The 144,179-nt window shown below is 36.8% G+C and overlaps 6 protein-coding genes across 9 annotated transcripts; 2 read left to right on the forward strand and 4 right to left on the reverse strand.

Moving 5' to 3' along the window:
* Positions 1 to 3,681: 3,681 nt before the first annotated feature.
* Positions 3,682 to 4,318, forward strand: LOC107599764 (dual specificity phosphatase DUPD1-like). The gene is made up of 2 exons (XM_016291457.1): positions 3,682 to 3,965; positions 4,042 to 4,318. The coding sequence occupies exons 1-2, from the start codon at positions 3,731 to 3,733 to the stop codon at positions 4,272 to 4,274; spliced, it is 468 nt and encodes a 155-aa protein (XP_016146943.1). The 5' UTR covers positions 3,682 to 3,730; the 3' UTR covers positions 4,275 to 4,318.
* A 10,564-nt stretch (positions 4,319 to 14,882) lies between these two features.
* LOC107599583 (uncharacterized) lies at positions 14,883 to 82,722 on the reverse strand. Its single transcript, XM_016291225.1, has 13 exons — positions 82,668 to 82,722; positions 56,483 to 57,508; positions 43,926 to 44,220; positions 43,688 to 43,807; positions 36,396 to 36,563; positions 26,322 to 26,532; positions 25,335 to 25,471; positions 25,068 to 25,183; positions 23,679 to 23,796; positions 21,190 to 21,516; positions 19,045 to 19,249; positions 17,288 to 17,654; positions 14,883 to 16,116 (listed from the first exon to the last, which is right to left on the reverse strand). Exons 2-13 carry the CDS (start codon positions 57,260 to 57,262, stop codon positions 15,154 to 15,156), a joined length of 3,807 nt encoding a protein of 1,268 aa, XP_016146711.1. The 5' UTR covers positions 57,263 to 57,508; positions 82,668 to 82,722; the 3' UTR covers positions 14,883 to 15,153.
* A 107-nt stretch (positions 82,723 to 82,829) lies between these two features.
* LOC107599252 (E3 ubiquitin-protein ligase rnf146-like) lies at positions 82,830 to 86,656 on the forward strand. Its single transcript, XM_016290795.1, has 2 exons — positions 82,830 to 83,020; positions 84,853 to 86,656. The coding sequence occupies exon 2, from the start codon at positions 84,854 to 84,856 to the stop codon at positions 85,958 to 85,960; it is 1,107 nt and encodes a 368-aa protein (XP_016146281.1). The 5' UTR covers positions 82,830 to 83,020; position 84,853; the 3' UTR covers positions 85,961 to 86,656.
* Positions 86,657 to 98,351: 11,695 nt separating this feature from the next.
* Positions 98,352 to 106,212, reverse strand: LOC107599283 (uncharacterized). 2 transcript variants are annotated; one of them, XM_016290831.1, is made up of 6 exons: positions 105,251 to 106,212; positions 102,117 to 102,352; positions 101,032 to 101,436; positions 100,846 to 100,913; positions 99,829 to 100,699; positions 98,352 to 99,375 (listed from the first exon to the last, which is right to left on the reverse strand). In XM_016290831.1, the coding sequence occupies exons 2-6, from the start codon at positions 102,258 to 102,260 to the stop codon at positions 99,172 to 99,174; spliced, it is 1,692 nt and encodes a 563-aa protein (XP_016146317.1). In that variant the 5' UTR covers positions 102,261 to 102,352; positions 105,251 to 106,212; the 3' UTR covers positions 98,352 to 99,171. The 2 variants fall into 2 exon arrangements, with proteins under 2 accessions (XP_016146317.1, XP_016146324.1); XM_016290838.1 differs by lacking the exon at positions 105,251 to 106,212 and adding an exon at positions 103,558 to 104,183.
* A 572-nt stretch (positions 106,213 to 106,784) lies between these two features.
* On the reverse strand, positions 106,785 to 115,051 carry LOC107599260 (protein SOGA3-like). Of its 3 annotated transcripts, XM_016290814.1 has the most exons (8): positions 114,954 to 115,051; positions 113,846 to 114,503; positions 112,328 to 112,552; positions 111,908 to 112,066; positions 111,756 to 111,821; positions 109,144 to 110,376; positions 106,898 to 107,089; positions 106,790 to 106,867 (listed from the first exon to the last, which is right to left on the reverse strand). In XM_016290814.1, exons 2-8 carry the CDS (start codon positions 114,476 to 114,478, stop codon positions 106,862 to 106,864), a joined length of 2,514 nt encoding a protein of 837 aa, XP_016146300.1. In that variant the 5' UTR covers positions 114,479 to 114,503; positions 114,954 to 115,051; the 3' UTR covers positions 106,790 to 106,861. The 3 variants fall into 3 exon arrangements, with proteins under 3 accessions (XP_016146293.1, XP_016146300.1, XP_016146307.1); XM_016290807.1 differs by having other exon boundaries at positions 106,785 to 107,089; XM_016290821.1 differs by lacking the exon at positions 106,790 to 106,867 and having other exon boundaries at positions 107,007 to 107,222.
* A 4,328-nt stretch (positions 115,052 to 119,379) lies between these two features.
* LOC107599298 (elongation of very long chain fatty acids protein 4-like) lies at positions 119,380 to 129,082 on the reverse strand. Its single transcript, XM_016290850.1, has 7 exons — positions 128,822 to 129,082; positions 125,913 to 126,003; positions 125,647 to 125,834; positions 124,635 to 124,715; positions 123,881 to 124,052; positions 121,917 to 122,044; positions 119,380 to 120,697 (listed from the first exon to the last, which is right to left on the reverse strand). Exons 2-7 carry the CDS (start codon positions 125,977 to 125,979, stop codon positions 120,431 to 120,433), a joined length of 903 nt encoding a protein of 300 aa, XP_016146336.1. The 5' UTR covers positions 125,980 to 126,003; positions 128,822 to 129,082; the 3' UTR covers positions 119,380 to 120,430.
* Between the last annotated feature and the right edge of the window lie 15,097 nt (positions 129,083 to 144,179).

The raw sequence follows: 144,179 nt of genomic DNA on the forward strand, positions 1-144,179 counted from the left end.
TGTCTAGAGTAATTTGTGCTTATTAGTATGGTTGAACTGGATCATCGAAGGTCAAAGGCAAAGACATTGGTTAATAGAATGGGATATGAAAATCGGTAAAGTTGCTCACTCTGATTGCTGTCCATGTCGTCCATCTTTAGTGATTAAATTCGGTAGGTGGCGTTGTTACAAAAGAATAGGTTGTGGTTCTGCGGTTCTGCCGCTGGATGTATCCATAGACATAATAAATACCTAACTTATATGATTTTGTTGCACTGCATTGGATGTCAGTGCAACGATGTACAGACTACAGAGATATTTCACAGATCTAAACGCTTGTGTGACATATTGTTGAAAGATAGTGAGGTAAGATGGAAGTAGCCAAGCATTTAATATTTGACAACTATTTAGGATAGAAATGTTACGACCAACACAAACTATTCAACTTTTTTCTCAAATATGGCCGTTTTGAATTGAAAATATGGTATAATTTCCATCAGTCATGCAAATTCTAAGGAACGTAGCTACATTAAGTATACAATTAAAAGTGTATGTGCATATTTTAAAATATTATTTGCAAATAGTCGCGATAGAAACGATACAAGGTAAACAGGTAAATAATTGTATCGCCCACGTGACTGGATTCCGCTGCTGTTTCTATGGCAACTGTGGAACGACAATTAGACACATCATTTTATGACGTCACTTGCCGCCACAGAACAGACTAATTAGACATACTTGCAGAATCTCTTCACATCGATGATTCTGAGCAGAAACAGAGTCTGAGTGAAAGTGTACCAATACAGACCGTACACTCTCCTGTATATACATACAGTACATAGACTCAATCTGTACTAGTGTTTCACATACAATCTGAAAACTCTACATCTGACATTATCAGATACCGTTTGAACTGACAGTATCAGATCCAAAACACCAGACACCATCATGTCTTCAGAACTGGGAGAAGTGCTTGTGGAGGTCTATGACAATGGTGCCTTCTACTGCAGTTACTGGGCTTCAGATGAGGAAGATGTGGAGTCGGAGATCACCCGTGCCATCTATGACCATTTTGATTGCTATAAACCGGAAGACATAGATGTGCAGCTAGAGGTTGTCATGAACGACGCAGTCTCCTGTGAGAAGAAAGATGTGCAGCTGGAGGCTGACTTCAAGGATGCTATCTCGCAGCCGGTGTTGCTGACCAATCCAGCAGGGCCTTCCACAGAAGTGGCAGGAAGCAGCAGTGAGGTCGATCAGGATGGCATGAATGCTTCTCCTGAAACCTCTGAGGAGGTCATCCCAACAGGTAACTGAGAACAGAGCAGTTGAAATCCAAAATTGCAATGAGTTGCAAATAAAAATGTCGGACCAAATGTTCAGTCACATTAGTGATATTTTAGCGACATTTCGCTGGCAAAAAAAAAAGGTCCATTGTGAGCACAGCTGACACAGATCTCACTTTCAGCCTAGAGGTGTAAAGATGCACAAAAATGCAAACAGTCTGGCATTACTTCTAAAAAGCACTCCTTGTGTTGCAGTTTGTCTTTGTTGTAAATGGAAAATTTAAGTGACCCATGTAAAAATGAGCGAAATCTGTGGAGGAAATTGTTTTGCTCTCACTTGATTTTGCTGAGCAACAGTCAACATGACCACACTTTATTCTGTGGTTAGATGTGTTTCCAATAACATACTGTTCCTCTTTTCCAGAATTTGCCAAAGTGAGGAAGACAATCAGTGAGTTCTTCCAGACTGGGATTTCAGCACAGCCTAAGACTGATCCGGATGTTTCCGAGTTGTCATGCGAAGTGGCAGGGATCAGCAATGAGACTGGTCAAGTTGGCATGGATGCTTCTTCTGAAATCTCTGAGGAGGACATCCCAATAAGTAAATATCAACAGAACAGTTGAATTGCAACATTGCATTGAATTGCAAAAAATAATAATAATAATAATTTTTGGACTAAAGGTGCCATCATATCAGTGAAATTTAACTGGCAAAAAAGATCCATTGTGAGCACAGCTCACACAAATTAGATTCCGCACACAGAGAAGTTCTACATGTACAGTGGTTAAAACTAGGCTGCATTCATTAGGTACGCATGCGTGCTGAACCTGTTACACCCCTATTTCAAACCAAGCAGCTTTCTACTGGTCAGCATGGTGAATTGATAAGCAAAGTCTGCGTAAGGAATTTTTTTTCCCCCAAGCAACAGTAAACGTGACCACACTTTAATTACTCATGTTTCATCTGTGGTTAGACGTGTTTCGAATAACATGTTGTTTTTCTTCTTTTACAGAATTTGCCAAAGTGAGGAAGACCATTAGTGAGTTCTTCCGGTCTGGGATCTCAGCACAGCCTAAGACTGATCCGGCTGTTTATGAGTCGCTGTGTGAGGAGGCAGGAAGCAGCAGTGAGATCGGTCAGGGTGGCATGGATGCTTCTCTTGAAATCGCTAAGAGACATCCCAATAGGTAAATATCAACAGAGCAGTTGAAATGCAACATTGCATTGAGTTGCAAATAAAAATGTCGGACTAAATGTGCAGAACATGTACGTGTTGAACCCTTTACACCCCTATTTCGAACCAGCATGGTGACCTATTTTTGGTCAGCGTGGTGAATTCAAGTGACCAACTTGAATGTGAATGTAATTTGCATAAGAAATGTTTTTGGCCGTCGTTTGATTTTGCTAAACAGTAAATGCGTCCACACTTTAATTATTCATGTTTAATCTGTGGTTATAGATGTTTCTAATAAAATACTGTTTTTCTTATTTTTTTAGAATATGCCAAAGTGAGGAAGACAATTAGTGTGTTCTTCCAAAAGCGTTATGGGATCTCAGCGCAGCCGGATCCGGATGAGTCACTGTGTGTCCCAGCTGCAAGCGCTCCTGAACCTTTGTCCTCAACATCTGAACCAATGAAACCTGAACTGGATCCGGTCAATACCGAGGAATGGTGTATCCCAGATCCGAGCAGTTTTGAATCGGGACCTTCATCCTCAGAAGGTTTGGTGGATGACATCAGCGATGCCATCTCGAAGCTGAGGAGCCCAATACTGGTGTCTGAAGATCTGACCGAACCAGCAGGCCCTTCAGCAGAAGTGGGAGGGAGCAGCAGTGGGAACGATCAGAGTGGCACTGATGCTTCTCCTAAAACCCCTGAGGAGGACATCCCAACAGGTGAATGTCAACAGAGCATTTGAGTTGCTTTACATTATAATGGCATGCAAACAGAAATATATTCCAAACTATTCATGTTTAATCTGTTGTTAGATATGTTTCTAATAACATACAGTCTTCTTTTTCAGAATATGCCAAAGTGAGGAAGATAAAAAAATGAGTGCGTTCTTCCAAAAGCGATCTCAGCACAGCCTCAGAAGAATCCTACTCTTCCAGAGCCGCCGTGTGTCCCAGGAGCAAGCGTTCCCGAGCAGGAACCTCAAGTGACAGAGCTTTCAGTGTTAGAGAACTATATTCCTCAAAACATTTCCCAGTTGAAAAACCGTTTGGAGGAATGTATACTGTCTGAGACACCTGTCACTGAGGTCTGGCCCAACATCTTCTTGGGAAATGGGTAAGTCTGCAACTCATATAGACGAATATAAACCATGTGATAAAGCAATAATGTAATGCAGGAATCAAACACAATTGTATTTTTACAATGTAAATCCTCTTTACTGAAAGGTTCATTTAGGTTGTTGTGTTCTTGTGCAGAGACACAGCAAGGGACCGAACCAAACTCAAAGAGATGGGTATTAACCACATCTTAAATGCTGCAGCAGTTAAGAAGAAGCTGAGGGTCCTGATGGGAATGCCAACAGAGAAAGACCTGAAAGGAAAGATAAATACAGGGGCGAAATATTACAGAGGCATGAACATCAAATTTTGTGGCTCGGCCACAACACACAGAGACGGTTTCAACATGGGCATGTACTTCTTACCAGCTGCCAAATTCATTCACAAGGCCCTGAGGAACCCAGAAATTAAGATCGTTTTTATCAAGTGTTCTAAAGTGACAAATTGTTTGGGGAATTCGTCTTTCTGTATTTATGTTCACAGATAAGGTGTTAATTCACTGCAGTCATGGTGTCAGCCAGTCCCCTACATGTTTGCTGGCATATCTGATGATCCACCATGACATGATGGTGGACGAAGCCATTGATCACGTCATAAAGATGCGACACATCAAGCCCTCCATAAGCTTCCTGACGCAGCTGATGTCCCTTAATGCCGAACATGTGGAGCAGCGAAAACAACAGCTACAGGGCAACCAGGCAGCAAAGTGCCGCTAAAAACATAGAGCACGGACTATTTAATAATTACTAACTCTTAAACTATTTGCACATGAATTTGAATAAAATATTACAAATATATGTTTGTAATATATAATCTATCTATGTATATGTGTGTGTATATATATATATATATATATATATATATATATATATATATATATATATATATATATATACACCTTGCTACGTGTACTGCGTTAGGCTAACCGAGACTTGTTATTTGCACTTATATATTGTTGCTCTTTTGTTAGTTTTGACTGCTTTTATTGTCCTCATTTGTAAGTCGCTTTGGATAAAAGCTTCTGCTAAATGACTAAATAAATATGACATTTTGTGAAGCATTGTTTTTGGTGTTCCTGTTTGATTTGGTCTTGCATTTATATAAGAAGTTCCCTGGATTTGAGTTTATTCTCAGTATATACAATCAAAATACAACATGACTACCATTACATAGGTATTTCTGTCCACTAAATATATTCAAAAAAAAAACAAAACAATGAAGAGGAAAAAGTGAGAATATAATTTATGACTTTTGTTTTTATGGCTTCAGTTACTGTTTGCAGATACCATAGGAATGAATGAGAATCGCTGGTTAAACTTCACTGGTTTGCACTCTTTCTGCCATGCGCCTTGTGCTGCTTTATATTTTTTTTTACATTTTACCTTATTTGTATAATTGTATAGTTGTATTTTATATTTAAATCTGTATTTATGTTCTACTGTTAGTGTTATCTGTATGCACCAAGGGTCTGAGAGTAACGCAATTTCAATTCTCTGTGTGTATGTGCTGTACATGTCGAAGAATTGACAATAAAGCAGACTTGACTTGACTTGACTTGACTTCATACTTGTCAGGTATGATTTAAATTTGATAAACTGGTCATTTATTTACCATTAACCCTGATTATTAATAAAATAAGATACAATAATGAATACTATTAAAATATAATGTTGATATAAACAAGTACTATAAAACTATATAAAATCATATTAGTATTCCCTTTAATATTACTCATACGATCACTTACTTCTTATTATTTGCCATGCACCTCCTAACTTCTACTTCCCTCATTCACTATTCCATACATTAGTCCACTAACATACAGTATCTTGCACAAAAGCTTTGAGTGTGATGAAGAGTTTGATACAAGAGGATGGAGAAATAGCATTCCTATGATATTTTGTTTTGTTTATATTTTTCTGTCTCTTGCAAAAACACTACAATGGTAACCATGATATGCCAAAATAATACTTCTACAGCATTTATTGATCTTAGTTAATGTTAATTTCAACATTTACTAATAGATTATTAAAATCAAAAGATGCATTTAGGGACATTAGTTAATGCACTGTGAACTAACATGAACAATGAATAACTGTATTTTCATTAACATTAACAAAGATTAATAAATACTGTAACAAATGTATTGTTCATTGTTAGTTCATGTTAATACATTAACTAATGTCAACAAAATACAACCTTATTGTAAAGTGTTACCAATAAACCTAATGATTGAGAAGATAAATATACTTCCTCATATTTTCATACTGTAGAGACCACAGAATATGGTTGATGTCATTGGTACTGTAGTAATTAAAAACTGTGCCATTTTTTCTTGTGTGTGATATTATATGAATGCAAAAATGTGTGTGTGTGTGTGTGTGTGTGTGTGTGTGTGTGTAGGGGTGCTGTTTGTTTGATTATCTTTATATATAGAAATATAAAGTGTGTGTGTATTATATAATGTATATTTCATCTGTGTATGTCTGATTCCTATTTCCTATTTCATACAAAAGGAACAATTACACTTAATGGCAATCGGTTTGAAATAATTTCCCTTTTTCAACTGATGTGACTTCTTATCACAAAATGAAGCATAAATCATATTATTTTGTAGTATTCTATACAGTGATAAAGGCAATGCCGATTCTGTTTACGGCGATTCTCATTCATTCCTATGGTATCTGCAAACAGTAACTGACTGTTGCACATCTCTGACAGAGATTCAAAGATTGGTACACCCTTTGGCCTTTGTGGGTCGACACCCATGTTGATTCACCTTTTCAGACAGGTTTGTCCTCTTCAGCTTCAGTCATTGTTTGTTCTCCCTTAACATACTTCAAGACCAAGACATTTATCCTGAAGTTTTTGCTGACACACACTTACTCATCTCCTGCTTCTCCAGCGGCACGGTGCGGGATTCAATATTTGCCAAGGTTCCCATTTATCACAATACTGAAAAGTTCCTGAGCTCACTGCATAGTCAGGGGTTTATGCATTGCATCGCGGTAAGTTTGCAAATGATCAAATGAGCACACATTGACTAGATGATGTTCTAAATTATATATATAGAGAGAGAGAGAGAGAGCTGCTCTATATATATAGAGCTGTATTTATTTTATTTTTCTCAAAGAACCAGCGAGACTGAAGGAGCCAATCAGCTGTTGTCACTCTATAAACTTGACCAATACATTTCCTTCAAGGAGATCTACCCCGGTTCAAAGGTCACTCATTTTAAAAGGTACAGAAAGGACTTTTGAATTTGACTGGTAATTGGTAAACCCCCTAGTAACCACAAAGCAATACTAAAACATTTAAGTTTAACATTTAAGTAACTCTATAGCAATGACTTGGCAACCACCATAACATTCTAGCATCATTCAATTTCTTTAGAATATGTACAAATGTAATTATAATATATACATTACCAGTCAAAAGCTTGGAATAATTATTATTTTTTTATATTAAAAAAAATGTACTAGTCAATTTTGAAAACAGTTTTTCCTTTTTTTTGCACAAGATTAAAAAAAAAGTTCTACAAGAACACTTTAAATTGATCAAAAGTGTCAGTAAAGACATTTAGCTACAACATATTTATATTTCAAACTTGAAATAGAACTTTCTATTCATCAATAAATCCTGAAAAAAAGTTTCCATAAAAATATTAAGCACCCAGACTGTTGATAATAATAATAATAAATGTTTGTAGAGCAGCATATTAGAATGATTTCTGAAGGATCATGTGACACTGAAAACTGGAGTAATGATGCTGACAATTCAGCTTCGCATCACAGGAATAAATTACATTTTACAAATATAACACAGTTATTTTAAATTGTAATAATATTTCACAATATTGCTGTTTTTACTGAGCTTTTGATCAAATAAATGCACCTGGGAGAACAAAAACCTTTCATAAACATTACAAAAATATATATCTTAATCATTCCATACTGTAACCAGTGGTTTAATTTCACAATTCTATTCAAAATCAAAGTGGCACAATAGTGTGTGCGTCTGTCTTTGCATGCGACGTCTCGCTCACAGTACCTCAGTCTGTCTGACTGTTGTTCTGTCTCCAGGCTGAAAGCTGACAGTGGCGCCCAGCTTTCTGACATGATTATTCTTTGATGATGAGGATAGGAACATCGTGGAGGTTTGCAGGCTTGGTAAGTTTCTGCTTACTCTCCTCAGCAAACCTTTATAGCTGCTTCAGAGATCTGTAACTGTACAGTGAAAGTTGCAGATTGTTTGTTCGGTTGAATCAGCAGCTGATTCCTGCTCTTTTAGGTGTTCACTGTGTGGTGGTTCACAATGCCATTACCTGGGATCTAGTCAAAGCACTTGAGCAGTTCAGCAAGTAGCAGTGAAGGCGTCTAGTCCTGTGGAGATGCAGCTGCTGCGAATGAATATACGTCACTCATTGTTTACACAGTGCACAGTCATTGTAGGTACGACGGCTAATCTGGTACTTACTTACTTGCGCTTATCCGGATTGTTCAAACCGACTTCAAACAAAAAAATTACATTCTCTCGCGTGTACTCATTCAGGAGTGGTGACTTTCCACATATTCCCAACTTCTGAGCCTGCTCGCCTGAAGTTATGGTTGATTGCTCTTCGGCTGGATATCAACACACCCATTAACGTAAACTACGCCAGAGCGCGTACACACCTCACGCACCGGATGCCATGCGCGCGCCCAAAGACAGCTGGACATAGTGGTGTATTAGAGGTAAAATATTATATAAATACTGTTGGGTTTCTGGCACAAACCGATCGTTTCGTGTCTTAGGACATCAATGTGTCGTCACAAACCACAGGGTTTAATTTGGATTTGTATGTGCATGTTTTTTTTACTCTCATAGATTTTGTTACTATTGCCATGCATTATACGACTGATAGACTGCAACGGTTAAAGTTAAAAATCATCATATGTGTTCTACTGAAGAAACAATGTCACCTACATATTGGATGACTGGGGGTAAGCAGATAAACATCACATTTCATTTTTGGGTGAACTATCCCTTTAAAATTCTGTTTTAACATTTAAATAGTTTATTTAGCTCCATTTTAAAACATAAATTTTTTTTGGTAAGTTGAGATGCAGTTTATTTTTATTTTTCAGTGTATAAATTAATAATTAATTTCTTTAAGTGAAACACCTATTCTTCCATAGAAATGCACTTTTGCTTATTTTGATCTAAAAGACTTTTAAGTTAACGGAACTGTACATGCAGCATGCACAAACTGTAATACAAAAAGGTCAATGTTTTAATTATTAATGTATGTGAAATTTACAGATTTTCTGTACAGAGAATACAACGGAAAACTATTTTTATATTTATAAAACACGTGTCCTCCATTTTTTGTTGGTCTCTTTTTTTTAAATGTAATTTGTCATTGTCTCTCTAATTGAATTTATTTCTCCACACAAAAATACTATTTTTTATATAAAAGTAAACGTTTGTATTAATAGCTTTAAATATATACCATTTTAAAATAGTTTTATCATGTTGTAATTGTTTAATTGTCATCTTTTTTTTTTGAGTACTTAAATATTTGTCCATTTACCATTCAAAATTCGAGGTCAATAAGATTTTTTTTTTTTTTTAAACAAAAAAATGTATACTTTTATTCAGCAAGAATGCATTAAATTGATGCATAAAATGACAATAAAGACATTTATAAGGTTCTGAAAGATTTCAAGTTAAAATAATTGCGGTTCTTTTGAATTGTTTTATTCATCAAAAAATCCTCAAGTATCAGTTTCCATAAAAACATTAAGCAGCCGAACTGTTGATAATAATAAGAAATGTTTCTTGAGTGCCAAATCGGTATATTATAATAATTTCTGAAGGATCATGCACATCTGAATATTTGGGTTGAAGTGTTCTGGAACAGTGTTGTAAATACAACTTAACCACTGATTTCTAGTCGTGTCCTCTTTTGGAAGACCAAACAAAGAAGTTTCGCTTTCACAACGAAACACAGCGTCTTCACAACATGGCGGCAGCGGCAACAACAATAATACAGCGAGAATAAAAGTTACGCCTTCTTTCTTTGCGTGAACATAGGGCTGGGCGATATAGCTAAAAAAAATATCAACGATATAATGTTTCATATCGTTCGGTATAGATCATTTTTAAAACAAAGAGCAATAGAATTTAACCACTGTATTTTTAAATTAACCCAATTTATTGAGACAAACAACAAATATTTTTTGTTTTAACAGTCAAACACACAATAAAAATTTAACAAATATCTAATTTCTAATTTTTTATATGCAGATTAAATAGGTTTTAAGGAAACTTTTGTCTAGTCTCCCGAGGCCACAGGAGGGCGCAATGAGCAAAATAATGCAGCGCATAATGTCAACGCATGGAAATAGCTGTCTATAAAAAAACCTATAAATTAACTCATATAAATCAAATATAATTTCGTAAATTGCATAAACAATTATGAACAAAATAGTATCATGTATTTATGCATTGCTTAATACAAAGAGCCGAATTAAATTCGACTAATATAAATTTTTCTCCTCATCACAGGCAGGCACAGCACTCATTTCAGCATGTGTTTGTGTGTGCTGTCTGCGTCACTCATAGCACGTGCCTATATCGTGTACTATATCGAAAATTTGTTATATCGTCATCGAAGAAGGTGTACCGTCGATAAATATCGATACCGTTCTATCGCCCAGGCCTACGAACAAATATCTAATTTCTAATTTTTTATATGCAGATTAAATAGGTTTTAAGGAAACTTTTGTCTAGTCTCCCGAGGCCACAGGAGGGCGCAATGAGCAAAATAATGCAGCGCATAATGTCAACGCATGGAAATAGCTGTCTATAAAAAAACCTGCATTACGTCTAAATTAACTCATATAAATCAAATATAATTTCGTAAATTGCATAAACAATTATGAACAAAATAGTATCATGTATTTATACATTGCTTAATACAAAGAGCTGAATTAAATTAGACTAATATAAATTTTTCTCCTCATCACAGGCAGGCACAGCACTCATTTCAGCATGTGTTTGTGTGTGCTGTCTGCGTCACTCATAGCACGTGCCTATATCGTGTACTATATCGAAAATTTGTTATATCGTCATCGAAGAAGGTGTACCGTCGATAAATATCGATACCGTTCTATCGCCCAGGCCTACGTGAACATTTGGGTGGCGTTATGCAAATCTTCCCACATCATGACGTAGACATGTGGGGGCGTGTTAGATCGAGGCGTTTTAGGTAGGCGTGGCTGACTCTTAACTTTTATAAAGAATATCTCTTTGGATTTGAGACTTTAGTGTTTGCAACTTTACAGATCTTCTTTATGCACCAAGAGCTTGTAACACTCCAAAGAGAAAGGAAAAATTTAAATCACATCATATGACCCCTTTAAAGCTTTCAATGAATTAAAAAAAAAAAAAACTTTTGCGTGAGATAGACATTTAAAAAAAAATATGAGCCGTTATGTATAAAAATGGATTTTGAGTAAAATTATTAATGACTTTAAAACACTTAAGTCTCCTTATGTTACAGAATCTCTCACACACAAAAAACATACTAAAGGAACAAAAGCTTTTAATTTACACAAAACAATGCCGACTCTTGCTTTAGATTGTATAAAAAATAATAAAAAAATTCAATCTGTTATACATTCACTATGGACGTCTATTGAGCAAGACATTTCTGAGATTTAAAGCAGATGTTTAATTTCAGAAATATTTTTATATCATTATTTTTATAAAATATAATTTTTTATTATATTTATTATTTTAGAATGATTTCTTATTTTATATAATATATTTGTATATTTTATTTATATCATTTTATAATAATTACTCTGATAACACATGCATGTCAGCACGACAGCATGTCACAGATTGAACCTAAATGTTCCAAACTAAGAAATTTATGTGCACACCTATAGAGCTACAGGACATGCTACTACGATGACTGAAATATAATTACGCAGTCGACAGTTATTATTCATAATTTAACTATTATTCTTCTAGGTCAATCACACAAATTATAGGCAGTTCCCAGCATCCAACCCAGAGAACTGGTTTTACAGTTAAATCAAAACACATGGCATAAGAGCTGTCAGTACCGTTTCAACTTCACCTAAATATATGAATTATCATCTGAAGATAATGTAAATAAAATTCAATAATTTATGTCACTTCCTTTAAAATCTTTTATTTTCTTTTGTGTGTATGTGTGTGTGGGGGGGGGTCTATATTTTATTTACATTTTATTTAATGTTTTAGTAATTTAGTTTTTGTCATTTTTATTAATTGTTTTTGTCTATATATTTATTTTAATTTCAGTTTTTTGTTATTTTACACATCAAGTTAAACTAAATGAAAATGATAAATGTTGCATTGGCAACTAGCTGAAATAAAACAAGTGTAGCGTCTGGACCAATCAAACACAATATATATTTTGTTAGCTAGATTTAACAAATACTCTGTAACACCCCTCAGTTAACAAGCCATATGAGGACCTATGGACCCTTCCCCCCGAAAGGCGTAACACCCCCGGACCCTGGTAACCATGGCAAACCTGACACCAGATACGTTTACGACCTCATGGAATGTGACCAGGGAAAATGTCCCATAAGCAAGAGGCAAATGCACAGTAGAAATGGACTTTTCTACTAATTAATTCATAGGAACAAGATTCTCTGACTCAAAACTGGTTCTTTTCATCGACCCAAATTCAGCAAAGATCAACTGGAAACTTCAGATTGCATCAAGCCTCTCTTTCAGGCAGATGAGACATGCAAGTATCAAACTTAGCCTTATTGATTGATACATGAGGTATCATTTGCACCTTTTTACAAAAATTGTGTTTGAACTAAGAATCTGATGTTTCCCTTCAGGCTGGAGATCTGCTGAAAATGCAAATGGTTCTATAATTTCATTCCTTATTTCTCTTCTCTGTACTGAGTTAAGCTTTAACCCTTTCCTATACCAACTGTATGCATGTGTGTGTGTGTGTGTGTGTGTGTGTGTATGTGTATGTTAGACCAGTTTATGTGTTTATGTAGGATGTTAGACCAGTGTATGTGTTTATGTAGTGTTAGACTAGTTTAAGTGTTTATGTGATTAATAAAACCTTACTTGTATCACACTTGACGTGGTTCATTGTTTGCTCATAACTGAGTCACTTAATCATGCAGATTTATGCTACAAACTTTTGTAGAATTGTACAGTAAGGAAGTTATTTCCCTTAACCAGGAAATTAACGTTCTTAGAATTGACAAGACAGTTGACCCTGAGAGGTCAGCTAAATATCTACAGCGGATCTAAAATATTCATAATTAATTATAACTAGTTATGATTAATTATTCATATTTCCCATGTGCTGATTCGTTACATAAGTTTAAGGTTTTTGTTATTTAATTTTATTTCAGTAATTTATTTCAAGTTTTTTTTTTATGGTTTTAGTTAACCATAATAACCCTGCTTATTGCTAGTTGCACATATTCAAGCTCATATTCAATGAATCAGATTTGTGCCAAATATGAAAATGCACAAACGTGAATGATATTTCAGAGGCAAACATTTTCAGTTAATGATTTGCATTTCAGTCTCTTCATCACACAAATCTATACGATTTCAGAAGACATGAGATGTAGCACTTGGCTGAAAACAAAACTACTTTTATGATGCTTATATGGTGCATTTAGTCCTCTTGAGAGACTGACAGATCAACGCAAACTTTCACTTTATGGAAAAGAGCAGTGTGAGCATTTCAATTGCTTGGTTTATTACTAAAGAAATGCACATACGTCTGTGAATCCACATTTACCAAAGTTCACTGTACACCATTTATTGAACATCAGATGATAGTCAGTTTGACAAGAGATCATACAACACATTAGAAATTCTCCGGATCTTCCAGCTGTGGTTTTAAAGTAGGACTGAATTCAACATTTACATAAACAGATTTACATAAGCTCTCTGGTTCAAAAGGCTTGTCAGATCTCCAATGATATTTACATCTGTACATGAGAACGCAAACAGCATACAGGACAAAAAAAAAAAATGAAACAATCACATTCAGTTCAGAAGTTCACTGTCTCAAAGTTTCAATTGCATAGGTCATAAAAACTAAAAAGGTTAAATAAGTGAAGCATTTCAGGAGGTCTAAACCAAGCTAAGCATCCTGACTAGTAAAGAAAGGAAAACCAATCAAAAAACGGAGAGAAATAAGCCATGCGCAAATCATCTTTATGCACTGACGTGTGTGTGGTTGCAGTGACCTAGTAAAACAACAGCCTTTTATCGAACCATTTTAAACTGTTGAGTTTCCTCGCTGTCAAAATCTGCACAAGAGAGCGTCCGTCGCCTTATTAATACACAAGCGTCAATATAAATTTGTCAGCGATTGTACATATTTCATGAGACCTATTTTTCAAACAATGGCGCTTGTAGGGCTGAAATCAATATTTCAGAAATGAGATGTTTCATAACTTTGGCTTGTCATGGCGACGTGAATTATTAACTTAAGTGTAATGGGAAAATGCTGAAAGAGACACGTGCTGCTAATATGCGTGTGCAGAACAAGACTGACCCTATTTTGGTGGATTCCCCACCTAATATGCCATATTTAATGAGAAATCAAATCATCACTTACGTACAGGTTGCGTAAACTGAAACATTTCTGTCATTTACCAAATTTGAAAAAGATTCAGATAGTTTTCCATAATTTCTTTAAAAAAAATTTTATCACTAACCCCTCAATAAATGATTTTAATAGTGATCAGAAGTGAAGAAATGGAGATTTCAAATGCTGTCAATGGGGAGAGAAAAAAGATTTTAGGTGTAATTCAGTGTTGTTGTAGTTAATTAAAACTTAAAAATTGGATACCGTTTTTGGTAATTGAAATAAAATAAAATAAAATAATAAAGAAAAACAAACTTTAAAAAAAAAAAAAATGATATAGATATGTTTAAGTTTAGGTACTAAAATGACGAAAACTAAATCTGAAATTGAAATAAATTAAAGCCATTTAAACACACACACACACACACACACACATATATATATATATATAAAACAAATAAAATGGCAAGAGCTCAAAACTAAATTAATTAAAAAATAAACTAAAATCAAATAAAAGCTGAAAATATAAAAATAAAAGATAAAATTAATTAATATTTATTAATTTAAATAATATATAATAATTAAATTAAATTAACATTAAATTATATAAATATTACTAAAATTATACACTGGTGAAATCATGTGATAAATAATCAGATACTGTTGATTAAATCAAGCAAGATGTCATTTTCACATCGTGAGACCATAAAAACCGGTGATCTGATCACCAAAAAAATGTATGTGAATGCTGGGTATAAAAGTCTGAGACCACATTGAAAATCTGAGATTGAAACCTGGAAATATGTAAAAGATTTAGATAAAGATGACGTTTGTATTTTACTACGTAAGCACTGTGTGTGTGGCTGGATGTCAAATGAATGCGAGTAACTTACATAAGACTCTCTGTTCCTCTAAAACACTGACATACTGTTTTTTGGCAGGTCCATATAAAATTCTCTTTGTCCAGATTGTGCTCATTGGCTCCTTTCAGCACTTATTGCTTTTGAAAGCTCACGATGTGACATCACATCCTCCCTTTTTGCTTCCAATTCTTCTGTGTTTTCCTCCTCGGCCTGCCGTGTCTCGTTCAAATCAGTTTTTTCATCCTTTTTTCTCATTTCTGTCTCACTCTCGTCTTCTGTCTTGTTCATTTCCTCTTCCTGGTGTTCTTCTTTTAAACGCTCACCCTGGTGTTTTTCATTATCCTCTTTTTCTTTTGCTCGTTCCCTGAAAATATCAAGCAACCTGTCAAACTTGGGTCCCCACTCCTCAAATCGGTGTTTCTGTCCCTCTGTATCTTTTTCGGCCTCGCTTTCGAGCGAGCTGAGAGACGTGGCCTGTGAGCCGCCCCCCTCCAATCCGTATGTCTGCAGCGAGTCATATGGCGGCTGCATGGGGTCAAAGGTCACCAGGTCTAGACGGTGTTGCAGGAAATCACCCATTTGGTTTGTCAATGAATCTGCGCCAGCCTTTTCAGAGTTCGCATGGCCAACGTTCCCATTCCCCAAGCCCCACCCCCTTTCATACAGCCCCGCCCCTCCTGGGAGGGGCATCACTATGTGTGGCACATAGTTCTGCCCACCCACCCCATACAAGCCCATTAGTCCGGCAGCTTCTGGGCAAAGAAGCGTCGTCCCGGTCAAAGGTATGCCTCCGCCGCCCCTTACCAAAGTACCTTCCATCGTTCTAAACGGCATCTCCGTCGTGCCCAGGCTAGATGTGCTCTGACTGGTGCTGATGAGTGGAACGTCCCCATTCTTGTCCAAAGCCAAGGCGGGGGTGGAGTCATCTGTGGTGATGGTGGAAATGGAGGCTCGTGTGGTCAAGCAGTGAGGGGACGACTCAGGTTTATGGCTCACAGAAGTGTTGGAGGCCTCTGAGCAGGAACCGCTCTGACTAGAGCCCTTCACGAACAGAACCTGATCCGAATGCACAGACTGAGAGAAAACAGTGAGGAACATGGTCAGGCTGTTTAATAGCTCAATAATTATATATACACTAGCGTTCAAAAGTTTGGGGTTGTGAAGTTTTTTGTTTTGTTTTTGAATGAAGTCTCTTATGCTCACCAAGGCTGCATTTATTTGATCAAAATACAGTAAAAACTGTAATATTGTGAAATATTATTACCATTTCAAAAAATTGTTTGCTATTTGAATATCATTTAAAATGTAATTTATTCCTGTGATGCAAAGCTGAATTTTCAGCATCATTACTCCAGTCTTCAACATTTCTGATTATTATCAGTGTTGAAAACAGTTGTGCTACCTAATATTTTTGTGGAAACCGTGACATTTCTTGTACATGGTAAAAAAAAATTCAGGATTCTTTGATGAAAAGAAAGTAAAAAAATATATAATAATTTATTTGAAATAGAAATCTTTTGCAACATTATAAATGCTGTTGCCATAACTTTTGATCCTTGTTAAACAAAAAAACTTAAAAAAATATATATATATCATACTGACCCCAAACTTTTGAACAGTAGTGTACATCACTGGAAGCTCTGGGACCTCAAATTTAAAGACAAAGTAAAGATTTTTAACATAACATAAAGATTTAAACATTCTATGATAAGAGAGTGCAGGTTGTCCCATTAATTTCCTCCATAGGCATTTCAAAAAATTATTAAATAGCCCTACAGTTTAAAGCAAAGGAAATATTTTAAATCAAACTACTTATCCTAAGAAGCGATGTGCACAATACAATCAAATATATATATATGAATACATGTATTTGTTTAGTAATTTATTATAACTGTAAAGCAATCTATTTTATGGCTATTGCAAAATATTCTGATAAATACAAATATAAATATTTTGAGATTATAGGAAACGGACTCACTATTGGCCACTAATGAGCTCATTTGCTACAATTTTCGTTTACATATATAGTAACATCAACTTTTGTGATTGTTGGATCTTTTTTGGAAACTAAGTTGAAATCACACTGATTTGTGGCTTTAAAGGAAGCACATCTCATCGCTTTAGATAAGTTTATAAATTGTCTATATAAAAAAATATTTGTTTTGACAATAAATGGTATTTTTACTCCCAGAATCCTGCTGTTGCACTCTATAAGATTGTAATGTGATAAATATTAGTAGTTTACCTGATCCTGGCTGAGCGTGTGGCTCTCAGAGATGACCTCACTTCCTGTCTCGCTCTCTTTTGGAATGCTGTCGGTGGATCCGTCCGCTCTTTTCTGTTCTGATCCATCCCTGCTCTTGCCGATAAATACAGAACCGGATTCTAAAGGGCCGCCGGCCTGGCCTTGGCTGCCAGGAAGAACGTACGCCAGTTTGGCGAGGTCCAGCCTGGAGTTGAACGGGCCAAGTCTGTTTCTCGAAGCTGGAAGGGTCTGGATGCTGTAGCAGTATCGTCCGTAGAGGGGTGCAGAGACGGGACGGAGTGGGTCCAAACCCAAACTCTGACTCCAACTGAAGGTTCTGATGCTGTCCAAGTCATCCTGAGAATAACTGTTATAATAAAATAGAAATTAGGAAATTGATCAATTTGTTTAATGGTTAAATATAGAAGCCTATTGCAGCCACATAAGAAAAGAAAATCATGCTTTGGTTAACTACGATTATTAAGTCGAAAATATTACATAAAAATTCAAAATTATGAGATAAAATATCACATTTTAAACTCATAATTATGACTTAGTATGTCATAATTTTGATATTTTGCTCAAATTATTACATAGTTTGTCAAAATCTCAACTTAGTATCTCATAACTTCTCATATATATATATATTTATATATATAAATATATATTATCTCATAGTTACAACTTTTTCCTCAATTATTACTTAAGCATGCCATAATTTCAACTTTTACCACATAATTATGACTTAATATCTCAATTTCGACATTTTATAATTATAATTTTATAAATTATAATTTATAATATTTATAATTATGACTTAGTGTCTCATATTTTTAACTTGTCATAATTATAACATTTTGTCAAAATTGCAACTTTTTAATCTAAAAAATTATGACTTGGCATCTTACAATTTTGACTGTCATAATTATCTGTTGACTTTTTATGCCATAAATATGACCTTTTTATGCCATAATTATGATTTACAATGCATGATTTTTTTTTCTTTTGTGTCAGAAATGAGCTTCCATAGTTATGCCCTTGAGATAGTGATGCAAATATTGCATAAAGCTTCTTTTTAATTGCGCGGATCCAAGCATTTAATTTAGCTTTTAAAGGAATTGCTTGCAACTTTTGAAACAATAGCAGATAAACCAGATACTTCGAAGTTATCAGAAAAGTTGTTTAATTAAAAGATGTGTTGTAGTCCCAGTGGAAACTCCCGATGCAACGATTCAAAAACTGTCAGTTGCATCTTTAAAAATAGTCGCGTGTGAAGTATTTCACCAACCTGCCCAGGAATATTACAATGACATAAAAAAGGAATATGATGGATAGAGGGCTAGAACACAGAGTTGGTTTGAACGGCATAAATATTAACTAGATGAACGTTGCACTGAAGCATCTGTCAGATTTGCATTGTGAAGCCTCATTTAAACCGCACACACTCCTGAGTACAGAGCCCTCATTAATCAGATATACATTTAACATCACTTAACATGACTGAATGCATTTAGAGCAACCAAGTTTGTGAAGATACACCAGTTTGTGTTTGTGGTGAATGTCAGCTTATATTCAAGCTGAATGATTCACATGGGCTATTAATATAATATGGTATTTTCTAAGCCAAATGTCAAGAAATGACATGTGATTTGAAAGATCAGATAGTGGCAGCAATAAATCTGGGAGATTCAAATGATGAAATGAGATGTCTATTTATATGAACATCAAAGTCATTGTAAACACACACACACACTCACATATTCTTGCTGTCCTGAAGCCGCTGTGCTCTGTGCATGGTCTGGGGGGCGCTCTTCAGGGTCGCGATATCGAAAGCGGCCGTATCCGCTTCGCCTCCTCCCTCATCATCATACGTGATGATGTTCTCCCTGATCTCATCATCCTCCACTGGAGACTGCGTGTCCCGTTTCTGCCTTCGCAACAATAGTGAGAGCGCTGCCACTACTATCAGGCAGAAGAGAGTCAGAGAAAATGACAGGAAGTTATTGCCACATTTCATGAATAAGGTACAAAATAGACAAATTCTTGTTTTCCGCTAAATAATCAATGAAAAGAGGTGCTTGACCTTCAGAAATTATCTTGACATTTGATGTGTTTAAAACTACTTCTCTTGCTAGGCTGGTTTCATATTAAGTGAAGTGAAGTGTAGCCGAGTATGGAGTCCCATACTCTGAATTTGTGCTATGCATTTATCCCATCCAAGTGCACACACGCACACAAAGGTTTGTTTTTGTGAAAAGTGGGGACATCCAATAGGCGTAATGGTTTTTATACGGTACAAACTGTATGTGCTATTGCCCTACACCTAAACCTACCCCTTACAGGAAACTTTGTGCTATTTCAGATTTTCAATACACTCCATTCTGTGTGATTTTTATCCGTTTTGAAATGTGGGGACATGGGTTAATGTCCTGAAAAGTCACCTTCTCCTTGTAATACCTATGTCATATCTTTGTCATTATACAAATGTATGTCTTCATTTGTCACAAAAACGCACGCGCGCGCGCGCACACACACACACACACACACACAGCAGTGAGTATAGTAAACAAACACTATACTGTATATAGCAGTTCATTAGTTTTCACAAAAAAAGTGTGCAATTGGAAATGTTTCTCTCATTCATTTTTTGTACATAAAATAAGTTTAATAACAAAAATTATTTAAATAGTGAAAGAAGGAAACATTGCTATATAGTAAAACACTGTACCACAATGGAAAGTGATCCAAAAACAATTTTCTTATTAACTCTTCTTAATATTTAAATATAATTTCTTTAATCAAATTGAAAACTAAAATGAAATTAATCATCATTAAGGTTTTTTCAATATTTTTGCTAAAAGCATAAACCTTCAATCTTCTAAAGAAAAACTGCAACTAGTGTAACATATGTCTGTTAAAAAAAATTTGGAAAGTTTTAAAAAGGTGATAAACATCTCAATATGGCAACATTTTAACACTTTACTGCAATGGAACATGGTCCAAAAACGTCTTTCTTAAAAATGATTCCAAATGATTCAGAATTTGGAACTGAAACTACAATATAGTGAATTATTATTAAGGTTTCTTCAATGGTCTTCAATAAAGCTTTTTTTTATGTTCATTTTTGTCTGGAAAGACAACAAAATACAAATGATAATTGTGTTGCTTTTTGCAGAAATGCAATTATATCATGGTAAACACTTCCAAGAAAATGTAATAATAGAACTAAGGCCAATATCTATCAAATTCCCAGTGCCCATGAAAGGGTGACTTCAAAAAGTTTAAAGGGGGATTTAAAGGTTATGTGGCTTTAAAACAGTATGTATTTGTTTACTTAAAGACTGCCCTTTTATTTCCGGCAATCCATTATGTTGCATGTGAAACAGTGAGGGAAATTATATGCTGCCATATGGCTACACTATAACACACCAAAGTGTTTTTGTAGAAAATGCCTATTCCACCTCTCACTTACTGCACTAGCTGCCTTATTTAGTAAAGTTTGAGTGTTCAATGTCATTTGGGGAACCTTGAGGGTGGGAAAAGGTTGTTCCGCAATCTCAAAATGCCATACGATGCCCTCAGCACTCATCAAATGCTGTTTATTATGAGTGACTTGAAATGCAGAAATGAAACCCAAACACGTTCATTAGCAAAGCCAACTGACAAACGGAGGAGAAACAACGAGGCAGGTTGGTGGAAAGTTCGAACGACCAACAAAAACACATGGAAGAAAAGCTGCAATTTCAAGACAAGCCAGGAGGCAATGGTGGACGAAGACAGGGAGTGATGGACAGATGTAGCAACAACACATCATTAGACCAGATGGGTACAGAGGCGGAGCGAAGGGGGAAGAGAGTAGCAATCACAAAACCTGGTGAAATGGACTGAAAATCAGAACTGACCCAGAAGAGTTGACACACAGGCCAGGATGGCCAACATAGCGGCCGAGCTGACACCCAGCAGTGGGGAGTTTGACGGTAAAGGCAAACACGCCGCCTGCCTCTCCCAGTCCAGCACAGACACTTTATCCTTCTCGTCCGTTTGTTGTTTTTGTTCTTCTGCCCACATGCCTCCGTTTTGGCACGGACATACCGTAACGGTAATCGTTCCTGTGCTGCTGAGGTCTGATGCACCGTCACGAAGCATTATGGGTATTTTTAGAGTAAGTAAAGAGGAAGAGCGAGGAAAAGTCTTCAGGGACGACAAGAGCACCAGACTCGCCGTGTGGTCTGGAAGCAAAAGAAATGAATAACAAACAGCCATTAGACATTTGACACATTATGAACGAAAATATTTTTTTAATGAAATAAATATGACTGCGTCCTCTAGGGGTCGCTATGGGGAACGCCTCGTCATGATCCATGTCTGAAGCATACATTCAAAAACACCAACAACACGTTGGCCGGCGACAGTCCATGACGTTACTACCGGTGCAACTATAGTATAAATAGGCGCCGGGAGAACACGTCATCCTTTTCTTCATCTTCACTGACTGTTTTGTTTGAAGCTATACGCTGTATTAACAAAAACATTAATGGCATAAATAAAAACACTAACACTGACAAGCTACACAATATTGCGTTCATAATCGAATGTGACTCGTCTGCGATTATGAACACGACATAGCAGTGATCTACGGCTCTATTTAGGGGATGTGTATATCCGTGTCGTCGTTATTTGACACCTGATGACACACACGATCTCTGCGTTTTTTGTTTGGGCGTAGAGCACGGACGCGATGTCCTCGAGGGGGCAATCTGCGTTCACTGCGAGCATTTTCCAATGAAAAATTTCCGCTCTTGTTTGTCTCTCTTGTCGAGGAAAGAGGGGCAGCTATCTGCTCCCCGTGGTTCAGGACCCGCCACTGCTGAGGCACGAAGGAAAATGAGCTCGTGGGGATCGCAGGTGGATCTGGCCGATGAGTTTGAAGAGGGGCTTTTCCCTCCTGCGGCTCGTCGGCTCTGGATGAGAGTGAGCCGCTGGAGGATGATGTTATTTCATTAACATCGTCTGATCCAGGGGCCAGTGCTCTGCTGGGTTCGGCCCAGGAGGAATCGTGGGTCAAAGGGATGTAGGCAAGACCTAAGGGATGTGATCCAGACAAGGCGTCAGCGCTTTCATCCGGATCAGAGTGATACTTCAGTATCTACTAATTTCCTTTGGGGGGTTTTACATCTGCCCTTATCTTCCCTTTCCTAATTCCCCTAAAACTACCATCTCATCACCTGACCGAGGTTAGGTAGGAATTTCCTGCATTACAGTCTCCTATGCTGGACCTATGATGTTTGGTTGGTTCAATGGCTTCATAGTGACCACCTTACTTATGGTCCGGACTAGAGGCTTCTTTGGGTCGCTTCTTGAATGGAGCTCCTATACTGTCTAGAGTGCGTGGAATGGTGCGCTGTGATTTACTGTCTAGAGTGTGTGGAATGGTACGCTGTGATTTACTGTTTACAGTGCGTGGAATGGTGCGCTGTGATTTACTGTTTACAGTGCGCGGAATGGTGCGCTGTGATTGGTTGAGCGGATATATCGCATTCTGCAGAAAAGGGAGACTGGCGTTTGTCGCGGTTTGGAAAAAAGGGAGAAAACATGACAGAATAACTCGGCGGATATCGCATTTTGCGTAAAATTAAAAATTGACTTTTCAATATCGACCAGATAAAATACAGATTTTGGCGGAAACTCAATAAAAAAAAAAAAAGGTGTTTATCGCGTTTTGGAACCAAACTCTAAATTTTGTACTTATCACATTTAATTTATAATAGATACATTTTCCAATATAATATAATATATATTATAATATAAATATATTTTCTAATATAGATGCTATATTCCCAGGAATCAGATCATTTAATCTAATAAATATAAAGTATAATAAATATCATATTTTATATACATTTAAAATTATATATATAACCCAAAAATATGTTTTATTTATTATACAACAATAATATATATAGAACTGTTACATTAAAAATGAAAGTTATAATTATTTATTAAAATTATAATTTTGTATAATATATAATACAGATGTTTTCCTAACTCTTTCTAGTTTCTCTTTTTGTGTTCCACGGCAAAAATAACAGCTTACGGGTTTAGCCAGACATGAATGATGAATACATTTTAATTTTGGGGTGAGCCATTCCTTAAAGCAAATTAGAAATCAGCAGATTGAAGCGGCGAACAGGACAAATGAGCTAAATGAAAGAACGGATTGCTGGAGCACAGAGAAGGGAGTTTGCCGTGTGCACTGGTGTAGAATGTGACAAAAAAGATAAATGGATGAGTCTAATGAAGGAGGATATATGTCTGGACAGAGACCGGGAGGGAGATGAGGAAGACTGATGGGCAAGAAAAGACGGATGGATGACAGGAGAAGCGAGCACACCTCCCCGCTCTCTGATGGAGAAGTTGAGAGCACTGCTGGACTCTGCAGGAATACTGAAGTGGATGGGAGAGTTGTAGCTGCTTTGGTCTTTATCCATCGCTCGAATCACCTGCACCACCTGATACGCAAATGGAGAAAGACTGATAAAGTGATTTGCACAAATAAGTCTGTTTTTGCCACTGAACAGCTAAAGGATTAGCAGTCTAACACACCACGCCATGTTTGGGTTGACTCACTGTGCACTGCGTCAATAACTATATCAGTCGCTTATAGAAATGCGCTTTTCTGAAATGCATTTGGTAAACAAATCTCTTTTACAGCGTAGCATGCAGGTTCACTTTTCCCTCAGAAATGCAGAAAGTATTATATTTGTTCGGTCAGCTGATCACTATTGTAAAATAAACCCTGACAGGGTGATCAGAATTAGGTGAAGGGATTTATTTTGCAAAAATGTCCAGCTGACTGCACAGAATTCTACTTATTATATGGTTACTTGCCACATAAACATTCAAAAGACATGCAATCATGATGTGACAGTAAATGATTTTAATATGCAACAGCTATTGTAGGAAATCGGCTATTAATTATGCAATAATACTTTATTGCAGAATGCTGCTATTGATCAATCAGAATTAAGCAACTCAGATTTGTTTATTCCTGAAGAATTATTTATTCCACTGGTGTCTTTTATTAAATTGCATTTGCCAATATGACAAGAGATGACATGCATTAGTAATTTTACTGTGGTTAAGGGGTGTTGTTAAACATACAAACTAAAGATAAAATACACCAATGTGCAAAAATATTATTATTATTAATAATATTCACAAATACTCAAGAGGTATACTTCTGTTTATTTTTTTTTAATTCTTGTTTTTATTATCATTTTTTAAATCTTTTTATTTTATATTATATAATATAACATTTTATATTATATATATTTTATATTGAATTTGATATATTTTATTTTAACTTAAAATTGTATTTTAATATTTTAATGCTGCTATTGACCAGTCAGAATCAAGCATCACAGATAGTCATTTGTATTACTTGAAAGAAGAACCATTTATTGCAATTTATTGAACACTGATGTATTTTTTATCATATTGCTTTTGCCACCATTTTCTAAAGCCAATATGACAAGAGACAACATGCATTATTAATATCTATCTATCTATCTATCTATCTATCTATGTTCAGTTATCTTTTTTATTTTATATTTAATTTTATATATTTTTATATAATTTTATTTTAATTTTCTGTCTGGTTGTCTTTCACTGTCTTTCACTGTGGATGCTTCTTGGCCACAATAATCTTTTAAAGCGGACCACGCTGCATCATTTACAGACTCATTCCATTACAGCCTTCAAAGGGTCAAAGATCACTGACCTGTCCAGCAGCACTGGAGTCACACACGGCCGTGTTGTATTGTCGGTCCAGCTCGGGGGCATTGTCATTGAGGTCCAGCGTATCCCTTTCTCTTCCATTTCTGTTCGTGTGTGTTTCTGCCATGACCTTTCATGTCCACGGCCGCCACAGAAGTAATAGCCTTCCTGTGGGCCGATTACATGCTGCTACCTGTGTGAAATTGTCAGGCGCTCAGAACTGATGTGATGTGCCTTTAAGAGCGGCGGCGGTGCAGAGGAGTTCTGGTACCTCTCTGTGTGGCGATGACGGTAATGTTATGCCATTGCTCCTGTTCCCGATCCAATTCCACGGTGGTGGTGATGAGGCCATTGTCAGAGGCGATACGGAACAGCGCCTCGGGGTCCGACTCGGGATCAACTGAGTACCTGAGAAGAAATGGACAGGAATAAAAGGAGGAGGGCAGACAGATTAGAAGACATAAAGGAGCCAGTCCATCAATAACCCAGTTAAGCAAGTGAAACGGAGCAGGTTTAATAAAAACAGCCCACATGCTTCCTGTGGCAGACAGAAACATGAAGCAATATGAGTCAGTAAATATCACAGACAGACACAGACAGACACAGACATAGATATTTTGATTCAGCTAAAAGGTGGAATCTCTTCTCTATCCTGTCCTTCGGATGAGACGTTAAACCGAGGTCCTGACTCTCTGTGGTCATTAAAAATCCCAGGATGTCTTTCGAAAAGAATAGAGGTGTGACCTCGGCATCCTGGCCAAATTTGCCCATTTGACCATCATGGCCTCCTAACAATCCCCATATTTACTGATTGGCTTCATCGTTGTGAACATACTGTATAACAATGCCTTTAGGTTCACTGTCAAAAATGCCAGTGTGAACACTCAGCGGACCAGGAGCAAATGTATCATTTTCTTTTTTTGGTCCGGACCAAAAGAACCAAGAGAACCGGACTACAAGTGTGAACACCCTAAGTGATTTTGGGTGGTTGCCAGGGTGTTTGCTATGCAGCTGTTTTTTGAGGGTTTTTAACACATTGACATGTGGTTGCCAGGGTGTTGATATGTGGTTGCTGGAGTGTTCAGAGTATTTGCTAGGACATTTTTAGTGCACTATGTGGTTGCCAGGGTGTTCTGAACCCGCTCATTCATTCACAATTATGGGTTTTTCACTGTTAAGGCAAACAACAGTTTTGAGTCAGATACAGCATAAAATTGGATTCGGTTTTGATTTAGGAATGTATGGATGAAAAAATTACTGTAGGTATTTCCATTTCTTCACTCCCACCTTGTTTAAGAAAATCACAGCCTCTTGGTTCAATCCAGTTATGTTAAAGGTGTCCCCTGCCTCTCCGTCCACGATCATAAAGTCCATCCGAGCGTTTTCACCCAGGTCTGCATCTGTTGCCGAGAGACGACCGATCTCCACCCCGGGGATGGCCAATTCAGAGACTGAAAATGACCACATACCTGCAGGAAACAGGGATGGTAAATAATCAGGCAAAAACACAGCCATAACATAAAATTAGAACATCATCATTGATCTCATTCCATGAGATTACGGCATCCGTACAAACCCCCTACAGCCTTTTCAAATCAGTTTGACCTGTATACTAAACTAGACTTTCATAAAAAACACTGCAAAGGAAGTCAAGCCTTGCCTTTTGTTCTTAAAGACAGTTTTGTTTTGCAGTTATAAGACCGGATAATAACTGGCTCTTCTGTCTTTGTGTGCGGCGGCTATATCGCGGGCCAAAAATACAATTCTAAAAAGAGAAAACCTGCCTCAGACTGTTTAAACCTAATTAGAGACAGCAAATAACGCAGGCAATCAACTGCATTCCATAAGAGAATGAAAAGTGTTTCTCATCTCATGAGAGACGCGCATCAGATCTTATACCATGATCAATCACGATAACAGAAACAAATGTGTTGCCAAAGAGTTCTGAGTGGTTCTCAGTTAACTTTTATGTGGTTTCTAGGGTGGTTGCTTAATGAATCAAGTCAAAACAGTGATATTCCGGTCCATAAATACAGTTCAGGTGTTGCTGCAATGTAAGTCTATGATTTTTTTCATCCCTTTTATCATCCATAAGGCACGTCTGAAAGATTTCAAAAGTAACAGCACACCTGTCCTAAACAAAACATGTGATTTAAGGAATCATTCATGTTTGTACCACACCTAGTTTAGATTAATTAATTTTATTAGATTTTTATTGGACAATCCCTCATTTTAAATATGAGTAATAGTAACTGTGATATAAGCACCTATCTTCAATAGAAGATATATAGACAGAGAAAGGACGGACAGACGGACAGACAGATGGAAGGACAGACAGACGGAAGGACAGACAGATAGACAGACAGACAGATAGATAGATAGACAGATGGAAGGACAGACAGACAGACAGATGGAAGGACAGACAGACAGACAGACAGACAGACAGACAGACAGACAGACAGACAGACAGACAGACAGACAGACAGATAGATAGATAGATAGATAGATAGATAGATAGATAGATAGATAGATAGATAGATAGATAGATAGATAGATAGATAGATAGATAGATAGATAGATAGATAGAGAAAAAAAGAACGTTAGAACGACAGACAGACAGGCAGACAGATAGATAGATAGAGAAAAAGAAAGTTAGAACGACAGACAGACAGATAGAGAAAAAAAGAACGTTAGAACGACAGACAGACAGACAAACAGATAGACAGATAGATAGCTAGAGAAAAAAAGAACGTTAGAACGACAGACAGACAGATAGATAGATAGAGAAAAAAAAGAATGTTAGAATGACAGACAGACAGACAGATAGACAGATAGATAGATAGATATAGAGAAAACAAAGAACGCTAGAACGACAGAGAGAGACAGATAGACAGATAGATAGATATAGAGAAAAAAAGAACGTTAGAACGACAGACAGACAGATAGACAGATAGATAGATAGATATAGAGAGAAAAAAAGAATGTTAGAACGACAGACAGACAGACAGACAGACAGATAGATAGACATTTTAGAAATAGAATGTTTGATGAACATCACTACAGTATCGCTGCAAAAACACAAATTATTAATTCTGCAAATTCCAAACATGCTATTGGAAGAGGATAGCAGAGAGACTGGGTAAGAAAGATCCAAAAAGAGAGTGTGATAGAAATATAAAGCAGGACACTGATGATTCCTTGCTATTTTTAAGAGCCAAATTTGCTCCAGAACAAAAAAAAAAGATTCATGCAAACAACAAAGGCTGAGACAGTGTGATTCACCAGAGGCAGTTTGTGCCAGCTAATAACTCCTAACATGCATTAAAGCTGAGTGCAGCCAAGAGAAGATGATCACAGAAACACACTGTGGGATTACAATATGGCTTCTTTGCACAGTGTATTAACACTGTGTATTATTCAGAGGAGGAGAAAGGGATGAGGAGAGATTAGGGGAGAGATAGAAAGAACAAAAGAGGAAACGGCAACAGGAGACCCAGGAAACGAAAGGGAAAAGAGGCAGAGAGAATGAAAGACAGAGAAGCAGAGAGTGTGTATTCATGTAGGAGGGAGGGAAGGAGAGGGTGGAAGATGTATTGTGTGTCTCCGAGCTGTATTTTTCAGCTGTGATTTTGCTACGTACTGACGCAGAAAGCTCTGAACTTTAAATGAAATATTAATCGCGTGGATTTTGAAGAGAGGATCTGTAGGGACGCACTCTACAGACAGGCCGAAGCCCTCTGAAAGAGATGCAACACAGATCATTATCATCTCTGGCACGGTGATAATAGTCGCCAGAATCATCAGCACTATAATCTACTTCATAATTATGATATGCACTACGATACTGTAGTCCTTCCTCTGACGGCCTACAAGAGTCAATCTTTGTAGCGTTCACCATTAAATGATCATTGTCGTGTTTGGAATAAATATCGCTAATTATTAGCTATGGGTCCCTGCAGCAGTTTTTAAACACTGTTTAAGTGTACTTTGTAGGGCACTTGACTAGTCCCACGGAAGAATTGCAATAATATTTCACAGTATTACTGATTTTACTGTATTTTTGATCAAATAAACAGCCGAAATTTCGGTGCATCTCTAATTATTGGCGACATCAGAAATGGATATTTATATAATATCCATATATATATATATGCTTTTTTGAACATTTTAGCAATTTAAAAATATTAAAAAAGGATTTTTTACACGGCACCCCGGTTGGGAAACACTGCTTTAGATTATTAAAAAAGTTCTTCACACTAAGAAACCATTCTTTTAATAGTTCACACGAAAATGAAGATTTGCTGTAAATGTACTCACCCTCATGCTATCCAAGATGCAGATGAATTTGTTTCTTCACCGGAACAGATTTGGAGAAATTTTGCATTACATCACTTGCTCACCAACAGATCCTCTGCAGTGAATGGGTGCCGTCAGAATGAGAGTCCAACTAGCTGAGAAAAACATCACAATCATCCACAAGTAATCCACACCACTCCAGTCCATCAAAGAGAAAAGCTGCATGTTTGTAAGAAACAATCCATCAAGACGCTTTTAACTTCAAACCGTTGCTTCTGGCTAAAATATCCAGAGTCCTATATCCATAATATTGCTTTCTCCGGTGAAAGTCATGTCTTCTGAATCGGGAGAGAAATATGCACAGATCAAGCACCGTTTACAAGCGAAAACAGTCCAAATTCGAAACAAAATATCAGTGGATTTTGATGTGAGAGAACAACAGTGGATAGGCTTTTCCACTGGAGGAAGCGTGATTATGAATTATGGATTTCGTCCAGAAGCGACAGTTTTTAAAGTTAAAACATCTTAATGATGGATTTGTTTCTTTTAAAAAAACACGCAGCTTTTCGATTCACAAGATGTTAACTGATGGACTGGAGTGGTGTGGATTATTGTGATGTTTTATCAGCTGTTTGGACTCTCATTCTGACGGCACCCATTCCCTACAGAGGATCCATTGGTGAGCAAGTGATGTAATATTTAATTTCCCCAAATCTGTTCCGATGAAGAAACAAACTCATCTACATCTCGGCTGGCCTGAGGGTGAGTAAATGTTCAGCAAATTTTAAATTCTGTGTGAACTATTCCTTTAAGAACTGTTCACTGAAATTTTCTTCTATGACAGCGCTGTGAAAACCCCCTTTAGAAACCATTATTTTTAAGAGTGTACACTAGTCTAAAAGCTAACAAACACACTCTAAAAGCCACAAAACTCCAATTTTGATTTCACTGGGTCCCCAAGAGGAGAAAAAGTCTTTTCGGCATCTTTGTTGTTGCAAACAATGCTGCATCTTTCCTTGTTTCTGACTAACGAGGCGAAAAACAAGCAAGCGAGCGGCGCTCCGGAACCAAACCCGGCAATTCCAACAAACACGAGCATTCTAATCTTTTCTGTAAACTTCAGAAAGTTCAACTTTCAAAAATCCGGGAATCACTCACAAACAATACAGGAAAACAGTTTGTTGGCATCTGTGTCTCTTTATCAGCATCATAAGGTGTGGTTTACATGCATTCGACTGGAATTCACTTTTTTTTTCTTTTTGCAGCTGTTTTACAGAAGCTCGGTCGAGTCTGAGCAGTTCTGGATGGTGATTTACATCGCCGAAATGAGTTGTCTAACTCAGAGGGCCACAGTGAGTTACGAGTCCCAGGCTCACGCCAACTCACCGGACCTCTCTTGCTCAGAGGTGACTCAAGCGAATGGCTTCGGGCTTTGTTTACTCACTCACACATGCATTTATTAAAGCCGACAGATATGGACTGACAGAAACCCATAAGCCTTATCAAATCCACAGTCACTCACACTCACCTCTCAAACTTTGATATCTCACACACACAGCACATACTGCAACCATCTTATCTTCATAGACATCATCAAACATTTCATACACACATACACAGTTGCTCCCTACGCCCAAGAAACCAAACCACACTTTCATATCTCTCCTTCAAACATGGCACAGAGGTTTTTAGCACTTCGAGAGAGACGCAGAAAATGAAAGCAGTCACGGGTCAGCGGGCGCAGGGCTTGTTTGAGAGATTCAGTGACGCTTTTTACAACGCTGTGAATCGGCTCCTGTTGAGATTCGGGACTCGATCCACACCAGGACACGACATCCTTAACACATCGGCTGGACCTGGAAATAAAGCATAGTGTCCTGAGAGACTCACAGGATGTAAGGTTAAGATGCTCAGTGAGTTGTTTGTTCGCTCTGTGATCACTGATCCTGTAGAGTGCTGAATCGCTGAAGAGGATCAATGTACAATCACTGTAAAGTAGTGTTTTCCAGTCCTGGCCCAACACTACCCAATTTGGATGGCTTCCTAAACTAAAGAGGCTACAAGACCAGAATTAACCATTTAAAGCAAGTCAGTTTATCCGGGGACCATATTTTCAGCCATGCATGTACAGCTCCTATCGATTTCAATGGAGAAACACCAACATTTATGTAACTGTTTATCTAAATGAGGTTCGTATTTTAAATACAGAATAAAATCCAACAAAAACAGCATTATATATATTGTGCTTCTTTAGTTTAAATGTGCAAAAAGCTGTATTTTTCAAGCTGGTCTAGCAATGCACATGCACAACCAGTCGCTCAATATGCTAGTTAAATGAATTCAATGTACACTATCATTTGAAAGTTTGAGGTTGGTAAGATTTTTTTATGTTTTTAAAAGAAGTGCCTTTTGCTCACCAAGACTGCATTTATGTGATCCAAAATACAGTAAAAACAATAATATTGTGAAATATTATTCAAATTTAAAATAGCCGTTTTCTAATTGAATGCATTTTAAAATCAAATATATTTAAAATATATGAAATATATGTAAAAATTTTGTGTCACATTATGCTTTAGAAATCATTCTGATATGCTGATTTGATGCTCAAGAAACTTATATTTCTGCCTAATATTTCTGTGGAAACCGTGATGCACCAATTATGTTTTTTTTTTTTTCAGGTTTCTTTGATGAATACAATGTTCAAAAGAACAGCATTTGTTTGAAACAGAAATATTTTGTAGCACTATAAAAGTTTTTACTGTAACTTTTGATCGATTTTGCATCCTTGCTAAATACAAATATACATTTCTTCTTCTATTGACCCCACGCTTTTGAAAGGTAGTGTATGTTAGTTGAATGTGTAGTCTGGCAGGGACACCATTTTACTAAACACTGCATTAAAAAGCATTAGCACCTTCATTATTTTTCATACATTTTTAGAACTGTCAAAGATATCCTGTTAACCTAATGTGTTACCTTAAGAGATTAATTCAATATATTTTAGAGCATACTTTTTAACATAGTTAACACATTCTTCTGATGTTTTTTTTCCTGAATATTTTATTTATAGGCCTTTTTGCATTTATTATATAGGACAGGGAGGAAGAGAGAAATCAGAAGAACAGGATCAGAAAATAAACACACAGGCCGTATTTAAACCAGCATTCATGTGGCTCTTAAAGGTGCCATAGAATGCATTGATACAATAGTTTAAATTGTTCTGATATCTACATAGAAGGTATGTGACTTAGGTAAGGGCAACAAATCTCCAGAAATGTTTTTTCATGTCCATTTACAACCCTAGGATTTGTCCCTAGAATGAAATGTTCTGTTTTTACCTTTTTTTGGAAGGGTCGTGAATAATAATGTTGAGCTCTGCTCTGATTGGCTGTTTCACAGTACGGCTCAATGTTGAGCTCTGCTCTGATTGGCTGTTTCACAGTGCAGCTCATTTCAGTAGCTCACACAGCAGGAAGGAAACACAGGGAAAATATATATTTCAATACTGTCTCTCGCAGTTATATCGTTGGGTAATTATACTGTATATAAAATGCGGGCATCAGGGAGCCGCTATTAATATGCGGGGAATTGAAACTGAGTTCGAATGCACGATCGCGTTTTACTTTCACTTTCGAGATTTGCGATCGCACGTGCTCAGTGTAAACTACAGCAGCAGTACTTACTACACATTTCAGATCAGATGCTTGTCAGTGGTGCTCAGGATCTGTAAATCATTCGCCATCATCCTCAGTCATCTCTCCTTACTCTGTTTATGTGATGAGTGAAGTATGTACTGTAATGTAACAGGCTACCGCTAGCAAGCAGCTAACCATTGTACCTTTACTGGCTCGCGTTATTTTATTAGAACGTGCGTTATTTGTTTTCCGTGCCTTTCTTAATACAGAGACCAACCCATCAGTGCACATTACATCCCCTGCACAGCCTGGAACATGCCATTTATTTCCATGATCTGCCATTTTCACTATTATCCTCACTTGTTTCTTCACAATACCTGCAGAACTTCTGATGATTCGGCTTTGCAGGTTCAGCTGGCATAGAACATGGGCGGGTATATGCAAATGTTGTGGGGGCGTAACTATTAGTGATCCCGACTGTTACATCACAGTCGGTGTTATGTTCTGATTCGCCTATTTTTCAGTGGTCTTTTGCATGCACAAGATTTACGTTAAGGAGGAGGAAACAATGGTGTTTGAGGCTCACGGTATGTACAGAACTGTTATTATTCAACTATGCCAAGGTAAATACAGTTTTCCATTCTATGGCACCTTTAATTGAGCAAATGAGTACATCGGCTGAATTCAGAATATCATAAATTTATGCCATAATGTATGTGCCAGAAATAGTATGCTACATGCTCTCTATCCCTAGTGCCATTATATATCACTGTGTGACATTCTAACTGATTAATTCTCTTTTGTGCATGGTCTAAAAACAGGAATTAGAGAGTGGGCGTCTCTAAAACTAGAGCTGTCAAGCAATCACACATTTAATTTAATTATTTAAATGAAATGAAAATTAATTAATCAAATTTATTGCAATAATACATCTCTCATAAAAATCACAAATGAAGGTAATTTAAGATATCATTGTGGCAGAAAATATAAATAGACAAAAAGTTATTTTGACATCAATATCTACTGTTTTATTTTCATATCACTGAACTGATCTAGTACTTTGGTCCTGTAGTAGGAAAATCTCTTATTTTACAGGTGCATTAACGTTATTTTGATTATGTCGCCTCCTTTTTAACCAAGCAGTTCCAACATATAACCAATTACTTTAGCCTGGGAACAAAAAATTAACTATGCTGTTTTTTTTGTAAATCAAATACATACGGTACAGCACGAACATGCTATTCCAATTCCCGAACGAATTACTAAAGAAGAACTGAACAAGAATAAAAAAATAAAATAAACTTGGAGTGACCCATACTGCTTCTTTTAATTAAAATGAAGAAAAAAAAGGGGAGAAAAAAAATCGATTTAATGCTCTGGCTCTGCATTATCCAATTTTTAATAAGCCATTTGAAACTGCTTTTAGGCTAATTTTTAAGCACGACCAAGTGGGTCATGCCCGTTTTAATATTTTAATATTTGATATCGGTTCAGCAGGACTGGGCATTAATGAAGTTTTTACTTTATGATTTCTACTTGATACCTGCTACACTAAAACTTTATTACATATATTACAAACTTTATAAAGTTTTTTTTTTTTTTTGAAAAACTTTATAGAGGTAAAAATCCTGGGCGACCAGGGGTCAGTGTATTAAACTGCCCAATATAAGAGTAATTTAATGGTTTTCAAATTTGCAGAAATCCACAACCACAACAAATTTTAGACCAGTCTTATTTTTTTCTTTTCTTTTCTGTCACCCCATTAATCAGAACAGCCATTAAGTGCTGGTTAGTCTATGAAAGATGCTTTTTACTTCTCATATTGTAAACATGAAAACATAAATGCATTACCATTTCATCTTCAGATGCAAATCTCTTATATTCTTCATATTCAAGACAACAAACTCACTATAACCCATCAAAAAGTCAAGGATGTTGCATAGTTTGTTCACAACAAAATAGCCAATGAATTCAGAGTTTATTTGCTCTGAAAGAGAGCTCATGAAAAATAAATTAGACTAGACTAGACTAAGACTGAAACAGAACAGAGAACACTAGACAGAGAACACTAGACTAGAATAGAACATAACAGAGTAGACTAGTCTGAAACAATGTTATTTTAGTATTATTTATGTACTAGTATTTATTAATATTTTGAATGGGCTTTTATATTATTTTGTTTTAATTTGAAACTTTTAGTAATTTCGTTACATGCTTTTGCTTTTGTATTTTATTAGTTTCTTTTTAAATATTTATATTTAGCTTTCATTTATTTTGAGTAATTTTAGTACTTTAACTTATTTTATTTTGGCTATTTTTCCATCTAATATTTGTATTTTACTTTATTTAGGCTTCTTGTCAATTAACAAAAATAACTTTTGATAGATTTAGTTTTAGTTAACTAAAACAGATTAGATGACTAGACTAAAACAAACTTCTGTACACTAGATAGACTAGAGAATAAACAGCGTAGTGTACTAAAACAGATTAGAACAGACTAGATTTGACTAGACTAGGCAGGACTACAATAGAAGAAAGTTAAGTAGACTAGACTGTACTAGAATAGACAGAGTACACTAGACCAGAGAAGATCACGAGAATAGAACAAGTTCAGTGCATTAGAAAAACTAGAATAAAACTGTGCAGTGTAGTAGAATAGAATAGAACAGAGTGGACTAGACTAGATCAGATTAGACAAGACTACATTTGTACCAGACAAAAAACAGATTGGAACAGAACAGAGAATACTAGACTAGACTAGAGTATGATAGATCAGACTAGAACAGGAAATACCTGGTAGACTAGACTTGACTAGACCAGACCAGATTAGACAACTATAATAGAACAGAGTTTATAAGACTAGACTAGAATAGAACAGAACAGTAGAGTGGAGTATACTAGAGTAGACATGATCCTTCACAGAATAGAATAGAATAGAATAGAATAGTGGAACAGACTAGAGTAGACATGATCCTGAATAGAATAGAATAGAATAGAAGAGTGGAATAGACTAGAGTAGACATGATCCTGAATAGAATAGAATAGAGTAGTGGAGTGGAGTGGAGTGGAGTGGAGTAGATATGATCCTTCATATAATAGTAAAGTGGCGTAGAATAGAGTAGATAGACTAGACTAGAACATAACAGGGTAAACTGGACTAGACTAGATTAGACCAAACAACAATAATAAAACAAAGCTTAGTAGACTAGGCTAGACTAGACCAGAAAAGATTCAAATAAAATTAAGTCGCATAATAAAGTACAGCAGATTACAAAAATAGATTACAACAAAACAGAATACCTTAAACAGAACTGTAAAGTGGAGTAGACTAGAGCAGACAGACTAGATTAGACTGAATATTTGGTGTGTTCTGGAGCAGGGCTGGATTTGTGACTCACTTTGAGTGAAGCGAGGCGGGTTGTCATTGACGTCACTGAGGTGCACGGTGAGAGTGGTTGTCCCTGTCAGACCCCCTTGATGGCCACCCATGTCTCTTGCCTGGAGCACCACCTGGTACTGCGCCTGAGCTTCTCTGTCCATATCGGGGACCGCTGTTCGCAAGATACCTGCCGAGAGAGACAGAGACAGGAACAGATCACTCACAGCAAACCTCACTTTGCTTTGGCAATACTGAGCAATTTTCAAGCCAGTAAGGTAATTAGGTAAAACTGAAGTGAATTAAAAGGAATCACATTGAACATCCTATACCATCACACTGCTGTCCTGCCATGAGTTTCACTCACAAAAACTGGAGCAGAATACAGATCTGACTGCTTCTGATGGGTCCGACAAATATTACAGTAGATGGAACTGTCACTTGTTCTTACATGCCAGTGAAAATTGTACATTTATTGTACAACAATATGTATGCCTTGCACTTAAATCTTTGGTTTTCTATGATGTATTCAACACTGTTTTTGCTGCTCCTGCTGATTTGTGACCAAGATACTTTTATCTAGCTGGGAAACATAGCAAAAACGACATACTAATCTTCAAAGCATGAGTCAGAATGTGCTGAAAAACACAAGCCAATCAAAACTATTTTGCCTATGCCATCATTTTACAGCCAAAGTGTGTTTATGAATCTGTGGGGATAAGGATCAAAAGTTTGTTTGGTAAGATTTTAAAATGTTTTTATAAATTTTTTATGTTTTTGACTCACCACTTGAGTCTAGTAAAAAAAAATATTTAATTATTAATTATATATTTTTTTTGTTTACTCGCCAGACTGATAATTAGATTACAGACTGTAATTATAATTCAAACTTGATAACCATGTATGAATGCATATTAGTCATTGTAACTGAACTTAGGACTGGTGGTGGTGCTTTTTTGGTCATTCAGTGTTTCTGTAAAAAAAAAAACTGGGGAAAAAAACAATGATAAGATAATAATGATACGAATTCTACTAATAAGAACAATATAAAACTCACTAATGATTAATAAGCTGCTGGATTCATGAATATGAATCAGGTTGTGTGTGTTTTTACTCGAGCTGATTTGCTCAAATCAAAACAGGGACGAAAATAGGTGAGCGCCAACCAGTGAGATGATTCCTTTTGAATGAGATTGCCTTTTGCGCATTAATTCCGCCCACTACCGGAGAAAGTGACAGTTCTTAAAAGCTGAAGAATTCCAAAGAAACTGTTATTTTGACAGGAAAATACAACAAAGAATATAGTTTACATGTAGCTCATGTGTGTGAAACAAAGCAACGGCGAGTTGTGTGCCTTCACACTAGAGTTTACGGTACGTCAAATACAAATGCGCTGCACATCCATTCAGATTAACTGAAAAATAGCACAGATCGCTTGACGGAGAGTGAAACTCTGAAGCACTCACTCAGAGAGTGTTCGGCGAGTGAAAATATATCTGTGCTAATCTTATACTTAGCCTCCATATCACACACTGGCGAATATAAAATCGGAGAATTTATTAGCTATTGGCTAATATTAGACATCATTTAGTCGCCCAGAGTGAAGATTTAAGCCCCATTCACACTACAAGCGACACGCAACAGCAAAACGACACAATCCCATTCATTTCAATGGAGAGCTGGCGATTTCCGGCGACTCGAGCGATAGCAAGCGACAGCGACCGTTGGCGACCGGATGGGGACAAAAGTCGCTGCTAGTGTGAACGGGGCTTTAGGCTACACGAAACCAGAGCTTTCGCTATCCAATCATTTTTTCCCCTCGTCTCAAGAAATATCTGCGTCCACACGAAACCATGAAACCGACACAAAACAATGTAGTATACATGCCAGACCAGCATGTGGCGCTGTAATTCTGCCACAGAGATACACTAAAAACGGAGATGAAGGCTTGGACTATGCGCATAAACCTTGCACATGGTATAAAAATGAACATGGAACAATACATTTATTAATTTGTGTTATATGTTAATAAAAAGACAATCGTTCAGTGTTTGTTCATGTTTTTGTTGCTGTTACGTGATGTAGCGGTGTCTGACTAGGGGCGAGATGTGGGCTGACGTCATTGTTTCAGAAAATATATGGATTCGCTGTCCACACGAAAACGCAAGGGTGGCGTTTTCAGATTTATCCACTCTGGGACCCAAACGCCGAATCCGTGTGGACGAAACGCCTATACGATAAAAAAATGTATGCGTATACAGCTAAACGCATCTCCGTGTGGACAGGGCCTTAGTCGCATATGCGAGTGATTTACTCCAATGTAGAGGGTTGCCTTACTGATCCCACACTTTTGAATGGTAATGTGTGTGTGTGTGACACACACTTCAAATAAATATATATGAATAATATTTTCTTTTGTAAAGAAAACAACATTTTTAATGAACAAAACATTTTATAAAAAAAACACTCAATATTTAATATTTCTAGCAAATTAAAAAATATGTAAAATGGATCATTCTTTTGTGCTGAAACCTAGGAAAATATAGTAGCACAGAATCTAGTCAATATTCATAATCTTGAAATTAAAATAAATAACATAAAAAAAATACTGTAGAATTTAGTCATCAACTTCAGCATCCCAGTATAGAATAATACAGAATACAAAAGATGATGTAATCAGTTTTCATTATTTAGTAAATAGAATATAGTTGATAGTATTGAATAGTAAATATTCATTCATAGTCATTAGAATATAGTCAACAGAAGTGATTAGAAACTGTTCAAAGAACAAAAATTAATAAAAACTTTTGCAGAATGCCATAAACCAAATTCCTTTCAATTGTTTTAGAGTGAAAACATTATGTTTTTAAGTTTCATGATCATTTTTGATGATTTAAAATCATGATTTTTCAGAATTACACCACTTCTTGCTGTCCGAGTCCTTTCATTTCCTGGGGCTCTTATGAATTCACTTGTCCACTGCGATGATCGTGCCAGTTTCTGCAGCAACAAGACTGAGCTGTTGTGAGTTATTTTTTCAGACATCACTCAGCCTTATTCTTGCACTACGACAGATATGTTATGAGCTGAGTGCATGTGTTGCTGGACCACAGCCAAAAATACTTTTTTGTAAAGAAATAAACCTTTACTTTAGGGGGTTATGAAATGGAGAACCACAATGTTCTTGATACTTACAGAAGAGGTTACTTTACAGCAAAAAATAAAAATACTGCAAGTTTCAGAACTCAAAACTAATTCTGCAGTAAAAACATTAATTATTCTTTTCTACTCTGAAATTGTATTGCAAATAAAATAAGCACATACTGTACATGCAGAGCCTTTTGTAAAACGACAAGTAGTAATAGTACTTTTAAACTGATATACCGAAAATTAAGCAAGCAAAAGCAATTAACACACTGAAACAGACTGTTGCAATCGTTGTGGTTGCATTGCATTGTTCAATTTCTTCTGCCTCAGGCTCAAACATACACAGTTCTATCACAGCACTTGCCATCTCGAGTGTCAAAACACTTGACATGCTGTAAAAGAGGGGGCGTGGGTAAGATGTGATGAAGATAGCCAATCAAAGCTGTGGGTGTTTACTTTTGTTTCTGCAAGTGGTAACGTCCTTTGAAATTGAGTGTTTTTCACAGAGAGTGAAAATGAGGGTGGAAAAATGATAATTTTTTACAAATATTAGACCTGCTTTGGTGAAAAAAACGTTGCAAACTTTAGGCCAGATGTACTAAACAGGGTAAATTAGTGTGGTGCAATCCCATGAAACAGCCGATGGGAGTGGAAACTTCTGCTGGTGATCTACTGACAATGCGCAAATTAAAGAACACAGACGCAGCCAGCGCTTTTCAATGAGCAATGCAATCTGCCAAGAGCAGCGCACATAAGAGCAGGGTCGCAAACAAGAGCCGATGATAATCAGGTACATGCAATCTACTAACAACACAGGCGCAAATGGGTTAAAACATGCTTGGGCGTTAAATAATGGCACAAGTACCAGTAAACTGACTACCGCAAACCTAAGTAAATCACCTTGAATGATTCCTTTAAATACTCTGCTCCCATAAATTGAGTCTCAAAGGGACACTCCTACAAACGCATAGGCAATGTTAGCCGCAAAAATAACTGTCCACGCCTTTTCATCGCTAATGTTTCACTGCATGTCCCTACTTAAGTAGTGTTTAGTAAAGGTGCTCTATGTAATTTTTTGAATGTACTAAAGCATAAAAATATGTCTGCAGATATTTAGGAAACATGCGAAGTGCACATTCTTGTTTCTCAGAAAAACAATGCGACAGCCACTACTTTGAAATGTGCATTCCATGTCGGAATGTCCGTTTTTTGTTTTGGTCTGTGTGATTCCGCCCACTGCTAATTTACCCAATAGTATTCAACACCCCGGGTTGCCAGTTGGTGGAAAACACAGAGTATGGGGCCATTCACACAGAACGTGTATTTGCGTCTAAAAATTAATGTTTTTTTAAAGGGGTTCTATTATGCTTTTTCACTTTATCAACTTTAGTTAGTCTGTAATGTTGCTGTTTGAGCATAAAAAACATCTGCAAAGTTACAAAGCTCAAAGTCCAATTCAAACGGAGATATTTTATTTAACAGAAATCACTTTTCAAAAACTACAACGAACGACACGTTTGGACTACAAAGCATATTTTCCGGGATTTGTGATATTACAAAGATCGACGAATGGGACGAGACCTGGTTGAGCGGCTCTAGAGAAGGCAACGAGTGTTATCACTATGTCAGAGTATTAGTGTATTTACAGTGTAAGGCTCATCACCTTTCATTGTCAATTGTGCTCGTTCCTATTGCGTGTCCTCAATCTGGCAACCCGCGTGAGCGTCGAGTCTGAGGAGGAAGAGCGGGAGAAACTAATCTCTCCAATATTTTGAATTAGGACTGCAGTACCCATTTCAACCACTTGCTGTCAATATAACATATAACCTTTAAAGGCACAGTATGTAATTTTCACCGCTAGTGCGCACATATTCAAAAAAACAAAGAAACAAAGGCGCAGTTTGATGACGCCGTGATTGAGTGTGGAATCATGGGAGTTGTCGTCTTTATCCCCACAGCCGATATACAATCCGACGGGATTCGAGCTCTAATAATGTTCATGAGCTAATGTATTAAAGATTTATTACCATCACTGTAGTATGAAGCAGGGTGGGGCTGAAAGCCATGGAAGTGAAACGAGGCCGCAGGAGCGATTGCTAATGAGAGACGAGTGCGACACACAGTCGACCGTTTCATGTGTATGTGGGGTAAAAGCAATGCTGTTTTATCATACTAGATACACTTGAGTGTGTTGAAAGTTCTGTTATAATGCTACTCTGTGCGTTCGTCACACATAACATATTAAAGTGTCTTTGGTGTTTCCATGTTTTCCAAAATCGAAGGTGTATGAGATCATTGGCAGGCGACGCAAAGACATGGTCCATTATTCAATTCAATTAAATTCAAGTTTATTTGTATAGCACTTTTCACAATATAAATCATTGCAAAGCAGCTTTACAGGAAATTAAGTTTCAACAATATATTTAGTAGTAGCTTGTCAGTGGAGACTATGTCAAATTGATGTACATATACACTAGTTAAAATAGCTTAATTCTCTAGATTTAAACATTCTTGGAAACATTTGGGATAATGTAAAGGTGCATCTCAATAAATTAGAATGTCATGGGAAAAGTTCATTTATTTCAGTACACTCTTAAAAATAAAGGTGCTTCAAAAGGTTCTTCAAGCGATGCCATAGAAGAACCATTTTTGGTTCCACAAAGAACCATTCAGTCAAATATTCTTTAAAGAACCATCTCTTTCTTAGCTTTTTATAATCTGAAGAACCTTCTTTCGCCACAAAGAAGCTTTAAGGTTCTTCAGATGTTAAAGGCTCTTTATGGAACCATTTAGACAAAAAGGTTATTCTATGGCATCGTGAAGCACCTTTATTTTTAAGAGTGTAATTCAACTCAAATTGTGAAACTCGTGTATTAAATAAACTCAATGCACACAGACTGAAGTAGTTTAAGTCTTTGGTTCTTTTAATTGTGATGATTTTGACTCACATTTTAAAAAAAAACACCAATTCACTATCTCAACAAATTAGAATACTTCATAAGATGTAGGAAAAGAAGGAAAGAAGGCCAACACAAATTTCTTGGTAAACGGGTGCAGTGACGTTGGTTTTCAAAAAACACAATGGACCAACACCAGCAGATGACATCGCACCCCAAATCATCACAGACTGTGGAAACTTAACACTGGACTTCAAGCAACTTGGGCTATGAGCTTCTCCACCCTTCCTCCAGACTCTAGGACCTTGGTTTCCAAATACAAAACTTGCTCTCATCTGAAAAGAGGACTTTGGACCACTGGGCAACAGTCCCGTTCTTCTTCTCCTTAGCCCAGGTAAGATGCTGAGAAGTGGCTTAACAAGTGGCTTGTAAGAGTGTAAGAGTGGCTTAACAAGAGGAATACGACAATTGTAGCCAAATTCCTTGACACGTCTATGTGTGGTGGCTCTTGATGCCTTGACCCCAGCCTCAGTCCATTCCTTGTGAAGTTCACTCAAATTCTTGAATCGATTTTGCTTGACAATCCTCATAAGACTGCGGTTCTCTCGGTTGGTTGTGCATCTTTTTCTTCCACACTTTTTCCTTCCACTCAACTTTCTGTTAACATGCTTGGATACAGCACTCTGTGAACAGCCAGCTTCTTTGGCAATGAATGTTTGTGGCTTACCCTCCTTGTAAAGGGTGTCAATGATTGTCTTCTGGACAACTGTCAGATCAGCAGTCTTCCCCATGATTGTGTAGCCTAGTGAACCAAACTGAGAGACCATTTTGAAGGCTCAGGAAACCTTTGCAGGTGTTTTGAGTTGATTAGCTGATTGGCATGTCACCATATTCTAATTTGTTGAGATAGTGAATTGGTGGGTTTTTGTTAAATGTGAGCCAAAATCATCACAATTAAAATAACCAAAGACTTAAACTACTTCAGTCTGTGCGCATTTGAATTACTTTTGATAAATGAACTTTTCCACGACATTCTAATTTATTGAGATGCACCTATAAATACACAAGTCAGCAAAATATAAAACACTGTTGTGGTTTTTGGATACTTTAATCAAAAAATCTTACATATTGTGCCTTTGATGCCAAAAGAGGTTTTGAGCTGGTGCAAGCCAAGTAAAACAGACCTTTTATAAACTAACCTTGAGAGACATAATATAAAATAAAACAAATATTGCATTTCTAATCATAAAGAATAAAACCGAACACATACCTGACTGCGGGTCCACGGTGAAGTACTGCTGGCCTTGAATCACTGAATATACAAGTTTGGCACTATTCCCATACGTTGGATCATCAGCATCTGTGGCTGTCACTTGAATAACGGATGTGCCTAAGGAAAGCGAGAGAGAGAGAGAAATGAAATAAGAGGTAGTTTTGACAAAGTCAAGGTTCAATGAGCATGTAACCCTCTGTCTTTTCTTCCAAACACAGCTGACAGCAGTCAATACCGATGTTGGCCATCTCAGGCACGGTGGCACTGTACGGGCCGCCCTGGAACACAGGAGGGTTGTCGTTGATGTCTTGCACACGGATGATGAACTGGGATGAAGGCTCCAGGGCTCGGCCAGTCTGCCGGTCTGTTGCCGTGGCGATAAGGCGGTACTGGTCCTTTTCCTCACGGTCTAGGGGTTTGGTGACGTGGATGTTCCCTGTTCTGCTGTCAATAACGAACACCGAACCTGCCCCCTCACCTTTTAATATGTATTTGGTTCGTCCATCACCCCTGTCCACACTCGAATGAAGCTGGAGGAATGAATAAATAATAGAAAAACAAAATATGTAAGAAAATTCTCAAAATCATCAACAAATTCCATTTCTTAAAAGACTGTATGCACAGTATAAAAGGCACTCATAATGCTGTATGATATGTATTGTATTGCAATTACTTTTACTTTCTAAGATGGGTTATATAATGTAGTATGTTCTAATTATTTGGTTGAAGACTTCAGCTAATCAGTATGTTTTAGCACAAATAATTTAATTATGTTCAAACACATATTATTCCTGTCTGCTTAAAGAATTACCATATAAAGATGTAAGTGATTAATTAATATTTATATGATCTATTATTTTTTATATGTGCTCTCATTTGATATTAGGGGTGATTGAACATTCACTTGTATTAAATTAAATATTATAATCAAGTCTCTCTGTTACTGTTGGCACATATACCATTGAAAATTTTGATTAAATAATAATAATAATAATAATTTTAGTCAGCAAGGATGCATTAAATTCATCAAAAGTATCAACATGTATCATGGTTTCCATAAAAAAAAATGTTTTGAACATTGATAATCTAATATTTCTTAAGTAGCAATTCTGCATAACAGAAAAAGCTTTGCATCACAGGAATAACTTACATTTTAAAATATATTAAAATAAAAAATATTACCATTTTTACTGTATTTTTGATCAATTAAATGCAGCCTTGGTGAGCTTGAGAGACTTCTTTCAAAAACATAAAAAAATCTTACCAACCCCAAACTTTTAAACAAATTTCTTAAGCCACATACACATATATATTTCTTCTTATTCATAAATATTTGCAGCATACCTGAAATATAGCAGGCAGATCTAAAGTAGACTTTGAGATATGAAGAGCAATATTCCCTAAATTTATAATGCATTTTATACACATGCACCACAGAAGGTGTTACCAAAATCTAATGCTATTTTCTCACTTGGCTAATATTCTTCTCTGAAAACATCCTGTGAAGATAATGACTTAAGAGACCGACTGCTTCCATGTGAATAAATAACTCCATGAGGTAATGAGATGTGTTTGTAGTTTTCTGTAACTGAGATCCTCTAAGGCCAAACCACACAAATTTAATATCAGAGCATAAAAAATGATATCAGGGAAAACCATCCATAATAAACGAGTGGCTTCCTTGTTTTTTCAGCCAGTACTAATAAAAAAGCATTTGCCTTTTAATACTTTCCGACAAAGTCATAATTGCTCTGGTTGAGCTCTGGGCAGGCAGACTAATCCAGGATCACTGTGAAAGGCCACCTTTCACCAGGGGCTAAAAAGACCTCTGTATCCAGATATCCAGCATGCCTGATACGAGGCACTCCAGGTGTTTTTGGACTGATAGGGGGCTGATGATTGGCCGGGCAGAAAATGCATTAGCTCAGCCGACCAGTAAGGTCACAGGGGAACATGAACATAAATGTGCCAAATAAACCTGTAAAACCAAACATGCTTTGGCTACGAAGAACACAATAGAATACAAGCTGCAGTGTTCACTGCATACTGCAGTCTACTTTTAATTTAAATATGGAAACATAACCCAGCCTGTCATCCCTCCAAATAAATAATGAAAAAAGGAGTTATTTTGCATTTTTAATCCAGAAAATCGTTTTAACTCTTGGCAGTCTGATTAAATAATGACATAAAAAATCTTGGTTGATATTATTTGATATTATACACACACACACACATATATTTACCCGGAAAAAATACCTAAAATGCATAATGACTTCACTGAATCCTTTATTGAATAGGTGTATTTGTATAATCTGTACACACAAACCGATTCAATCACTACAATGAATCCGATTTTTCAACACTACATACAAAAGACATTTTTGATTGTTCTCTCCATTTGACTAGCAGAATGTGCAAACTTCAAAAGCAGTAGCAATTTAAAAATCAAACAAACAAATAAAATATAATTTCATATAAAGCCCACATTTAAAACTATCATTTTAATTTTTAAGTTGTGAATGAATGGTTATGAATTACTTGGTTTCTAGCTGGACCATTTACAGCCATTACCTGGTTTAAGATGGCTTCCAAAACTTACAAATAATGACTTGAATTACAAAAAAATTATAATTATTATTATCTTTTGGCTTATGGTTGCTGGACAATTTATGGTTATTACTTCAAATGAAATTAAATGAAATAATAACTTAAATTGATAAAATAAAAATAATTAATGGTCAATTACCGTACAAAAATGTATAGAAATAAATTAACATAAATAAAAATAAAACAATATAATTGCGACTTTTTATCTCACAATTCTGGCTTTTTCCTCAAATTGTGAGATATATAAAGTCAGAATTGAGTCTGACCTGACTTTTTTTCCCAGCAATTGTGAATTTATATCCCGCAATTCTGACTTTATATTTCGCAATTCTAATTTTATATCTCACAATTATCAAGATATACTGTCAGAATTGCGGGATATAAACTCGCAATTGCGAGTTATAAAGTCCAAATCTGAGGGGGAAAAAAGACTGATATTTGTGGATTTAGGAGTTTAATTAGGAGTTATAAAGTCAGAATTGGGAGATAAAAAGTCACAATTATTTTTTATTCAGTGGTGGAAACAGCCTTCCATATTATCTGGTTTAAGCTGTCTTCTAAAAAAAATAACAACATAACACATAAAACATAATGTAACGTAACGTAACATAACATAACATAACATAACATAACATAAATAATAAAATAAAGCTGAATTACTGTCACAGTATTGAACAAATGTAGTAGCACTGCTATGCTTAGTCTGACATTGCAGGCTACTTACAAAAAGCAGTAAACTATTGTACACTGAAGCTACTTAGGTGAGCAATATCTGTTTATCTGCACACTAGATGTAGTAAGAACAGTATGCTAGTATTGTGACATAACCATTCTCTGGATTTCCCCTTCACCTACACACACACACACACACACACACACAATGGCAGCCTACATGTCCATCTGTTTTTTTCCTCATCTTCTCCTCTCAGCTGTTTGCCTCTCACCCTCTTTGTCCATCTGTTTCACTCTCTCCCTCTCTCGGTCTTTCTGTTTGTCCATCTGGTTAACCCTCATCTAACACCCCTCTGATGTGTTTATCCTACCATCTTCCAGGCTTATGGAGCCCGCACGTTTTCGACAGCAAATATTCTGTCTTTGTCTGCATCTGTAAGTGTGTGTGAGGGAGGAGAGGGGAGTTTAACAGGAATTAAGTTATTATTTTAAGATGGGTCAGAGTGAGAGAGAGAAAGTGAGCTGACGGCCAGCTAGAGGGAGCTGAAGGGATTATTCATCCTTCAGTCGGGTCTTCTTATCTGTGTCTTGTTCTCACAGCTTTTTGGAGCAGTACTTTAGTACAGAAGGAGTGTGTGTGTGGTCAGAAGAAGGCTTTGCAGTGGTTTCCCATCCTCTGATTACACTAACGCTCGGCATGCTGGGAAACTGAAGTGGGTTGAGGGAGCTTGTGATTAAAGGAGCTCTTAGGTTCTTTCCTCCTGCGTCTAAAACCTCTTCCCCCTGCTTTTAGTATTAAAACAGTGACAACTTTCAGTCTTTTTCCTTTCTTTTTCAATTCTTTGTCTCTCTCCCAACCCATTTCTCTGTACTTTTTAGACTTTCACACTGCTTTTTAGACTCTCAACTACCAAGCCGTCAAACACACTCCCACATCCTCAGCACAAATATACAGCAAGTACAGACATACAATCGGCCCTGTGGTGCACATAAACTAGAAAATGTTAAAATGTTAAAAAACATTACCAATAAAAACAATACATACATGCAGTACATGTGCAAGCAAAACTCTATAGTGCTTTTTTGTAAATTTCTGGCTTAACTATTCTATTCTATTCTTCTTATTCATTATTCTTTAAGCTTTATTAGCCAGTTTTTTTCTTGCAGAAGTGTCAATGATTGTCTTCTGGACAACTGTCAGATCAGCAGTCTTCCCCATGATTGTGTAGCCTAGTGAACCAAACTGAGAGATCATTTTTAAGGCTCAGGAAACCTTTGCAGGTGTTTTGAGTTGATTAACTGATTGTCATGTCACCATATTCTAATTTGTGAATTGGTGGGTTTTTGTTAAATGTGAGCCAAAATCATCACAATTAAAAGAACCAAAGACTTAAACTACTTCAGTCTGTGTGCATTGAATTTAATACACGAGTTTCACAATTTCAGTTGAATTACTGAAATAAATGAACTTTTCCACAACATTCTAATTTATTGAGATGCACCTGTAAATATATACTGCAGAAATACATGCATTGCTGGACCCGTCTGGATTAAGCAATCTGTGCATTGATCATCCCTCATTATCATGTGCATTTTCCCTCATCACCACAAAAAAACCCAGCACTGTACCGCTGTGTATCTGACAGCATGTATATTTAAATCTATAAATTAGCTCTGAAAATACCATAATACCCACACTGATGCATTTGTATACGTCAGACCGGAGCTGTATATTCAGAGATGGCAGCGCTCAGCCGTAACAGAACACGAGTTCACAAGCTGTCAGAGTGTTTTAAATAAGTGAGGTAAGAACATGGATTCATAATCCCATATTAACACTCGTCCTTCAATGGAACACAACGCTCGCTGGAGGAACAGCCCTGCATTAACTCACACAGATGCTATGTTTGCAATGGACTTATTGCATACTATTAAAATAAAAAATTACTTTCGAATGGTAGTGTACATTACTAAGAAATCATATGGTTTATTTTTACAAACCACACTATTTTTCTGGCACAAAAACAATTAGGGTTTTTGAATGAATACAAACACACACACTCAAAAAAATCATTGCATACTGTAGGTTGACATTTAAGGAATGTTGTAAAAACTAAATTTTTTTTTTGTAATTTACATTAACCATCTGAACAAACTCTGAATTTCCTAAAGTGGCTTGAAAGGGAGACTTGAGGGAGAGCGTTTCATTATTTCCTCAACTCGACTGTAAAAGCTGTGTGCACAATACAATGTGACATTAAAAACCAGCTATGTGACATTTTGTCACACTATACTATTACCAGATGAGAAAAGTAGCATGTTTTTGTAAAACAACAGCATTTTGAAAACAGCTGAACTGTTGTTACGCTATTGAACACGTGTAGTGTATAGTGTTAGGACATTCAGTTAGCTGCTCTTCAGCATTACACAGTGTGGTATTGTAAACACAGCCCGAGACACTCGTACCCATCCACTGGTTGGTTGAAAATTAGAGAGGCATGAAGGCTTTTGATCATAATAAGAGCTCTGAGGTACGCCGAGTGCTTTTCTTTAGTTCACTCTGAAGCCATTTGTACTCGGAGAGAGAGCATGCATGTGTGACATTGAGAGCCAGAGGAGGAGTCGCTCTTCTGAAGAAAGAAAGAGAGAGAGAATAACACAGAACAAAGCATTCGAGTAGATCTCAAAATCAGCTCTAATAGATATTAGCACCAGTCAGACCTGGCAGAACTGAGGAGTGTGAGTCTGAGTTTTCACCAGTGCTAATGAAACTAAAAACAGGCCTATAAAACCTGAAAAAAGCTGTCAGGTAGTATTTACAATCATTTCAGTGACTGTTGTACAGTGGGTGAAGGACCTCTAGAAGTGCATGAAATCTCAGTTATTGACACTTAAAATAAAATACTGTGTATATATAAAGTGTGGTGTGTGCGTCATTCAGAATTGAATTGAGAATGCCTTTTTAAATTCCATTTCAGTTCCTGTATTTGAACCGACACTGAATCAAGGAAGCAAATATGAGACAGAATTGCAATTTGAATGTAAGAATATAATTATATAATTAAATGAAGATGGATGGAACAATGGATGCATGGAACGATAGATTGACATATGAATGGATGGATGGATGGACATATGGAACGATAGATTGACATACGAATGGATGGATGGATGGACATATGGATAGATAGATTGGCATGAATGGATGGATGGATGGACATATGGATAGATGGATTGATGGATGGACATATGGATGGATGGATGGACATATGGATGGATAGATGGACGGACGGACGGATGGATGGATGGATGGAACGGAGATTGTGAGCCAGACCTTCTTGTACAACATCAGACCTCGATAATACTCTACTGGATAAAATGTGTGAAAATTCCCACAGAAACGCTCCAAAATCTTGCAAAAAGCCTTCCCAGAAGAGTGGAGGCTGTTATTAACTGCAAAAGGGGGACCAGATCCATAATAATATCTATGTATTTACAATGGGATGCCATTAATGTCCCTGTTGATGTAATGGCCAGGTGTCCCAATTCTTTTGTCCATATAGAGTAGATGCTCTGATAAATGAGCAGTACTCAAATGACCTCTATCATTTCAGACATTCTTTTCCTTTTGTTTACAGGCAAAATATTGCTAACATTAGTCAAACTCTTGCTTGAGTTTGTGCAGCAACATTTCAATTTCACGTATCAATGAGGATGTCAGAACGTGACGTGATTGATAAATATAAAATGCCGCCCATTGTGAGCTGTCTTAACATGAAAGACACACTGTGATGTCGCACAGGCTGCCTTGGCTTTTACCCAAAATCTCATTGGTCGTATACAATCTGACAAGCAACCACCCTAACAGACAGAAAACAATCACACACTCCTCCTGGTCTCATTTCGGAAGATTGGAGCTTTTGTAATATATTTACAAACCCGCTGACAGCGGTCTCAAACACGACACACTGACAAATGCTCTCTGAAATTCAGGGAATTCCTAAGAGCGCGGAGCCAAAGACAAATTCAGCAGCGAGTGATGTGAAGTGGGAAAGATTTACACTTCCTGCAGTCAGAGAGACTTCCTGTCCTGAGGGGGGTCACACAGGAGGAACGCTTGGTTGATTTTGGGAGGCAATAAAGCAAACATTGCTGTGTGTCAGACGAGGAAAAGAGCACGGCATCAAAGAGCAGCTTAGAGGAACTTCTCTTTCACTCTCTCCATCTCTCTCTCTCTCTCTGTGGTGAGCTACATGAAGCCGCGGGCTGAGCAGTCTGCGTTCACGCGTGTGTGAGTTCTAGAACACAGCATGACCATGATGTCAAAGCACATTCACTGCCTATTACTCTAACCAGTCAAAACATGCACACTAACACAGACGTATAAACTTATTTAAAGCCAAAATTAAATCAAAATGGACCCTATTCACTGGTCTGGTCTTATTGTGCGCAACTCATCAATAAGCTCCATCCTACATTGTTCCCTGTTAAAATAATAATTAAATATGAAATAAGTAATAGGATGGATGGATAGATAGAGATGAAATCTAATTATTAATTTTATAAATAGGCACCAAATCCTATAATGTAATGTGTTCAACTTGACCATTTAGGCCAAGATGAGCAAAAAGAACATCACAAACTGCTGCCCATGTCTGCTCAACCACGGTCTCATTCAGATTTTTCAGTTTGCTTTCCCGTTCTGTGCAAAATGAGCACAAGCTCTTATTCTGTGTTGTTCGGTGACATGTTGTCAGCGGCTAAAGCGCTATGATTTTACCGCGGGTACAGGGTGTTATTAGGCATGACGTGAAGTGCCGGCAACAGCAATTTGATGAAAGACAACAGAGTAGACTAGAAGTGAAATTTAATGGAATAAAAAACAACTCTTCCACCAAATCATATACTGCATTATTCTAAATCTCAGGCAATTGTCAAGCAGCATAGCAACTATGTGTGCCATTGCAGTGTAAATGAAATTAAATCTGCATGCTGTATTATGTGGTTAGTACTTATCAAACACTACTAACAAGAAAAACACAAAATTACTCACTGCTCCAGGCTAGAAACTTTAGTAGATTTAATAAACAATCAAAATGAAATGAATGAGTTACACCTAATGTAAAAATAGAAACTCTAATTGTGATATTTAAAAGGAGACACGTGAGGATTCAAGTGCTTGAATTAATAAATGAAAAGAAAAATGTAAGAAAAGCATAAAGAGTGTTGCACACTATTTTGGTTACGAACGAAAACTATTAAAATAGCTTTCATTAACTGAAATAAAGCTGAAATAAAACAAAATATACAGTTGTGGTCAATATTTTACACTTTGCAGTATCTGCAAAATGTTAGTTATTTTACCGAAATAAGAGGGATCATACAAAATGCATGCTATTTTTTATTTAGTACTGACCCGAGTAAGATATTTCACATAAAAGATGTTTAGTCCACAATAAAAAAAGTTGAATTTATAAAAATGACCCCATTCAAAAGTTGGCATACACTTGATTCTGTGCTGTTACCTGGATGATCCACAGCTGTTTTTTTTTATTTATTCATTTGTAATAGTTTTTCCTGTACAGTTAAACTGCCCGCTGCTCTTCAGAAAAATCCTTCAGGTCCCTTAAATTCTTTGGTTCTGTTTGCACAAGGTTAAATTCGATCCGCTCTGAATGAGATTCAAGATGCAATCCCCACTAGGTGGCAGTACAAATCACTGCACAGTCAAAAACAACATTTTTGCACTTTTTCCAAAAAAAAAAAAGTGACATCAATGGCTTTTAAAGATAAAAAGATGCAACTGTGCAAAGTGAAAGATTAGATAGGGTGACGTTTGTCATGCAAATTCTCTTCGTGTAGCCTAGACTTCATCAAATCACACAAAAACTGTTACTGAAAAAGCGTCTATACGCAATGTAACTTCTAGCCTACATTTAAAGTTTTGTTCTGGGCCGAAATGAATGTAAAACAATTAGTGCCGTATAGTGGAATGGAAGAAGGATTTGTTTCTTACAAACAAGCAGCTTTTCACTTCTCAAGAAGTTAAATGATGGATTGGAGTGGTGTGGATTACTGTGAAGTTTTAATCAGCTGTTTGGACTCTCATTCTGACGGCACCCATTCACTGCAGAGGATCCACTGGTGAGCAAGTGATGCAATGCTACATTTCTCCAAATCTGTTCTGATGAAGAAACAAACTCTACATCTTGAAAAGCCTGAGGGTGAGTAAATCTTCAGCAAATGTTTATTTTTTTTGGTCAATTATTCCTTGAACAAGTTGCACAATCAAAAAAAATGAATAAATAAATAAATCTCAGTTTGTGGGGCAGAATTGTTTAGATTAACTAGTGCAGCAGCAGTACTTGATTTGAGACACCATCTTGAACCTCAATCTGTATTTCCGCATCCCATTTTCTTTGTTTCTTTCACCTTCTCTCAAATCTGTTATATAAATCTCCTAATCATTCTCTCTCAGATTTCTGCTTTAATTGCTCTACTGCAGTCGTCTGTACACTACAATGTTTCACTGTGGGAATGAAATGAATCCAATACGCAAAAAACAAAACAAATTTAGACAAAAAAAAGAGACCGTAAAAAAAGAATGAAATTTGGGAAATGATCTCTGATGAGTTTCCCAGCAGGAAAAGCCCCTCCCCACTTCTCATTTTCTTTCATCCACACTGTTGTACACTCTTCTCCTTGATCTACCCGTTTCTCCCTCTTTTTGATTCTCCAGTGTCCACATTTGTTCTTTCAGAAACACCACATGCATTTCTCTCCTGCGAGTTTCTTCCTCCACTAATGAGTTCAAATGAGGCAAAATGCACACATCACACGAAACACCAAAACACATTCACACACATATGTGCACACTCGACTTCTCAATAATAAATACAGACCTTGAGGTCCTTGAGATAATAAAATATTGAACAGTTGCTTCCAATATGCATGTCTACACTTGGAGGTCACTGTAGCATTTAAATGGACCTAAGTGGCTTCTTTGTGTTTGCAGAGCAAAGGCTGGAAAGCTTATTTATTCAGCTTTCAGATGATTTACAAATCTCAATTTTGAAAAATTAACACTTAAGACTGGTTTTGTGGTCCAAGGTCACACACACACACACACACACACACCAAGACTGCATTTATTTATGAAAAAATACAATAAAAACTGTAATATTGTGAAAATGTATTACTATTTCAAATAACTTTTCTATTTTAATAACAAAACATGACAAAAACATTATTCACTACTATTGCTAGACAATTGCAGGTGGTAGAGAGCATTTCTAGAAGGCATTTTATTGGACAAACATATTTTGGAGTTCTGGATTTCTGTGATGCTTTTTTGTCTTTGGGATAATAATTATTCATAAAATTTGAAGTAGAATCTGTGTTCACACTTGTGTCACAACAAAACTGGAGTCACTGTGAAAACATGATTTGCTACTATTGCTAGTTGATATCAACTGGTAGAGAAGGCATTTTTTGGACAAAAAATCTGCTAAATTAAGATAATTTTGTAAACATTTAAGAGTACACTTGTTTGCAGATTGGCCCCAAAGCTAACAGACAGACTAAACTCTCATTTTGATTTCATGAGGTCTCCACCTGCACTGCTACATCTAACCCAGACTATTTGTCATGTTAAACAACCCACCGATTCACTTTCTTGACTACAAATCCAATAGGAAATTTCTCCATTCATACATCAACGTCAGTGCTTGTGTCTGGCCTTGTGTTTTGCCTCGCAGCAGTGCAACGGTCAAGTTCAGCTTTGTCTCCGAGACAGTTGCCCTCCATTCAGCCATAACTGATTCACAATGCCGTTCTCTGGATCGCGCACAGGTAAACGGCACATCGTGATGAACAACAACAGTATGTCCTGGCCCATCGGATAAACATTTACTCGGATACAGTGTCAGCACAGTGACAGGCAGAGAAGCGGATGCAACATTTATGAGATGCGCTCTCTGGATCTCGTGTTGGTTTAGCGCCAGACTCTTTAAAGCCTTGTGTTCTGTATAAGCAGCTGGCAAAGTTACTCAGTGTGAATCGCAGCTAATGCGATCCATCCAGTGCAGCTCATTACAGAGCGTGTGCGAGCATCTGGGGTTTTTAGTGCATGCCTTTGTCTGTGCATGTGTTTCTAAATGTGGCCAGCGAGCATGTAATCGTGTTTTGCAGTCTTTTTTTTCTGGAGACATCTAATAATTACTGCCCAAGTCCAAGTCCCATGTTTAATAAACTCTTGAGGTAATGCAGTAGCCTTGATTTATTTATAAAAGAACCATCCAAATGGACCTTGTAAGCAACCGCTTAGCAACGTGGAGAGTGTAGGCATGTTTGCAAGCTTAAAATGTTTTGAAAAATTCAATAAAACCACAAAGGGATCAACATTCTGTAACCAAAAAGTTTGGAAAATTTAGATTATTTTTTTTTAATGTTTTGGTGAGTCTCTTATGCTCACCAAGTCTTCATTTATTTGATTAAAAAGATATATATTGTGAAATCTTATTAGAATTTTAAAATAATGGTTTTCTATTTGAATATATTTTAAAATGTAATTTATTCCTGTAACGCAGAGCTGAATTTTCAGCATCATTCCTCCAGTCTTCAGTGTCACATGATCCTTCAGAAATCATTCTCATATCATCGTTTTCAACACTGATAATAATAAGAACCCTTATTAATAATTAAGCACCAATAATAACTGATAATAATGAAACAATAAATCAGCATATTAGAATGATTTCTGAAGGATCATGTGACACCGTAATGATGCTGAAAATTCAGCTTTGCATCACAATGTAATAAATTACATTTTTAAATAAAATATATTCAAATAGAAAACAGTTATTTTAAACTGTAATAATATTTCACAATATTGCCATTTTTACTGTATTTTTTATCAAATAAATGCAGCCTTTGTGAGCAGAAGAAACTTCTTTCAAAAAATATATACCGGTATATTAAAAAAATCTTAATTATTCCAAACTTTTGACCAGTAGAACATATGTATTTATTTCTTCTTGCATTTCTTTTTTGCTCACAAAAGGCGTTTTCTTTGAAGACTCTGACTTTATGAACAATGAAAAACATTTTTCAAAATATCTTCTTTTGTGTTCCAACGACATGAGGATTCATGAATGAGTCAGTAAATGACAGAATTATCATGTTTCAGTGTTACATGATACTCCTTTAAAGCCAACATAAAAATCAGTTTCCTGGTCTTTTTGTGAGCAATTTGTCAGTGCACATTATTCCAAAGAATATGCATTTTGTAATTCTTCCCATTACAATTCCTACCAGAACCTCTTCTGAAAAGACTTTTCTTTTCATCTTATGTAACCAAGGCATTTTATTTTTCATCTTGAATACCTTGTTTGACTCGATACTTTGGATTACAGAAGAAAAATGAGTTGCTAACACGTTTCATCAATTTAAGTTGATCATTATTTTAAATTAGCATGCAGGCATAACAATGAATTATACAAATGTTCACCTTACCCGTCCAATCAGCACCGGTTCTGGTCCACTGTATTCCTCTATCACAAAAAACTGGTTCCAGATCCAGCTTCTTCGGCTGCGGGATTGTGAAGGCATCTCATCCGGTCCAGTAAAGGTCTTGTGGAAATCACCACTGCTGTCTGATTCCTGGTTTCCCATCATTACAGTTTGCACTTCCTGTCCGCTGCTATTTAACCCAGATGGAGGCTTCAGAGGGATCACACTGGCATCCGATGGGCCATCCAGAGTGGATCTGTCAGGTTTAGTTTCCTCTACTGTAGGAGTTAGTTCAGTGGGAACGAAACGATCTTGAGATATTCTAGATATTTTGGAGTCCTGGCTAAGAGTTAATAATGTCATCTTTGGGATTTCAGGGATATCTTTGGATTTGGGATAATAATTATTCATATTATGTGGAGTAGAATCTGTGTTCACACTCGTGTCAGACAACGAAACCGGAGTCACTCGAATTTCAAATTCCAATTTTGCAGTTTCTTCAATCTGTGCATGATGCAGTCCTGATACAGACTCAATTGCGTCTTTGTTGCTTTTTAGTGAAATCCTCAAATTATCCTCATTTTTCTTTGCCAAACTTGGTGTTCCGGCTATGTTGGCAAATGGCATCTCACTTTGCCTTTCCTCCACGTATAGACGCTCCACCTGAATTTCTTTCTTTGCGGTTTCCTCACTCTTCCATCTTTTTAGACGAGCACTGCTTCCCCCGAGCTCTAAGCACACGCACAGAAAGAGCAATGCAGCCCAGATATGGCCACTCATCATGCCTCACTTCGTTATTAGTCACAATGTTTGCCACAGGGGGAAGAACAATAAGATCGACCTTCACTCACGCTCTGTCTCGCAGTGTGGGATGCTGATCCATTCATCTCCTCTTCTTAATTCCTTATTCTCCGTGAGTCTCAGTGGTCATTTAGCATCTTATCCGCTTTTTTGGGGATTATATTTCTCGGTTTAGGTCCGGTTAAACACAGATGGTGATTCCCATGGTTTTGGTTTGATCAGGGAAACCTGTTCAAAGAGATAAGGGGATGAGAATCAGTGCTGATCATGAGTAAACGTAATTGGGATTTGTGGTTGGGATTACTGAAAAAATAACACAGTTTCAATCACTTTTTCAATCCAAAAGTGATTGAAAAACCTTTCATTATTTGTCATTATTGTTTTTGTCTCTTTTGTGTGAAATCCTATATTTTAATGTATAAAATACCTTTCACAATACATTTCAAATCAATTTAAAGTAGATTTTCAGAAAAATCATGATGGTTATAATATTTTATCATATTCATGTCATGTCAAATTAAGCAGATTAAGAGCTAGGTGATAGTATTGTTTACATTTTGCGACGATACAAGCAATCAAGCAGTTGAGATATGTTTGGACAGGACCTGAGTTAAATATATGAGTGTCACAGCAAAGGGTCTGAATACTTAGGACCATGTGATATTTCAGTTTTTCTTTTTTAATAAATCTGCAAAAATGTCAACAATTCTGTGTTTTTCTGTCAATATGGGGTGCTGTGTGTACATTAATGAGAAAAAAACTTAACTTGAATGATTTTAGCAAATGGCTGCAATATTGTTAAGAGTGAAAATTTTAAGGGGGTCTGAATACTTTCCGTACCCACTGTATATATATATCACCTTACATGAGTATACATATGCAAATAAAGTTGGACATACATATATATGAGACTTTTTATATAAAAAACTGGGTGATGATACAGTCGACATTTTGCAACCTTACAAGCAATCATGCAGTTGACATTTTCTATATAGTATATTTCACTATGTATGTATACTGTATGTATGCGAATGAAGTTGGACATATATTCAACTTTATATAAAGAGCTGGGCGATAATATATTTACTTTTTGTGAAGAGACAGAAATCAGGCAGCTGAGAATTTCCACGTAGTGTATATTGCTATACATGTACAGTTCTGTATGTACGCAAACAATAGCTGTGCAAAAATACATTTTACATTAGCTAATATTTCTGCAATGATATAAAGAATCACGACAACACACAACAGATACATATTGCTTTATATCTATACTTAAAAGTGAAATGGACAAAAGCAGACAGCTTGTCGAGTCTAAACATGTTCAAAATAAATTACAATCTTGCACCTGTCCGGCAACATCTTTTAACAGCTTTAGAAGCAAAAACCAATATTGCAATATTCCTTAAACTGCTCTTTTAAACTTTATGTTCATGAAATGTAATTCCTGGCTTGCATTTTAGGTGGCTAAGCACTTTGAAACAGTCAATCACTTGGGTCTTGAAAATGTGTTGATTTGTGTGATTGAGCATTTTACAGTGCTGTTTCTAACTGTACGGACGAGGTTATTGCTGTCCATATTAAGGCTACAGTTCAACCATTTTACATTCTGGCACCAAACCATATCCTCATTCACTTATACAGCACATTTTTAGAGGCACATCTAAACTGAAAACAGCTTCACCATTTCAACAAGCAATACTAACTATCTTTAAACAAGACTATTGGTGAAAAACTGTCCTTTTAAAAAGTATTTTATAATAATTTTACTACAACTTAAGTGTTTTACAAAATTCTAGCTTTACTTCCTTTGTGGAAAAAGACGTACACTTTAGTGTACTTTAGTGTTCATTTTACCGTTAAACGACCATAAGAATTTTGACCGATTAATACAATCAGTTAAACGGTTTAAAAAGTCATTAATTTATTTATTTTTCAGTAATTTATCAAAATATTTTAAAAAAATAAGCTACGCGTATTTAAAAAAATGTGTATAAGTCGTATAAATAATTTTATTATTTCATTCAGAAGTAGCTCTAATGCCGACGTGAAATGTATACAAACATAATAATAAACACTGTAAACATAGCTAGGCTATTTTAATTCCCCTCAACAAATCCTTTAAATTAACAGCATTTAGAAAAGAACAAGAATTAAAAATATAAGAAGCTATAGCAATATAAATGACAAGCCAAAACGAATTCATTTCGGCTACAACGAAACTGAAACCAACGCTGCGTCTCTCATTTGACACAAAATCAAATGTTTCCGTATTCGCGATGTATTTGAATGCCAAATTATTATTTATTATGTAGCCTACTTCACTGGCATTCCAATATCCACGTAAAACAAAATGTTTTGCATAACATCATGCGGTACGGTGATAACACTTAACGGCACAGATTTTACTACATATTTAAACTGAGCAGTGTGTGTGTTTTTTTTCTCCATATGTTAGGTTTTATTATGATAATGAACATGCTGCATTGTCAATGTAGCAAAGCTTAACTGTGTGCACATGCGGCGCCGGCGCAATCACTTGAATTTTTCCTTCTAACAGTGGAAGAAACTACTCCTTTTAGTCATAAAGATAATCGGAATTGTAAAAGGTTTGCCTTTATTTGTGTACATTCACATTCACAAATCTTTATGCTTTTGTAAAGTAAGCCTAAAGAAAAATAGGATGCCACTTTCTGCTGTCTGATTTCCTTTTGCGCAGCACAAAAATCAATCGAATAATTTATTAAGTAAAAATATATATCTCATATAGGTGCCAAAATCAATACACGAGTTTCACAATTTGAGTTGAATTACTGAAATAAATGAACTTTTCCACGACATTCTAATTTATTGAGATGCACCTGTATATAGCTTTATGTTTTTTCCACTAGCAGAAGCACTGCAGGTGCGTGATGATGTGATATGATGAGCATGTGAATCAGGGGAATCCCGGGAAACAAATGCTAGTATTTTTAAAAGGTCACAGACACTTATCCTTTCTAATTCAAATGATCTTAATTCAAGTCTAATTTAAAATAATCTTGTCGGTTAACGGTTAATAATCGGTTAACAAGCGTCGGTTAGGAAAAATAACTGAAATGAACATCCCTACTTCATAACGAAATGATATACTTAAGCACAAACTGAATGCAATGTTTTTAGCCACTTAACTGCACATTAATTGCAATTAAATAAAAATGTATTATAGTTTAAATTTATATTAAATGCAATTAGCTGAACTTTACTATAGCAGCAATTAGCTGAATGCAATTAACTTTCAATGTAAAAGTGCATCTGTATTTTTATTAATTTATTAATTGAAGTTATGTTTTTAGCATCTTTTGTCAAATATATTTTTATGTCATTTCTGTTGGAGCTTGTATGCCATGTATTTAAATATATTTGTAAATACACATTTATAATGATTCAAATATTATAATTTTAAATATATTAACTTCAAATATATCAAATAACACTACAGTTAAAATTAAAATCAAGTACTTTACATGTGTTTTAGTATGTTCGTCTACACATCATCATCATAACATGTTTTTATATAAAGCGTGACAAGACTATTAAAAAAATTATTATTTAAAATGCGCACTTTTTAAAAGTGTATTGAAGTGTGTTAAGAAACTGTTATGAAAGTGTACTTAAGTACAGTTTTTTTTTTTTTTTTTTAAATAAATACTTTTAAGATTTGAAATATACTACAAGTGCACATTTAATGCAATTAATCACCCTTCTTTTTCTCACGGGTACACATCTGAATTATTTGACCATATTCTGGCTTTACTGCATCGAAAAAATATTCAATTTTTACCGTATCTAAAGTATCTTACCTGTACTGGTCAACTGGTAAACATTGCAGGTAAAAATGCTGGTAAACATATTTTTGCTTTCTCTAAAATCATGTTGTGGTCTAAACAGTCAGACAGTTTTCCCTAAACAGATTAAGAGCAGGAGAGAAACAGTCTTGTCCTGAACCAGCCAACCCTGCAGCTCTCCTCACACATTTAGACAGCCTACTTGGATTCCCTGCGAGACAGAAGATAACAGCACACTTTTAGCAAATGTATGGCCATGGCACTAGAGCTAAATTTAACAGCTGTTATTTTTCCTTGATTATCTAATGAGTCTGAACTCATTACACACACACACACATGAAAAGACTTGGCTAAATCCATCTTCAAATGCCTTGCTAAGAGTACTTAGCATTTCTCGAAAAAAATGATACAGTAATGTTGAACCCGGTGCATCTCTCAAGAGACCGCAGTGGTGTAAGTAATCTCTGATCAGTGATTTAGACGGAAACCTCAAATGTCAGCTTTCACAATCCTGACTGGCTCTGAGCTCAGGCTAGTTGGAGAGCTGAGACTCAGGCTACAACCAACCTTTCAATTATCAAAGTCGTGTGACTCTTGAACCTCAATGTTTGCACAGAAGTGAGATTTTGTAATTGTATTTCTTTACAACTGGGAGCTACCCAAGATGAAAGTCTTCGAAAAACTATTTTTTAACATTTTCTCAAGAAAATGTAAGTGGTGCAGAATTGTATTGCTTTGTTGTGCTCAAGCTGTTTACACTATCATGATTCCTTTGAATTCTGTATAGTTCTAGTCTGTTGAGATTATTTAGTGTTACATTTGTATTCTCAGTGTATTTTATTTATTTTTGTTCACTGGTTTTTATGTTTAAATTTTGCATAAAGTATATATGGTCACACTTTATTTTAAGGTCCAATTCTCACTATTAACTATGACTTTTTGCCCGGGTTCAGCGCCTTACTCAAGGGTCTCCCCTCAGTCGTGGTATTGAGGGTGGAAGAGAGCGCTGGTCATTCACTCCCCCCACCTACAATCCCTGCCGGTACCGGGACTCAAACTTGCGACCTTTGGGTTACAAGTCCGACTCTCTAACCATTAGGTCATTAGTGCTTTATAGGTACTAATAAACAGCCAATATGCTAGTAACATGCATGCTAATAAGCAACTAGTTAATAATGAGAATCGGTCCCTAATCTAAAGTGTTACCCTTATTACCAATGTTAATAATTTTGTGGAAACTGTGATAAATTTTTTTCAGGATTCTTTTATAAATATAAAGGTCAAAAGAACAGCATTTATTTGAAAAGGAAATATTTTGTAACTATATCTTTATTGTATCTTTTGGTCAATTTAATGCATCTTTGCTGAATAAAAAGCAAGTATTCATGTCTTTCGTTAAAAAAAATAATAATAATCAATTGCAGTTTATCACAGATTCCACAAAAAATATTAAGGATCACAACGGTTTTCAACACTGATAACTTGAGCATCAAATCATCATATTACAATAAAGCATATAAAACATCATATTACAATGATTTCTGAAGAATCACGTGACACTGAAGACTGGCGTAATCACAGGAATAAATTACATTTTTAAATATATCAAAACAGAAAAGGGTTCTATTAAATTGTAATAATATTTCACAATATAACTGTTTGTACTGTATTTGTTATTAAATAAATGCTGCCTTGGTGAGTAAGAGAGTCTTATTTCAAAAACATTTTATTGTATCTTTTGGTCAATTTAATGCATCTTTGCTGAATAAAAAGCAAGTATTCATGTCTTTCGTTAAAAAAAATAATAATAATCAATTGCAGTTTATCACAGATTCCACAAAAAATATTAAGGATCACAACGGTTTTCAACACTGATAACTTGAGCATCAAATCATCATATTACAATAAAGCATATAAAACATCATATTACAATGATTTCTGAAGAATCACGTGACACTGAAGACTGGCGTAATGATGCTGAAAATTCAGCTTTGCATCACAGGAATAAATTACATTTTTAAATATATCAAAACAGAAAAGGGTTCTATTAAATTGTAATAATATTTCACAATATAACTGTTTGTACTGTATTTGTTATTAAATAAATGCAGCCTTGGTGAGTAAGAGAGTCTTATTTCAAAAACATTTAAAAAATCGAAATTATTCCAAACTTAGGGGTCTGTTCAATTGACTAAGTACGAGTTATAATAATAGTGATTCTTGTATTTTTAAACAAGTGTAACTTCAGACAGACATGCCTGGAGCTCAACTCAAAACTTTGTTATAGACCCTCTTCTCAGGAAGAATATTAAGACACAACCTAGTGCAAGACAAGCACATAAGACCTTGACTAAGATTGGTTTTCGATCGCAGTGAATTGCCATTTAGTTGAAACCCGGCAATGTCCGAGATGAGAAAACCTTTTGCATCAAGCCACCACATCACTACAGGAGTCCAGGGCACCCCTGCAAAGTACAATAACTTTAATTTATTCTGAATCGCGCCCATCCCCAGACTGAATAAAACATATGCAATATGTACAGTACAAATCTCTGTGACAGTCTTGCTTGCCCTGGGTCTCTGTTTACATCGTAAGAGCTTGTACCATCGGCCATGAAATGCATCATTAATAGAAAGCAATAAAGTCGCTGTACGGGCCGCCGCCTCGTCGGCTGTGGATCAATATTGTTTCCACACATCAGTGGCGGTGACAGCAACTGTATCGCAGGAGAAAGTAATAGAGACAGGTGGAGGTGAGTGGGCTGAACATGGCTGTAATGGAACGTCAAGGCCAAACTTATGCAACTGAATCCAGTTAATCAGCAGCCTTTGATGGATGTGACCGTAAACAAGAGAATAAAGATCAGAACAAACTGACCTGTGTGATTTTCTTTTCCCTGTCACTGTGTGTCCAGTTTAATGCTGAGAAATAAGGGACATTTTAGCTTCATTACATCTGAAGCATTTTATCATATTCCAGCTCTACTAAATGAAGCATTTTACACCAATTCAGCTCTAATACATGAAGTACTTTACCATATTTCAGCTTTAATATATGTCAAGATTTTTCCATTCATGTTCCATATTACATCAAGCATTTTACCATGTCAGCTTTTTATCCTTTCAGTATTTTACCATATTCCAAGTGTTTTACCAAATTTCAGCTTTACCGCACCTAAAACATTTTACCAAATTTCAGCTTTACCGCATCTCAAGTATTTTGCCAATTTTCAGCTTTACCGCATCTCAATTATTTTACTATATTTGACTTTATTTTTCAGCTTTAATATATGTCAAGATTTTTCCATTCATGTTCCATATTACATCTCAATCATTTTACCATGTCAGCTTTTTATCCTTTCAGTATTTTACCATATTCCAAGTGTTTTACCAAATTTCAGCTTTACCGCACCTAAAACATTTTACCAAATTTCAGCTTTACCGCATCTCAATTATTTTACTATATTTGACTTTATGACATCTGATGTATTTTACCATATTCAAGTTACTACATACTTTTTACCATATAAGCTTTACCACTTCTCAAGTATTATACTGTATTTCGGCTTTACTACAATTCAAGTAGTTTCCCATTTTCCAACTTGACCACATATGGAGTATTTTACTTTATTCCAGATCTACCAGATCTTAAAGGGGTGGTTCACTGTTTTTTTTCTAGGCTTGATTGTGTTTATGGGGTGCAGTCTAACATGTGTTAATGCTTCGTTTTTTTAAAAACGCATTCTTTTTCACATAATTTACCTTTTTTCCACACCGCCCTGTTTCTTCTCTGAAAAACGCACTGATCATTTCCTTCTTTTATGAAGCCCCTCCCTCAGAAATAGGCGATGGGCTCTGATTGGTTAGCTAGCCCAGTGTGTTGTGATTGGCTAAACCGCCTCTAGTGCGAGTCTAATCGTCCCGTCCCTCATCTCAGCGGCATGTGCTCTGGTTATATTGTAAACAACGGTGTCGTTAATATTGCTTATCAGTTTGAGCCCGATTGAGAAGCTATGAATAGATTTTTACGTGCACCTCTAGTTTTCTCTTCTCTAAAGCAGCGCAGCATGGCCTCGCCCCCTTTGCTGCCTTTTCCCGAGGGTGGGGTTTATCTGGGTTTGTGATGTCACGAACCTGGGAAGTAACTTGTTGTAGCCATTTTTGTAGGCATTAAACTGCCAGAATTTTCTCTGTTTGCATTGAACTTTCAGCTTCGTAACTTTGCAGATATAGTTTATGTTCAAATAGCAACATTACACACTAACTAACGTTAAAAAAGTGAAAATCGCAATGAACCACCCCTTTAAGTATTTTACTATATTTTGGATTTACTATATCTTAAATATTTTACTATATTCCATGTTCCATGTCCAATGTTGCTTTACTACATCTCAAATCTTTCACCATATTCCAGAGTAAATGCTACTGCTTATGTTAGCTTTTAATATACGGTTTTATCCTGATTAAAGCTTTAATACAGTACGGCAACTGCACGCGCGTCCATATTTAACGCTTCTCATAGCTATGTGAAAATAAGTGTATAATTGGAACAGTTCATTGTTATAGCTGAGCTGAGAGAGAGAGAGAGAGAGAGAGAGAGAGAGAGAGAGAGAGATTCAGAGCGTGTGCAGAGCAGGGGGACACGAGGAACAGTATTAAGAACCGCTGCTTTAGAACATTGATTTTGAAACTTGTGAATCCATTAGAATCGTTAGAAGACAGAATCGCGATTCATATATGAATAGATTTTTACGTGCACCTCTAGTTTTCTCTTCCGCTTCTCTAAAGCAGTGCAGCATGGCCTCGCCCCCTTTGCTGCCTTTTCCCGAGGGTGGGGTTTATCTGGGTTTGTGATGTCACGAACCTGGGAAGTAACTTGTTGTAGCCATTTTTGTAGGCATTAAACTGCCAGAATTTTCTCTGTTTGCATTGAACTTTCAGCTTCGTAACTTTGCAGATATAGTTTATGTTCAAATAGCAACATTACACACTAACTAACGTTAAAAAAGTGAAAATCGCAATGAACCACCCCTTTAAGTATTTTACTATATTTTGGATTTACTATATCTTAGATATTTTACTATATTCCAGCTTTACTACATCTCAAATCTTTCACCATATTCCAGATTTACCACATCTTAAGTACTTTACTATATTCAGCTTTACAACATCAAGTATTTTACCATTTCCACTGCACTACATCAATCAATTACTTCTTCAAGCATTTTACACTATTTCAGCTTTTCTATATTTTAAGTATTTGACCATATTCAAGCTTTACCACGTCTCCAGTATTTTACCATTTTCTGCCTTTATTACACCACAAGTGCTTTACGACATTTTAATACATCTAAAATATTTACAATAACAACTGAAGTATTTTACCATATTTCCCTTTTTCTAAGTCTTCTGTATTTTTTTTTTGCATATTCTGGCTTTACTACAAGTATTTTACTGTATTCAAGCTTAACTACATCAAATTTGACCATATCTGATCTTTACTGCATCTTAAATATGTACCAAAATCCAAGCTTTACTACAGCAAAAGCATGTATCACTAACCAGTTTTATTGTATCTACAGTATTTTTTACTTGTGTAATTGAGAGGAATTAATCAACAGCCTTTGATGGAAGTGACAGAGAACAAACAAATAAAGCTTGTGACAAACTATGTTTTACTTGTCATAGTGTTTCCAGTTTATGCTTGCTGAGCAACAGGGAATTGTGTCAGTCTCTCGGAGCTGATAATATTGTTTCTGACTGTCAGAGGTTGCTTTGTATTCATGCATGCTAAAAGACCAGCAAATTCTTTATATGAGGTAGCATTTTATGATTAACATGAGAGCTGATTTTGAATCACATTTCCCACCGTTCACTCCGAGAGGCCCCAAACACCACATAATCCACATTAACCTCCCAGGCCAAGCGTCTTGAGGAGTGCGAACTATCAGAAACATCTCCTTGAGCTGATAAATTGAAGCTATAAACGTTATAATTAATTCCTGTGTTCTGCACCCATACATTTAACGATCTGAAGTTCGTTAGCATTAGAGTCAGGTCTCAGCCATTGATCTTTTGAGCCCCAAGGCATGATGGAGCCTGTCACCAACATAACGAGACTTAAGAACTATAATTACCAGGCATTTCTCTTCCTCAATCCTCCATCCTATCTCCCTCATCCATCCATCTTATCGTTCTCCCGCAATAACACTCTTAAAAGAGAATTTTTTTTTTTTTTAAATAATACAAAATAGTAAATTTTCAGAATACTGCCATTCAATTTTTTTAATCAAATAATCCTTATATTCAGCAGGAATGGATTAAACTGATCAAAAGTGACAGTAAAGACATTTACAGTATAATGTTACAAAAGATTTCTATTTCAAATAAATGCTGTTCTTTTTAGCTTGCTCCATCTAAGAATCCTGAAAAAAGTGCATCACAGTTTCCACAGAAATATGAAGCAGCACAACTATTTTCAACACTGATAATAAAAAAAAATGTTTCTTGAGCAGCAAATCTGCATATTAGAATGATTTCTGAAGGATCATGTGACACTGAAGACTGGAGTAATGATGCAGAAATCTAATAAATTTGATTTTAAAATACACTCAAACAGAAAACAGTTACTTTAAATTGTAATAATACTTCACAATATTACCGTTTTACTGTATTTTCTAACAAGTAAAGGCAGCTTTGGTGACCATAAGAAACATCTTTAGAAAACTTTATAAAAATCTTGTCAATGCACCAAAGTTTTGAACAGTAGAGTTTTAATCAATATCCTAGCATTGCATTCCGAACATACTGTTTCATCTAAAACGAGAAAGTGAGAGATTTGCTTTTACATTGGTTAACAAATTTTATGTGCAGTAAATAATTTGCATTAAGTTTTATTAACACACTTAATAATTTAGTATTACCTCTACAGATCAATTCTGTATTACCAATGTGCTGACTGTCAGTAGAGTTACCAGCTCGGCTGATCAAAAACAAACTCAGCATTATTATGCCGAGCAGATATTACAGGATATACACAGCTTCCCTGGTGTGCAAGACCTTGATGAAAATCTATTTACTGCAACTTAAAAATGATGTAATTTTTTTATGTTAAAATAACTCCTATCCTAGCTTAATATGCATAATTTGATTGAGCATCCTGACATCTGAATCAACAAATGGTGGGGTGGGATTATTTGTTTTGTCTGACCAATGGCAGACAGGAAGACTTTATTGGGATCCATTCAGTGGCACCCAAGAGTTCAGAGTTTGGCAGATCATGGTCCTGTCAGTCCATGCTGGTCGGTGTTGAAACTATATCTTGCAGCAAAAAAAAACTTTCACCATTGACGCCCATTCAAAATCAACGATTACACGTTATTTCGATACCCTAATTCAGACATTCTACTAACTATAAATAACTTTGCACACTCATTGTCAGCTAACTCATTAATTTGCAACTACGTGTCCTCTGCAGTGAATGGGTGCCGTCAGAATGAGAGTCCAAACAGCTGATATAAACGTCACAATAATCCACATCACTCCAGTCTATCAATGAATGTCTTGTGAAGTGAAAAGCTGCATGGTTTAAAAAAATAAATAAAATCCATCATTAAGACGTTTTAACTTTAAACTAGAGATGTCGGTTTAAAGTGTTAACTTAATTAGTTATGAAAAAATAACGCGATTAAAATATTTTTTAACACAGTTAACGCACTGGCCTGTACGTTATCTTACATTTCATACAGTGGACTGTTGACAAATATGATGCAGCGCAACAACTCCATAAATGCAGTTATGCACAAATTATAATATAATAAGCCATATGATAAGCCATAGACTATTACACAAGCAGAGAGAGCAATATCACACGAGTGCTGTTTTTGTCACGAAGAACAAGTGCAAATGTGATTTTATACAACAGTTCAGTAAATAAGAAGTTAATATCGTGCTATATTTTAAACACAATTTTGAACAGAGTTTTTGTTCAATTTTGCCAACGAAAATATTACCTAAAAGCCACAGTAGGATTGTTGTGTGTCTCTGAGCAACACAGCGGTGTTTAGTTTCCGAGTGAATCCGTGTTTTGAACGAATCATGTGAACCAATGATTCAGTAGTCCATAGAGAGAGCGTTTACTGAATTCCTGAGTGAATCAGCCGTTTGAACGAATCAACTCAAAGACATTTACCACCACCTGCTGGTAGTTTTAGTTTCTTCTTTAGAATATAATTTCATTTATTAAAAAAGGTATAATTAAAGGGATTAAAGGGATAGTTCAACAACAAATAAAATAAATAAATAAATGCTATCATCACTTAGCTACTCACCCTCATGTTGTTTCAAACCTGAATGACTTACTTTCTTTTGCGCAACATAAAAGAAGGTATTTTGAATACTGTTTATAACTAAGCTGTTTTGGTCACTAGTGACTTTCATTGCATGAACAAAAATACTGAGATGTTTCTCAAATTATCTTCTTTTATGTTCCATACTTTATGTTAGGCCATTGTAGCCTAAACATTTAACACAATAATACATTTAAATGATCTTTTGGGGGTATTTTCACAGCCAAATTTAGTTTGTGATTAATTAAATCGCAGCACCCTGTAATTAATTAGATCAACCAATTTTAATCGACTGACAGCCCTACTTAAACCATTGATTCTGAACAAAATCCATACTCCATAATTACACTTCATCCAGTTAAAAAAGTTCATCCCCTGTTATCTTCTCACGTACATTTTTGTTAAGAACTGTTTTGGTTTGTAAACGGTGCTTTATATTTCTCTCCTGATTTAGAGCAGACTGTTTTTCACTGGAGAAAGCAATATTATGGATAGAATACTTATGTTAAACGTCATAATTGATGGATTTGTTTCTTACAAACACACAGCTTTTCACTTCACAAGACATTAACTGATGGAGTGAAGTTCTGACGGCACCCATTCACTACAGAAGATCCATTGATTAACATGTGATGTAATGTCAAGCAACATTTAAATGACAACTACAACTAACTGCAAAACACTATTTTAATTCACTATACTGACAAGCCATCTGATATTACAGATTTCACATAACGTAATATGATAACATGATGCTACTAGTGCCATTTACAAATATATACATGATAAATATATGAAAAGGTGTGCGTTGCTTAAGCCACGTTTGCATCAAATATTCATTTTTGGTGTAAACAGGCCTCTACTTTCTAAAATAAACCCTTCACACACTGGTGTAGATGTCACATATTTAAAAGTGTTTGTATTAATACTGACAAACAAAATGAAAGCACACCCTTGAAACTCTGAAATATGCACACACAGCACTTTTACAAATCCTTTTAGTACACTTTTCCAGGTCTCTACACCACAACACAATTATAACTTGCTCAATAGCTCACTAAGCCTCATTCATTAAAATGGAAATGAGGAATGGGCCAACCCTCTGAGTGTGTACAGCTGCCTTTTATTGATCCAAACTGGAGTGTTTACCAAAGAGATGAAAAAAGACAACACATTTTCATTTATTCTATAATTCACCACTGCTCTGTGTCATAGGACAGCACAGTAAGTGTTCTGAGCTTCAGATCATAAAACTTTGACTTACTCTACGGCTCAATCCCTGTTTTCTATTCTTTTCCCCTTTCTGGACCCATTTTACAGCCCCTCTCTCAAAGGTAAAAAGGGGGGATAATGTCATATCTGCTAGAGCTGCTTTTAGGATCACATTAACACTTGCTCATCAATATTAACAGCAAACTTTCCTCTCCAAATGTTTCCTTTCTTCTCATCTCATCGCATGCCCCTTCTGATACACTTCAGTTTCGCTGAGACCAAACCCCTTTCCCCAACCCATTAAACTCACTTTGGCTCTGGCTATATTTGGAAGAGCACCATGCTACTCGTACTATTCCTGCAGTATATAATTTTGCAGCATGCAAACAGCCTAAATGTACTGCATTCCTGGATGACCTACAACATTTGCTAAAATGTGCATTATACAACCAGAATGCACTTGCAGAATAATGTATCATACAATGCAATGCATTAAAGGGGTCCTATTATGCTTTTTCACTTTTTGAATTTAGTCAGTGCACAGTGTGTATGTTTGGGCATAAAAAAGATCTACAAAGTTAAAAATTTCAGTCCACTCCAAAGGGAGAAATTTCGTTTTTTTTTAATCCCATTTCAAGAACTACAATGAACAGCTCGTTTGGACTACAGCGTTGTTTTGCAGGTTTTGTGATGTCACAAAGTGGCCCGTTAGAATATCATTAAAATAGTTTCCGCCTAGGAAATTCGAATGGTTGGGGAGGGGCGAGGTCGTGGTTAGAACGCTTGGTTGAGTGAGCGCATCAGACGAGACGACGATGAAGAAGTGCTGCTGCAGAGTTAGTGCATCAGAGAAAACGAAGAACAAGTTTTCGCCATGTCCATCAATATCTGTGCGTGCAAAGGTTCTGTGCTATCCTCTTGTTCAATATTCTCGGGGTCTGAATCCGGCTCAAACTGATATGGCAATATTGACGCCATCCTTAACGGAACTTGCTGCTCTGGCAAGGCGCATGGCAGTACTGAAACACCAATCACAACGCACTGGGACAGCTAACCAATCACAACACATTTCGTTTTTCAGAAGGCGGGCCTTCATCAAACCTGGAACTAATCGAGCCATTGTGCCAGGCTGGGGAGAAAGGTATTTTAATAATGTAAATTATGTGAAAAATAATGCGCACCAAGAATGAGAGCATGTTCTAGTACACCCCCAAAACAAAATCAAGACTTTGTAAAAGAGCAAAATACCCCTTTAAAGGAATAGGTCACCCAAAAAAGAAAATTAGCTGAAAATCTACTCACCCTCAGGCCATCCAAGATTAAAGTTTGTATCTTCATCACAACAGATTTGCATAAATTAAGCATTCCATCACTTGCTTACCAATGGATCCTCTGCAGTGAATGGGCGCCATCCAAACAGCTGATAAAAACATCACAATAATCCACACCACTCCATTTCATCAGTTAACATCTTATGAAGTGAAAAGCCGCATGTTTGTAAGAAACAGATCTATCATTAAGGCATCTATATGTAGGCATCTATATATATTTTGGACTGTTTCCGCTTATAAACGGTGCTTGACTTATGCATTTTTATCTCCTGATTCAGAGCAGAGATTGTTTTCACTTGAGAAAGCAATATTATGAATAGAGGGCTATTTTAGTCAGAAGCAATAGCCTGAAGTTAAAAATTTATTAATGACATTAATATTTGTTTCTTACAAACATACAGCTTTTCACTTTACAACAATAATTGAGTGACTGGAGTCATGTGAATAACTTGTGGATTACTGTGATGTTTTTATCAGCTGTTTGGAGTCTCATTCTGACGGCACCCATTCACTGCAGAGGATCCATTTCTCCAAATCTGTTCTGATGAAGAAACAAACTCATCTACATCTTGGATAAGCCTGAGGGTGAGTAGGGTTTCAAATAATTTAATTTTGTTTTTGATAGATCTGAAGACATTTTTGCAAATAAAAAAAAAAGTGTATATATATTAGTGCTGTCAATTGATTAAAAAAATTAACTAATTAATCACACATTTTTCTGAAATTAATCGCGATTAATCCCACCTAACATTAACGTTTTGAAAAATACTTTTACATTGCAATAATTTCACATTCAATCTTCAAATTAATGTAGAAACAACATAAAGACTTGTTTTTTTAATATATATTTTTAATATTTGTATAATGGCAACTTTTTTTATGACTGAAGGCCAGTATCACTCTGATGTCTCTATGAAATAGTTTTTTCCCCTAATATTTAACCATTGATTAGCCATTCAACATTACAAAGCTATCAATTTTAACATTTATTAGACTACTTAAAATAACTTATTTAAGTGAACTTAAAACAATCTTCACATAAACCCATTCTAATAAATGTCATATTTACCTGTGCCCTTCAGCAAGTAGGAAATAAACAGAAATTGAATGAATTTATCAAACACTCAATTCTAAATTAAAGCTACAAAGGTTAATGATTTCCTCTTTTTTTCTTTTGATCTTTGATTAACAGACATCACAACAGCTGGTTATTAGGTATTTTGTCTGTTGTCCCTTTAAGAGCTGCTGATGCTGAACATGACACGGATCTGACACACATCTACCTATTCTGACCCTAAAGTCTCAAGAGTTTAATCTAGTGTGTTAGGTGAGGGAGACAGTGCTGGGCTGCTCCAGAACAGTTTGGAAAACCACTGCATTTCAGATGTTCAAATAAATGCACAGCCATTTGCACTCTGCATCGAAAACATATATATGAACGCACTGTTGCACCTCTGAAAACTTTTAAGGGTTATTCTGTGGCGTTTATATAATCCTTTTGACGGGTTGCGTCACAGAGCTGTAAAAGCGGTTATGCTCACCAAGTGAATGAATCGCGTTTGTGCCGAACTCTTATTACAAATCAAAAACAAACACTCTTCAAGAACGTTTCTCTCTGTTAATGTGTGCGATGTCATCTCGCAGTCTGAAGCGTCTGTCATAGCAAATCCACACATGCTGTTGTGAATAATTAAGCGAAGTCTCTTCTCATAGGATAAGAACACTCAGTCTCATGAATAATTTAATAGACACCGACGCGTCATCGATGTACTATAGTCCATTGTCACAAATTGTGACGTCAACACGATGTAGATTTTAAACCCGGAAGATGAAAACAGCGCATTAACAAGTTTTCTCCAACAGTTAAAATGATCGGATGCTAACATCGTCTTCTATGATGTGCAACACAAACACCTCTTTTAAAATCTCAGAAAAAGTAGTCTGGGGTTTCATGGCCCTTTAAGGCAGCTTTAATTGCCTTTTTGGTAACTTCATGACTGAACTGACGACAAAACTGCGATTTGATATGAAATGATACTACAGCGAGCGCCGGCGCCTTTGTGCATGCAATTGAAAAGCACGCGCTACGAGCACAGTACCGTTCTCCGCGCTGGTGTGACTCGCGACTGGCGCTAAACTAAAGTTGGAGTGCACGTCTGAAACGTCTCCAGTTTAATGTGGTCATAAAGACTTTCTGCATTTAAATAAACGATGGTTCTAGTCACGAAAAAAGAGACAGAAACAGCAGTTGTGAGTGGGGTGGCCAACCGTAGCCCCGCCCCGGCGTTACCGGTGTTATATATCTTTAAGGCGTTAAACTGAAAAAATGAATCGCCTGCGTTAATGCGCTAATTTTGACATCACTAATATATATATATATATAGCCTATGCAAAAACTAGGACCCATAGACCAGAATATATCACAGAGACCTGAGGGTGGGCTCTTTTGACTTCAACCAGCAAGTGATCACCTAGCAACCATCCAGAACACCCAGCGACTGCATAGCAACAAGTAAATAAAAAAAATATATATAATAATAAATAAATAAATAAATAAAACACTCAAAACACCACAGCAGAGAACTGCTCTTTAATATGTGAAAGTTTTAATGTTTCACATACCACCGAACCTAGCCTGTTTGAGGTTGCTTAAAAATGTCTCTGATGTTTAATGCATGCTTTTAAACTTTCAAATGTCGAAAGTGAGAGGTTTGCTTTGGAAATGCCTAACTAACAAAGTGTAAAGTAAATCATTTAGCACTACCTCAAAACCCCACTTTTCGCTGACAGACAGTATGAATACCATCCTGTCTGTAGACCAAATGATCAAAAACAAACTCAGCATTGTTATGGAGAGTAGATATTAGGGCTCTGTTCATTTGTGATACACACAGCTCCTCCGGTGCATAAGTCTTTTGAATCCGATTTAATATGTAATAAGCAAACTGTTTTTAAGGGGTTACTGCTGTTTTGGGTGAAGGTTAAAAAGAAACTTTATTAGAACAAAATAAGAACTTCAGAAAATGCATAATGCTTAAAAATACATCATTTTGAAGAAAAAAATCTCTCATCAGTCAGATATTTTTTGTGATTTAAAAATGAATGCATCAATAGAGTTAGATGTTGAATGATGTAGATGTAGAGTTAGATGTTGAAATGGATGACAATATAACATTAAATAAAAATATTAAAAAGAAAGTTATGGATGTTAGTTTGAAGTCAAATGCTAGTTAGAGTGCATGTTAGAAAGAGTGAGAGGTTTATGAATATTTGTGATTCATGCAGGCTCAGTTGGGTAATGATGAATGGTCACTGAATCTCAAATGGCAAATCGTTGTTCCAGTTTCACTTCACTGGACTCAAACACAGCCGCCAGTAAAAATAACCCGCAAGCTTGTCAGATTAACAGGAGATGCACACATATTGCATGTGAGCGATTCAGCGAAACTGAACTCACGTCAGTGAAGTCATGCAGATTTGAGCTTCTGCTTGCAAACGAAGCTGAATGGCAGTTTCCACCCTTAACAGGCAGACTGGGACTGATCATTTGCAGAACATGTGTTGAACAAATTTGTTCTTTAATGAACAAGCTTGGAGCACACACACACACACACACACACACACACCCTGACTGGGCAAGAGTGTAATTACAGTGAGTTGTTGCAGTAATCTTGCTTTAATGCTCAGACTGATGCATGGAATCCATTAAGAGAGATAAACTAAAGACCAGAAATCAGCGAGAAGCCAAAACGCTTCCCTATAAATGCCAGTTTGCCAGGTTTGAGCTGTCATAAAGCTCATTATTTTCTTGCAACAAGTACTGTAAGCCATATCAGATTTTCTCACACACGAATATCCCTAACCGAGTACTTTCATATAACAGCATGGTATATGAATATGGTAATCATACAAGACTTTGGTAAATGTTTGATAGCTTAATATTTGAAAACAATAGAACAATATTTTCATAAATACTCTTTTTTTTTACTTTAGTAAAATATTAGAAAAGTAAACAAATTGTTTTTTATTTTGTAATTTTGTATCTTTTATATAATGATACTTATTAGTAATTATTTAATAATTATTATCATTAACATTATTTTGTCATTTAACTTAGTGAGTTACCTTGCTGTCTGCTACGCATCCTAAATAAAATGGAACCTCATTAGTGTCTGTTGGAATGCTCTAAATTGGTGACATTTAAATTAGATCCAATCTTTTATAGAAGTCACTGAAATTAATTTACATAAAATTCAACTTCAGTTGAGGGTAAATGAAATTTAACTACATTTACAATGCTTACAATTACATATATATGCATATATAAATGTATAAATGTAAAACAATACTCACTAGTTCTTCCATCTTAGTTTTTAACCAACAATGCTTATGGGATTGCCAAAGGAGACATGCAATGCTGGCTTAAAAATTGCTCAAAGAAGGTACAGACTTCACGTCTGGAAGGTTCTTATATATGATGTGGCCCACGTATGCAGCTCGCTAGGTTTTGGAACAGAGCCCTAGACTTCTGATGACCTCCCATATTCTTCAATTGTTCTTACATGAAACAGTTTATAATTACCACATCCTAATCTACTTCTTTTTTTTTTTTCATTATGTGGTTGATTTATGAATCTTCTTAAAAGCCCTAACAAATCCGTTTTGAGGCGTTTGTGGGGATATTTGTCAAATGAAGAAGTTCTATATTTAAGCAGCAAGATTTTGAGTCAAAAGTCCAATTACATATATGCTTTTGTCCCAACCAGCGGTTTTGAATGTTTGTCTTAAATTAGAGTAATTTTAGTTTTTGCTCCAAATGGTATACTTAGTAGTAAGATTGATGTAAATTGTCACATCTGTTTCATATATGGTACACAATTCATAACAATATCTGCTGTCCAAAACAATGCTTCGGTGTTTTTAATTTTAGCAGCTTCATGCTCAGTTTCATAATTGCTTGACTGACTATAAACATTCTTTAATATATTAACAGAATATAATAATATAAATACTTACACATCTCCCTTTATGGCATTCAGTGTGACAATACACCCTGCCAGACATTAACGTCTAAATAAACTCTTGTTCTTTTTAAGTTCAATATCCATCTATCTAGATTTTATTTGAGAGAATCAAAGGTGTGACAACTTGCCCCGGTGTCTCCTATAGCGTAACATGCACGCACACACAGATGTTCACTACAATAACGGAGACCATCAGAGCAGCTGGTGAGGTTGTAGGTTCAAACCCCATAAGGCTCGATCCACTATTGTTCCTGAACCGCTTCATGAATCATGAACTTCAACCATGTGCCTTTGATCAAGACAGTTACTCTCTAGTCATTCTAACAGGAATAAATCTGTAAAAAGTGACCCGAAGACACCGAATACGACTGGAACGACTAATTAGTAAATGAGCAGCCTACAGTGCGCTGCGAGTCCGTGCGCTCCGGTCACCGGTGCGCGCGGCGCGGCTCCATCTGTCCCAGATCCAGACGAAGCGAAAGCAAAATATGTATTTCCCAAATGCATCCACATGAAACGTGTCCAACCTTTCCACAGCACATGTCTATGGACGCACCATAAGTGCCTGTAGATATCCAGACATTCAGCGCATGTTTTCGCTTTAATAAGTTTGATTATGCTGATGAAATATAGACGCGTGTTCTACATGCAACCTGCCGCTTATAAAAAAAACAACAACCGATCTTACCTACAGGAGGCTGATTTTAAATACAGCTGGAGAGTCTTGTGTCGGTGGAGGTCTGGGAAACGGACACACGCACATTGAGGAGCGCGTACTGTCCCCAACGCGCTCTCTCTCTCTCTCTCTCATCACGACTCCACTATACAGCGTCGAGACCTGCGCGCGCACACTTCAAATTAAATTAAGCTTTTCTTATTCTTCTTAAATTTTTGAGAGGATAAAATCATTTCCAGAACCTGGAACTTAATCGGTTTTTGTTAAATGTGAGCCAAAATCATCACAATTAAAAGAACCAAAGACTTAAACTACTTTAGTCTGACTGCATTGAATTTATTTAATGCACAAGTTTCACAATTTGAGTTGAATTACTGAAATAAAATAACTTTTCCACGACATTCTAATTTATTGAGATGCACCTGTAGTAGGGATGTCACAAACATTACGTGAACATTATTGTTGACTGAACATTATTATTGACTGTATTTAAAATGTATTAAGCGTATGTGTCAATATATTCAGTAGTTCATAATCGCTAAATAAATAAGATTGCGATATTGGTCGCCTGACCATTCATTATTCTGCTCATTACACGGCTACTCATGCCAAATAAATTAATATACTGTATATAAATATTGATTTACAGAACCAATTACAATATAGCCTACATTTTTATATAATTATTAATTTTGATTCCAATTAAATTGGTCTAAGTTAAGTTATTTTTATCCGTGCATCTTTGCATTCGTTGTTTTTTTGTTTTTTTCCCCGCCAACTGATGTTTCATTCATACAAATCAAAAAGTATGTTCAGTGTAAAAGTAATACTTAATCCCTCCAGGCCATTTACTATATCGTATATCCGTTAAATGGCGCAAATTAGCTATTCAAACTTCTGAAGTATTCCACCTTCTACACAGTACGCGACTTGGAGATGGCTTCCCGGATGGATGAAGGTCGATTGTTTAGATTTTTTGACCAGTGAGTGATTGACAAAACCAGAATTAGGTATTTCGTGGAATACTGTAATAGAATTATACAAATGTGATATATGTCTAATTATTATTATAACAGCACAAACAGATTCTGGCCTATCAGCAACTGTTTCAACCCAACTTTGGGTCAAATATGGACTAACCCAACAGTCAGGTTACATTTTTACATTAAATGTTTAACCCAAAAGTTGGGTTAGTCCATATTTGACCCAAAGTTGGGTTGAAACAACCCAGCATTTTTTAGAGTGTAAGAATGGCAGAAAGGCAGAACAAACCACCATCACGTTAACACACAACTTGAAAATAATACACTAAATAATATAAGAATGCAACATAAACTACAATATTGTATTGGTCATAAGGCCTTAGAATTAACTTTCGTTGAATATAAAGCACATTTTCCCACATACATAATTGCTGCTTTCACCAATACAACTTTAACCCGATGGATGATAAAAACAATTCCGCACTGAGACTTGAATAATATAGATGGGTGGACTTGGCCCACTAAGCAACCACACCAAACACCTTAGCAACCGCATAGCAATGCCCTGGCAACCACCCAAAAATGCGGTGAGGGTTTTGTAAAGCACCACTTCTATATATATATATATTTTTTTTTTATATTATTAGTACTACTATATATTTACTTTTATTATTTATTTTTTCTTTTAATTTTATTTTTATTTTTTTGAGGAAACATCTACTTGCTGAGCCACAAGTTTACCTGGATGTAACAGTGTTTTTAACATAAAAATTCATTTATTCCAGTTGAAGAACAAAAATGGATACAAATCTTGCTCTCTCTCTCTTTTTTTTTTTTTTTGCAGAAACTAAAGTTTTACTGCCTTGAAATTTAAAGTCTATAAAATGCTTACATTTACAAACTTAGGATAATTTATATAGCAACATAAAATCAAATTCTTATTATAATTAGTGTACCACAAATTACCTGACTGTAATGTTCACTGAATCATTTTCATCAGTAATTTTAACACAAGAAAACTTTCTTCTAACTTAAAATAAAGGGGAAAAAATTATTTGCAGATGTAATGCAGCCATAAATGTTTAATGTTTCACATGCATAATCTTGAGCTTAATGCTGCTCTGCTTTGTTCAGCTTTCATAGCCTTGAAGTTTAAATTCTATAATATATTAACTCTCAGATTTACGCAGCCTGTTTTATATACCACCTTAACATAAAATCACATCCGAATTATTATTATTGTTCCACAAATAACCCACCTGTAATGCTCATTTAATGATTCTCACCAGTAATTTAAACACGAGAAAGTTTGTTCTATTTAGAGATTTTATAGGGCCATAAATGTTTAATATTTTGCTTGCATATTCTTGATGTTGCTCTTTTTCTGTTTAGCCAAAAATGAAGCGTAATTGCCTTTTAATTGCCCTGAAGTTTATAGTCTGTCAGAAGATATTGCTTGGGAGTTTCGGCACAGTATATCAAGAATTTTATTCTGAAAAGTTTCCAGTATCGCCTAATAATCTACTTGTATTCCCCTATATAAACATAATGATGAATGTGTGCCATGTAAACTGTGACCTGGGTTTGTAAATGGGTTTCCACATGAACCACAATACATTGCTGTCAGCTCATTTCCCTGCGAGTGTAATTTCAGCAGGGATCCAGCTCCAATCTGTTTATTTCTAATTTTACCATATACATAGAATAACAATGACTGGGAGAATATTTGCCTCGCACGCAGCCCCAATAACTGGAGAAGATGAATGCGTGGCATAGTACTTTCATACCTGCGAGTCTGTGTGTGCGTTCATTGCAACGCCCCAGTTTAGCTGCCTCCTCTCCTCTGCCGTTGATGGTATCTTATTGTTAGCAGGTGGCTGCCAGTGACAGGAGCATTGAAAAACTGCTGACAATAAGCCATGGCTCATAGGAAAACGTGAAAAAGGAGGACACGCGAGCAGTGTGGTTCTTCCTCACTAAGGCGTAGGGGGTGTTAGAAGGGAAAGGAACGAGATCCCCGGGGAAACGTTCCAGCGAGTTCCTGTGCTTTAGATGATGGTTCATAAACTACCATCACCCTCGAGGGCCTGGGGAGCCGAAGCTGAAATACTTCAGAAGTGCCAATAAATGAAAAAGTGAGAATTAGAGGAAAGTTTGGCGAGCCGAGGGGTGTAATGGAGACCGATGGACCATGGGAAAGAAACCCCTCTGAGGAGGAAGTGAGGTCTCGTGTGAAAGATCTCTGTCATTCACACTGAGAGGGTTTGTGTGCCGTCGTACTAAGCAGCTGTGGAAAATGAGCACTCAATGATTTCATGCATATGGCACCCACGCATGTAAACACACACACACACACACACACACTGAAGACTCCATCTCTACAACACAGCCATGCTAGCGTAACAAAGCCACAGGGAATAAAGCGTTCTTTTCCGTTCTAATTTAAGAATTTCTCTCATTTAATGCCGTGTATTACACACGATTGCACACATCAAACGATTATCTCTGCATCACGACACCAAGACCATTTTTCCCCAAGAAACTGAGAAGAGTTCTCTTGAGCGCAGATGTGACAAAGAACATCCAGCAACACGAGATTTTAGTGTAACACAGGAAGGCTACAGATGGACTGCAGTGTGTCTGGTGAACATGCGGTTACTTAAGCAAAATCCTGCAGGCGTGCAGCGTGAATATCATATTTTAGGATATAGGCACGGATCTGTTTATTACTGTACTGCCTCCTTTAATTGAGATTAATGCAGTTCAGTGGGCATAACAGGAAAGATGCCAACATTATAATCCGAACCCGGGTGCCAGGTGTCGAGTTTTCAATCGCAGTGTAATAGAAAACTTTTGCTTCTGTGTACAACTACTATCTGATGTGGTCTTAACCTACTTGCAACACATTAAAAATAGATTCCTTTTCTACTTGAATTAGTTGGTTATGTAGACAGATTTACTGCTAATCCCCAAAGGGACAAGCAGCTGTTTGCATCCTTTATTTTCTAACACAATTGTGCCCTCTAGTGAAACTGTCTTGAAAATAAAGCATAACGCAACATGGACACGCATACAGAGGTTCTCAACTCTGGCCCTGGAGGTCCAGTTTCTTGCAGAGTTTAGCTCCAACCCTAATCAAACACACCCGAACAAGCAAATCGAGGTCTTCAGGATTACTAGAACGTTACAGGCAATGAGTTTGATCAAAGTTGGAGCTAAACTCTGCAGGAAAGTAGACCACGAGGGCCACATTTGAGAAGCCCTGCATGGTCTAGCATAATGTTATCTGATATGTCAAACCAGTTGCTGTTACAAATGGTACAGATCATCCTTTTACAACTAAATGTGTTATTTATATCAATTTAAATTAATAATCTTTTTTTTTTTAAATAAAAACATAATAGAGCTTAAAGGATATTGTTCACTTGCAGAATGTAAATGCTGCCATCATTTACTCACCCTCCACTTGTCCCAAACCTGTATGAGTGTCTTTCTTCTGTCGAACACAAAAGATGATATTTTGAAAAATGTTGATATCCAAAGAGTTGATGGGCACCATTCCATAGTATTTATTTTTCTACCGAATGGTGCCCATCAACTGTTCGGATCCTTAAAAAAAAATTAACATTCAAAGAAACTCAAACAGGTTTGGAACAAGTGGAGGGTGAGTAAATGATGACAGAATTTTCATTCTGGAAGTGAACTTATCCTTTAATAATGTGAGTCATAATAGCCTACAGGCCTAATCAATAATCTACAAAACCCGTACAAAGAGAGAAAAAAAAACTAATCTACTAAGAGTAGCCTATGCTGTTAAACAATTATTTAAAAATATATAGAAATGCATAAATAGGGCGATTTCTGACTCTTGTTTGAGTTGATGAACCATGGTTGGCCAGGCTTTTGAAATTGTTTTTAGTTAATTAAAATTGTAGTATTTTTCTTATGCACCGAACACTAATGATGTGAAAATACTCGATACTTACAAAACTTACATGTTGGGTCTCAAGATGATGTGAACCCGTAAACGTTGATATTAAGATAATGTTTGTCAGCAACTTGAGCACTAAACACGACCAGTGTATCTGACTCGTACTGTTTTCAGGTTCTGCGCAAGTGTTGCGCAGAGCGGATGCGCATGAACACACATCAGCGGTCTTATTATCATCACTGAGGAGCCGTGAAAACATTATTGCGTTCATCTGTGTCGAGCAAATTCTAACGTTTCCGATCAATTTGAGTCAATAAACGAACAATGAGTGATCATCCGGTGACTAGCAGATGAGCCAAATCTGATCGTCGCTGAAAGAAAGAGGCGAAATTTCGGCTATTTTGTCAGGTGAGTGAACTGAAAGACGTTCAGGCAAGACGCAGCAAAATCACCAAAAATATACATATTTATTCAAGAAATCCAACTGATGGTGTTAATGGTAATATGTCGTTTCACATGTTTGTCGTTTATAATTCTTTCATTTGAAAGGGTTTAGGCACTGCGTTTTAATGTGAAATTAGGCTGTGTTTTGGTCAGGGGTGTTGCCCTGTCTACAGGCCTCAATCTGATCTCAACAGCAGCTCATACAAAGCCTCAAAAACCCCATTCAGGAAGTGTGTGTAGTTAGATCATTTATTAATATGATGCCTACAAGTGTAAATAGGTAGATTTGTGTAATTCTTGTTTGAGTTGTTGAGGAATTTGGGCCTGTAATGCAATATAAAAACACATTTATCAGTTTAGCTGCTGAATGTAACCCAGTTTATTTAATCTAAATATGTAAATGTATTAGTGGAATATAGTTTTATATATTGTTTTATTAAAAAATAATTAGATTTTCAGTCTTTCTGACCCTTTTTGCTTTTGTTGATGTAACAGTTTAATGATTTAATTGTATTATTTAAAATGATTTAATTATTTTGTTGGTTTAAACCTTTTAAAAACACTTTAGTGTAATGTTTGTTAAATATGCACATGTAACATTCTTTATGGCTAATATTTATTTAAATATTTGTATATGAATCATTTAAACCAATTATTTGACAAATGTCACTTTTTTTTCAATCTGTATTATTTCTTTGTAAATACATTTCAAATTCATTAAAACGTGATTTAAGTTTATTTCTTTTAAATGTAAATTGTTAAAGATTAATCTTTAATTGTATTATTTAAAACTATTATTGTAATTATATGATGGTTCCAGCCGAACCAGTCAAGACGTTTTAGGTTAACTTTTGTTAACAAATATAGGCTAACTGAGTCTTTATGGCTGGTATTCCTATAAATGTTTGCAAAGAAATATCATATTTTATTATTATGTGTTATTTATTATTTTGTCTATGCTTAACCTAAACTAATATAACATACAAGTAGCGTCTGATATTCTAGTATATTCTGTACCAGCATCATAAAATGTCCCGTAAATGGTTAGGCTGTAAAGGATTTGGGTCATGGTATATTTAGATCATTTCTGCGTCTGATTTGGGCCAGTTGCCATTATGAATATGCACAGGCTGTCCTATCAAGCCAGATAGTTTATGTAGGAGTCAGTTTTATAGATATGTGATGGTAAAGAAAGATTTTAAGTGTAAACAACATATTCCTCTCATTCGTTGTGCTTCTGGTCTCACTTTGAATGTGCTTTCAAATATTAACAGCTCTTTTTATTTTATGTGTTGCACAAGGCTTTGGTTTTATATTGACAGATAATACATCGGTGTTTCTCAACCCTGGTCCTGGAGCCCCCCAGCACTGCACATTTTGTGTGTCTCCCTAATCAAACACACTTGATTCAACTCATTAGCTCATTAAAAGAAACTCCAGGACCTGAAATGGGTGTGTCAGATAAGGGAGACATACAAAATGTACAGTGTTGGGGGGTTGAGAAACACTGTAATACACGAATGGCACTCTTTCTTGTTAAAGTGGAGTAATACTTGTCAGATGAGAGACTGGAAATGCAAGAGCTTTAATCATACAGAGCAACAAAGAACTCAAGCAAGCGCTGTTTACTCGTGACTTTTGTCGACTTGGGCAACATAGTTTGGTAAACAGTGCCCCGTTTGTTACATCTGCTTATGTACCGCTGACGTTAGCTTGTGTAGGCAGCACATTTCTCCAAACTTGTTTTTCCATGCATTTTCTCCTGTGAAATAATTGTATTTTCATTTTCTTCACAGCATGGCTAGTTGCGGCGAGGTTAATCTTTCCATGGACTCCCTGACTTCAGGCAAGAAGGTGAGTGGGGAGTCTGTGACGGAGGGAAGTCCATCCCCTTCGTCTCCTTCCCTACCCATTCCGGAGTGTGCAATCTGCCTGCAGAGCTGCGTCCATCCCGTACGCCTGCCATGCCAACATATTTTTTGCTTCCTATGCGTAAAAGGAGCTTCCTGGCACAGCAAACGCTGCGCCCTCTGTAGAGGGGAGGTGCCTGAGGACTTCCTGGAGCGTCCCACTTTGCTCTCGCCTGAAGAGCTGAAGGCTTCGGCGACAGGCGGACGTGGTACGGGGACTGGTGGCCACGCGTGGTACTATGAGGGGCGTAACGGATGGTGGCAGTACGACGAGCGGACTAGCCGAGAGCTAGAGGACGCCTTCAACAAGGGCAAGAAGAGCGCCGAGATGCTGATCGCCGGCTTCCTGTACGTGGCCGACTTGGAGAACATGGTGCAGTACAGGAGGAATGAACACGGCCGCAGGCGGAGGATGAAGAGGGATGTGGTGGATATCCCTAAGAAAGGTGTGGCCGGATTAAGACTCGATCCAGATCCCAATCCCAGTCCTGCAGCGGGAACAGCTCCTGCAGCACCCGCAGTTGCGGATTTAAACGGAAGCATTGATGGCGCCACAGCGGAGCGAGAGAGTTCAGCAGATGGAGCGGACACTGGAGTCAGCGGAGGACGTCCTCAAGGCATCTTTGCTTCTGCTCCCGTAAGGCCGCCAACTGTCTTGGGTGGTCACCTGACCAGCCCTGCTTCCTCCAGTGATATTCAGCTTGTACAGGCTCTCTCCCAACTCAATATGAACCCCGCTGAGCAAGAACCAGAAGAGGAAGACGCAGAAGACGATTCGGCCGCTCCGGACCCATCGGGGTATGAATCAGAGTCTGGCACGAGCGAGGATGAAGATGAGCAGGCTGGGGATGAAGGTGAAGATGAGCACACAGAAGGCTCCCAGGGTAGGCATAGATTGCATCAGTTGGACAGACCGTCCCCTGGTGGTGGCCCTGCGCATAGCAGCGATCGCTCTGGGTGCCCCGACGGTCAGTGCACCGTTACAAAGGTCTGACCGCAGCACAACTACAGAACTCCTACCCAACTCCCACAACCGCTGGGTATTTCTAACCAATCTCTGAAATGCAAAAAAATTAAAGAATAAACCTTTCAAATCATTGAAACACGGTCTTGGACCAGGTTTGAGGCTAGGGACGGATGGTTTTAGTGTAAGAATAGTGCTTGTCTCTTTCAGTCTTAGAGGACTGTACCAGGGCTGTACTCTTTAATGGAAATTACAGGCAAAACTACAATAAACTTGCTTTTATGATGCCTAGAATACTGTAAATTGGTCCAGCCATTACACTTTCATTTGCATTCTTGTAATAGAAAATAAAAGTTCACAATAAAAAAAAAATGACTTTTAACCCTGAAAAATTAAAAGAAAAAGAGTATAAAATATAAATTTGCACAAGCCTATTTTTAACCTTGTATGACCATTGAGATTTTTGTGTTTTTATAACAAATTGGCACATTTCATCCTAAATTCTCATTACTCTAATGCATTTGTCTTATTAGTTATTAATCTCAATGCTGATTTTCACTTTTTTTTTTTTTTTGACTGTGATACTGAGATTTGTGTAAAAATTGTATTTATTATATTGCATTAATGAGAATTTGGGGGGGGGATTTGCTTAGTTGTGCACAATTCAAAGAAATCTCAATGATCTACAATACAGGCTTAATTTAATCATATATTTAAAAAAAAAAATCCTTTTGATTTTGAGGTGCAATTTGACCCAAACATGTTCTTGAGATTCCTATTTTCTTATCATGAGATTTCATTACATCTAGCATGGCTCAACACCATTATCCAGTGGTTACGGAGTCATACAGTAATGAAGTTAAAGTCTTTTCATAAAAATATGCCATATCAACTTTTACCCTGAGGCGTCTTCAATGCCATCAAAAAACAATTGCTAAAATAAAATTGCATCTCTTGGTAGGAAGTCCATAGACCCATTTATATTGGGTCTTTACTAGTTTTATTGTTTTGAATATCACAATTATGCTGTAGATCAAAATGCCTGACTATATTTTGCGAACAGTATTTTCATGGAAATGTAAAACATTTTGTAAATCACCACCTGGTACAGAGCCTTCTAGATCTTCAACAAGTGGTAAGAAAGCATCAGTTTTTTTTTTGGTGAAATGACAAACATTAGATGCAAAACCAGCATAATTTCAAATGCAAAACCTAACGAGAAAATAATTTATTGTAGTTTTGCCAAGGATTCCTCTTTAGCACGCTCTAGTCATTAGAAAACCTTCAGTCATCTTACATTTACTACTTCTAGTGTTTCATGGTGTGAGGTTTAAAACACTTTAACGGTCTGTGTGTGTGTGTGCATTTGCGTTTGTTTTAAGCAACTTGTCTTTTATTCTTCTGTCTCATCTTGGTGTGCTTTATCTGTTTCGTGGATTTGCATGTGTTGCTGTGAGCGAGGATGGAGCCCTGGACTACGGCGCTTTGAACTCTGGGAAAGGCGAGTTTCATCAGATATTGTAATTTGTAGTTGTAAAGTAGTCCTCAGACTGCAGCACACCGAGTGAGTGAGGGGTTTTCAAGCATAGGTGTCCGATTTGACGGTTTTTGAAATTTTAATGTTATTTTCAATCCTGCTAATTCTCATCTCCATCTGTTCAGGTTCTTTGTTGTCAACGAAACAAAATGAAAATTAAAATCAAGAATAACTTCTTTTTGCTGTATTTGTTTTAACTGTGTTGTTTTGTTACCAGGTTTATCTGAGAAATAAAGTGTTGTCTGTTACCTGTCTGAGATCAAACTTTCCTGATGTATATTTCTCAATATAAGAAGGTTTACTTTACCTTAAAGAATGTTCATTATTTTGTATTTTTCCATTTACTAGTATTATGTATGGTCTAAACATGCTAAAACTAGAATTGGCCTCCAACGCTCAGTTTTTAGAAATCAGCAGCAAGATTGTCAGGGCTTTCATCAACATACAGTTAAAAGAACTGATTTGCAGATGTGAAACTCACCTTCTGAATAAGTTTTTCTAATATGGTTTAGAGACGCTATTAAAATATCTACAGTTCTTATAGGAATAGTTCTTCCTGAAAGGTTCTCACAGACTTTTGATTATTTTTTGCAGTGAACCAATTAAAATCTTGTGCACGCTGACTTCCAGAAACTGTGTAAAGCCAGCTGACTGGATTTGAGATTTTTTAAGAAAGCTCTTGCTGTTTTTGTGTGCAATATGCAGATGAAGCTGAAACTATTTGGTGGCAATCTACAATCTGTACTGGATAAGATTTACACTTTAGACTCAAGTTTTATTATCATTGCAGTACTGTAAGATAAACTTACTGATGCTGTATGTGAAAATGAAATCTTTAAGAAGTAATTGCATAAGTTCCTTTCACAAAGTCAGCATCTTAAATGTAATTGTTAAAGGAATGGTTAACTTAAAAATAAAAATTTACTCACCCTCAGGCCGTCCAAGATGTAGTCTGTTTTTTTCATCAGAACAGATTGGAGAAATTTAGCATTGTAAATACCAGTACATAACCCATAATAACACTTCCTCCAGTGAAATAGTCCATTGACACTGTGGATTATTGTGATGTTTTTTTGTGAGATGATTGGACTCTCATTTTGACAGCACCCATTCACTGCAGAGGATCCGTTGGTGAGCAAGTGATGTAATGCTTAAATTTCTCTAAATCTGTTCCAGTGAGGAAACAAACTTATCTGCATCTTGGATGACCTGAGGGTGAGTTACTTTTAAGAAAATTGTAATTTTGGGTGAACAATTCCTATAAATTCAGTTACATGATGTTTACAGTTATGTTGATGTCTGCATCCTTTAACTTTCACCATACATTGGTTTGTACATTGTGAGAAAAGTTTCAGGATCACAAGTTTCAGGCCAGCAAAGTCCAATTTGTAATTCACTGGTTCTTCAAACTAGTTCACACACTACACAAACTAATTTGTGTAACTGATGCAATAGGATATCATTTACAAGACTGTCTGTACAGTATGGATAAGTGTGATTGTGAGAAATATAGTGCAGTGAATATAGCCACGACAGTCTCATATTGCGGCAAAGATTCTGTTCTAGTCTTCAGACATAGTGGAGTCCAAGATGCATGAATCTAGGCATCTCCCAGGACAGACCCCTGCGGCACTCCAGTAAACTCATTAAACTGTCCGCAGTGACCCAAATGGCACACCCTTCCTCTTGTCCGCCAGAAAGACATCCATCACCTTCATAGCTTCAACCAAACTTGGCAGCCTGATATTTCAGGATGTGCTTTGGGCCTTTATGGGCTTACTTTGGGGATTGAAAATGTATTTATTGTGTGTGTGGATGTGGGTGTGTATTTGTCTCTGGCTGACGGTATTTAGCGAACATGTTGGCTCTGTGTCTGAGATGATCTCATCTAGTAATGTCTGTGTAATCATTAATAACTTTCATATGACACCTCGCTGTGCTGATGACATCTCAGCTCATTTTCTGCTGTGCTCTGGTCACGGCGCCGGCAAGTATGCATGGGTCATTCCCCCAGATCAGATCACAGTCTGCTTTTTAACCAGTCAACGGCTTTAAAGGCACGATATCCAGGGTATAAGGCTGTTTATACATTCTATAAAAAGATCATTCAAAGTTGTAAATAACAGATATTTGGAGTATGTTTTACAATAAAATACTATTTCAGTATTTCTTCTTAAAAAATGTTAAGTCAGTTTACTTGCCATTTCTTTGTAATTATTTGTGAAATTTACCAGCAAGTTCTGAGTAAATAAATAGTTTCACCACCACTTTTTTTGTTTAGTGTACACTGAAAAATTGGAATAGGATTTACTTGAAAAAAGCTAGTAATTTTCACTTAGGAATTGCTAGTAATTTTCACAAATAATTACAAGAAACAGCAACACACTGAATGCAACCTAAAACTGAAATAGTATGTTCTTGTAAAACAATCTAATAATGTTATTTTCAACTTCAAAAAAGTTATGTATGTGTGTGTGTATATATATATATATATATATATTTATTTTATTTTTATTATTTTTTTAACAGTGACAGTATGCTGCTTCAGGAAATGCTGTGAATGTGTTGATTTTATTGGCTGTAAGTTGCTGTATTCCAACTTGAAAAAAACATCTTTCCTAGCTATCAAACACTTCTGACAGAGTTTTCTCTGGTGTTTAGATGCCTTACGCTTTTTCACCTTAAAGCGTGTAGCATCACTGTTTGCAAACAGGTTTCCCCAACAGTTTTCCTGACTGCCATTGGTTGGACAAATAGGTTATTCCTCCCTAAACTTGACTATTTAGTTGAGTGTTGTTGTGTCATAATCATAAGTAGTTCAAGCAAAAGTTGATTTATGCTTTTCGTTGGGATTATAGGATTTTGGGCATGACCTTGAATTGTAGATCCCATCCTGTTGTCAGCTTATTGAATGCGTTTGTTTTAATGTTGTAGTGTCAGGGTGGTTTTTCTGATTATTGATCTCCATATAAACCTCTAACTTTTTTTTTTTTTGCATTAGCTTATAGGCAGAAGAATCTTTTACTATTTAACCGTATTATAAATATGAGACAGATTGCTACTGTAAGGAGGTTCTGGTCGCCTGTGCTGATATTACTCTGGTCTGAGGGACAGTATGGAGATCAGGTGATAATTTTCTCTCTGACAGCAGCAGCAGAGTTCACATTCCCAAGTCTCCGAGTGTCTGATAGTGTGATTTTCTCACCCTCTTGAGTAGCTTTATTCTTCACTGTCTCTTTACATGTGCTCAGGCGCCAGATAAACGGGTCATGCATGCTTTTATGCTCAATAGAGCTTTAGTCTTATATGTAATATCTTGTGATGTTTAGCGCTAGTGTAAATGGTTTCATAACTTCTGTATCTACTGTAAAGAGAAAATCCACCTAAAAATAAAAATTGTCATTATTTACTCGCCCTCAAATTGTTCCAAACCTCTATGAGTTTCTTTCTTCTCTTGAACACAAAAGAAGATATTTTGAAGAATGTGGGTAACCAAACTTTTACTACCATAGTATGGAGAGAAAAAAAACATTACTATGGAAGACAATGAGGACCATAAAGTGTTTGGTCACCCACATTCTTCAAAATATCTTATTTTGTGTTCAGAAGAAGAAAGAAATTATTACCGGTTTAGAACAACAAATTAATAATATTCTCCCCAAAATCACTTACACATAAAATGTGACATATGCTTAATCTGAATCGCCATAGCAATAGCTGACAGTCTAAACCTATCAGAGGCTGTCGTGCTAATAAACCAGTTGTCAGCATGGATGACCATCAGGATCAGGTCTGTATTGTACACAGGACTGAGCTATATCTGATGTGAGGACAGTCCTTTGGATATGACCATGCAATCAGCAACCTCTTTTAACCTGTCTGTGGTGTAGCACTAAATAGAAGTGTCTAAAACGCCTGTCATTAGAGGTCGACAGGGTTTTTTTTTTTATCTGACAGCTGTCTCTCAACATTCAAGGACGAGCTGTGTGTTTTTATTCATGTGCAATGCCATGCTACCCATGTTTACCTTCTAAAGCCGAGTTCACATGACTGTTTTATTGTGAAACATGTGAAGCTCATTTCAGACCACCCCACAGTTTATATAAAGAGCATATATATTTGATGTTTTTGAAAGTCTCTTTTGATTACCAAGGCTGCATTTATTTGATCAAAAATACAATGAAACAGTAATATTGTGAAAAATTATTACAATTTAAAACAACTGCTTTTTTTATATATATAATTTGACAGACGTTGGCTAATAAGCTGCTTTCCATTGACTGAAAGCTTCCATTTAGCCTCCTTCAGGAATGAGTTATAAACAGGATCAGAGGCAAATGAGGAGTTTTACCCAGAATGTGGTGCACTCTCAGAAAAAAAGGTACAAAAGCTGTCACTGGGGCGATACCTTTTCAAAAGGCACACCTTTGTACCTAAACAGTCCATATTGGTAAAGGTACCTAAGTGTACCTTTTGAAAAGGTACTGCCCCAGTGACAGTGTACTGATGCGTAAATGGTAGCAGTGATATGCATAAAAGATGGAAAACCACTAAGAGTGTCAATAACAGAATGGCGCTTTGTCTGAAATGGCACCAATTTAACAGTTAATTTGAATAAACACGGGTTTCAAGTGTGAAATTGGTTATTTTCTGTGGTAACATCCTCCATGCAACAGATGTTGCCAAGAAACCTTGTTCTGAACCCAACTTTATTCAATTTTAGATCCTTATTGATATGTAATGATCATGAACCGCTTCAAATGTCATTGTGAACGTGTGACTCAAGTGTGGATATGAAAATGGTCTGATCCTAGATCTCTTGGTTCTAGTTTGGCTCAAAATGCAAGGGACAAGCAGATCATTTTCAGATAGTAATGGAGATAATGGCCTGCGAAGTGTAGATTAATTTCCTAAGTCATGCACAATTGGCCAAACTAACTGTCCTTCTCTCGTTAGTCTCCCAAACGCTCCCATTCTGACCTATCATCCCCTTGTGTCCCACAGACGTCATGTGGAGGTCTCAATTTGGACCGTCTATCCACAGCTGTCAGTCAAATACAAACTATTTCTATTAGATGCAAGGACAGCAGGCCTTTAATGTTTAAGTCTAATCTAGTTTGCTCTTGATTTACTTCTTAGTACTTGCCAGTTGTGTTTGACACCATTGTGTGTCCATCTTATTAACATATGGGGTCCAATGATCTGTCCTTTCCACTGTTTAAAGACTCATGGATGAGTATCTCCTTTCAAAGGGATGTTTTGTGACCTTTCTCTATTTTAGAAAACAGGACAGATATTCCCATGATCCCTCAAGACCTGGTATCACAGTACCAAGCAGTTGTCAATATCAACACTTATCTTAAGTGCGTGGAAGTCTCAAAGGTCATGAGGTGTCCATGATGCTTGTCTTCGTAAGTCATAATCAGCGTCGTCACTTGATCTTTTTCCACCAACTCTCTGACTCTAACTATTAAATGGGTGATAATCGCTACTGTCCATGTAATGATTTTATGTAATTTCTCTTTCTACAAGCCAAGAACAGCACATTTGAACTTATTTATTGTTAATGCATTAGGTATCAGGAACAAATAATGATCAACAATATGTATTAATACGTTATACTATTATACTAAATACACTATTAATATAATAGTATAAATGTACTATTAATGTAAAAGTTAATTTATACTAAATATACTACTGTTTATTGTTCATTTGTTTTAATATTTTTAATAATTAATGTTAATTATTACTATTAAAGGTCTGAACCTAAACATAACTGTCAGTGTAATCGTATGAAAGATTATACGAATAAGCCACATATTTAGCAAAATGTAAAGGTTGTGTATTGCCATGGGATTGTGTTGGTTAATTAACACTTTTTAAATACGTTAATAATTTTTAAAGGAACACGCCACTATTTTTGAAAATAGGCTAATTTTCCAACTCCCCTAGAGTTAAACAGTTGAGTTTTACCGTTTTCGACCATTTTCAGCCGATCTCCGGGTCTGGCGGTAGTACTTTTAGCTGTAGCTTAGCATAGATCATTGAATCTGATTAGACCGTTAGCATCTCGCTCAAAAATGACCAAAGCGTTTCTATATTTTTCCTATTTAAAACTTAACTCTTCTGTAGTTACATCGTGTACTAAGACCGACGGAAAATGAAAAGTTGCAATTTTCTAGGCCGATATGACTAGGAACTATACTCTCATTCCGGCGTAATAATCAAGGAACTTTGCTGCCGTACCATGGGTGCAGATCTTCCCAAAAAAGATCTGGCCAAAAAGATCTTCAATGAAACTAGCTATACCACACACAAACTCTCATTCCGGCGTAATAATCAAGGAACTTTGCTGCCGTACCATGGTTGCAGCAGGCGTAATGATATTACGCAGCGCCTGAAAATAGGCTAACTTCCGTCAACATAACCAACGTGACCACCTGCGTGCACAGGGAGCGTGCTGGGGACTATTTTCAGACGCTGCGTAATATCATTGCGCCTGCTGCACCCATGATACGGCAGCAAAGTTCCTTGATTTTTACGCCGGAATGAGAGTATAGTTCCTAGCCATATCGGCCTAGAAAATCACAACTTTTCATATTCCGTCGGTCTTAGTACACGATGTAACTACAGAAGAGTCAAGTTTTAAATAGGAAAAATATAGAAACTCTTTGGTCATTTTTGAGCGAGATGCTAACGGTCTAATCAGATTCAATGATCTATGCTAAGCTACAGCTAAAAGTGTTACAGCTAGACCCAGAGATCGGCTGAATGGATTCGAAAACGGTAAAACTCCACTGTTTAACTCTAGGGGAGTTGGAAAATGAGCCTATTTTTCAAAAATAGTGGAGTGTTCCTTTAATGTTTTTTTTTAAATAATTTTTATTTACTTAATTTTTGCTTTTTAGAATATATATATATATATTTTCATAATCATTTAAATAAGACCAGGAATGTAAATTAAGAAATCAAATGAAACTTCAGTGGTAATTAACTTTTTTTGGTAACACTTTACAATAAGGTTCATTAGTTAAACATTAGTTAATGTATTAACTAACATGAACTAACCATGAGCAATACATTTGTTACTGTATTTACTAATCTTCACTAACGTTAGTTAATACAAATACAGATGTTCATGTTAGTTCACAGTGCATTAACTAATGTTGACAAGATTTTAATAATGTGTTAGTAAATGTTGAAATTAACATTAACAAAGATTAATAAATGCTGTATAAGTGCAGTTCATTATTAGTTCATGTTAACTAATGAACCTTATTGTAAAGTGTTACCCTTTTTTTTAATAAGGTCAAAAGTCTAATTTATTTGGAATACAATTGAAATCTTATGATCACAGTCAAAAAAAAAATAATGACTTCTTGGTAAACATTCCCATTCTGTAAAAATGCTCTTTCATACAAATTAGCCAACAGTTTGCCAAAACAAAAAATAGTCTCACATTGGCATGAGTTTGTGTTGATTAATTAATGCTTTTGTAGTACATTAGATGTATAAGATCTAACACTTTATTGTTTTCATGTTTTAATTTTCTTTCATTTTGCTATTTATTTTTTATAATGATGATCATATTTAATAATAATAATAATTTCCTTCATGTTATCTCTATCACACAGACACACTTTCTGTTTCACTCTGTTGTGTCTCTCTGTTTTATTGGATGTATATTTCAGTACTGAGGATGGATGTATGCCTGCTGTGTGTGAGCATATGTGTGTGACCTTAAACTGCAGGTCAGAAGGGACAGGCTATCAACGTAAGGTACACCCGTGCCCATGCCTCAGTCATGCTATGCCCAGCCTGCACTTCCCTTCATTCTGTCATTTAGCCCATACCCATAAAGCTCTTGACAAGTTATTATCAGCCATTAAAGCAATTAATGACCCTCTGGAGGCTTGTGGCTCTAATTGGCATTTGCCAGCAACTGTGGCTGTCATGTGTTTTGGGATTGGGAATTGCAACCAGCAGATCTCAGATCAGTTTCTCTGCTGATATAATGTATAATATTATGATCTCATCTCAGAGCATTATTTCTCTTCTTAGATATACTACATGTTCAATGCCTAAGGAATTTATGCATACTAAATTTCACTGCGTTTGATGCAGCTTTTTTTTTCTTGCATAGGTGTTTGTCTACAGTGGCTTCAACAAATATTTTGACACTAAAGCCATACTTTGAAATGCATGAATGTCACTGCATTATATAACAGTTTAACCAAGTAGTATTTATTTGAACTATAATTGTTTAACTAGCTGTAATCATACACATGACTGCATTTTTCCAGGTATTTTTTTCCTTGATGATCTCAAGAGATTTTCCTCTAGGCAGGACTGATCAGAGTTTACTGATGACATCACCGCAGTAAAAGTGTCAGGTCAGTAATCTGAGGCATAGATCTGGAAATGATTGATTCTGGACCAAATTATTAATTTTGAGGGCAGAGGAAAATGGCTTTAATTACTGGGTAATGTGATATTTAGCTTGCTTTTATGTGTGTTAACGTGTGTTGTTTAAGAGTTTTTTTTGCTAAGATGTGATACGAACAGTCTTGATTCTAATGCTAATGACTTTCAAGGGTGTTTAACACCAACTTGAACACCAGCACTTCTAGCAGGACACAATTCCTGTATTACAAGAACTTGTTGCATTCTCATAGCTAGCACATCTAATAGTGTGCAATAGCATAAACCATCTTCTATTATCAATTTCCTTTTTCAGTTCAAATTTTGTCATGGTGAATCAAAAGCATTAATCTGCATATTTTTGTAGAGTGCCTTACTGTCTTAATGTTTGCAGACTTACATAAGTCATTATACTTGGACTGAATGACTACAGTAAATATATGAGGAATATTCACAAACTCAGTTATTATCCAAACACAGATCCCAAGAGGATTTTTTTTTTGGCAGTAAAAAATGCAGTAAAAATATATTGCAGCTCTATAACATGTGGTTGAATCATTTTGCTTACCAGGAAATACCTTTGTAGCATGTCCAGTTTTGGACTCTTAAAGCAGCATTTAGGTTGATTTGACTTGTTTGAATTACCTCAAGACCACATATATACATGCAAGCATGCACAGTAAATGCAGATCTGTGAGAATGCAACATGTACTATGAATTGTGTTTCAGGATGCAACAAAATGTGAAATCAAATTTGCATAGCTAGAAGCATTTGAGTTTGCTAACTTGGGCAGATTATGTTTTGGGCCTCTGTAGTATCTAATCATTATTAACTTCTGAAAGTATAATTCCTCTCTTGCTGTTATGTAATGTGCTGCAGCAGGAAACGCATGGCAAGACATCTGAAGGGCTCCTTACTGGTTGTCTTTCCTTTCTGACATCACAGGTGTGTTACTGGGCAACTCTTACACATTCAAGCGGTTACCCATGCACTTCTACAAACAGCAGGTGACACAGTCTGAGATGATCTGAGATCAGCGTTCACTTTGAGAGCTTTATATAGCCAAGTTGTCGGTGTTCTGCTATCCAGGATTAGGCTTCGGTAATTCAGCAATTCCATAGAGACGTCTTTGTGACGTCATGGAGAATGCCCAGCTGCCCATTTAACCCTTTGACTTTATCATTTCTTTAGAGTAATCAATGCTAAGGCATCGCTATTGCTATTACTTTTGTACACAGCTTGCCCCAGAATATCATAAAGACTTGGGTCTTTGGTCTGCAAGTATCTGCCTAACTCCCACAATCACCACTCACACAAACCTCAGGTTTTAAAGAACACTAGGGTGGTGGTTAAAGCTCAGGGCTGGTAACCAGAAGGGTGCTGGTTCGAACCCCACAAGTGAGCAATGAGCTCTCACTATAGGCATTAAAACCCAGGTTACTCCAATAATAATAAATCCATATGGCGTGCTATGAAGACCTCACATGAAAGTTGTGAACATCTATATCTAAAGACCTCATTAAGATGCTGTTCCGTGCTTACACTTAGGTGTTATGGAGCAGGAAATACTTTATTACTAATTTACAGATTCAGAGTGAGACAGAGAGAGATGCTCCCTGGACATCACATGCCCCCCATCAGCGCTCCACTGACACGTCTAAGATTTCTGGCACCAAAACAACGTCACGCTTCCTATTTCAGGCACAGGTGCAACATTTCAGCAGCGGGTCGAGTAACTGCGAGAGCAGGACTGAGAGAGATAGTAAGGCATGGTAATAGCAGGTTACATTAGGACTCTGAATGAGGAATAGGATGCTTCCTGATAGCTTTTAGTAACAGCGCAAGAGCAATGTTAATACTGTTAATATTGCTTAACAAGGAGCTAATTAAAGAGAGGCCTTCTTACTATGTTGGCATGAAACATCTACTTTTGCTTTTTTTTGTTTTTGTGAAAGGAGAAGTGATGTAAGAAATTGTCTAATGTTTTACCCCACTCGTGTCACATTTTCAGGAAACTATACTAGATTTTTACATTTCTGAAGAACATTTGAGTGGTGCATGACCTTGGAGAAGTTGCTGATATGGTAGTAGGATATTATACGTGGTCGCTATGTGGTTAATAAGGTTGTTAACACATAGGTTAACACATTTGGTTGCTTACTCTTCCAAGTCAAAAGAACCCACTCCCAAGTCTTTATGACTATCTAGTCCCTAGATGACTCTGTTTGCTCCATAAGCCTATAGGTTTGTTGTCTGATTTGTAGTCCATCAGGTGAAAATGAGCTTGTCAGATTGCAAAGAAAAATGATAGCACAGTGAGCAGAAAAGGAATATTAGTGCTAACATTAGCAATCACCACAAAATAAAAATAAAGCATATGGAGTCTAGAGTTCAAGAGTTCCACTAACTTGTCAAAGCACTTGCATTTATTATCTAGAGAAAAAAAAAAGCATCACGTTTTTGTAAGGGTCACATATCACAATAATAAATAAACATTCCAAAAGCATTTCTTCATATTATTGTCAAAAGATATAATGTACTTTTCACAGATGTTGAACTTAAAGAATAATTCACTTCATTTGGCTTTTTTTTTTTTTTACAAGGCTGGAGAATGCAGACATGTTACCATACACCGAGTAGTTACAGCCCACGTCAGGTGCAGTCAAATAAGGCTTTATAAGGAAAAAAAACATTATGAGCCCGTTATCATGTCAATATTATGAAGCACTAATGCAATACTGAAATGGACTTTATGACAGAACATCAAAACGTTTGCACACGCCTTTACAGTTTATGCATAATAGATAAGGCTCAATAACTCGTTGCCATGTATGTTTAAATACATGTTATGCCTGTTGCAAACATGCATATATGGTTACAAAAATGTCCTAAATGGCACCGCAAGAACTGCACTGTACACAAAGCACTCTGGGAAATAGAAAACAGAATAAAAGAATAGAAAATTTAATGAGAATGACAGAAAGAAATGAAGAGAAAAGGCAATGAAGGGTTCATAGGCACAGAAGTTCACCAGGTTAGAGAAGGTCCACTGGAGTTTCTTTCCAAAGCACTTCAAACAGCGCAGCGTTAAATGAAAGCAGTAACCTTTTGAAGTTATTTAAGGAAAATACCACAGGCCATTTTAGTAGGCTGCAATAAGTTACGTTCATGTGGTGGTGTTGGTTATATATACAAAAAAGTAGATTGTGTTCTACAAAAGGTCAAAGTTTAGTTTATGCCATTGGGTGAAAGTGTCCTTTAAAGCTTGTTGCATCCTGGTCACATGATGACAGTTTCTGTGTGCCGGGAATATGAATTCAATAATTGTTTGGCGTTCAGGCCAGGGCTTGTTGGGCCGGATGTGTGGGCAATTTTGCTTGGGTGAGTATGCTTAACCCATCTGGATGGACGACGTTGATTGGCTGGTCGAGCAGGACGAGAAAAATGGCTACTGCTAGGCGCAGGAGATGACTCCCGGTTGACCTGGAGAGAAAATTTTTTAATGTAAGTGTCTTTCTGGAAAAATGATCAATACTTGGGTGAATCTACTTGTATTTTATGTACCAAGATGTTATGACTTTATTTGACAAATAAGCAGAAACAGAAAGCAAAGTAGCGGAATGGAAAGATTGGAGAATGGGATCAGGATCACCACAGCTCCTTTGCATCAAAAGCAACATTCCTCATTCTTGGTCCTGGAGAACCACTTTCCTGTAGAATTTATATACAATTTTAATTAACTAATCAAGGTCTTTGTGTTTACCTGAAAAGCAAATGTTTTAGAGCACACTTGGAAATATACTCTTCATGAAAGTGGCTTTCCAGAATCAGGAATGAGGAACACTGGACGAGAGCATGTGCACCATGACTCAGACAAAATATAAATACTGCATTGAAATTTAGAGTGTGTGCTGATCATATCTATACCCTCTTCACCTGCTTGTTGTCCAGTTGCTGGGTGAATGTGGCCCTCTGACTTCTGTTGTTCTCCATTTCCATCACTTCCAGAAGTTGCTCCAAGTTGTCATTTCCCCGTCTCATCATTTTGACACCAAGTCCTCTGTGTACCTTATTGAAGTTTTGAGATCCTACTCCCAGAATCCTTTCTACCATCGGGCAGTCAGAGAAAAGGTCCTTACTCTGGAAGCCCGCTTTGTGGGCTTTAGACATTGAAGCCACCTTGTGATACCCCGAATTAAGGTGAGGCTGTGACTGGCTTAAGTTACAGGCCAAGCCATGCTGTTCAAGAACACAACCACCCCTCCCACTGTCTCTGTCTCCATTGAGGAGGTGTCTAGAAGGACCAGCTGCCCAAGACTCCTGGCTGTGCTCCAGATCTGCTACCAGTACATCACAGTCTGCAAGGCATTTCTGGACGTGCGTGCGTGAGGATGCCTGCCTGGCATCAAACTTGCTCTGGCAAATGGGAGTGCTGGTTTGCCTCGGAGGTTCAGTGGTGACAACGGTGGTCATGAGACCATCCTCTATCAGGGTTTTTCCCTCGTTCTCCTGCAACATGGCACCAAACTTACGCAACACTGATGGGCTGCCAGATTTCCTGTCAAGCAAGAGGCACTTCCTGTCAGGTTGCTGTGATGACTCATGGTAAGTGAAACGAGGGGTTACAGGAGAAGAATCTCTCTGTCTGATTGCCAGTTTGGAAGCTGAATTTTTAGGGGGAAGGTCATTTGATGAAACCGGGTCTTTCCAGCTAACGTGGCGGGCTTGGGAGTCATCCCAACTTGATTTCTTGTTCTTTTTGTTCTCAGCCTCCTCAATCTCACCCAGAACCACACACGAGGCAGTCCTAAGGTGAAAAGATAAATCAATCAAGTAGTCACAAGAGGGAGCTGGGCAAACACTAAGCGTTGGTCTATAACCAACAAGAAACATGCACGATATTAGGACAACAATAGGAATGAATCTGATAGGTTGAGATTGGAAAGGCTTTACCTGTTTGTCGCCAGGCTGGTCTTCATGCTGTCTTGATAACTGTGTGTAACTGGATATACCTTGGGGTTCTGAATCAAAAAAAGAGGGAGATATGAAGGGATAAGGTGAAAAAGTATAAAGACAAATCCTTGAGGTATAAGAGTCCAGTTTGAGGAGATATTTATCAATAGTGAAAGAGGTACTCACTCTATTTGGAGCTCCAAGATTCCCTGGGTTCCTTCTAAAATGTGGACCCTGTTGGAGGTATCCATTGAGTATGTCTACGGTGGCATCTTGCCTTTCAAAAGCATGACAACTGGCAGGGTAATGGCTGCCGTTGCTCAGGGAATTAAGCATGTAATTGTTGGAGCCATTACAGTATTCACTGGGGTGGTGAAACCCAAGGCTTTGCATAACTGAAGGATCTGCTTTTATTTCACTGCATTGACAAATTGGGAGGCTGTTGTTGGGGTGAGGTTCGTGATAACAATTGGCCTGGTGGCTATACTGAGAGTTGACAGGAAGCAAAGTAATGTCCAGGTTTTTATTGTTTGTGATGTTGTTTGTGCTGCTCTCGCTGGCTTCTCTTCGTGCTTTGACCTCATTATACAACTGAAATACAATCACAATGTTAGAGACAAACTCAGCATTCATAAAGTATGATTTTTTTGCCCACCTACATTAAAGCAAATGTTTTAAATCCATAAGTCAGTGAATACAACTGACATAATGTACTGCATAGACTAGTTACGCAACATTTACATAAGTAAACAGCATGGGTTTCTTCTTTAGAATGGGTCAGTGAGAGGGAGGGCTTGCATGCTCAAAGGTTAATTAATCTACCAATAACAACATGCTTGCTTGGCCTGTTTCAGCAGGAATGCATTAACTTCCTGTGTTTTTGTGTGAGAGAGACTGTTTGTGAATGTTTGTAAGTAGCCTGTAACCCCTATCCTTTTGGGTTTAATAAGCTTGTTAACATCTGTCACAGTCATGGTGTTGTGGGGAAAGCACCTATTATTATATCCAAGAGATGCAGCCAACTTGGGCAACAGGGGGTCAAGATCCTTTCAGCCAATCACAATTCTAGTTCGTGCCCACTATCACAACTCCATGCAGAATTGCAGTGCCAGTGGAACTTTTGGCATGGTTTATCAGAGCATTATATTTTTGAAGTTTGTTTACATTTTCGAATAAGGATCTCTCTCTCTCTCTCTAGATATGGAGATGGTTGGATGGATATGGATTCTGTCATAATGACTGGTGTCACCTCTGTTGAAAATTTGTCTCACCTCTTCAATCTTCCTCTGCATGTCCTGTAGCTGATCTTCCCATTCCTGCATCTCGGAGTCAAAACTGTCAAGCAGGTCAGCTCTGTCTCCACCCCACACACAACTCCCAGGCTCCGGCCCACAGTGTAATTCCAATGCAGCCATTCTTCTGTGTATGTGTGCCTGTGCTCAGAATCTTACGCTGCAATTCCTGAAAGGTCACTGGAGTGGCCACATTGGCAAGTCCACCAACACCTCTATGAAGACAAAAGAGAAATTCATCAGTGAGAAATAGCCTATTCATTATTTAGAGTACTCTTAAGTAATCAGAGTATCTGGTAGTAGTTGGTTTCTCAAAGTAAATTAAGTGACTGTAAAAAAAAAAAATTCTACTGTCTACCGTGGCTTGCTTTACAGTTTAAGGGTGTTACGAGTGTGAACATAAGTGAAGTCTTCGTGATTGTATTGCATTCAAGGAGACAAATGGAAGGAAACAAAATCCCAGCTATTTGATCTGGACACCTGCTTTAAAGCTTTGGCCCATTTCTATATGCATTCCCTGTCCTTCAAACCAGCCCTTAACTGTCAAAATTGTCAGCACGTCCTTTAGACACCAACTTCATTAGACATGCTCAAGTTACCTAAAGGGACTTCAGGGATTCTAAAGTCAGTTTAATAACATGGACAGTCTCCTTGGAGTAAACCGATCTCTCTTGATCAAAGGCACAATAGTAAAAGGTAATTGGTCACCCCTTGCAAAACCTACAGCCAGCCTAGATCTTTAACTACAAGGTTACACTGCTTCTTTTGGGTTAGGGATGAGGTCAAAGTTCCAAGCAAGTGCAGAACCTTTTACCCACTTGGATGAGCTCAGAATAATTGCATCCTTTCCGTGGTAACATCCCTAAGTTTTTCTGTAACGCAGATTGGATTTACGGCAGGTATTAGGGATGGAATTTTCTTCTGTCAAGGAACATGACACCCAGTTTAACTCATGAAATTTCCAGAATATGCCACCATATGATGTTAGAATGGAAGGCTATTTATACCCTCTGTAATTATGTGTTATAAAACTAAAAATGAAATTCACCTTTTAATGAAAATAGATACACACTTACTCTCTATATGTAAAAGTAGCTGATCACAATAGTAGTAAATCTAAGTGAATTTACATTTCCATAAATTATTTACATATTAAGCACATATTGTTAGTTAGTATTCCTTGAGCAAGTATATGTACTTACATATGTCAATACAGTAATTTACTTTTACATTACTTTACTTTTAGTCTAAAGTGTGACCAATGAGGCTACAAGGTTCTTAATATTATATATCCATCATTTTCAGTCCAAGTGAAAGATCACAGAAAAGAGTTGTAAGTAGTAACAATTTAATACTTTAAAAGGTTTAAAAATTGAGTTTTCTGTTCTGTACTTGTATAATAAGCATTCTTAATCCTTACCGGTTAAATCTTATTACTTGTTCCTCCAGTATCTCCCTCTTATGAGTTTTTGATGAATTGAAACAGGTGCTCCAGAATATGAGTAGAATACGAGTAACCTGTTCAAATACAGGTTTGTTGCTTAAATCAAGATCTCGCTTGTTTCGGTACCGCCTTGCCTTTGACAGCTCCTGTACTCAAATGGGATGTAACTGTGCAAAGACCGCGAAGGCTCGCTTCCAACGGCGTGACGTAAAAGTCCTGCGTATTGGATCTTAAATGTTTCCTCTGTCCGGCCCTACGATCCTGTCCGGAGCTCAGGGGTAAACAACTGTAGTCCTGAGGGGGCCCCGGGGCTTTATAGTGACTCTAAGTATTTACCCCTGCGACATCAGACCTGCCAGGTGTCTGGTGTCATAATGTCAGATTTATTCCGGCATTCGTGGTCTCCATGCAAGAGACTGTCGTCACCGACATTCTAGGTTAAAATTACAAAGGCAGAGGGAGAGTGTTTACATGGCTATTTTAAAATGCCCAGTTCTACCCCACCTCTGTGAAACTGTCTTGTTGCTAGTCTGCTTTTAGGACTTGGCAGATAGTGGTCTTGTGACTCCTATTCCAGTTGTTTCAACTTCTACTAATGCCCACAGGCAACTGGGCTATTTGTGACTCTCAAAACACTCTGTCCATTTTATTTTTAAGATACCACTGGACAGAATTAGTGGATACTAAGTGTGATGTCCACAGTTCTTAATGGGCACCTCACACTTTTATTTATTTGACACATGTGGCTGTTGCACAATAAACAGGCGGCCGACAGTTCCACCCTAATATTGGCCGCTGACTCAAATAGTTTCCGGGCACAATAACGGAGAACAAGGAAAACAACAAAGCGAAAGCCTCTGAGAATGGAGACACAGTAGAACTGGCAAATTTTAATACGGAGTTGTATGTTTGATGTTTTTTCGCTAATGAGTTTATTTTCAGCTGGCAGGAAATTGAGAAGAAATGACTTGCAATTCCCACAAAGAGACTCACTCTAGAAAAACAGATGAGGTGTTGTTTTCTTGTCAATCGCCTAGACCCATCTAAACCAAAACAAATGAATTTGTTCTCCAAATAAATTGTGAACCCAACGCTTCAACAGATCTTGTTTTTGCAATTATTTTAATCTATTTACAGCTTTAATTATTTTACTAAGGAACTACTGCCGATAACTTGAAGACTCGGGTGCTTCAACTGGCACTAAAACTGGAGCTGCCAACAAGCTAAATAAACTCATAAAGAAAGCAAGCTCAGATTTTTAAGTTGCTTATCCATGACATGCTTGCAGGAATGAGGAGCACGTTCAGCACTAGACTGATCCTGCTCTGGTGCAACAGAGAGCGCAACAGAAGGTAATTTGTGCATACTGTCACCATGTACACAGGCACTTTATGTGAACTTGGACCCCCGTACACCCACCTCATCAAAGCCACAGCTGTTCTTTAGCAAACCACATGAATCTTTTTGTGCAGTTTTTTCAGATTATTGTGGAATCAATCAATCTATGCAAAACAGTTGTTCTTGTCACAGAAATTACACATGCAATCGGATGATTCCTGACATCTCCAGTCAAATATAAAGCCTGTTACTTATTCTCCATCCATACACATGTATGCATATTCTTTCTGACCTCTCGGAGTATACAGTTATATACCATGTTCTTACTCACCTTTGCATGTTTCTGACAGGTAATCATTCCAGCCGATGTACAGTATCTTTAGAGTGCATTGGCAGGCACTCTGGGTAATGTGGTAATGTGCCCCTTAGTAGTAAACTGCAGTTGCATATTTCATTGCAAGCCTTTTGGTGGCAAAGCAAGCGTCAGTGTGCCTGATAGCCATAGTCCTCAATTCAAGAAATGTCTTCTGGGTAATGTAGTTTCCAGTGGCTCAGTGTTTTATTATGTTGTGTAATAGTTTTTAGTTGCAAAAAAAAAAAGAAATCTCTTGTCTTGATGTACCTTCCAATGGCAGCCATACATATGTGACTTGGATAAAACAGTCTCCAGCTTTTTGGAAATTAAGGTTTTGCAGAATTCTGTGCTTAAGCGTGCTGTCTGTGCTTGGAAAGTGACCGTCCTGTGATTCTTCAACCATGGTGACATACACAACATTGACAAACAAAGAAAACAAAGGGGCGAGACTATGCTAATGAGTGGACGGATGGCGGTCACAGGACAAAAAAGAGGGTGAAAAGAAATACAAGTTTAAAAATGGTGGCATAAGAGAGTGAGGAGAACAACACTAGAATGAGGATGAATAAAATGATGGGCTGAAACATCTGGGTGAATAACCGGCAGGATTAACGAACATGCATTAAAAAACAGGGGTGCGTGGGAAGACAGGATAAGAGAGAAAGAGAGAAAGGTTTAGATATTATAGCCATTAACATTTTCTGTTTGCATAGTTTACAAACTATGCAAATCTTGGCAAATAAAAAAAATATGCTGCATTTTGCTAAATGTTAAAAGCAGTCAGGAGATGAACTCTGAAATATGTAGTGCTTTCTTGTTCTTCACTATCAAACTCACTCCCTTTAAAGGAATAGTTCACCTCATAATGAAAATCGTCATAATTTCCTGTGATTCTCTTTCCTTATGTGGAATTTAAAGGGGTCATGAACTGAGAAATCAAAATTCACTTGATCTTTTAACATGTAAGAGGTCATTGTACTATAAAAACATCCTGTAAGTTTCAGAACTCAAAACTTTCTCATTATTCTAAAACAGCTTATATTGAAGCCAATCTGCCAAAATGACAGTTTGTGGAATGTGACACTTTATGACGTAATAAGTGTCTAAACACCGCCTCCGCAGAAGAAAATAAATGCCTACTTCTACATCACTGCCTGTTTAGCTCGGCCCACCGATTCGCGCACATAGTGTACATAACTAGAGAGGCAAACGCAGATCTACAAAGAAACCAAATGACAAAGATGCTCCAAACACAACAAAACGCTGTTCAGTGCCAAGTTGTGGAAAAACAGTCTTTGCATCGCCTTCCTTCTGATCCCAACATTAGCAAAAAGTGATCAGTGGATGAACTTTATTTTTAATGAAGTTCCAGATCGCGTCAGTTAGAACTTGGTTGTTTGTTCACTTCATTTTACCATGGATTCGTTTACAATAGTAGTAAACTGCAGTTGCATATTTCATTGCAAGCCTTTTGGTGGCAAAGCAAGCGTCAGTGTGCCTGATAGCCATAGTCCTCAATTCAAGAAATGTCTTCTGGGTAATGTAGTTTCCAGTGGCTCAGTGTTTTATTATGTTGTGTAATAGTTTTTAGTTGCAAAAAAAAAAAGAAATCTCTTGTCTTGATGTACCTTCCAATGGCAGCCATACATATGTGACTTGGATAAAACAGTCTCCAGCTTTTTGGAAATTAAGGTTTTGCAGAATTCTGTGCTTAAGCGTGCTGTCTGTGCTTGGAAAGTGACCGTCCTGTGATTCTTCAACCATGGTGACATACACAACATTGACAAACAAAGAAAACAAAGGGGCGAGACTATGCTAATGAGTGGACGGATGGCGGTCACAGGACAAAAAAGAGGGTGAAAAGAAATACAAGTTTAAAAATGGTGGCATAAGAGAGTGAGGAGAACAACACTAGAATGAGGATGAATAAAATGATGGGCTGAAACATCTGGGTGAATAACCGGCAGGATTAACGAACATGCATTAAAAAACAGGGGTGCGTGGGAAGACAGGATAAGAGAGAAAGAGAGAAAGGTTTAGATATTATAGCCATTAACATTTTCTGTTTGCATAGTTTACAAACTATGCAAATCTTGGCAAATAAAAAAAATATGCTGCATTTTGCTAAATGTTAAAAGCAGTCAGGAGATGAACTCTGAAATATGTAGTGCTTTCTTGTTCTTCACTATCAAACTCACTCCCTTTAAAGGAATAGTTCACCTCATAATGAAAATCGTCATAATTTCCTGTGATTCTCTTTCCTTATGTGGAATTTAAAGGGGTCATGAACTGAGAAATCAAAATTCACTTGATCTTTTAACATGTAAGAGGTCATTGTACTATAAAAACATCCTGTAAGTTTCAGAACTCAAAACTTTCTCATTATTCTAAAACAGCTTATATTGAAGCCAATCTGCCAAAATGACAGTTTGTGGAATGTGACACTTTATGACGTAATAAGTGTCTAAACACCGCCTCCGCAGAAGAAAATAAATGCCTACTTCTACATCACTGCCTGTTTAGCTCGGCCCACCGATTCGCGCACATAGTGTAAATAACTAGAGAGGCAAACGCAGATCTACAAAGAAACCAAATGACAAAGATGCTCCGAACACAACAAAACGCTGTTCAGTGCCAAGTTGTGGAAAAACAGTCTTTGCATCGCCTTCCTTCTGATCCCAACATTAGCAAAAAGTGATCAGTGGATGAACTTTATTTTTAATGAAGTTCCAGATCGCGTCAGTTAGAACTTGGTTGTTTGTTCACTTCATTTTACCATGGATTCGTTTACAAACAAGGCACAATTCGACACAGGATTTTCAGAAAGATTGAAACTAAGAGACGATGCTGTGCGACTATATTGGATCCGATAGTAATGTCGCACCAGACAAGTGTGAGTAACTGTTTGTATTATGTGGTCACTATTGCTTTGTCTGTTATCACAGATCATTTGATATGTACGGAGTATTTATGCGTTTTTAATCTAAATCACACCAGCGTCCATCTATGAAGGATGTAGCTGTCAAACATACACAACTGTTATCATAGCAGTGGGTGTTTACTTCCGAGTCTACAATCCGCCACACCTATTCAAACAAAGCGTTCCGATGAGGGGGTCAAAACAGGACAGAAAATAGCCTACTATTTCTAAATCATGATGTTTTTTCTAGGTAAAAATCTTGAGTAATAATAAAAAAGGCAGTTCATGACCTCTTTAAATAAAAGTATGACTTTGCATTATTTGGCTTTCTCCTCATTATACACTTTCTCCTCAATTAATGTTTCACATCTGTAAAATCAAATATCACATGTTCTGGCATGTCTTGTGACCAGTTGTCATTGATGTCAAAATCGACATGATGAACCTTATTGCAAATGAATCTTTTAGTGAATTAAAACCCTATTTTTTTTTTTATCTGTTTCTCTGTTGTATGGATTTAGAAGACTTAGAATAGAGTTCATTGTACGGACTACTTATATGGTGCCCTTTTTTGAGTTTGATTGTCCCTGGGGCCAGTTGCATAAACATAGCCACTATGTTAAGACTGTGTCTTAAGAACTAGTTTAACCAACTAGCAGTTAACCAAGAGATAATTACTTGTCTGATTAATGTTGGGCCGATTTACATTTTTGTAACTGACTTTAAACAGTTATGACCAGTCTAGAAGAAAAAAAAATTAGATGGCTAACATTTTAAGACTAGTCTAAGCAGTTTATGCAACCGGGCCCTGGTCACTGTTCCACGGAAGAAAGAGAATCAAGGGTGAGTAAATAACAGAACTTTGAATTTTGGGTGAACAATTCCTTTATGGTGTGTCAAACATTCTTGTTGTGCTTCACATAGACACACAGACTCTTGCCAGACTCACAGATAATGGTTCTTCTGAATCTCTTTCCTCAGGTTTTGGGACTTCAAGTCGGTCTATAAACCCCTGCAGCTCCTTCCTGAAAGCTTTCATTTGAGCGTTGATGCGGTAGAGTAGCTCGTGCTCTCTGATTCGCCCACCATCGTCATCATCTTCCATACGGCCGAAAAGATCCCCATTAGCTACGATCACCCTTGCCTCTGCAATGATGGTACTGGTGTCGGCTATGAGCTGGTCAATGGTTCGCCCCAAATGCTCCGCTTCCGCTCGGATGTCAATCATCTGTTGCCTGTCCCGTATGGAGCGTGAGAGGAGCCGAGCGGATTCAGGAGAATAAAGAGAACGAGTTGGTGTGAGGCACCGAGCACTGCGGACTTCCTCCGAGTCACTTTCTCCTCCAACAGGACCCTCACGTTTGCGATGGGGAGGGAGGCGAGAGGAAGACGAGTCGTCATCGCTACCTCTACGCCCTCCGATTCCAGGACCAGTGTCACTCTCTGTGTCGCTATCCCGTGGTGTGATGGCTAGGTGAGATGCTAGATCATACCTTTGCATGTTGGAAAGCAGCACACGGTTCTCATACTGCAGTTGCATCACTTTCCCACTCAGTTCATTGATCTGCTTCCTTGCTGCCTTCAGCTCCTCCTGCAATGCCTCGGCTTTGGAGCTATCTCCTGCTCCACTGGCGGCACCCGTTGCATTGCCACCCGAGGTGTGCCTTGTACCCTCTTTAAAGCGCAGTTTGTTCAGGTCGCATGTCACTCTCTTATTCTGTTCCTCTACATCGGCCAGGTTTCTTCTTAGAAGTTCCGCCTCGTCCTCCACCAACTGCAGTTGTTGCCTTAGCTCCGACAGCTCCGACCCCTTCTCTCGCCCCATCCCTCCTTTCGCTCCGGACAAGCCCCCATTAGATGACTCTTCCCCTCGAAGATCATCCAACTCCGCCCTCAAGCCACGGTTCTCCACCTCCAATTCGACTATTTTACGTCCCAAGATGTTGGCCTCTTCTTCCACCAATCGCAAGCGGAGTTTAAGCTCGGATTCCCTTGTAGTGGGAGGGCCACCAGCTTCACCCTTTGGATGAGGGCTGTCCAGATCTCCATAGAAAGAACGATACTTTTGGAGTTCTTGTTCCAAACGGTCCTTTTCCTTGTCAACTGTGGCCATTTTCTTTCTCATCAAGGTAGCCTCCTCTTTAATGAAGGTCAGCTGGCATTTCAGGTCCTCATTGTCCTCCTTATGGACAAAAGTGCTGTGTTAAAGTGCTGGCACAATTTTGGCAAGATTTTGAGGACAAAAAAGATCCATTGTTGATGTTTTTGCAATGTATGAAGCACAGCCCAAATATAAGTGACTTTTAAACCAAATAGCTTTCTGTTGGTGAAAAAAGCTTATTTTGTATGGAAGCCTGTTTCCACCACTGAAAATAAAACCAGGTAATTGCGACTTTTTATCTCACAATTCTGACTTTTTTTCTCAGAATTGCGAGTTCATATCTCGCAATTCTGACTTTATAACTCGCAATTGCGTGTTATAAAGTTAGAATTGCAAGATATGAACTTGCAATTAGAAAAAAAGTCAGAATTGCGAGTTTATATCACACAATTCTGAGAAAAAATCTGAATTGTGAGATAAAAAAAAGTCGCAATTACCTTGTTTTATTTTTTTTTTTTAGTGGCGGAAACGGGCTTCCATATATTTGCATGACCGACATGAGTACAAGCAAAACCTGAATGCGCAACTTTGTCTCCTTGCCCACAAAATTTCATAGAGCAAAGGTAAATGTGAGAACAGCTTTACATTTTATGTATTGATACAATTTTTGTTTGATTACATGGCATCTTTTCATTCTGTACACTCTTAAAAATGCTGGGTTAATTATAACCCAGCGCTGGGTTAAAAAGGGACAAACCCAGCTATTGGGTTGTTTTGACCCAGCGGTTGGGTTCAAAACAACCCGATAACAGTCACTTTTGATCAGTTAAAATACATTTTCAATTACATTTTGTCTAGAATTTAAATTATAACTATTTATATAATACGCATAATGCACTTGGCTTGCAGTCATGCAAGTTGCAGTTTAGTCATCTGAAAGTGGGAAGAATTGTGAGAAAGTTGCGATAACGTTTTTTTTTTTTTTTTTTTTTTAGTGGCGGAAACGGGCTTCCATATATTTGCATGACCGACATGAGTACAAGCAAAACCTGAATGCGCAACTTTGTCTCCTTGCCCACAAAATTTCATAGAGCAAAGGTAAATGTGAGAACAGCTTTACATTTTATGTATTGATACAATTTTTGTTTGATTACATGGCATCTTTTCATTCTGTACACTCTTAAAAATGCTGGGTTAATTATAACCCAGCGCTGGGTTAAAAAGGGACAAACCCAGCTATTGGGTTGTTTTGACCCAGCGGTTGGGTTCAAAACAACCCGATAACTGGGTTTGTCCCTTTTTAACCCAGCATTTTTTAGAGTGTATAGTTAGCAATGCAGTGCACTTCATATCTTTGCAAAAAAAAAAAAATGCATTACAGGTTGTAATTTAAATGAATCACTTAAACTAACAGCCTTCATTTGACCCTATACTGGTTGATGTCAGTGTTTCATCTTCACCTCTGTAGGAGTCTGAGTTTTCCTCTCAGGCTTTTGTGAATCTTTGCTTCCTCTTCGTTTCTGAGACTGGAAACAACAAATGAAAGCTATGCTATGAATATGTATTTAAACCTATTCAGATCTGTTGTAGTAATTTGTGTTTGCATTCCTACCTCTTTGGCTTTGTCCAGCTCATTTTGCAGGGCTTGCTTGGTGACTTCCACCTCAATAAGTTTCTGTCTCAGTCGCTCATTTTCCTCATCTGTCTTTGTTCGTTTCTCCTCCACGTTCTCCAACTCATGGTGGAGTCTTACAGACACATCCTTGGCAACCTGTCAGAATGTGGTGGTGTTGCTTAGTGGTTAAAGATCTGATTCGTAAACTATCAATGTGCTCTTGAGAAAAACACTTAACCTTAGGTTGCTCCAGGGAGACTGTCTTGGTAATAATTGCACTGTTGCTTTGGATAGAAGCATCAACTAAATGACAAGTTAGTAATTAGATAAAAATGGTGCAAATAAGTGCTTGTTGGATGGGTAATTTATCATAGACCTTCTCTGCTTTCCTTTAAAGATAAATACATGGGTACTTGCCTTTAAATCTTGCTCTAAGCTCCTTAGGAGTTCCTCGTCAATTTCTCCAGCTTGTGCATAGCGAAGTCGTTTGCGTTCGGCTTTACGGAGTCTATACTGAAGGATGCGACAATTCTTATTTGCACGCTCGAGATCGCGCCGCATATCTTGTAACTGACAGGTGTCCTCCTCATAAAAGGTGTCGCGCATCTCCTCCATTTCCATCCGCATCTCCTCAATCTCATTCTGTGAAAACCAGAGTGTGCTCATTAATATTAATTAAAAAAAAATAGAGAAACCCTTATTTTCATACTTTCTACTCTGCAATTATATTGCAGAGCTATGCAAAACAGATCTCTGCATTTACATTATTTGAATAAACTGCACATTATTTCCACAAATGACATGCTTAATGAATCCTTGGCAAACTGTTGCTTGAACATGCAATTAGTGACACGTATTTTGCACATACCAAGGCCATTTTCATAACTGTAGTTTGCTTTGTTCTGAAACAGGGACTAAATTGTTACAATGTTGCATTTCTCAGGTTCCGTTCAGTTTCAGAAGGTAACAAGAAACCTGAGAAAACTGCCCCCTCGTCATTATAATGTTGATGTGCTATTTATGTTCTAGTGTCTTGATCAGAGTGTTATTTCAAGATGATTGGACAACATCTCTGCAGACTTATCGTGGCTTTCTTTTTGTTAATCACCAGTATCAAGTTGAGTGGGAATCGAGATTGTGTTTGGAGAACAATATTGCCATACACTTGTTGAGCAGAGGAGTCATTAAAAGGCATTTTCAGAGGAAAAAAAACGTGTTTTGATTATAATTTGACAAGCTGACCCACAGAATTCAGGTATGCTTACAGTTATCGACATTATGTAACATTTATCAGTTTTGCTAATGGTTATCAACATATGTATTGCTAATTAATTTAATGTGGAAATCTACATTTGTGTAGTTATACATTTGCATTGTGCATATTCCGAGAATTTTGTATTGTGTGTATTCTTTTATCCTATATTTATTTACATTTTTGTCAAGTATTGATTGTGTCTAGCACTTCTACAACATCTATCTATCTATCTATCTATTTCGTCAGTTCTTTCTGTACAGTATTTCTCCATACATTCATCCTCATCTATTAAACTAGATAATATCTATATATCTAAACCTCTTATGCTCTTAAAAAGGACAATGTCTGTTTATTCATCCATCCATCCATCTATCCCTACCTCCATCTTCCTCAGATTACATCTATCATCTATCTATCTATCTATCTCGTCAGTTCTTTCTGTACAGTATTTCTCCATACATTCATCCTCATCTATTAAACTAGATATCTATCTATCTAAACCTCTTATGCTCTTAAAAAGGACAATGTCTGTTTATTCATCCATCCATCTATCCCTACCGCCATCTTCCTCCGATTACATATATCTATCTATCTTTTCATCCATCCAGCCTCCCAACAATTCATCTTTTTTAAACATGATACATTTCATCGTCATAATTTCTCAAGCATAGCGAACAAACCCTAAGATCTTCGTTTTCATCCTCCAGTCTCTGGATCTCGTCCTGCAGGGCTTCATTCTGCTGTGTCACGGGCTCGTCGACGCCACTCGTGGCCTGTGCGGCCGGTCCCGGCTGCGTCTCGCCTGATGCTTTGCGCTGCATCCTGCCGCTTTTCTTCAAGCGCTTGTCGATGTGATACTGGATGAGCTCTGATTGCAGACAGCCCGCAGCCCACGTACTCTCCTCCCGCAGCAGCCTCTCTCTCCCCCTCACACCACCACCGGAAGAGCCGTCGGGCTGCTCCGAGGACGAGTCTCTGTTGACGCACTGAAAACGCAACGCGCGGTGCGTGTCCGGTGGTGGAGCGCGATCAGTCCGCTCCTCGGTTTCCCAAACCGCCTCAGTTTCAGCACCATGAACAGCTGCCGCACCTCTCACCCTCACGACACGCGCTCCTTGAGCCGCCTGCTCTCCCTCGCGTCCTTTAATGCCCTTTCCTCCGAGCTTCGACGCAGCGGATGATGAGGAGCGGCTGCTGATGGGTTTTGAGGCCGGTTTGGCGGGGGTTTGTCCGGGAGATGGTCGCCTCCTCCCTTCGGTTCTGTTCGCTGATGGTGGAAAATCCGCAGCGCCGCTTGCGGCAGAACTATTCATGTCATATAACAGACCTCCAAAAACACTAACGAGTTTCATGCCATTTATAAGAGGGGAAAAAGGCAATGTTAGAATAAACTTTATTCTTATTTAAAGAGTACAAGTAGAGACAATGAAATGCAGTTGTCTTCATATAAATGCAGCCCTATTAATAAATAATTTAATACATTTATAAATAAAATTAACATACAGACGAACAACAGTTTTCTGAGAGAAATGTGAATTCGTATCGTTTAAAGAAATGATCTAGGTGAGTAACATTCATTTCAGACTTACAAGCTACGTGTATTTGTCAGTCAAGTGTATTGACATCCATTACAGTAGGCTTCTATTACAGTAGTAAAATGTTTTTGAGAATTTTCTGGTTCTTTGCAAGTTTAGAGCCTGTCCATATAAACATATAATGATTGCATCTTGGTGCAGTCCTAATTTGAGTTATTCTTCAAGAACATTTAATATCGCGATGTTTTCTTACCTGTTTATGAACTGTGCTCATTTATATCCAGTGTGAGTGAGACAGTTCACTTCAGCTCGAGGGTACCAGGCACTGCTTGTGCACGCGAGACACTGATGTTTACTATTCATGAGGTGACGTAACAACAGATATAAGCAAGTGTGAGTACCATGTTAAAATACTCAAGTACCATATTAACTACCATGTTCTTAAAATGCTATATATAAACAGTCAATTTAAAATTTTGTTTTTAAATATAAATGTAACATTTACAACTATATTATTTTAATTATTATTAAATTGTTGATTTTGTTTTCTGTGAGATTTTTTTAGAGGTCGGTGTATACCAGGGTTCCTCAAATCTTACCCTGGAGGTCCAATGCGCTGCAGAGTTTAGCTCCAACCCTGATCAAACTCAGCTACCTGTGATTTTCTAATGATCCTGAAGACACTGTTTAGCTTGCTCAGGTGGGCTTGATTAGGGTTAGAGCTAAACTCTGTAGGAAAGTGGATCTCGTGGGCCAGATTTGAGGATCCCTGGTGTATACAGTCCTGTTCCCTTTAAATCCTTAGAAGGAGGAAAACTGAATGCTGCTGAAGTTTGCTGCTTCACAGATAAGTGAAAATGCAGTGTCATTCCCTCGCACTATTATGCATGAATAGATTCGAAAGGTCATTCTGGAGACAGGCCAGTAGTCAGATTACAACAGAAAATATTTTATGTAAAACTGCAGAGAATTTTATGAATTTATTATTTATTTTTATTGCAAATGTAACAATTACTCTATAATTTTTAGGGTAGGACAAATATGCATTGCGTGCTGTTTTAAATGTCTTTTTTCTGTTTTGACAAGTTTTCAGGGCCCACCAGTCTTGTTCAGGGTTGTCATAAAACTAAAACCATAAAGAAAAAAAAACCTTGAAATAAAATATGACTGAAATTGAATAAAATATATACAACTTAAACTAAATATATTTAAAATATTAAACAATATAATAAAATAGTCAAATTAAATATTTTATAAAATATACAAAAATCTCGTTCAAAAATAAAAACTCATTCAAAATCTTAAACTATGATAGTATTTCAGTTAAACTAAAATAACAGTCTTGGTCTGTCACTAGTCTTTGTCTGTAATTGAAATCAATCTCTCACATATTAAAAACCATCACTTTGATCAAATGCTCTAGATTGTACTGAATTGTAACGGTAAATGTTATAATGAGTCACACAGTGAATCTCAGGTCGTTGGCACTGTGATATCAATCTGTAATACTGCCTGTGAACACTGGATAGTGCTATCTGTCTGTGTACTTGAATTGGAAATAATCTGATGAATAGAAGAAATAACATTTCCTATGACATCTAAATAGGATTTGGGGGTCTTAGCTGAGTTATATGATAGGAGGCTTTTTGTGTGGACACAGAGAAGAGCTAATTATCTCAGGGAGTGTTTGTAGTGTATATTATCAGAGGAACAGGTTGGGAGAAAGGTGAAACCACTTTCTGTTAATAGGGCCAGTGGAAATCTCTGGCCTGTTTGCAATCCTCTTATTGACGAACATCCTTGACCAGACACAGGAAGAGAGAGAGAAATTATAGAATGGGTTTGGAGAATAAGAATTTGAAGATGATGGCTAGTATGTATGTGCAAACCAAACGCATTTTCTGCATTTCTGCAATTAATTTAGTTTCAGTAACTCCGTTTCAGTTTGGCTATACTATGTCAAAAATAATCCTAATAATACCAATACTAATAAATATTTCTTTTTTTTGTGCACTTCCCGTAAGTATTTTTTAAGCTGCAGAAACAGACAGATTAGACTGTTTATATTAAAGTTAACAGTTAAAATAATAAAGAGAGTATTATTAAAATGCATTCTTTGTAGAAAACTAAGCGTTTGAGAGAGGCGGGGCATAGAGGACCTACAATAATGTACAGTATTTGAAAAATTATGTATTTTTTTAACATTAAAGCATGTCAACATATTCTGTTACACCAAATACACAAAATAATGATCTTTAAAAAAGCATCATATGACCCCTTTAAAGAAAGACGACTGTACATTGTGCTAACATATGAAAACAGCTATGGACATTTACGTTTTCCATTGACATGGATTCTGTTGGCTGGCTGGTTTAAATGGAAAATTATGTAATTAAATAAATAACGTGTAAAATAATTTGACTGGCTTTTTATATAGCAAAGACCTTTGCACTTTATGCAAATTAGACGTATGGTGGTTTGTCTTTGGAAATGTAATTAAGAGAGCTAGTTTTTGAGTTTACTACTGTCAAATATAAAATTCCAAAAAATATTAATAAAATACATTTTCTCTATTTAGAGCATCATTTACTTCTCTTTTCCTGCATAAAGGACATTTATTATCTTATTTGGCATACTATGTATAGAACATTCCTAACTTATTGTGGATATATGCATGTGAAATTGTCATGTGTAAAGTCATATTTATTGCATTCATCCATCTTTAATAGTTTTAGTTTGATACCAGTGTACATTTCCCTCACTGTGACCTGAATAATGCTACATACTCTGACGTGGATATAAGCTCTTTTACTGCGAAAGCCAATTTACAGCCTGATTAGTCCAGATCTGTCTACCCAACCCCTCAAAGCTATGGCCTGGGAGCTCCATCGCGGTCGGAGGACACTTCATTAAAGGTCCAGGAAGGAGAGAGATGGAGGCAGAGGGTCTGCTGAAATAGGCTGTCAGACATCCTCTTCTCATATTAAAATCCATGAGTCATGGATGGTTGCAAGAGAAGAGCTAAGGTGATTTGTGCATTGCTAAGTAATTGTTAGGGTGTTCCTATATGGTTGCTAGGGTGTTCTGGTGGTTTCTTATTGGCTGAAGTAATTCCAATCATTTAGAAAGGCAACAGAACATCTCTCCTAAAAAGCTGCATGATTTGAGATGTCATTGATGTCTTTGGCAAACTTTTTTTGGTCTAAAGACCAACCTCTCACACACACACACACACACAGAGAGAGAGAGAGATAACTATATTAGCATCCACACCAACGCACAATAACATTTGTTTATTATGAGCATGCGCTGCAGTTGTGTTGCATCAATATATTCCAGCTTGTTAATATCGGATCAATTCTGATTGGCTGTCACTGTTTTTATCGTTCATCAGCTGGAAAAAAACTTCATTCTGAAAGTGATTGCAATGATATTGTTCCTCTGTGTCATTATCATTATAGAATTAGAGTGATTATTAAAACATTATAACAACATATTAAAACATATAAAACAACATATTAAAACCGAACTGTGAGATAAAAAGTTGCATTAATCTTTTTTTTAATTGTTTTATTCTGTGGCAGAAACAGGATTCCATAATAATAGCAATGCTTGAATTAGCTAAACAAAAGAGACAAAAAAACTTCATTCTGAAAGTGATTGCAATGATATTGTTCCTCTGTGTCATTATCATTATAGAATTAGAGTGATTATTAAAACATTATAACAACATATTAAAACCGAACTGTGAGATAAAAAGTTGCATTAATCTTTTTTTTATTGTTTTATTCTGTGGCAGAAACAGGATTCCATAATAATAGCAATGCTTGAATTAGCTAAACAAAAGAGACCGAGTCTTTTGTAAGTAATTAGCAAACACACTCATGAAAGAGAGTGAGGGAAGACAGAAAATAGGGTTGACATCCTGTTTATTTCATTCAGTTCTGCATCAACTGGTATACAAGAGGAAAATTGACATTTTTAAAGCCTGTGTACTTCCTTAGTTGAGTATTCATACAGAAAATATATAGCCGTTTTCAAACATGTTTTGCCTCCCTTCTTTTTTCCCCCCCAATCATGAGATTCTATTATCACAGGGAACTGTTTTCATAAAAGGGAACAAAAAGCAAAATTAGTGTAACTGTAATGCGATATGACTTGCAAAAACTTCATAAAAAGCAATAGAAAGGAGTACACATACCTGAACAGACATTAAGGACACACGTATGTGTGTGTATGCATGTGTGTGTGTGTGTGTATGCAGTCCTCTGTGTCATTATCATTATAGAATTAGAGTGATTATTAAAACATTATAACAACATATTAAAACATATAAAACAACATATTAAAACCGAACTGTGAGATAAAAAGTTGCATTAATCTTTTTTTTAATTGTTTTATTCTGTGGCAGAAACAGGATTCCATAATAATAGCAATGCTTGAATTAGCTAAACAAAAGAGACCGAGTCTTTTGTAAGTAATTAGCAAACACACTCATGAAAGAGAGTGAGGGAAGACAGAAAATAGGGTTGACATCCTGTTTATTTCATTCAGTTCTGCATCAACTGGTATACAAGAGGAAAATTGACATTTTTAAAGCCTGTGTACTTCCTTAGTTGAGTATTCATACAGAAAATATATAGCCGTTTTCAAACATGTTTTGCCTCCCTTCTTTTTTGCCCCCCAATCATGAGATTCTATTATCACAGGGAACTTTTTTCATAAAAGGGAACAAAAAGCAAAATTAGTGTAACTGTAATGCGATATGACTTGCAAAAACTTCATAAAAAGCAATAGAAAGGAGTACACATACCTGAACAGACATTAAGGACACACGTATGTGTGTGTATGTGTGTGTGTGTGTGTGTATGCATTATATGTCTAATTTTACATGTGGAACAGAAACATATGAAACTACCTGAGTATATAGCCATGACACCATCATTACTGCACGCAAATCTCAGGAACTTGTTTAGCACAGGAACTTAAATTGAAATAATGTTATTATCTAATGCAAGAGTATAAACCCACCAAATGTACAGTGATTTTCTTTGGTAGAACTGTGTTGCCACTTTAGTAATTTGTAATAACGGTCACCTGAGCCCATAAACACCATTGTTTCACTACAAATGAAGATTCAAACAGACAATAATAATAGATGTAAAAAAAAAAAAAAATGGGATTATCCTCATGTTTTATAGAAGTGATTCAGACTTGCATCTCCAAGGATTAATTTCTCCATATAATTTTTTTATTTAAGGGCTCAGTCTTTCAGGATTCAAGAGTGTCACGAAAGCTGAGCCATTTATGTAAGAATCTTTCATCAGCTGCTTATACTAAATAAAAACATTAAAAGAATCGGCTTGTTTATGTGAAAAAGCATATTTAACTGATTTTGTGGAAGAAAAAAAAACCCCTGACTATTCCCCCCCCCCCGATGGTAACTAAACATCTCAAAGTAGCTTGCTATTCTGATTCAGTAAACCATACGGGACATTTTAGATGATATAACTGTCACAAGTAGCCTAAACAACTCAAAGGAGATGACAGAGAAAGTGACGTCACACAGGACTGGTTGCATTGGAAATGTCCCTAGTTTGAAATACAATCAGCAACAAAAAAAGACCAAATTAGTTTTCACAATTACCAAACAGTTTGTAGCGGTTGAGATTCCATGGGTAATTTTGTAGCCCATGAGACCCAGTGTTTCACTTCCTTCCATGTGTCTTTTCAGTCATGCTTTCCTTTTCCTTTCTTTTGTTTCTTGCCATTTTCCATGACCTCCGGTGCCTTATTGGTGCCATTGGAGACGCCGTTAACGGCAGATTTGGCCGACTTGAGGCGTGGCTGGCGGCGGTAGGTCTGGTAGTAGAAATTGGCGAACAGGATGATGAACGTGACGGCGTAGCCAATCAGAGCCCACTGCATCCAGGCCGGGAATGGGCAGCCCGTGTAGAGAGAATGAGCGGCATGGCCAATGGTGACGTGGAACTGGATCTAAACATAAGCATAAGCAAACAGGTATGTAACAGAAATCTACAACTTAGCAACACTTGTGAAGACTTCTTTGATTGCTTCAAGTAGTCTAGAAGAACATAAAGATCAGATAATGTCACAAAATGACAATTTCACGGCCAAGAAATGTTCTGTTTGATTGATGTTGTTTTACCTCAATAGTTTAAACACAAGGATTCACTGCATTCAACCATAGGATTGTAAATATTATTCAGTTATTTGCTAAATGTTTCTGTAATATTTTCTCTAAATCAACATATCGATTCTTAATTCTTTTAAAAAAAATATGATAAAGATACAACTGTAACTGGATGAACTATTTAAACTGTAGTGGACTTTTGACAAAAAATACACCAGATTGTTCATTCACAGACTCAAGAATTGTATTTTAAAGCAAACGAATGATTAATTTATTAAAATAATGCGTATTATAGTAATTATAGCGTATTATTACATTCTACAATCGTTACATGGAAATGTCAAAGTTACACTGCATTTTTAAATCCCCACTCAGCTTATTTAACTATATTTACTTATTTTTGTATGAAAGCTTGTTTTCGCCATGAGATTAAAAAAAAAATGATAAAAGGTAATTGTGATTTTTTTTTTAATCTCACAATTCTGACTCAAATTAGATAAATAGAGATAAAAAATATAAACTGAAATGAGAGATCAAAACTCAAAATTCGGAGAAAAAAAGTCAGAATCGCAAAATATAAACTCAGAATTGTGATATAACTCGCCATTCTGAGAGGAAAAGTCTTTATTGTGAGATATAAACTCACAATTGCAAGAAAAAAAGATGTAAGATAAAAAGTCTCCATTACATTTTTTCTATTTTTATCCCCTGTTGGGAAAAAAATGGAATGAAAAAAAAGTCAGAATGGCCACATTTAAACTAATTTATATGTTTAAATTCATTTTATCAGTCAGTTTATATCTTGAGATAAAAAGTTGCAATTATCTTTTTTATTCCATAGTGAAAAAAAAAACAGAATTGCGAGAAAAAGTCAGAATTCCGAAGACAGAAAAATTGACAGAAAAAGTCACAAATAACTTTACTTTTTAATTCCATGGTGGAAACAGGCTTCCGTAGAATTGTATATCTTGAGCTAAGTGAACTAATAAGAAATCCAAATCAGTTTGGTAGATGATTATTTTCCATGCACCATTTTAAGAGGGATGTGGAGTGTTTATTTACCATCTGAATAATAGTGAGGTATTTCTTCCACCACAGGTAATTCTGGATCTTTGGGCCGAACGCTGCCAAGCCATAGTAGCCATACATCAGCACATGAATGCCTGAGTTAATCGTAGCGCCAAAGAAAGCTGTGAAGAGGGAAGGAGATTTAGTTGGATAAAACATCAAAAAATATGTTGGTCCAACAAAATATTGATTGAATTCTAGGATTATTAAGGAATGGTGTATTTTTTGGGACAAATGGACGGTTTCATGGAATTAATTTTCTTACATAAACAGTCACATTCATGTGGAAATTTTTATAAGACACAGAAATCTCTTCTGCTCGAGTTTCATGAATAAAGCAAATTGCTTCAAGATGCCATTCGGTTCAAGTTATATTGCTTAAGTGAATACTATTTCATATCAAGCACTGAATATGAAATGTTCTGGAAGTGTCGCCAACATTTGTTGAGACACAAGATTACAACACGCAGTCATCTCCATTTCAGATCTTTATCCTTTGTTCACCCTTTCCTCTTTATTACCCTTCTGACCATCTGTACCCTTGCAAACCCTTTGACCCTTTCCACATCCCCTAAGCTCTCCTAACCTTTCCTCAAATCTCCTCATCCTTCTGTTTTTTTGTTCTTTTCTTGTTCATGCCTCAAAATGCAAAACAATTATAAAGTGGAGAAGTTGTTGACAATGGCTCTCATGCAAATCAACCGTTATCATTTCGGATGATCCACTTTGCTGGCCTACAATTTAATTTCCTCACACTGGTGTTAATGGAGAGACATCTAGCACAGCAACATATAAGCAAAATGAGAAATGCATGAACGCATTAGATGTACACCTTGATTGCAAATTATAGGGATCGTTCACCCAAACATGACAATTCGGTCATCGTTTACTCTCCCTCGAGTTGTTTCAAACCTGAATGAGTTTCTTTCTTCTGTTGGACACAAAAGAAGATATTTTGGAGAATGTTGGTAACCAAACAGTTGTTAGTCCCCATTGACTTCCATAGTAAAAAAATAATATGGAAGTCAATGGGGACCAGAAACTACCCCTTTAAGTAGCGTTGGATAAAAGCATGAAAAACACAAAAACATGACGTCCAAATGGTAAATGGTTCATAAAGAGATGTTGTAAAGTCTTTGTTCAATTATACAGTACTGTATATTTTGGCCTCATTTTAGGTTTAGGCTTAATATAGGCTTAGCCTTAGGACTTTAGGCTTTGGCCTAGTCTATTATAATCACAATTGGCTTAATTTGACAACAATAGTTATTTAGATATATTTAGGTCTTCTAAATCAATAGATGTGTGTGTGTGTGTTTGTGTTTGTGTTTGTGTGTGTGTGTGTGGTCTGTTATCTGTTTTAACATTTTATGTCAAAGGTTTATTAAACTGCATTAAAATATGTAGTGTAAGTCATTGACATGTACTGTGTATTTACCAGAGAACATTTCCGCTCAAGTACCTTTGACAGAAGAATTGTTTGTGTGTGTGTGTGTGTGTGTGCATGTTTATGTGGTTTATGAGGACACAAATTTGTATAATAACATGGGTATGACATAGGTATTACAACGAGAAGGTGATTTATGAGGACATTTTCAGTGTCCCCGTAATTCAAAAGGCTTATAAATAATTCAGAATGAGTTTTTTTGAAAAACCTGTTTTTCTATTCTGGTGGGGACTTAAACCTGAATACACACAGACTCATGGGGACTCGTGTCATGGTGGGGACCTAAATTGAGGTCCCCACGGTTAAACAAGCTAATAAATCACACAGAATTACGTTTTTTGAAAATCTAAAAATGCAGAAAGTATCCTGTAAGGGGTAGGTTTAGGTGTAGGGTTGGTGTAGGGCAATAGAATATACGGTCTGTACAGTAGAAAAAGCATTATGCCTATGGAGAGCCCCTTACAAGGATAGCAAACCAGACGTGTGTGTGTGTGTGTGTGTGTGTACTCACACTGTCCACCAGGAACCCACTTGATGCCGATCCACCACAGGATGAACATTGTGCAGTGGTGATAGACGTGCAGAAAGCTGACCTGATTAAACTTCTTCCTCATGATGAAGAACACTGTGTCCAGAAACTCCACCCCCTTAGAGATGTAGTACCACCATAGCGCTGACGCTATCTGTAGAAACACCACCAGTATCAGTGATGATATCTATCTGTCTGTCATTGTTCTATCATTATATCATTTTCTTTCTTTCTTTCTTTCTTTCACAGATCTGGACTGGTAACCAAATGGTTGTAAGTATAAAAACAACTGGGTGATCTGTGAAATCCCATAACCATTGAAGCCTTGATCAAGACGTATAACCTAAGCTCTTACTTAAGTCACATTAGATAAAGGTATATAATTATTCATTGCAATTCATTTGCCGATTAGGTATATTTGTAGCAGGAGCCATGAGAATGGAGGTGTGGCCTACAGGTGGGGAGACTCCTGATCTCATCTCTGTCCTCACGTCACCAGGGAAACCAATCTTGCCAATGAGGGTGACGATGCATGCCAAGACAACAGCATGAGAGAACTCTAACCGTCGTCAGTGAAAGCGAATTCAGGGATTCGGCATTCCGGCCTCCTGATTAAAGATAAGCCTCGCTCTCACAGAGATCTCCTCAACTCTCTCCCTGTTCCTTACAGCTGTAAAATACCCTCTGAGCGCTACAAGATCATGGCGTGTTTAAGGGAAAACAGTGCGTTTCTTACCCGGACTTCATTTACATCATTTGAGTAGTTCACGGGCTGGCAGAGGTAGCTGTATCCGGCCGCTCTGGAGCCCAGGAGCAGCTAGAGACAAAAACACATTATTCATTATTATCCATTTGTGCAATAGACTGTCTGTGTAATAGTGTCTGTGTAAGAAGCAATAGTCAAATATGTCACAATTTTTTCGTTTTTTCTTGAACCAGTGATCTAGTGCCAAATGTCTGTGACCTGTCTGTGGTACAATATTGCACATGTTGTGCTGAAATCAATGCTATTTTGCTATTGCTATCTTTTCACACAGTGAGCACTTCAAGCATGAATAAATAAAAACCTGATAATGCTAAAATCATATTGCATAATATGAATATAAGGCAGGATTGTTGCATATGGGAAGTTGACAAGTCCTGCAGTTCATTATTATTATTTTATATTGTTATATTTTAAAATTATTTTTAAATGTATGTGTGTGTGTATATATATATATATATATATATATATATATATATATATAGTTATATTGTTATATTGTTATATTTTTATTATTTTATATTGTTATATTTTGAACAGTATTTTATCATTCTTTTTTAAAAAATAAATATTTTTATTTTAAATATTTGTAAATTATATACAGTACACACACACACACCCACACACATATAAATATAAAATTCTTAAAACAAGACGACAATTTTCCAATAGCAAAAGAAAAATAATATAATAAAAAAATACTGAAGAAAATCATTTTTTTGCAGTATATATTTACGCAAGGAACACAAACACAGAACGCTGTGGTTTTACTGTGTGAAGTTGGAAAACTATGTAATGCATAATGCAGACTTCTTAATGACATTTTTTACCATACATATTGCAGAGCTACCTTATTTAGGAATACTATCGTACCACTAGTATTTTCTGGTACTATGATACTTCCATGCAACTATGCTTGTTGAGGCCTCTGTAAACGTGATTGGTCCTAATAGATTCAAATGGATTGACAAGGAGATCAGCAGACCTCTTTGCAGATGTAGAAGTTAAGCAGCACCATGCTGAAGTTGTACACAATGAGGGTTTTTCTGAGCTGAAAAGGCTCCCGGTTCTGCATGTAAAGGGGTCCGACCCAGAGGAAGAGCAGGTAGAGAACGCTGATCCCCAGGGTGGGGAGCGGAGATGACATCATCGGCCATTCCTCCACGCGCTTATCTGAGATGTAAACACATAAAACCCAATTCGATTTATATTCTTCAAAATATAAAAATACATATGTAAAAAGATTCTCACCTGCTATGGAAAGGCTCCATTTATAAAACTCTGCAGAGTCATTCATGAAGTGAATGACTGTCTCCATGGCTCTAGTTCTAAGATGATTATCCTGTGAAGGAACAAAGCGAATAGAAGCATTTTAAAAGTGCTCGTCTTAGTCTTTTTCTTGCTCAATATGAAAATAATTCCTTTAGGACTGTCGGCCCGACAATACAAAAATCATTTCACAAGACCATAAATATTAGATTTTGATTGCTCATCACATTGTGCCACATAACTATGCTGTAATAATATTCTGTTACACAATTACCGAGCTAAAATATAGGATGTAGGTTACATGCTAAAAATGTATAATTTTTTGTTTGTTTTTCCAGATAATGCACCAAAAGGCGAACCCAGCAACATAGTGACAGATGTGCATTACTGAGTGTCACTATTTATCTCAGCAAGCTGCAACTAAACCATATTCCACACCTGAGTGCCAGGTAAGCAGAATTAATATAAGTCAAATTCCACCAGTGTCATTACATAATTAGCCCGTCTTCCACAGCCCTGCTGACGTCCGTGCATTATTTAGCGGCCCTATCGTTTTGCACTGAAACAAATGGAAGGAAAACAGGACAGCTGTATACGGTCCCAAATATAACACACAAGCAAAAGGGTAAAATTCACAAGCAAAGCAGGGAGAGAATAAGCTTTGCTAAAAATACTTGGTGTTACATCAGGTTAAACTTGAATGAAATCTTTAAGAGCTCTCCGGAAGAAAATGGTCACACAAATGAAAGCTAAATCTGCTTATGCATATTAGTGTTCCCAAAAATATCTGCACACTTAAAAATGTCTCAATATCATTGCATTCGATAGAACATGTAAAAGTATGATTTTATCTGTGCTGAAACGCTGCAGGATCTTTTCTCTTCAGGGTTTTCATGATTTTTAAGTGGATCTAGGAAGTCAGTGTTCCACATATTTACAAAGTTGTTCTAGCAGAGCAACCACGTATGTAGTAATTTAACACATTAATTATGTTCCATTAAATAAACACAAAGTCATACAAAACTTATGTCTTCATTTTCAATATAGGGGAGACTGGGGCTAGTTGTCACAATATCTTTACCTCAATAACTATAAGCTTTTGAGTCAAAAGTCCAGCTGCACAAATGTATGTGTGCTCAGTGGTTTTATATGTTGGTCTATAGTTTAAAACTCTTTAATTAGGAATTTTTTGTGACTCTGTCCTCCAAACTAAAATTCCATTATCGATTTTTTGCTAAATCTGTTGGGTAACAAGTGTGCATACAAAGAACACACCAGCATGCGTTCAGAAAGAGTTAACTATATAATGATAGGCAGATTTTCACTAAAGGTTGAACTATGTTCTCAGGACCGGGAGTATTTTTCAGGTTGGTTCAGGTCATCACATTTATATTGGGGCAAGTAGTCACGTGTTTCATGTTGTTGTTTTTATGCAATTTATTAATTGCAATTTCTTCTGACCATATATTGCTTTGGTATTTTTAAATTTTTGTTCTTTTAAGAATTGTTTTTGTGTTTTCTACTTGTTTTAATGCTCAAAAGTCAATAATTGGCTGTTTAATGACAGTTTGTACCCCATATAGTGTGACAACATGCCCCACTACCTACAACTTTAAAGTTTGTGCCTCTTTGGGATTTGACAAAAATAAACCTACACAGAAAAATATAACTAGCCCTGGTTTCCTCAGTTTGTTGTTTTAGAATTCAAGCCTTAACACACTTCTTTTCCTGATTGTTTTGAAAAGGGTGTTTGTGTTCTTTCTTTAATCTTGTAATACCTCTTAATATTTTGTATCTAATGCAGTGACATTTAGACAATTTTAAGTGTAGATTAAGTCTGTAAATATGTTTTGAGGCCGCTTAACACGTGCAAAGATGGCATAGATGATTGTGCACTATAAAGTGGAAGAGATGTAGCTCTGTTCAAATACATGTGGGCACGCAGTGCAAATTTCCCCACTGAAGACAAAAGCCTCTGTGCGCGTGTGTCAGCAGGTTTCACCAGCATTTGTCAGTCAGGCTTTAATTCCTTTTGATCTACGAGCTTAAAGTGTAAGTACAAATGCCCATCGACCCAATCTGAGGCCGCAGCACTCAGAGGGATGATCGCCATGAAGGTTATCGCCACCAGATGCTCCAACTACAAGCTACTGAGATCTAAAACTTTTCCAGAAACAAAGAAAACCATAAGGTGCAACTGTCCATCTGTACTAACCAGTCAACTGATATGAGCAAACAAACTCTGCATATACTATATATGAAATTAAACAAACATGAGCAAGAATAAAAGGAATATGCACAGAATATAATCAGGGCTCTTCAATGGTTCTTTGCAGTATCTTGAACTCACCCTGTAAAAATGTGTTGGCAAATAACCCAATATGGAAAATTAACTGGTCACAGTCAAATAAATTAGTTATATATTTGTATTTATGCAACACGCTTACATTTTTCCAGTTCTTGTTTTCCCTGAGAATTAAATCACTGATATTTGTGCTGCTATCACCATGCTCTACTGTTTATTACTATATTACTAATAAATAATATGTTGTTTATTAATCTGAATGCATTCGGTTAAACCAACCATTTCTGGCTACAAAGAGTTTCCATGTTTACTATATGTTACTTTTGAGATTCATGTTTCCTTAGATCAGTATATTGAGTTCTGGGTTCTTTAAAGCGTTAGTTGAAGATGGTTTACTAAGGCTATGCATCTTTCAAATATTCTCCTATTATATCAAGCTCTAAAACCTTTATAATCTCCGTTAAAGCGATTTAACTAACGACGTTTTGTGCATTGAAATGCATGAACATTTCCAAGCCAAGCAGGTCTAGATTGAAGTCTGGTACTGATGCAGAAAAATACACTCTTGACACACACACAGTCTTACCTTGCGAGCGCGTGCCTATGCCGACATCAGGTGCGGTGCAGCCCAGGTGAAATATGCGCGTGAATAAATGTCTGGATTTAAATCTACAGTGTGCGTTTAAACACATCAACACCGCAGGTTTGGCAACAATGACGCGAAGGTAAACAGAATGTAACTAACGGGACTGGAGCATATGAGGCAAACGCATCTGATCAGAGTGACACTGACTGGACACCGGTCTGTCCGGCACTGAGCATGCGCAGTCGCGCCATGTGGGGCTCATGCCGGTGCGCTCGGGTAACTCCTTTGTTTAGGCGTTTAAGTGTAATTCTTATCCGGCGGGTGTCAATAGATGCATGAGTAGCATCTTAACATAAACATTATGTAGTTGAGACCCAGTAATAGCATCTTAACATAAAAATAATATGTATGTATGTTTTTATTTATTTATTTAAACGTCTTTAGTAGGCTATAATGTAACTACAATGTTTTAATCAAATGCACGTGTTATCCAGGTTTGATCACATTATATTATTTTGTACTCAATTTGTATAAATATGCATTTTTTTATATTGAATAATTCCATATTAATATTTATATTATTTTAGGCTATAATTATTCTTTTAGATATTGAATTATTATTATTTATAGTGTAAATTATTGCTAAGTTATAATAAAATATCTAGTAATATAAAATATGTTTTATCCAGTCTTGATCTTGATTTTGTACTTTTATAAATATACATTTTTTCATATTTAATCATTTAATATCTAGTCATTTTTAATCATATTTTGTATTATGCACAATAATTATTATTTTACATATTTAATTATAACGATTTTATTCCGTTTTGATCATTATATTATGTGGTACACTATTTGTATACATGTAATTGTTCTCAAATGTAATAATTTCAAATTTATTATTATCATCATTATTATTATAAAATATATTATTGAGGATATGTATTTAACCACATTATAGTGTAACTTACTGCAAAGTAAAAAAAAAATACATGTTTTATCCAGGTTTATATTATATTATGTTATATTAATTTGTTTAATTTTATATAAATTTATAGTAACTCAATTTGTATAAACATAATTGTTTTCATAATTAATAATTTCATATCTAATAATTATATGATATTTGATCATTTAATTCTGCATCATATTTTATACATTGGCATACAGTGATGTTTAATAATGTTATATTGCATATTTAAATTTAATGATTTTTCCCCTCTGACAGTATTTATAAATATAATGTTTAATACTTAATATCTAATTATTACATCATTGCATTATATTAATATATTATGCTCTGCATCATATTGTATACATCACACATTGGCATGCAGTAATTTTCATTAATGTTATATTGTATAATGTAATAATAATTTTCCCACTATCAGACCCTCTCAATAAAATCCCCAAATCAATACATACTGAGGTCTCACTGCGAGAACCCAATGTAGACAGAAGGTGGCAGCAAACCTTAGAAAACTATTTCACAGATGGAAAAAAAGTGTAGGTTTTACTTTTAAACAATTTGCTCTAAGACATTGCTATCCAGTTTCACAAATAATTGTAAAGATACGGCAAGTAACACAATTTGGAAGTAGAAAGCCTAAATAGTATTTTCTTATAAAATAGGCCTACTCCAATAATCTTTATTTACGATTTTTAAAGTGTAAATAGGCTACATGGTAATCTAAGCATCAATCAAAAACATCAAAATATGTTTTTATGCAGACTTGTGATCATTATTGTATGAAAACATCAAAAACAAGATGATTTAATGAACAAGATAGTTAATTACTGTGCATTATGCAACGATATCTACATTTCATAGCTAGACTATGTTAATTTATTTTTGTAGTCACATGACCTCATCATGTTGCATATTTAATGCAGCTAGTGGAGTCCAGTTACCTCAGAAATTAAACGGTTATTTTGCATTTATGAACCTATTTTGACTGTCCGATCAAATAATAGGTAAAGACAGACGGTTTTCATTTTAGGTCTCACTAGCGCCACGCACACTCGATGCAATTAAGAGTCTCTGCGTTAATGTTGATCTGAATTAAAGCCAGAGTTATTGACCTGTAGTCTTCTGAGCGAGGTGTGAAACTCAAATCTGTGTCTGCAGACGTTGAGGTGAGGAGCCAGCAGGGTGAGAGCTAATTGCATGACGGCTCAGCTCTGTGATCGTGTGTTTTTTGCGGCTCACAGGTGTTCGGTTAGCCGCGGTTGGTCTGGGATCATTCGCAGCGGGAGCAGATGTGCAGTGTTTGAGAGGAACAGGAGCCGCAGGAGGTGATGAAGGGGTCCAGACTCACCTCACACATCATCTCACCTGTGTGTCACGCTGACAACTGAACAACAGCAGTGCAACACAACACCTTACTGCACAAAACACTCCACAGCTTTGCTCTCTTTCATGCACAGTACATATGTCCCTCATTTTTTCTACAGTACTGTTCTTGCTTCCTCACTTGCTTTTATATTCTTGTACATTTTAATTACAATGTCATTCAGAAGTTTGGGTTTGTGGGGGGGGGGGACTCTCAGTGTAGAGTAGCACTTGTTTGTCGTTTCTCCGATCACAAATGCAGACATGGCTTTATGTTTACGCGGCGCGATACGCAACGCAACGCAATGCATAAAAACACAGTAAAAGTCATTATAATCAGTATTTATGTCCCCACTGGATGCAACAAATGCCTCTTTTGTAATGAGTTTTATTGGTTTTGTCTCGTCGCTCCGGGACACATCATCACAGTATGGTAAGGGGCGTAACATTTCTGTCACATGCTTGAGGTATTCAGCCAATCACAACGCACTGGATAGTTGGCGTACACATATATCAGCGTACCTCGCTTTTCAGACCGATGAGCTTTGTAAAAATCGACACGTTTCAGAAAGGCAGGGCATTGTACATTGTGTGAAAAATAATGTGTTTTTTTTTATCCTTAAACCGCATAAATACATTGCATTACACCAAATACACAACATAATGTTCTTTTTAGCAACGTCATATGACCCCTTTAATTAATTTGTGTTACCTGCTAGCTAAATTTCACATACATAAACAAAAATCTGGCTCTAAACCTCTTTTCTTTATTCAAAGTTGATCTAAGTATATGGAAACTATACAAATCTCTGTTAATCCTAAATCAGTGAAACTGCATATTCATCCTATTGGTCCTCTTAATATGTACATTTATTTTACTAGCCTATAATAAAACCATGCTATTTCAAGCATTCTGAATTATTTACACAATTAAAGAGTTGGATTCCCATGCTAAGCATGGCCAAAGTTTAAAAAAAAAGATTTTTTTGAAAATGATGAAAATACACTGTGCCTGCACAGTGCCTGCACAGCAACCAGATTGAGAGCAAGATCAGCCCATCAACGTGCTTCATTTGGGTTACGGAAGTCGTCAACAGCGCTGCACAGGACTTTCTCAAGAAGAATGCCTCCAAAGAAGAGTGTAACCTTGTTCAGCTTCCCAAAGAACCCAGCGTTACGTGAACAGTGGATGCAGTTTGTTTTTCCAGGGCAGCAACAGAGTTTCGCAAGTGTGTTTGTTCCTGTCATTTCAATGACGAATGTTTTATAAACAAGGCCCAGTTCAACGCTGGATTTGCACATCGTTTGAAACTGAAAGATGGAGCGGTCCCAGCGATAAAAGATCCTGGTCATGAGTCGGAACCTCAGGCGGTGAGTAAAACTGCAACACATTTCTGTGTTTTGTTGGTAAGTGCTCGCCAAAGTCACTTGAAGGCAAGCCTGCAACCTTTTAGCCAAAAAAGCATAACGACTAATTCTAACGCTTCCGCTTTGGCACTACGCGGAATACACAGCTTTTTAGAGGAAACCGCTTATCATTTAATGAGTCGACAGCCTATCGGCTAATCTTCAACATGTTTTACACTAAACAATACTTTTGGATTGAACAATTTTTAGAGTTTACACCGAAAAAATTGCATTTTGTAAAAGAAGTCACTGGCTTTTTGCAACAGTTGGGATTCAGCTTACAGTCATGCCCAAAAGTTTTGGCAATGACATCAATTTTGTGTTTTACAAAGTCTGCTGCTTCACTATTTGTAGATTATTTTCCCACATATTTTTATGGTATACTGAAAAATGATAATAATCATATCATAAGTTTGAAAGGTTTCATTGGCAAAAAAATAGAATGAGTCAATATTTACAGTGTCGACCCTTGTTCTTCATAACCTCAGCAATTCGGTCTGGCATGCTGGATATTAGCTTCTGGGCCGAATCCTGACTGATGGCGATCCATTCTTGCCTTATTAGTTCTCAGAGTTGATCACAATTTGTGGGCTTCTGCTTGTCCACTCGCCTTTTGAGGACTGACCACAGGTTCTCTGTGGGATTGATTATTACGTCACAGGACTCATGGTAGCGTTCACCTTTTCTCCTCCGATCAATCGATTTTCCAGATGTCCCAAACAGTCGGAAGAGAGCTTCATCAGAGAAAGTAACTTCAGCAGTCTTCTGCTGTCCAATCCTTGAACTTCCTGCAGAATTTCAGTCTGTCCTTGATGTTTTTCTTGGAGAGAAGTGGCTTCTTTGCTGCCCTTCTTGACACCAGGCTGTTGTCCAAAAGTCTTCACTGTGACTCACTGTGCGTGCAGATGGTGACACGATTCCGTAGCTGACTCCTCAGGAGGAGACGGTCCTGGTGCTTGCTGGACACTCTGGGACGTCCTGAAGACTTCTTCACTGCAGTCGAACCTCTCTCCTTGAAGTTCTTGATGATCCGGTAAATGGTTCTTTCAGGTGCAATATTCTTTGTAGCAATTTCCTTGCATGTGAGGCCATTTTGATGCAAAGCGATGATGGCTGCACGTGTTTCTTTGGAGGTAACCATTGCTAACAAGAACACAATAATTGGAAGTGCTTCTTCCCTCCTTTTATAGCAATCAGTCTGCTCTTACAATTTAATTAGTATGGTAGTGATTTCACCTGACTTGTAGCTGATATGATTAGTTAATTTATGTTAGCTGGTCATTTTGTGTCAGGATCAAAAAACAGTGAAATTTGTTTTGTTTTGTTTTTTTGCGAAAAGTAAATTTTTTGGCCAATTTAGCTTTTATTAATTATTTAAAATGCATCTGATCACTCTACTCAATAATCTAGAAACAATGTGAATGAACACCACAACAGCTTAAGCAGCAAACTTTGCAAAACACAAAATGTATGTCACTACCAAAACTTTTGGTCATGACTGTACACCAACGGCACTTCTCATTCATTCCTATGGTATCCGTAAAAGGCAGTTGAGTGTCGCACAACTCTGACTGAAATTCAAAGATGTCAAGGCTGTAATGTGATTGGTTATTAAGGCACACGTGATCCAAGTTGACTGTTACTCTAGGTGCATTAGACTTCATGCGGCGGTGCGCAGACCGATCGGTAGCTGACTTAAAGCAGTGCATGCCAGTTAGAAATTTTGTCCGACTTGAACCGGCGCCGACGCCACGTCACTGTCATGTTGAGAGAGCCCACTCCCTTGGTTGAAAAGCAACCCCACACATGGATGGTCTCAGGATGCTTCACTGTTGGCACGTCACAGGACTCATGGTAGCGTTCACCTTTTCTCCTCCGATCAATCGATTTTCCAGATGTCCCAAACAGTCGGAAGAGAGCTTCATCAGAGAAAGTAACTTCAGCAGTCTTCTGCTGTCCAATCCTTGAACTTCCTGCAGAATTTCAGTCTGTCCTTGATGTTTTTCTTGGAGAGAAGTGGCTTCTTTGCTGCCCTTCTTGACACCAGGCTGTTGTCCAAAAGTCTTCACTGTGACTCACTGTGCGTGCAGATGGTGACACGATTCCGTAGCTGACTCCTCAGGAGGAGACGGTCCTGGTGCTTGCTGGACACTCTGGGACGTCCTGAAGACTTCTTCACTGCAGTCGAACCTCTCTCCTTGAAGTGCTTGATGATCCGATAAATGGTTCTTTCAGGTGCAATATTCTTTGTAGCAATTTCCTTGCATGTGAGGCCATTTTGATGCAAAGCGATGATGGCTGCACGTGTTTCTTTGGAGGTAACCATTGCTAACAAGAACACAATAATTGGAAGTGCTTCTTCCCTCCTTTTATAGCAATCAGTCTGCTCTTACAATTTAATTAGTATGGTAGTGATTTCACCTGACTTGTAGCTGATATGATTAGTTAATTTATGTTAGCTGGTCATTTTGTGTCAGGATCAAAAAACAGTGAAATTTGTTTTGTTTTGTTTTTTTGCGAAAAGTAAATTTTTTGGCCAATTTAGCTTTTATTAATTATTTAAAATGCATCTGATCACTCTACTCAATAATCTAGAAACAATGTGAATGAACACCACAACAGCTTAAGCAGCAAACTTTGCAAAACACAAAATGTATGTCACTACCAAAACTTTTGGTCATGACTGTACACCAACGGCACTTCTCATTCATTCCTATGGTATCCGTAAAAGGCAGTTGAGTGTCGCACAACTCTGACTGAAATTCAAAGATGTCAAGGCTGTAATGTGATTGGTTATTAAGGCACACGTGATCCAAGTTGACTGTTACTCTAGGTGCATTAGACTTCATGCGGCGGTGCGCAGACCGATCGGTAGCTGACTTAAAGCAGTGCATGCCAGTTAGAAATTTTGTCCGACTTGAACCGGCGCCGACGCCACGTCACTGTCATGTGTGGCATCAAAGTGCCGCGATAGCGTTTCGAGAGCAGCCGGCTGACTCAGCTGGCACAGCTTGACACCGTGTCCTAACTACACGCGACGCCACGACACGTGATAAAATGTATCTTTTCCATGTTAATCTGAGGTTTTGTCCTAACTAGCCGTGACGGAATTTCTAATTTAGAAACGGTTTCTATTTCCGCGACGTCGCGGCTGGAACAACAACATACAAACTAGGGATTGGGCCCGATACTGGTCTCCTGTACTCGTACTCGTACTCGTACTCGTTAAAATGCCCAAATAATGCCAAAATAAATTTTGGTTTGACTGTATCTATTTGATAAACGAAGTTAACCAACTAACATTATACATACCCTTTTGGTTTCTGTACCCGATATTTAAAAAATGTACAAATGCAATAAAAATATCGGTATCGGCAAGTACCAAAAATAAAAGTATCGGTATCGGGCAAGTACTGGAAAAATTGGTATCAGTGCATCCCTAATACAAACTATATAACAGTATATAATCTCAGGTGATTATGTGTTTTATTCAGGGACACGGGAAGTAGGGGTGCCGAGGGGGCTGCAGCACCCCCTGTTTTCACATGGTTGCAAATGCAACGGCAAGTTTGTTCATTTAAATTGATTCAGTTTTAGCATTTAATAATTTATTTGTAATGATCTCTGAAATGTAAATTGTAAGTGGGCTATAACAAACCCATGTATATCTTTATAAACATGATTCATTTTACTTGTGATGTTTTCTATATGGGATGATTAGCCTAATCCTCATGAACACGTGACGCTGGCGCGTGGTATCAGACATGAACTATACAGAATGTGAACAAGATTAACTTCAATACAAGGAGATGATGGCGCAAAAGCGAATTTCAGATTTTTTAAAATGCCCATCCCAGCAAAATCTTTACAAAATAGGCATCCAACACCAGCACGAGGACGGAGACAAGTAAGCCTAGCGGACCCAGCCCAACTCCCGAGATTGATCAGCTACTATCGATAATTTCAAAAATGTGATATGCTGTCAAATTTCCCAGTGTGTATGCCACTTAAACGAGTGTTCATATTGATGCACTTGCAGTGCTTTGTGGAGTTGTCAAATGAGGTGTTTGATTGATTCTGTCGCATCGCGGTATCACATCACGTCTGGTGTGGACACCCAAATTGCTTGTCACTGGAATCTTGTCGCATCGCGTGTAGTTAGGACACAGTGTTTAGGCTTGTTTGAGATGCACCTCGCCTCGCCAACGCCCACAGCTCTTGTTTACCCGTATTGAAAGGAAAACCTTTTCAACATAATTTCAACCTTTTCAATCAGCTAACAATTTGCTTTGTACATTCAGTTTAACAACATAAAGTTAAAGCGGGTAAACTCTATCATTCAACTGAACTGTGCTCATATGTTTTAAACACTTCGGCTGCTATCTCATAGCATGTTCTTACGCCGCACTTGTATTAAGTGTAGGCCTATGTCCATGAAAGCATGTGGTTTTTATAGCATATTTACATCAGGTAAAATCAATGGTATGACCTATTTCAGTTGTGGCCGAAATTACAACAACAGTGGTTCAGGCCCGTAACCAGCTATGAGGCCATCGAGGTCCGGAGTTGTTACATATACGTAGGCTATATTTAGAGTAATTGTTTGATCCAAATTATTGCTAGTGACAATTTAGTAGTCGCTGGATATTGTTAAGGACATGTCACTAACATCCCTACTAAATTCTATGCCCTTGTGGTAGACATTTATGATGTTACCAAAGATTTCTATTTCAAATAAATGCTGTTCTGTTGAAATTTGTTCATCTAAGAATTTAGAAAATAAATGTCACTTCTTCCACAAAAATATTAATCAATATTAAACTCTTTTCAGCCTTGATAAAAGTAAGAAATGTTTCTTGAGCAGCAAATCAGCATATGATGATTTCTGAAGGATCACGTGACACTGGAGTAATGATGCTGAAAATCCAGCTTTGCATCACAGGAATAAATTACATTTTAAATATATATTCAAATAGAGAACAGTTATTTGAAATTGTAATAATATTTCACAATATTGCTGCTTTTACTGTATTTATTATCAAATAAATGCAGCCTTGGTGAACATAAATGAATTCTTTCAAAAACATTTTAAAACATCCTCACTTCTTTCTTTCTTTCTTTCTTTCTTTCTTTCTTTCTTTCTTTCTTTCTTTCTTTCTTTCTCAGATTAATTCAGTTAAGTCAATTAAGCTGTTTCTTACTTTATGTCTGTGTTGAGATTTTACTGTATTTATTATCAAATAAATGCAGCCTTGGTGAACATAAATGAAAAAACAAAAAAATATTTAAAAACTTCCTCACTTCTTTCTTTCTTTCTTTCTTTCTTTCTTTCTTTCTTTCTTTCTTTCTTTCTCAGATTAATTCAGTTAAGTCAATTAAGCTGTTTCTTACTTTATGTCTGTGTTGAGATTTCTAGGACATAAAGTCAACATCTGTGCTTTCTGAGTCATCTGCAACTATTGCTCACTTACATTTGGATAGAAATCCATTCTGAGTCATACATTCATGAATAAAGGCTGCATATGTGGTTATGGACAACAGTGGAAAGAAACAAACAGCATGTTGCGAATTACTTGATGTAAATATTTTTTAATTAAAACATACAATAAAATTGTGAAATATTTGTAGAATTTAAAATAACTGCTTTCTGTTTGAATATTTTTAAAATGTAATTTAATCCTGTGATTGCAAACCTGAATTTTTAGCAGCCATTACTCCAGAAAATAACGTTCAGTATTCAGTATTCAGTATTCTATATTTCCTCAGAATGACCTGAATACACATGCATACAAAAACACACACCTGGAGGTTATTTTGAAGTGACTATTACATGTGGAAAGTTCATATTTTGTAATTTCATCCAGACACACACATGTCCAGACAGTAAAGCGTGTGTAGAGTCTTTCCTGAATGTGAGTTGAGGTCCTTTTGTCTGCTGTCTGGTTCTCATTCACAAACTGATTTCATTTTGTGTCGCTAAGGGCTTTTCATTCTCCATTTTATAAAGCTTAACTGAGATCATCCAAACAAACCGAAGGATTCTCACATTTCAGCTCATGGGAGTATAATGTGTGTCTGTTGTTTTAAAGTGAGATGAAAAAGAGAGAAGGGCTGTTTTAATTATACAGAGCAGAGGTGATGAGTCTCCTGAAAGCAATGCTGATTTGTTTAGTATGTGCACTCCATTAAATAGAAGCAGTTCTGTTTGTATCCAGACTCAAACGCTCAAGGGCTGCGGGTTACAACTGACACATGCAATGGAGAGAACCCCTGGATGGCACGAGGGAAGAAAAGAAACATAGAGTGAGCGATAATGAGGTTCATTGTGAGAGAGAACAGTCTGGCGATGTAGCGCAGTAGACACTAGTTCTGTCAGGACCACTATCGTCAAAGATGATTGACAATTAGCATACAGTTTGGATTGGCGGTATGGTTCTGTTCTGGGCAAGAACTCCCTGCGCATCCTTGCAGCCTAGCATGGATGAGAGCAGGGAGAGCAGCAATAACACCCCAGGGTAAAAAGAACAGAACTAACAAATATACTGCAGATATTGTTAAAGTTCAGTCATTTTCTGTACACATTTTAGAATTAGTCTGATTCAAAGGAGAATCAGAAGGCTGAATCCCGAATGACAGAGGAGGAGCTGGGGATGCAGGAGGGCAATTAGCTATTGAGCAATGCAAAAAATGCTGACAATACTGAGGGACCTTATATATGAATGCTTAGATAGGTGTTGTATTCCCATAGGTTGATGGGGATCAGCTGAGAGTCAGCTGATGCAAGCTTGACTAACGTGACCTGCCAGACCTAACCCTACGCTTGATTTCTGGTTCAAGTCAACCCAAAAACGTGTATATGTAAAAAATACTTCCTTAAATGACAAAACAACCAAGTTTGTGTATGTTTGTACTCACACACACTTTAACTTAGTTGGGTTGTACTTTAAGGAAGTATTTTTAATAATAAAAAAAGGATCAGTATCTTTATTTTAACTATTAAACATTGATTTTGTAATAAATTGCTTGTAATAAAAACTTAATAAATTTAAAATGAAAATTAGACATGTTTTCTTGGCAACTAACAAAATTTAAATCGAAGTACTAAAATTATTCAAAATGAAATGAAAAATAATTTAAAGCTAATATATATATATATATATATACTAATAATAATAAAAACTAATAATAATAAAAAAGCACATAAAATTACAAATACTTAAACTAAAATAAAAAAGCTAATTCAGAATATTTATAAATACTGTAATATTTAAATAATACTAAAATTATATTGACAAGGATGTATAAGAATTTCAGATATTTATCTGGTCAAGCGCAGACATTTAAACTTGATTAATTATGCCTTGCTTTTTTTTTTTACACATTGGCAAGATAAATATACTAAATAATCCATAACGCTTCCTCCAGTGAAAAAGTCCATCCTTTGTTGTCCCCTTATATCAAAATCCACCAACATATATGTTTAGAACTGTTTTTGCTTGAAACGGTGATTGACCTATATGCATATTTCTCTCTTGATTCAGAAGAGATTACTTTTTCACTGGAGAAAGCAAATGTATGGATTATGGACTCATATGAAACATCTTAATGGATTTATTTCTTACTGAAAAAACACATAGCTTTTCGATTCACAAGATTTAATTGATGGACTGGAGTGGTGTGGATTACTTGTGGATTATTGTGATGTTTTTATCAGCTGTTTGGACTCTCTTTCTGATGGCACCCATTCACTGCAGAGGATCAAATGGTGAGCAAGTGATATAATGTAAAATTTCTACAAATCTGATGAAGAAACAAACTCATCTACAGCTCGGATGACTTAAGGGTGAGTACATTTTTCAGCAAATTTTCATTTCTGGGTGAATTATTTTATAAAAATATTTTATTAAATATACTGTACAGTATATGATGGATACATGAAAATGTAGATAATAGTAATGTCCCAGGTGTGTGTGTGTGTGTGTGTGTGTGACTAAATCTGTGCAGTGAGGTTTGGATTGACTGTGTGTTGTGCCTACAAAAGTGATGAAGCCATGTGTGCATGTGAAGTTTAACTCAGTCAAGATGTGAATGGTTCTCATCCTCACACTGTTAGGAAAGCACAGCGTGCTAAGAGACGCTCACACGTGACAACATATATCACTCATCTCATGCTTTGTTTTACCTGAGTAAGTGTGAAACTGCGAGTGTATGAGAAAGAAAGAGAGACATACATTTAGCATGAACATGAAGCTTTGATGAAAAGGTACTTAATATCATAGTTTCTACTCTGCATTGTGTATTTTAACTTGTGTACCTAGACCAAAAATTTGCAACTGAATGTTAGTGTGAATGCATGCATTTGTGTTTATATACAGATTCTGATTTAACAAAGACTTTGTGGCTTATGACACATTGTTATTTCAGCTGGAATGAGAGATCTTTTTTCCAGAGGTTTTTATCGGTTGTAAAAGCACATTAGCGTGTGTAAGAGAGCGAATGTGCTGAACATGGGTCAGAAGAAGGGTGCAACTGATATCGCACACATGCAGCAAAATCACTCGAGTCCTTAAATGAACTCAGAAAAGGACACACCCTCAGACACAGGCTGGAACATGTGGACGAGAGACATTCTGTTTATCCAGTCTGTGTCTCTCTATCCCTAAACTCAGTTTCTATTGCAGTTGCTTTATTAGCATGAGAAAAAAATGCATTTGTGTTGCCAAACGGTTTATAGCTTGGCTGTGTACAATGAGAAATAGTGCAAAATAAAATGAAAATAAATAGTTAAAAATAAGCAGTAGTCCAAATGCAGCAAACAAGTACAGTAATATTAAAAAGTAAATATATTGAAAAAATAATAAAACAGAGAAACAAACAAGTGTAAAATTTGAAAACAAAGTAAAATAGTAAAAAGTAAAAACAGTACAGCTTAACCCCCTGGCCCTTTAATCACCCCTTTAATAGGGTGTATCTATGAAGATTATAGATAATTAACTATTGGTTACTTGAAAAGATAAGTCAAATGAATGTGAGAGAGATATAGAGAGAAAAGGTTCCTAATGCCCTGTGTGTGTGTGTGTGTGTGTCTGTCTGTCTGTCTGTCTGTCTGTCTGTCTGTCTGTGTGTGTGTGTGTGTGTGTGTAAGAAAGTGACAGTTGAGATTCCAATTCATGAACATTCCTCCAGAACAGAATTAGTGAAATAAAGTTAAATAAATTAAATAACAATGTGCAAATGGAGTAAACTAAACTGAGAAAATAAATTAAATTCAAAAATAAAATAAGATAAAATAAAATAAAATAACAGTACAAATGCTGTAAACAAGTAATATCAGCAAGCACACAAGATAATACAATATAAAATAACCTAATACACTAAAAAAGTAATAATTAATGTATAATATATATTTCATTCATGTATAATATATTATATATATATACAGTGGTATATATATATATATATATATATATATATATACAGTATATATTCAATATAATCCTTCTTGTTGAATCTGAGTGCCTCTTTCTCTCTATGATTTTATCATGTTCTGAATATGTTGTTCTTCCCAGTAATGTATTCCAGTCTGTGGTGGTCACATGTTGTCTGGCTTCGCCCTCATCTTCGTTACTCATTCTCAGAAACTAATTATTGTATTCATGAAAATAAGGCCTGGCTGTAAAGGTCATTGCCGTGTCGGCAGGCGAGGCTGCATAATCTAGAGGAGGCGTGTTGACCTTTTTGTTTCGTGTAAAGTGATCCAGCATCAAATAAGCACCTCCATTCAGCTCGTATTGAGTTATCTTTTGATCATGGCCCAGTTTATCAAACGTCTGGCTAATCAGTCTAATGCGTCCTGAGGGAGAGTCGGACTCGTGTTGTTATGGAACAAACAGACACGACCCGTCTGTCCCGACAACATATGAACCCGTAAATTATACCACAGCCCTCTGTTTCTTCCATGAATCCGCTTCTGTCAAAATAGTCCTCTAGGATTTACCACGATGTACTTGCTCGTATTGTTTATTTCAGTCAGTGCCATAACCACCAGAATAACCTCGCTCGTCAAAGTCAAAATGATTGCGGTGGCCAATCAAATCAAAGAAGGCGGGGCTTTACTGTTCACAGAAATGGTAGCTAAATATTTAAAGGCAAGGTAGGTGATTTGGTTAAAAAACATATTGTGTTATTCTGGTTGAAAGTCTCTTCACAACCTGATAGAAATCACTAAGTTAAACCCTGGGTGTACTTCACTTTCCACGTTCCGTTCCATTCCGTCTTGCGCGCAACCGCATCTGCACAGCTTTCAAAATATACTCAACCACGTATGAGTGTGGACGGACAAGCTCGATACATGCACAGTACCACCGAGTAGACTCGTTCTGTCTCAACATTCACCTCGTGCCTGTGCTGACGTACGCAGTCCATGCAGTCACAAAAATTGGGTTGCACGTGGACGTCCACGGCCACTTCTGATGACAAAAATTGCGTTACAAGGACAGTGCACGGACCGTCGAGGAACGTGGACGGTAGAAGTGTACTTTAGACTTTAAGTGGTCTATGTATTTATATCATCTGTGGAAGGCATAGGACCATAAAATGTTTGTCCAATCATATCCCTTGGTTCAAGGACTACGATAGGCTGTCCTGCCTCTCAACGGTGAACGTGATTTCACTAATACAATATGTTCCTGGATCAACATCCTTGTTGATCCTGGAACATCAGAATTGAGTTTAGAATTGAGATTGAACCAATCAGAAACAGAAGTTTTCAAGAAATGTCAGTTTTAGGCTTACAATCAGGGTTAGATGCTTCTACACCCTTGTTATTCACTTATCATTTCCCTCTGATTTTAGGAATAAATTATGGGTAGGGTTAGGTTTAGGGGTAGGGATTGGGTTAGGTCTATATTTTTGGACAGTAATGTTTGGACAGTAATGTTGATCAAGGAACATATCTTACTTTGCAAAATCACGGCCACCGCCCTGTCAACGTATGTATTTGCAAACCTCCGTGCATCCTGTTCGCGCAGACATGATATGTGATCAGCGTGTTCCGTTACGCTATTGCAGACCGAGCGAGAATGGAAGGCGTTATTATTGTAATATTATGCGCTTTGTACTGTAATGTTTTCTCAACGGTGAATGAGACATAAGGTAATCTGACAGCATTGCACATAAGCCGTAATCCACCAATGCCGTCTCTCATCGTGTCGCTGATTAGCCTCTGGTCTGCCTGTGCATGTTCATGAATTTTGGAGGAGGTGTGGCTTTGGAGAGTGATTTGCAGGGAGGGTGGGATCTTATGCTTTCAAAGCTAGCTTGCTATTGCTAGCGTCTAGCTAATTGCCCACCCTGCATTTAATATTTGACAACTGTTTTTTCATACAAATGTTAAACAACCAGCAGTAATATCATGTGATGCAAACTAATCAACTTTTTTATCAAATTTTGCCATTTTGTATTGAAAATATTGGATGAACCATTTATGTGATTCATGCAAGTTATATCATGCTGCCATTTTCGGAGGATTGCCCTTTGCTACTGATACTGAAATTAAAGGTACTGTATTAAATTTTTTGACTGTAGTAAAGCATAAAAATATCATAATATGTTTGA

The sequence above is a fragment of the Sinocyclocheilus grahami genome, unplaced genomic scaffold, assembly GCF_001515645.1.
Source record: "Sinocyclocheilus grahami isolate Dianchi unplaced genomic scaffold, SAMN03320097.WGS_v1.1 scaffold13.1, whole genome shotgun sequence".
Taxonomy (NCBI): Eukaryota; Metazoa; Chordata; class Actinopteri; order Cypriniformes; family Cyprinidae; genus Sinocyclocheilus; species Sinocyclocheilus grahami.

Coding starts and splice junctions, on each gene's coding strand:
- LOC107599764 (XM_016291457.1), top strand. CDS start 3,731: ATGGGTATTAACCACATCTTAAATGCTGCAGCAGTTAAGAAGAAGCTG. Junction 3,966..4,041: donor GGCCCTGAGGAACCCAGAAA/TTAAGATCGTTT, acceptor TTATGTTCACAG/ATAAGGTGTTAATTCACTGC.
- LOC107599583 (XM_016291225.1), bottom strand. CDS start 57,262: ATGATGAGTGGCCATATCTGGGCTGCATTGCTCTTTCTGTGCGTGTGC. Junction 25,472..26,321: donor AAGAAATGGAAATACCTACA/GTAATTTTTTCA, acceptor ATTTCTTCTCAG/GTACTCAGTTGATCCCGAGT. Junction 19,250..21,189: donor CTGTGTGTCAACTCTTCTGG/GTCAGTTCTGAT, acceptor TCTGCCTGATAG/TAGTGGCAGCGCTCTCACTA.
- LOC107599252 (XM_016290795.1), top strand. CDS start 84,854: ATGGCTAGTTGCGGCGAGGTTAATCTTTCCATGGACTCCCTGACTTCA.
- LOC107599283 (XM_016290831.1), bottom strand. CDS start 102,260: ATGGCTGCATTGGAATTACACTGTGGGCCGGAGCCTGGGAGTTGTGTG. Junction 100,914..101,031: donor ATCTTGGAGCTCCAAATAGA/GTGAGTACCTCT, acceptor TTTTTGATTCAG/AACCCCAAGGTATATCCAGT. Junction 100,700..100,845: donor ACCAGCCTGGCGACAAACAG/GTAAAGCCTTTC, acceptor TTTTCACCTTAG/GACTGCCTCGTGTGTGGTTC.
- LOC107599260 (XM_016290807.1), bottom strand. CDS start 114,478: ATGAATAGTTCTGCCGCAAGCGGCGCTGCGGATTTTCCACCATCAGCG. Junction 112,553..113,845: donor ATGAAAACGAAGATCTTAGG/GTTTGTTCGCTA, acceptor TGGTTTTCACAG/AATGAGATTGAGGAGATGCG. Junction 107,090..109,143: donor ATTCAGAAGAACCATTATCT/GTGAGTCTGGCA, acceptor TCCACTCATTAG/CATAGTCTCGCCCCTTTGTT.
- LOC107599298 (XM_016290850.1), bottom strand. CDS start 125,979: ATGGAGACAGTCATTCACTTCATGAATGACTCTGCAGAGTTTTATAAA. Junction 125,835..125,912: donor ATGGAGCCTTTCCATAGCAG/GTGAGAATCTTT, acceptor TTTACATCTCAG/ATAAGCGCGTGGAGGAATGG. Junction 124,053..124,634: donor ATGATGTAAATGAAGTCCGG/GTAAGAAACGCA, acceptor GTGTTTCTACAG/ATAGCGTCAGCGCTATGGTG.